Source organism: Manis pentadactyla, chromosome 12 (genome assembly GCF_030020395.1).
Source record: "Manis pentadactyla isolate mManPen7 chromosome 12, mManPen7.hap1, whole genome shotgun sequence".
NCBI classification, from domain to species: domain Eukaryota; kingdom Metazoa; phylum Chordata; class Mammalia; order Pholidota; family Manidae; genus Manis; species Manis pentadactyla.
Genome location: NC_080030.1, coordinates 24,349,079 through 24,493,257, shown reverse-complemented (window position 1 = coordinate 24,493,257; position 144,179 = coordinate 24,349,079). Strand labels below are relative to the sequence as shown.

At 38.0% G+C, this 144,179-nt stretch overlaps 2 protein-coding genes and 2 pseudogenes across 2 annotated transcripts; all 4 read right to left on the bottom strand.

Moving 5' to 3' along the window:
* Positions 1-47,062: 47,062 nt before the first annotated feature.
* LOC118920069 (olfactory receptor 7A10-like) lies at positions 47,063-48,031 on the bottom strand. Its single transcript, XM_057489517.1, has one exon. The coding sequence runs from the start codon at positions 48,029-48,031 to the stop codon at positions 47,063-47,065; it is 969 nt and encodes a 322-aa protein (XP_057345500.1).
* Positions 48,032-73,259: 25,228 nt separating this feature from the next.
* LOC118920068 (olfactory receptor 7A10-like) lies at positions 73,260-102,348 on the bottom strand (annotated as a pseudogene).
* Positions 102,349-112,120: 9,772 nt separating this feature from the next.
* On the bottom strand, positions 112,121-113,083 carry LOC118910123 (olfactory receptor 7A10-like). The gene has a single exon (XM_036880972.2). It carries the CDS (start codon positions 113,057-113,059, stop codon positions 112,121-112,123), a length of 939 nt encoding a protein of 312 aa, XP_036736867.2. The 5' UTR covers positions 113,060-113,083.
* Positions 113,084-119,086: 6,003 nt separating this feature from the next.
* On the bottom strand, positions 119,087-121,035 carry LOC118920080 (olfactory receptor-like protein OLF4; annotated as a pseudogene).
* Between the last annotated feature and the right edge of the window lie 23,144 nt (positions 121,036-144,179).

Here is a 144,179-nt window from a genome sequence, read left to right as displayed (position 1 = left end):
AACCACATGATCATGTCCATAGATGCTGAAAAAGCATTCAACAAAATTCAACAAACATTCATGATAAAATCCCTCAACAAAATGGGCATAGAGGGCAAGTACCTCAAAATAATAAACGCAATATATGATCACCCACAGCTAACATCATACTGAACAGCGAGAGGCTGAAACCTTTTCCTCTGAGATTGGGAACAAGACAGGGATGCCCACTCTCCCCTCTGTTATTCAACATGGTACTGGATGTCCTAGCCATGGGAATCAGACAAAACAAAGAAATACAAGCAATCCAGATTGGTAAAGAAGAAGTAAAACTGTCACTATTTGCAGATGGCATGATATTGTACATAAAAAACCCTAAGGACTCCACTGTAAAACTACTAGAACTAATATCAGAATTCAGCAAAGTGGCAGGATACAAAATTAACACACAGAAATCTGCATCTTTCCTATACACTAACAATGAACTAATAGAGAAATCAGGAAAACAATTCCATTCACAATAGCATCCAAAAGAATAAAATACCTAGGAATAAACCTAACCAAGGAAGTGAAAGACCTATGCCCTGTAAACTAAAAGACACTATTAAGAGAAATTTAAGAGGTCACTAACAAATGGAAACTCATCCCATGATCCTGGCTAGGAAGAATTAATATCTTCAAAATGGCCATCCTGCGCAATGCAATATACAGACTCGATGCAATCCCTATCAAATTGCCAACAGCATTCTTCAATGACCTGGAACAAATAGTTCAAAAATTCATATGGAACCGTCAAAGACCCCAAATAGCCAAAGCAATCCTGAGAAAGAAGAATTAAGTGGGGGGAGGATCTTGCTCCTCAACGTCAAGCTCTACTACAAAGCCACAGTAATCAAGTCAATTTTGTACTGGCACAAGAACAGAGCCACAGACAAGTGGAACAGAATAGAGTATCCAGACATTAACTCAAACATATATGGCCAATTAATATAAGATAAAGGAACCAGGGATATACAATGGGGAAATGACAGTCTCTTCAAAAGATGGTGCTGGTAAAACTGGACAGCTACATGTAAGAGAATGAAACTGGATAACTGTGTAATCCCATACACAAAAGTAAACTACAAATGGATCAAAGAACTGAATGTAAGTCATGAAACCATAAAACTCTTAGAAAAAAACATAGGCAAAAATCTCATGGACATAAACATGAGTGAGTTCTTCATGAACATATCTCCCAGGGCAAGGGAAACAAAGACAAAATTGAACAAGTGGGATTCTATCTAGCTAAAAAGCTTCTGTACAGCAAAGGACACCATGAATAGAACAAAAAGGTATCCTACAGTATGGGAGAACATATTCATAAGTGACAGATCCGATAAAGGCTTGACATCCAAAATATATAAAGAGCTCACGCACCTCAACAAACAAAAAGCAAATAATCCAATTAAAAAATGGGCAGAGGAGCTGAAAAGACACTTCTCCAAAGAAGAAATTCAGATGGCCAACAGACACATGAAAAGATGCTCCACATTGTTAATCATCAGAGAAATGCAAATTAAAACCACAATGAGATATCACCTCACACCAGTAAGGATTGCCATCATCGAAAAGACAAACAACAAATGTTGGAGAGGTTGTGGGGAATGGGGAACCCTCCTACACTGTTGGTGGGAATGTAAACTAGTTCAACCATTGTGGAAAGCAGTATGGAGGTTCCTCAGAATCCTCAAAATAGAAATACCATTTGACCCAGGAATTCCACTTCTAGGAATTTACCCTAAGAATGCAGCACTCCAGGTTGAAAAATACAGATGCACCCCTATGTTTATCGCTGCACTGTTTACAATAGCCAAGATATGGAAGCAACCTAAATGTCCTTCAGCAGATGAATGGATAAAGAAGATGTGGTACATATACACAATGAACTTTTATTCAGCCATAAGAAAAAAACAGATCCTACCATTCACAACAACTGGATGGAGCTAGAGGGTATTATGCTCAGTGAAATAAGCCAGGCAGAGAAGGACAAGTACCAAATGATTTCACTCATATGTGGAGTATAAGAACAAAGGAAAACTGAAGGAACAAAACAGCAGCAGAATCACAGAACCCACGAATGGACTAATAGTTACCAAACGGAAAGGGACTGGGGATGATGGGTCAGCAGGGAGGGATAAGGGCTAGGAAAAAGAAAGAGGGCATTACGATTAGCGTGTATAGTGCATGGGGGGCACGGGGAGGGCTGTGCAATATAGAGAAGACAAGTAGTGATTTTACAGCATCTTACTATGCAGATGGACAGTGACTGTGAAAGGGTATATGGGGGGGATGGTGAAGGGGGATCCTAATAAAATAATGTTCTTTCTGTAATTGTAGATTAATGATACCAAAAAGAAAAGAATAAAATACTTAAGAATAAACCTAACCATATAAGTGAAAGACCTATACCCTGAAAACTATAAGACACTTTTAAGAGAAATTAAAGAGGACACTAACAAATGGAAACTCATCCCATGATCTTGGTTAGGAAGAATTAATATAGTCAAAATGGCCATCCTGTCCAAAGCAATATACAGATTTGATGCAATCCCTATCAAATTACCAACAACATTCTTCAATGAACTGGAACAAATAGTTCAAAAATTCATATGGAAACACCAAAGACCCCAAATAGCCAAAGCAATCCAGAGATAGAAGAATAAAGTGGGGGAATCTCACTCCCCAACTTCAAGCTCTAATACAAAGCCATAGTACTCAAGAAAATTTGGTACTGGCACATGAACAGAGCCAAAGAGAGGTGGAAGAGATTAGAGCCCCCAGACATTAACCCAAACATATTTGGTCAATTAATATTTGATAAAGGAGCCATGTACATACAATGGGGAAATGACAGTCTCTTCAACAGATGGTGCTGGCAAAATTGGACATCTACATGTAAGAGAATGAAACTGGATCACTGTCTAACCCCTTACAAAAAAGTAAATTCAAAATGGACCAAAGACCTGAATGTAAGACATGAAACCATGAAACTCTTAGAAAAAAACATAGGCAAAAATCTCTTGGATATAAACATGAGCCACTTCTTCATGAACATATCTCCCCAGGCAAAGAAAACAAAAGCAAAAATGAACAAGTGGGACTATATCAAGCTGAAAAGCTTCTGTACAGCAAAGGACTCCATCAATAGAACAAAATGTTACCCTACAGTATGGGAGAATATATTCATAAATGACAGTTCTGATAAAGGGTTGACATCCAAAATATATAAAGAGCTCACACACCTCAACAAACAAAAAGCAAATAATACAATGAAAAAATAGAGGAACTGAACATACAGTTCTCCAAAGAAGAAATTCAGATGGCCAACAGACACATGAAAAGATGCTCCATATTGCTTGTCACCAGAGAAATGCAAATTAAAACCACAATGACATATCATTTCATACCAGTAAGGATGGCTACCATCCAAAAGACAAACAACAGCAAATGTTGGCGAGGTTGTGAAGAAAGGGGAACCCTCCTACACTGTTGGTGGGAATGTAAATTAGTTCTACCATTGTGGAAAGCAATATGGAGGTTCCTCAAAATGCTCAAAATAGACTTACCATTTGACCCAGGAATTCCACTTCTAGGAATTTGCCCTAAGAATGCAGCATTCCAGTTTGAAAAAGACAGATGTACCCCTATGTTTTTTGCAGCATTATTTAAAATAGCCAAGAAATGGAAGCAACCTAAGTGTCTATCAGTAGATGAATGGATAAAGAAGATGTGGTACATATACAGAATGGAATATTAGTCAGCCATAAGAAGAAAACAAATCCAACCATTTGCAACAGCATGGATGAAGCTAGAGGATATTATGCTCTGTGAAATAAGCCAAGTGGAGAGAGACAAATACCAAATTATTTCACTCATCTGTGGAGTATAAGAACAAAGAAAAACTGAATGAACAAAACAGCAGCAGAATCACAGAACCCAAGAACGGAATAACAGTTACCTAAGAGAAAGAGAGTGGGGAGAATGGGATGGTAGGGAGGGATGAGGGTGGGGAATAAGAAAGGGGGTGTTGTTATTAGCATGTATAATGTGGGGAGGGCTGTGCAACACAGAGAAGACAAGTAGTGATTCTTGAAAATCTTACTATGCTGCATGGACAGTGACTGTAAAGGGGTTTGTGTGGGGAACTTGGGGTTGAGGAGAGCCTAGTAAACATATGTTCTTCGTGTAATTGTAGATTAATGATAACAAAATTTTAAAAAGTAAAAAAAAGAAAGAAAAAAGTAAAAAATAAATATATCATCTCATTCTCTTCTGGCCTGTAAGGTTTCTATTGAGAAGTCTGATGATAGCCTGATGGGTTTTCCTTTGTAGGTGACCTTTTTTCCTCTCTCTAGCTGCCTTTAAAACTCTGTCATTGTCCTTGATCTTTGCCATTTTAATTATTATGTGTCTTGGTGTTGTCCTTCTTGGGCCCCTTTTGTTGGGAGTCTCTGTACCTCTGTGGTCTGAGGGATTGTATCCTCCCCCATTTTGGCTAAGTTTTCAGCAATTATTTCTTCAAATACTCTTTCTATCCCTTTTTCTCTCTTCTTCTTCTTCTGGTTCTCCTATAATGCAGGTATTGTTCCTTTTGCATTGGTTACACAGTTCTCTTAATATTGTTTCATTCCTGGAGATCCTTTTCTTTCTCTATGCTTCAGCTTCTATGCATTCCTGTTCTCTGGTTTCTATTCCATCAATGGCCTCTTGCATATCACCCTTTCTGCTTTAAATCCTCCCATAGATTGTTTTGTTTCTGTAGTCTTCCTCCCTACTTTGTCCGTTAGCTCTTGCATTTTTCTCTGCACCTCCATCAGGATTGTTATGACCTTCATTTTGAATTCTTTTTCAGGAAGATTGGTTAGATCTATCTCTCCAAGCTCCTTCTCAGAGGTTGTGTCTGTGATATTGGTCTGGATCAAATTCTTCTGCCTTTTCATGGCGACAGAAGTAGTGGTGGGGAGCTGGCACATGTGTTGGCTGGGAGAACATCCCTTCTTGCTGGTTTGTGGCCTTCCTCTCCTGGGATAACAGTGACCCCCAGTGGCTTGTGTGGGCAACTTCACACAGACAGAATCTCTGATTTTTGCCCAGCCGCAGGGAAAGAAGCTCTGCCCTGCTGCTGTGGGTGTGGCCAGCCTCAGGCAGCTGCTCTGCGATGGCGGAGCCATGCCAGAGTTGGAACGGGTGGGAGGCTCTTTAATGCCATGAAGGGCCTCTGAACTGCGCTGCCACCCATGGGGTTAGGGTGCCCGGAGTTCCCTGGCATTCCCAGATGCTGGGTTGAATGTCCTGGGAAGCTTCCGTCCAGCTGTGCGGTCCCTGTCCCTTTAAGACTTTCAAAAAGCACTTGCTTTTCTTTGTCCCACTGGCACTGTCTGCGGGGATACACTCACAGGTTTTACTGTCCCATTTCCCTAGTATCCAGCACCCCACACACTGTGTGCCTGCACTTCTGGTTCAGATGTCTAGGGCTGGTTATTTAGGAGTCCTGGGATCCCTCTCCCTCCCCACTGCGAATCCTCTCCTCCCCCTGGGAGCTGGGGTTGGGTGAGGGCTCAGGTCACACCAGGCCATGGCTTGTATCTTACCCCCTTTGTGAGGCACTAGGTTCTCGCAGGTGTAAATGTAGGCTTGCTGTTGTCCTGTATCTTCTGGTCTCTCTCTTAGGGATAGTTGTATTTGTTATATTTTCAAAAATATATATGGTTTTGGGAGGAGATTTCCACTGCTCTACTCACGCCACAATCCTGGCTCCTCTTTTCTTTCTTTTTTTAGTGTGGCCTAACATGTTGATTGATTTATAGTACATTGAACCACCCTGACATCCCTGAGACGAAACTTGCTTGATCTTGGTGAATGGATCTTCTCATTCACTGATGTACATTTGAAGTCTGTTTGCTAATATTTTTCTAAGGACTTTTTGCATCTATGTCTAAGTGTATTGGTCTGTAGTGTTCTTTGTAGTGTCTTTGGTTTTGGTATCAAGGTGGTGCTGACTTTGTAGTATGAATTGAAGCTCTGCTTCCTATTCAATTATTTGGAATGATTTTAGGGTAGCAATGATCTCTTCTATAAATATGAGTGGATTTTTCCTGATGTCATTCTGGTCCTGGACTTCAATTTTTGAGAGGCTTTGATTATCACCTCAATATAGTTAGTAGCATTTATTCTATTCAGATTTCCTATTTCTTCCTTGTTCAGTCTTCAGAGAATTCATATTTTGAGGAATTTATCCATTTCTTGAAGGTTGTCTATTTTTTGTCATAATTTTTCAGAGTTCTCTTTTATAATTGTTTGTATTTCTATGGTGTCATTTGTAACTTCTCTTCCTTCATTTTATATATTGAGGCTTTTTTTTTCACGTGTTTAAGTAAATGTTTATCAACTGTTTTATCTTTTCAATGAACCAGCTCTTAGTTTCATTGATCTTTTGTTATTTTTTTTAGTCTCTATTCCATTTATTCTGCTGTGGACTTTTTTGTCTTTACTAACTTTGGACTTTGATCTTTTTCTATTTCATCATGTAAAGCGTTTGATTGTTGGAGATTTTCCTCATTTTGTGAGGAAGGAATGTAACGCTATAAACTTCCTCCTAGAGGTGCTTTTTTTTGCAATTCAAAGGATTTTTATTTTTCTACCTATAGTTTCCTTATTCTCCATGTAATTTTCTATTTCCTTTTTAATTTATCTTGTACCATTGGTTGTTTAGTAGCATACTGTTTAGTCTCCACATGTTTGCATCTTTTCCAGGGTGTTTTCCTCATTGATTTTCAATATCATACAGATGTAGATTAAAAAGATCCTTAGTACAACCTCAATATTTCAAATTTATTGACTTGTTTTGTGGCTTTACATGCAATCAGTTCTGTGGAATTGTCCATGCACACTTGGAAAGAAAGACTGGGTATTACATTTTCTTTGGAGATACATATATATAGTAATATATATATTTTTTTATTTGATCCATTAAGAATCAAATGTCATTCAAAGCCACTGTTTCCTTATTGACATTCTGTTTGGATGATCTACCCATTTATATAAGTGGAATGTTAAAGTCCCATGCTACTACTGTATTGTTATAAATTTATCCATGCCTGTTAATATTTGCTATATATATTGATGTTGGTAATAGATACTGATAATTGTTTTATATTCTATGTTGGATTGAGCCCTTAATCATTATGCTTTGTCTTTATTTGTCTTCTGTTACAATCTTTGTTTTAAAATCTATTTTTTCTTATATAAGTGCATGGAATATTTTTTCCATTCATTTACTTTCATTCTGTGTGTATCTTAAAGTTTGAAATGAGTCTCTTAAAGGGAGCATATACATGCATCTTGTTTTTTATCCAGTTACTCACCCTATGTCTATTTATTGGGACATTTTGCTCATTTATTTTTAATTACTGATAAATGTGTATTTATTATTACTTTGTTAAAAGCTTTTTCATTGTTTTTGTCTTTCATCTGTTATGCTTTCTTCTTTTCATATTGTCTTCCATTTTGCATGATGGCTTCTTAATGTTATGCTTAGATTCCTTTCTTCTTTGATTTTCTGTATTTATTATATGTTTTTGGTTCACTTGTAGTTCATATATGGCATGTTAATATATATGTATATAGCAGTCTACATTAAGTTAATGGTAATTTAACTTCAAAGACATTCTAAAGCAGTAAATTTTTACTACCTCTCTTCCACATTTTATCTATTTTATGTCTTCTTTCATATATTATTTTTGAGAGGGCATCTCTCATATTTATTGATCAAACGGTTGTTAACAACAATAAAATTCTGTATAGGTGATGCAATGCACAATCATTAATCAACCCAAGCCTAATTCTCAACAGTCTCCAATCTTCTGAAGCATAATGAACAAGTTCTTACATGGTGAACAAATTCTTACATAGTGAATAAGTTCTTACATGGTGAACAGTGCAAGGGCAGTCATATCACAGAAACTTTTTGTTTTGATCACGCACCATGAACTATAAACAATCAAGTCAGATATGATTATTTGTTTGATTTTTATACTTGATTTATATGTGAATCCCACATTTCTCCCTTATTATTATTATTATTTTTAAAAAATAAAATGCTGAAGTGGTAGGTAGACGCAAGATAAAGGTAGAAAACATAATTTAGTGCTGTAAGAGGGCAAATGTAGATGATCAGGTCTGTGCCTATAGACTAAGTATTAATCCAAGCTAGACAAGGGCAACTAAACATCTACTGAAGCAGAAGATTTCTCTCAAAACAGGGGCAGTGAGGTTCTAAGCCTCACCTCTGTTGATCCCCAGTTTCTCACCTGATGGACCCCTGTGACTGTGCCAGTCTTAGGTTGTTCCTCCCTTGAGGAATCTTACCTGTCTCTGGCTAACCAGTCATCTTCCAGGGCCATACAGGGAAATGTAAAGATGGTAAGTGAGGGAAGAGCAATATTCTTTGAAAAGGTTAGCTTTTTACTTCTTTGCAGATTTATGCCCTGTGGCTTCTATGCCCAGCATTTGTCTTGAGATACGTTTACCACTTGGAAGAATTATGATACTCGGTAATTTTCGATATGAGGCATGAATTCTATTAAAGGCTTGTAATTAGTAAGGAAGAAGAAAATCTATAGAAGTAGCAGACGGAAGAAAACATGGGAAGATTGATTATTTCTTTGACATATCTTCTTGTAGAGTAACATAAACATGTATAGGTTTTAACAAGCTACTAATTAAATTGCGTACAAACATTAACATAATAGGAATACTGCTACATAACAAAAGCAGACCTACAATTACCAGCCATATCCAGTGAAACCAAGAAAACCAATTAGGTACCCTAGGCATTGGTGAAAACTTATCAATGATATGATGGATATTGACTAACTGAATTTTAATAGTTTGAGAAAAATCAGACAAATTAAAACAATACATTCCCGGGCACAGTTCACATCCCATATGTTCTTTTAACAGTAGGTAGTCTATAGTCGCACGATTTTGGAGCACTGCAACTTGCACTTCTCCTAATTCTTGGTTGAGTTCCGACAGTATAGATCCAGTCTTTTATATCTTTTATTTAGTGAAAGCCTTAAGTAATATTTAAAATGTAATTGATTTTCTAGTTTGGTCTTTTAAACTTCATTCTAATTTTTAAGAACTATTATCTTCACTGGATGTTTCCTGTAACTAATGAAATGTTTCCTTTCATAATTTTCTTCTGGCTATGGCCTTTTCCTCTTAAAGAACTTCTTCTAACATTTAATTTGTCCTGTTTAGATGTGCTAACCTCCTTAAACTAATGTTTGTTGTAAAACTCTTTATTGCTCCTTCAGTTATGAATGATAACCATCATTCTTGTTTTTTAGTTTGATGCATATTCTCGTCTCCTCATTTTGCTTGACTTTCTGTGTTTGTTTAAATGAATTCAGCTAAGCAGGTACTCTCCCAATCTTGAATGTGTGGATTATGTAGGAATGACTCTGATTACACTGGTTACAGTGGGTGTGCCTGATGGCATTGGCTGGCTAGGTAGAATATTATTTGTCTTTTTTTCCCCTTTCAGAACTTTGAATATTTCATGCCACTTATTTCTGGCTTATAAAGTTTCAGCTGAAAAATATGCTCATGGTGTTAAGTGATTTCCCTATACATATTTTGCTGATTTTCTTTTATTGCTTTTCAGATTCTTTATCTTTAATCTTTGACATTTTAAACATTATGTGTCTTGTTCTGGATGTCCTAGACGTTAATCTTATTTCCAAATCTCTTCTTTCCTGGAAAAGGATATCTGTTTCCTTTTCCAGAATGGGAAGTATTTCAGCTATTGTTTCTTTAAATACATTTCCCACCCATTGCTCCCTCTCTTTTCATTCTACAATGCAAATGATGGTATGTTTGATGTTGTCCTAGAGGTCCCTTAATGTATCCTAATTTTTGAAAAATTTTCTGTTTGTTGTTTAGGTTTTTCTTTTCATTACATTGTTTTTCAGATCGCTGATCCATTCTTCTTCATATTGTTATCTAATGTTAATTCCGTCTAGTGTATTTTTCATTTTGTTTATTGTATTCTTCAATTGTGGTTATTTCTTTTTTATACTTTATATTTATTCACTGAAGTCATCTCTGAGTTAATACACTCTTCTCAAGTGCAGAGAGTGTTTATAACTATTATACTGAACTTTTAGTAATTTCATTTAGTTCATTTCACAGGTTCATTTAGTTATTTTTCTGAAATTCTGAACTGTGTTTTGTTTGTAGCATATTCTTGTCTTTTCATATTGCTTGACTTTCTGTTTGTTTCTATGAATTTGGCTTAATATCTACCCCTCCCAGTCATAAAGGAATGGACTTATGTAGGAACAACCTCTGGTTACACTGTATGTGCCTAATGTTCTGACTGGCTATGTGGATTCAGGTAAGCAGAGGCTGCCATTTTCCCAGTTTGCAAAATGCTGGGATGCCTCCAAATTATGTTTTTGGAATGAAACAAAAGAGATACTTTCTTTAACTGAAGAATATATGCCAATTTGAATACAATCTTTTGATTTTTGACATTGCATTTTTTTCACTTTTATTTTTTATTTTATTTTATTTTTTTTTGAGAGGGCATCTCATATTTATTGATCAAATGGTTGTTAACAACAATAAAATTCTCTATAGGGGACTCAATGCACAGTCATTAATCAACCCTAAGCCTATATCTCAACAGTCTCCAATCTTCTGAAGCTTAACACACAGGTTCTTACATGGTGAACAAGGTCTTACATAGTGAATAAGTTCTTACATTGTGAACAGTACAAGGGCAGTCATATCACAGAAACATTTGGTTTTGATCATGCATCATGAACTATAAACAATCAAGTCAGATATGATTATTCGTTTGATTTTTATACTTGATTTATATGAGAGTCCCACATTTCTCCCTTATTATTATTATTATTATTTTTAAATAAAATGCTGAAGTGGTAGGTAGATGCAAGATAAAGGTTGAAAACATAATTTAGTGCTGTAAGAGGGCAAATGTAGATGATCAGGTCTGTGCCTATAGACTAAGTATTAATCCAAGCTAGACAAGGGCAACTAAACATCTACTGAAGCAGATTTCTCTCAAAACAGGGGCAGTGAGGTTCTAAGCCTCACCTCTGTTGATCCCCAATTTCTCTCCTGATGGACCCCTGAGACTGTGCCTGTCTTAGGTTGTTCCTCCCTTGAGGAATCTTACCTGTCTCTGGCTAACCAGTCATCTTCTGGGGCCATACAGGGAAATGTTAAGTTGATAAGTGAGAGAGAAGCAATATTCTTTGAAAAGGTTATCTTTTTACTTCTTTGCAATTTTATGCCCTGTGGTTTCTATGCCCAGCATTTGTCTTGAGGTACCTTTACCACTTGGAAGAATTGTGATACTCGGTAATTTTTGATATGAGGCACTAATTCTTCTAAAGGGTTTTGATTAGTAAGGAAGAAGAAAAGCTATAGAAGTAGCAGACAGAAGAAAACATGGGAAGATTGATTATTTCTTTGACATATCTTTTTGTGGAGTAACATAAGCATGTATATGTTTTAAACTACTAATTAAATTGTGCACATACATTAACATAATAGGAATACAGCTACATAACAAAAGCAGACGTACAATTACCAGCCATCTCCAGTGAAACCAAGAAAACCAGTTAGGTACCCTAGGTATTTGTGAAAACATATCAATGATATGATGGACATTGTCTAACCGAATTTGAATAGTTTGAGAAAAATCAGACAAATAAAAACAACACATTCCTGGGAACTGTTCACACACCATGTGTTCTTTTAACAGTAGATAGTCTATAGTCGCACGATTTTGGAGCACTGCAACTTGCACTTCTCCTCATTCTTGGTTGAATTCTGACAGTATAGATCCAGTCAAATTTGTTGTTTTACTGTATGCACAGGCCAGCTTAGATATCTTCTTCTTCATTCCAATGGCAAGTCCAGGAACCGGTGGGATGAATGCAGCTACAACTGCAGCAGCGCCAGGATCTTTGTTGAAGTTTTTTGATGTCCATCTTCTGGAATGACTCTTCCAGAGGGTGGTGATGTTGGAAGTTCTTCTTCATGTTGTATCTTAATTCATTTTCTGTGTTGCCAAATTAGGCTTTGATTCTCTGTATAAACACAAACCTTTGCCCACACTTTGATATGACCTTTATACCATTGTGAAGAACCTATTGGAGATCACCACACAGGAACTGCTTTTTTTTTAAGAGAAAGGAATATTATCAGAAAAATGTACTTCCATAGCTGATCATCTGACACCCTTTAAACAATCAAAATTAAGGATATGTAAAGCATGCATTAATCGTTGATTTGCAGTTAGTTTTATCCTATCAGTGAGTAATCCCCCTTTTCTTTCTCTTTTATTTGTTATCATTAATCTACAATTACATGAAGAATATTATGTTTATTAGGCTCTCACCTATACCAAGTCTCCCCCACAAACCCCATTAAGTCACTGTCCATCAGCATAGCAAAATGTTGTAGAATCACTACTTGTCTTCTCTGTTTTGCACAGCCTTCCCCTTTCTCCCACCCCCCACATTATGCATGCTAATCATAATACCCCCTTTCTTCTTCCCCCCCCATTATCCCTCCCTTCCCACCCGTCCTCCCCAGTCCCTTTCCCTTTGGTACCTATTAGTCCTTTCTAGGGTTCTGTGCTTCTGCTGTGGTTTTGTTCCTTCAGTTTTCTTTTGTTCTTATAATCCACAGATGAGTGAAATCATTTGGTACTTGTCTTTCTTTGCCTGGCTTATTTCACTGAGCATAATACCCTCTAGCTCCATCCATGTTGTTGCAAATTGTAGGATTTGTTTTTTTCTTATGGCTGAGTAATATTCCATTGTACATATGTACCACATCTTCTTTATCCATTCATCTACTGATGGACATTTAGGTTGCTTCCATATCTTGGCCATTGTAAACAGTGCAGAGATAAACATAGGGGTGCATCTTTCTTTTTCAAACTGGAGTGCTGCATTCTTGGGTAAATTCCTAGAAGTGGAAATCCTGGGTCAAATGGTAATTCTATTTTGAGCATTTTGAGGAACCTCCATACTGCTTTCCATAATGGTTGAACTAATTTACATTCCCACCAGCAGTGTAGGAGGGATCCCCTTTATTTACAACCTCGCCAACATTTGTTGTTGTCTTTTGGGTGGTAGCCATCCTTATTGGTGTGAGGTGATATCTCATTGTGATTTGAAGTTGCATTTCTCTGATGACAAGTGATGTGGAGCATCTTTTCATGTGTCTGTTGGCCATCTGAATTTCTTCTTTGGAGAACTGTCTGTTCAGTTCCTCTGCAGATTTTTTAATTGGATTATTTGCTTTTTGTTTGTTGAGGTGCATGAGCTCTTCATATATTTTGGATATCAAGCCTTTATGGGTTCTGTCATTTATGAATATATACTCCCATACTATAGGTTATCTTTTTGTTCTATTGATTGTGTTCTTTGCTGTATAGAAGCTTTTCACCTTGATATAGTCAAACTTGTTCATTTTTGCTGTTGTTTTCCTTGCCCAGGGAGATATGTTCATGAAGAAGTCACTAATGTTTATGTCCAAGAGACTTTTGCCTACGCTTTTTTCTAAGAGTTGTATGGTTTCATGACTTACGTTCAGGTCTTTGATTCATTTTTAATTTACTTTTGTGTATGGAGTTAGACAGTGATCCAGTTTCATTCTCTTACATGTAGCTGTCCAGTTTTGCCAGTACCATCTGTTAATGAGAGTGTAATTTCCCCATTGTATGTCCATGGCTCCTTTATCAAATATTAATCAAACTTATATGTTTGGGTTAATGTCTGGAGTCTCTAATCTGTTCCACTGATCTGTGGCTCCATTCTTGTGCTAGTGCCAAATTGTCTTGATTACTATGGCTTTGTAGTAGAGCTTGAAGTTGGGGAGTGAGATCCCGCCCACTTTATTCCTCTTTCTGAGGATTTCTTTGGCTATTGGGGGTCTTTGGTATTTCCATATGAATTTTTGAACTATTTTTTCCATTTCGTTGAAGAATGTTGTTGGTAATTTGATAGGGATTGCATCAAATCTGTATATTGCTTTGGGCGGGATGGCTGTTTTGGCTATATTAATTCTACCTAGCCAAGAGCATGGGATGAGTTTCCATTTGTTAGTGTCCCGTTTAATTTCTCTTAAGAGTGTCTTATAGTTTTCAGTATATAGGTCTTTCACTTCTTTGGTTAGGTTTATTCCTAGGTATTTTATTCTTTTTGATGCAATTGTGAATGGAATTGCTTTCCTGATTTCTCTTTCTATTGGTTAATTGTTAGTATATAAGAAAGCCAGATATTTCTGTGTGTTAATTTTGTGTCCTGCAACTTTGCTGTATTCTGATATCAGTTCTAGTAGTTTGGGAGTGAAGTCTTCAGGGTTTTTTATGTACAATATCATGTCATCTGCAAGTACTGACAGTTTAACTTCTTCTTTACCAATCTGGATTCCTTGTATTTCTTGATGTTTTGTCTAATTGCTGTGCCTCGGACCTCCAGTACTATGCTAAATAACAGTGGGGAGAGCGGGCATCCTTGTCTTGTTCCAGATCTCAGAGGAAAAACCTTCAGCTTCTTGCTGTTCAGTATGATGCTGGCTGTGGGTTTATCTTCTATGGCCTTTATTTATTTTTATTTATTTATTTATTTATTTTATTTAAGGGTAATTGACAACAGTATTACATTACATTAGTTTCAGGTGTACAACACAGTGATTCAACATTTATATACATGATAATTCTAGGTACCAGCTATCACCATACCAAGTTGTTACAATATTTTGACTATATTCCTTATGCTATACATTACATCCCGGTTACTTATTTATTTTACAATTGGAAGTGTTTATATATATATATATATATATATATATATATATATATATATATATATATTGTGAGGGCATCTCTCATATTTATTGATCAAATAGTTGTTAACCACAATAAATTTCTGTACAGGGGGGTCAATACTCAATGCACAATCATTAATCCACTCCAAGCCTAATTTTCGTCAGTCTCCAATCTTCTGATGCATAACGAACAAGTTCTTACATGGAGTACAAATTCTTACATAGTGAATAAGTTACATGGTGTACAGTGCAAGGGCAGTCATCACAGAAGCTTTCGGTTTTGTTCATGCATTATGAACTATACACAGTTCAAATATGAATATTCATTTGATTTTTAAACTTGATTTATATGTGGATACCACATTTCTCTATTATTATTATTTTAATAAAATGCTGAAGTGGTGGGTAGATACGAGATAAAGGTAGAAAACAGAGTTTAGTGTTGTAAGAGTGCAAATGTAGATGATCAGGTGTGTGCCTGTAGACTACGTGTTAATCCGAGCTAGACGAGGGCAATAAACATCCATGTATGCAGAAGATATCTCTCAGAACATGAGGGGGGAGGTTCTAAGCCTCACCTCTGCTGCTCCCCATTTTCTCACCAGATGGCCCCCTGCGACTGTGCCTGTCTTAGGTTTTTCCTCCCTTGATGAATCTTACCCGTCTCTGGCTAACCAGTCATCTTCCGGGGTTCTATGGCCTTTATTATGTTGAGGTACTTGCCCTCCATACCCATTTTGCTGAGAGTTTTTATCATGAAAGGATGTTGGATTTTGTAGAATGATTTTTCAGCATCTATGGAGATGATCATGTGGTTTTTGTCCTTTTTGTTTATGTGGTGGATGATGTTGATGGATTTTCGAATGTTGTACCATCCTTGCATCCCTGGGATGAATCCCACTTGGTCATGGCGTATAATCCTTTTGATATATTTTTGAATTCGGTTTGCTAATATTTTATTGAGTATTTTTGCATCTACGTTCATCAGGGATATTGGTTTGTAATTTTCTTTTTTGGTGGGGTCTTTGCCTGTTTTTGGTATTAGGGTGATGTTGGCTTCATAGAATGAGTTTGGGAGTATTCTCTCTTCTTCTAGATTTGGAAAACTTTAAGGAGAATGGGTATTAGGTCTTCTCTGTATGTCTGATAAAATTCCAAAGTAAATCCATCTGGCCCAGGGCGTTTTTTCTTGGGTATTTTTTTGATTACTGCTTCAATTTCTTTGCTGGTAATTGCTTTGTTTAGATTTTGTGTTTTTTCCTTGGTCAATCTTGGAAGGTTGTATTTGTCTAGGAAGTAGTCCATTTCTTCTAGGTTTTTCAGCTTGTTAGTATATAGGTTCTCATAACAGTCTCTAACAATTCTTTCTATTTCTGTTGGTTCCATCATCATGTTTCCTTTATGGTTTCTGATTCTCTTCCTGTGTTTTGATTCTCTTTTTCTCTTAATAAGTCTGGCTAGAGGTTTATCTATTGTGTTTATTTTCTCAAAGAACCAGCTCTTGGTTTCACTCATTTTTTTCTATTGTTTATTCTTCTCAATTTTGTTTATTTCTTCTATGATCTTTATTATGTCCCTCCTTCTGCTGACTTTAGGCCTCATTTGTTCTTTTTCCAATTTTGATAATTGTGACATTAGAGTATTTACTTGGGTTTGTTCTTCCTTCTTTAAATATGCCTGGATTGCTATATACTTTCCTCTTAAGACTGCTTTCTCTGTGTCCCACAGAAGCTGGGGCTTTATGTTGTTGTTGTTGTCATTTGTTTCCATATATTGCTGGATCTCCATTTTAATTTGGTCGTCGAATCTTTGACTATTTAGAAGCGTGTTGTTAAGCTCCATGTGTTTGTAAGCCTTTTTGCTATCTTTGTACAATTTATTTCTAGTTTTATACCTTCGTGGTCTGAAAAGTTGGTTGGTATAATTTAAATATTTTGGAATTTACTGAGGCTCTTCTTGTGCCCTAGTATGTGGTCTATTCTGGAGATTCTTTCATGTGCACTTGAGAAGAATATGTATCCTGTTGCTTTTGGGTGTAGATTTCTATTAGGTTCATGTGTTCTCGTGTGTTTTTCAGTGCATCTGTGTCCTTTCTTATTCTCTGTCTGGTGGATCTGTCCTTTGGAGTGAATGGTGTGTTGAAGTCTCCTAAAAATGAATGCATTGCATTCTATTTCCTCCTTTAGTTCTGTTAGTATTTGTTTCACATATGCTGGTGCTCCTGTGTTGGGTGCATATATATTTATAATGTTTATATCCACTTGTTGGACTGAACCCTTTATCATTATGTAATGTCCTTCTTTATCTCTTGTCACTTTCTTTGTTTTGAAGTCTATTTTGTCTGACAGTAGTACTGCAACACCTGCTTTTTTCTCCCTATTGTTTGCATGATATATCTTTTTCCATCCCTTTGCTTTTAGTCTGTGCATGTCTTTGGGTTTGAGGTGAGTCTCTTGTAGACAGCATATTGATGGGTCTTGTTTTTTTATCCATTCAGTGACTCTATGTCTTTTGATTGGTGCATTCAGTCCATTTACATTTAGGGTGGTTATTGATTGGTGTGTACTTCTTGCCATTTCAGGGTTTAGTTTCTTGATTACCAAAGGTTCCAGGTTACTTTCCTTACTATCTAAGAGTCTAACATAACTCAGTATGTTGTTGCAAACACAATCTAAAGGTTCTTTTCTATTTCTCCTCCTTTTTCTTCCTCCTTCATTCTTTGTATATTAGGCATCAAATTCTGTAGTTTTTTTCTATCCCTTGATTGACTTTGGGGATAGTCAATTTAATTTTGCATTTTCCTTGCAATAAGCTGCTCCATGCTCCCTACTGTGGTTTTACTACCTCTGGTGACAGCTATCCAACCCTAGGAACACTTCCATCTATAGCAGTCCCTCCAAAATAGTCTGAAGAGATGGTTTGTGGGAGGTAAACTCTCTCAGATTTTGCTTATGTGGAAATTGTTTAATCCCTCCTTCAAATTTAAGTGAAAATCTTGCCAGATAAAGTAATCTTGGTTCCAGGCCCTTCTGCTTCATGGCATTAAATACATCATGCCCCTCCCTTCTGGCCTGTAAGGTTTCTGCTGAGAAATCTGATGTTAGCCTGATGGGCTTTCCTTTGTATGTGATCTTATTTCTGCCTCTGGCTGCCTTTAATATTCTGTCCTTATCCTTGATCTTTCCCATTTTATTTACTATGTGTGTTGGTATTGTCTTCCTTGGGTCCCTTGTGTTGGGAGATCTGTGGATCTCCATGGCCTGAGAGACTATGTCCTTTCCCAGTTTGGGGAAGTTTTCAGCAACTACCTCCTCAAAGACATTTTCTATCCCTTTCTCTCTCTCTTCTTCTTCTGGTATCCCTATAATGTGAATACTGTTCCACTTGGATTGGTCACACAGTTGTCTCAATATTCTTTCATTTCTAGAGATCCTTTTATCTCTCTGTACCTCAGCTTCTTTGTATTCCTCTTCTCTAGTTTCCATTTCATTTATTATCTCCCCCACTGTATCCAACCTGCTTTTAATATCCTCCATCATGCTCTTCAACGATTAGATCTCTGACCTGAATTCATTCCTGAGTTCTTGGATGTCTTTCCGTACCTCCATTAGAATGTTCATGATTTTTATTTTACACTCCCTTTTAGGAAGTGTCAAGAGGTCCATATCATTTAAATCTTTCTCAGGAGTTGTATTAATAATTTTACTCTGGACAAGGTTCCTTTGGTGTTTCATGTTTGTATATGCTGCCCTCTAGTGTCCAGAAGTTCTATTTTGGAGCTTCTCAGCCCCTGAAGCAATGTTGGGGGTCCCAGGTGAGCGGTACTGTTACCTGGGGGCAGGAAAGAGCTGTTCCCCACGTCCTGATTGCTGTGCCTTTCTCCACTGCCTGAGCTAGTGGACCAGTCACACAGGTATGTTTTTGTCCCAGAGAAGCCAGATATGGATCCCTGCTTTCCACAGGCAGCCAGAATCCCAGTCTCCCCAGGAACTCTGCCAATATTAACTTTCCAACCCGGTAGTCATGGGAGTCCATTGAAAGCCCCATGAAATGTAGGTTTGTACTCCCAGCACAGATCTCCAAAGCTAGGTATTCAGCAGTCCCAAGCCTTCCACTCCCTCCCTGGTCCGTTTCTCTTCCTCCCACTGGTGAACTGGGGAGGAGGAAGGGCTCGGATCCTGCAGAGCCACAGCTCTGGTAATTACCCTGTTTGGTGAGGTCTGCTCTTTTCTCCAGGTGTGTGCAGTCTGACACCATCCTCTTTCCTGTTGCTCTCTCAGGATTAGTTACATGAATTAAATTTTCTAATTGTGTCCAGTTTTGGAGGAAGCCTCTGTCTATCCTCTTACACTGCCATCTTTAATCCCATTCCACTGCCATAATCTTTATACCAGATTCCTTTGTGACCATGGCAGGCGGCTCCCCCAGTCTGGGACGGCCAGCTGCTTTCCTGCGTCATGGCTGTCAGCCCGAGGCAGCCGGGCAAGTGCCAGGCCAGCGAGGCTACAGCTGGGCCCTGGCACAGTGGCAGCAGCTCTGCCTTGGCCACGGGTGTCAGTGCTCAGGCCTTGCCACTGAGCACTTGGTGACTCTGTGTTAGTATTTCTTTTACATATGTTGGTGCTCCTTTATTGAATGCATAAATATTTATAATGCTTATATCCTGTTGTTGGACTAACCCATTTATCATTTTTTAATTTACTTCTTTATCTCTTGTTACTTTATTTGTTTTGAAGTCTATTTTATCTGATACAAGTACTGCAACACCTGCTTTTATCTCCCTATTGTTTGCATGTAATAACTTTTCCATCCCTTGATTTTTGTCTACATGTGTCAGTGGGTTTGAGGTAACTCTGTTGTAAGCAGCATACAGATAGGTCTTGCTTTTTTATCCATTCTATTACTCTGTGTCTTTTGATTCGTGCATTTAGTCCATTTACATTTAGGGTGATTATTGAAGGGTATGTACTTATTGCCATTGTAGGCTTTAGATTTGTTGTTACCAAAGGTTCAAGGGTAGCTTCTTTATTATCTAGTCATCTAACTTACCTCTCTTATTAAGCTATTATAAACAGAGTCTGGTGATTCTTTATTTCTCTACCCTCTTATTCCTCCTCCTCCATTCTTCACATGTTAGGTGTTTTATTCTGTACTCTTTTGTGTTTCCTTTGACTTCTTTTGTGGGTAGTTGATTTTATTTTTATTTTTTGCCTTTAGTTAGTATTTTGTTGGTCTTCTTTCTTTGCTGTGATTTTATTTTCTCCAGTGACATCTATTTAGCCTTAGGAGTGCTTCCATCTGGAGCAGTTCCTTTAAAATATACTGTAGAGGTGATTTGTGGGAGGTAAATTCCCCTCAAATTTTGCTTGTCTGGGAATTGTTTATTCTCTTATTCATATTTATTTAAATGATAATCATGCTAGATACAATATTCTTGGTTTGAGGCCCTTCTGTCTTATTGCATTAAAATATCATGCCATTCTTTTCTGGCCTGTCAGTTTTCTGTTGAGAAGTCCAATGATAGCCTGATGGGATTTCCTTTGCAGTTGAAAATTTTTCTCTCTCTGGTGTCCTTTAATACTCTGTGTTTGTCTTTGATCTTTGCCATTTTAATTAGTATATGTCTTGGTGTTGTCCTCCTTGGGTCCCTTGTGTTGGGTGATTTGTGGGCTTCCGTGGTCTGAGGGACTATTTCCTTCCGCAGTTTGAAGAAGTTTTCAGCAATTATTTCTTCAAAGACACTTTCTATCGCTTTCTCTCTTCTTTTTTCTTGTATCCCTATAATACGAATATTGTTCCATTTGGATTGGTCACACATTTTTCTGTTAATATTATTTTATTCCTGGAGATACTTTTATCTCTCTCTGCCTCAGCTTCTCTGTATTCCTGTCCTCTGATTTCTATTCCATTTATGGCCTCTTGTACCTCATCTAGTCTGCTCTTAAGTCCTACCAGAGATCGTTTTATTTCTGTATTCTCCCTCCCAACTTGATCCTTTAGCTCTTGCGTATTTCTCTGCAGTCCATCAGCATGATTCTGACCTTTATTTTGAATTCTTTTTCAGGAAGTTTGGTTAAATCTCTCTCTGCAGGGCCCCTCTCAGGTGTTGTCTGGGTGATTCTGGACTGGACCAAATTCTTTTGCCTTTGCATGGTGATAAAGGTAGACATAGGCAGGTAGTGTGTGTATCAGCTGGGAGAACAAATTCTCTTCCTGCTTGCTGGTCCCCCTGCCTGCCCTTCTCCACTGCCTGTGCCAGTTCCCTGCACACATGGAGCAGCCCTCAGGGCCGCCCAGAGTCCTGCAGGTTAGGCAGGTATGCCCAGTGTTTCTCCTGTGTGAACAGTGCCTCTTTGCACCCAGTCCTAACTTCCTCTGCCTGCACTGGTAACCCTGGGACCAGCCTGGGTGGCTGTGTGCTGGGAGGAACCCCTGGGTGGCTGCTGTGGTCTTGGCCACTCCTAGGCCACTCGGCCGGGACTGCACACAAAGAGGAAAGAAAGGCAGGCTGTTTATCACCATGAGGGCCTTCAGAGCTGTATTGCCACCCAGGGAGTTAGGTCGCCTGGAGTTCCCCAGGATTCCCAGCTGCTGGGTTTAGTGTGCCAGGATGATTCTGTCCAGCTGTAAGGCCCCTGTCCCTTTAAGACTTTCAAAAAGCATTTGCTTTTCTTTTGTCCCAGGAGAGCCGGCTGTGAGGACCCATGCGTGGATTTTACTTTTCTGTTTCCCTGATATCCAGTGCACCATGCAATGTGTGTCTGCACTCCCAGTGTTGATTATTAGGGCTGGTATTTAGCAGTCTTGCACTTCCACTCCCTCCCCACTATGACTCCTGTCATCCTGCCGGTGAGCTGAGGTGTGGGGAGCACTCGAGTCCAACCAGGTTGTGGCTTGTATCTTTCTTACTCCCTTCATGAGATCCTGAGTTCTCGCAGATGTAGATGTAGCCTGGCTGTTGTACTGTACCCTCTGGTCTCTCTGTTAGTTGTAGTTTTATTTGTTGTATTTTCAAAAAATATATATGTTTCTGGGAGGAGATTTCCAGTGCCCTACTCACTCCATCATCTTCTCAGAATATTGGAATTAGTCATGTTTTTATGTACATTTTTTTCTGCCATGTTTATGGTGAGGGTGGTGTCCCTCCATGGAGAATATAGTGACTTTGGTGATGTGCATCATTATTTGGAGGAGGAAATGTGAAATTATGTAACAGATGATAACAGAGGTGGGTGTGATAATGTCCTGGGGGATGATAGAACACAGACCAGGTGGATGGAGAGGAGTCACTTCTCAGGAATGATTGGTGGGTTGACTAGATTCAGGAGCTGAAGGAAGCTGCATGCATTGTGGGGAGTCTGGGCTGTCATGCCCTTGTTGGGGAAGCCTATTGTGAACCACACTCACCTCAGAGGAAGACATAGTTGAGGAAACTGCAGAACCCATTTATCCTCTTTTTATTTTTGACCTCAAATTGGAAGTATCGAGTGTAATGTGATGTGTGCAATGTGTATGCCTGTGTGGTGCTAGACTGTGAGCCTCACTGAAAAAATAAAAAGAGAAAAATATTCACTCAACAAATTTCCAGTCCTTATTCTGCACTCCATACTGCAGGTCACCTGAACACTAGGCACCAGCTCCTCAAACTGCTTTGCACAATGCATCCCACTGAAATGACCTGTGCTAAGCTGGGCCAGATAGATCTAAACATCAGTGGGTGGGGAGTAGGTAGTGAGGCTTCATAAACTTTACCCCAGAAAATCATTAGAATTCACAGAGCAAAACCCACTCTCTGACTTCACTGTCATTAGTTAAGTCTGTCAACTATTTTAAGGCAGGTACCAGACTTCTGTGGAAGCCTTGAGGGTCCTCATACAGGCAGGAGTTCATAGAGGTGCAAAGCATGGCTGGAGTCCTGGATGGTTCACATGCCAGCATGTGGCCTTGGGTAAGTAAGTCCTTACTGTCCCTGAGACTCAGTCATTTCAGACTATGAAAGAGAATAGCTGAGTATGAAACCAAAATACACACAGGCAGACCCAGCTTGTGCACACATGCAATAAACTGCATCTGTGCTTTGGGGAGGTCATAGAAGACAAACTTTAATTTCTTTTTTGTAAAATTAAAAAAAACCTGCCATATAAGCAAAGTAGTCTGCCAGAGAGGCAACCTAAATATAATCACAGAAAACATCAGGAAACCCCAAATCAAGAAACATAATATGGTTGGCTTAAAATGTTTGTAAGTGCTAAGATTGTGTTATGGAAGCAGAGCAAGAACTGAGGAACTGTTCCAGACCGAAGGAAACCCAACAGGTTTGATGCTTAAATGCAATGGGTGACTCAGGATGAGGTCTGTTTGGTATAAAAGACAGTATTGAGACAATGGGCAAAATCTGAATGGTGCCAGAGCATTGGTTTGTAATACAAAGTTAACTTCCTGATTTGGGTGCTTATTTTTTTGTATATAGGATATAGTTGTTTATTGTAGAAAATACACACTAAAAGGAAGATTTGGGGGATGATTGGATATCAGGTCAGCAACCATCTCTCCAGTAGTTTGGGATAGAACAAAAAAAGTCATTTGTACTATTCTTGTAATTTTTGACATTCTTTTAAAATGCAATAAACAAATAATTTATATATTTTAATGGAAAATGAAAGACTACAGGTTCTACATATAGATTACCAGGCTTGACTCCTGCTCCATTATTTTACTAGGTGTGTACATATATAAGTTACTTAGCTTATCTTTGCCTCAGGCTACTCATCTTTAAATTGAGGATAACAATATTGCTTAATTCACTGAGCCATTATGAAAAAATGGTAAGTTAATATCGATAAAGCACTGATAACAATGGTTTCCAACACTTCTTGCCTGTCTTGTGATGATAATACTTGTTATTATTGCATCTTAGTGATTTGAAAGTACTCTCCTTTCAGGGCCTTTATACCTGCTCCCTCCACTCCCACTGCAGCCTGTATAGATTCTCTTTATCTTTCAGTTCTCACTTTTTTCCAGAAAGCTTTCCCTGATCACCCTTTTCCCCATGCTTCCTACTTCAGGCTGCATTAGAAACTCTTCTCTTGAGTTCTCATAGCAAGGTAGGTCAGAGAATATATCCCCATCATGTAGACTTATTTACAAGTTCCTGAAGACTTATCTCTATTATCCTAGATGATACTGAGCTCAAGGATCGTTCTGGTATTTTTGTAAACTCTCATATTCCCAGGCCCTAGACAGATGATAAATGAATGAGTGAATGAATGACCTGAATTCATAACACCCATGTCCTAGAGTATAGAATGATGTACCCACTTTTTTTTTATCTAAGATTTGTAATTTTTTTTTAATCTAAGATTTCTAATTTTTTTTGAGAGGGAAAATCTTATATTTATTGATCAAATGGTTGTTAACAAAAATAAAATTCTGTATAGGGGACTCAGTGCACAGTCATGAATCAACCAAAAACCTAAATCTCAACAGTCTCCAATCTTCTAAAGTATAACGAACAAGTTCTTACATGGTGGATAAATTCTTACATAGTGAATAAGTTCTTACATGGTGAACAGTTCAAGGGCAGTCATCACAGAAACTTTCAGTTTTGATCACGCATTATGAACTATAAACAATCAGTTCAAATATGAATATTTGTTTGATTTTTATACTTGATTTATATGTGGATCCCACATTTCTCCCATTATTATTATTATTTTTAATAAAATGCTAAAGTGGTAGGTAGATGTAAGATAAAGGTAGAAAACTTATTTTAGTGTTGTAAGAGAGCAAATGTAGATGATTAGGTGTGTGCCTGTAGACTATGTGTTAATCCAAGCTAGACAAGGGCAATAAAACATTCATGTATGCAGAAGATTTCTCTCAAAACATGGGGGGAGAGGTTCTAAGCCTCACCTCTGTTGATCCCCAATTTCTCACCTGATGGCTCCTACGACTGTGTCTGTCTTAGGTTGCTCCTCCCTTGAGAAATCTTAACCATCTCTGGCTAACCAGTCATCTTCTGGGGCCATACAGGGAGATGTAAAGTTGGTAAGTGAGAGAGAAGCCATATTGTTTGAAAAGGTTAGCTTTTTACTTCTTTGCATATTTATGCCCTGTGGCTTCTATGCCCAGCATTTGTCTTGAGGTATCTTTACCACTTGGAGGAATTATGACATTTAGTAAATTCGATATGAGGCACGAATTCTATTTAAGGGTTGTAATTAGGAAGGAATAAGAAAAGCTATAGAGGTAGCAGATGGAAGAAAACATGGGAAGATTGATTATTTCTTTGACATATATTCTTGTAGAGTAATTTAAGCATATATAGGTTTTAAACTACTAATTAAATTACACACACACATTAACATAATAGGAATACAGTTACATAACCAAAGCAGATCTATAATTACCAACCACCTCCAGTGAGGCCAAGAAAACCAGTTAGGCACCCTAGGCATTTGTGAAAATTAGTCTAAGATATGATGGATATTGTCCAACTGTACTTGAACAGTCTGAGAGAAATCAGACAAATTAAAACAGCCCATTCCTGGGAATTGTTCACATCCCATATGTTCTTTTAACAGTAGATAGTCTGTAGTTGTAATATTTTGGAGTGCTACAACTTGCACTTCTCCTAATTCTTGTTTGAGTTCCAACAGTGTAGATCCAGTCAAATTTGTTGTTTTGCTGTATGCACAGGCCAGCTTAGATATCTCCTTCTTCATTCCAATGGCAAATCCACGAACCAGTGGGATGAATGCAGCTACAACTGCAGCATCACCTGGATCTTTGTTGAGGTTTTTTGATGATCATCTTCTGGTATGACTCTTCCAGAGAGTGCTGATGTTGGAAGTTCTTCTTCATATCGTATCTTAGTTCATTTTCTGAGTAGCCAAATTAGGCTTTAATCCTCTGTATAAACACAAACAGACCCTTTGCCCACACTTTGATCTGCCCTTTTTACCATTGTGTAGAACTCATTGGAGGTCACCACACAGGAACTGCTTTTTTTTTAAGAGAAAGGAATACTATCAGAAAAGCCTACCTCCATAGCCGAACATCTGACACCCTTTAAGTGATCAAAGTTAAGGATATTTAAAGCATGCATTAATCATTGATTTACAGTTAGTTTTATCCTATCATGGAGTAATCCCCCTATTCTTTCTTTCTTTCTTTGTTTTGTTATCTTTAATCTACACTTACATGAAGAATATTATGTTTACTAGGCTCTCCCTTATACCAGGTCCCCACCTTAAAAAGCTTTATAGTCACTGTCCATCAGCATAGCTAAATGTTGTAGAATCACTACTTGTCTTCTCTGTGTTGTACAGCCCTCCCCTTTTTCCCACCCCCCCATGCATGCTGATCTTAATGCCCCTCTTCTTCCTCACCCCCCTTATCCCTCCCTACCCACCCATCCTCCCCAGTCCCTTTCCCCTTGGTACCTGTTAGTCCATTCTTGTGTTCTGTGATTCCGCTGCTGTTTCATTCCTTCAGTTTTTCCTTTGTTCTTATACTCCACAGATAAGTGAAATCATTTGGTATTTCTCTTTCTCCACTTGGCTTATTTCACTGAGCATAATACCCTCCAGCTCCATCCATGTTGCTGCAAATGGTAGGATTTGCCCTCTTCTTATGGCTGAGTAGTATTCCATTGTGTATATGTACCACATCTTCTTTATCCATTCATCTACCGATGGACATTTAGATTGTTTCCAATTCTTGGCTATTGTAAATAATGCTGGGATAGACATAGGGGTGCATTGGTCTTTCTCAAACTTGATTTCTGCGTTCTTATGGTAAATTCCTAGGAGTGCAATTCCTGGGTTAAATGGTAAGTCTGTTTTGAGCATTTTGATGAACCTCCATACTGCATTCCGCAATGGTTGAACTAGTTTACATTCTCACCAGCAGTGTAGGAGGGTTCCCCCTTTCTCCAAAACCTCGACAACATTTGTTGTTGTTTGTCTTTTGGATGGCAGCCATCCTTACTGGTGTGAGGTGATACCTCATTGTAGTTTTAATTTGCATTTTTTTGATAATTAGTGATGTGGAGCATCTTTTCATGTGTCTGTTGGCCATCTGTATTTCTTTCTTGGAGAACTGTCTGTTCAGTTCCTCTGCCCATTTTTAATTGGGTTATTTGTGTTTTGTTTGTTGAGGCATGTGAGCTCTTTATATATTTTGGACATCAAGCCTTTAACGGATCTGTCATTTACAAATATATTCTCCCATACTGTACGTTTCCTTTTTGTTCTATTGATGGTGTCTTATGTTGTACAGAAGCTTTTCAGCTTTATATAGTCCCACTTGTTCATTTTTGCTGTTGTTTTCCTTGCCCAGGGAGATATGTTCAAGAAGAGGTCACTCATGTTTATGTCTAAGAGGTTTTTGCCTATGTTTTTTTCCACGAGTTTAATGGTTTCGTAGCTTGCCTCCAGGTCTTTGATCCATTTGGAATTTACTTTTGTATATGGGGTTAGACAATGGTCCAGTTTCATTCTCCTACATGTCGCTGTCCAGTTTTGCCAGCACCATCTGTTGAAGAGACTGTCATTTCTCCATTGTATGTCCATGGCTCCTTTATCAAATATTAATTGACCATATATGTTTGGGTTAATGTCTGGAGTCTCTAGTCTTTTCCACTGGTCTGTGGCTCTGTTCTTGTGCCAGTACCAAATTGTCTTGATTACTATGGGTTTATAGTAGAGCTTGAAATTGAGGAGTGAGATCCCCCTACTTTATTCTTCTTTCTCAGGATTGCTTTGGCTATTCTGGGTCTTTGGTGATTCCATATGAATTTTTGAATGATTTGTTCCTGTTCATTGAAGAATATTGCTGATAATTTGATAGGGATTGCATCAAATCTGTATATTGCTTTGGGCAGGATGGCCATTTTGACAATATTAAATCTTCCTAGCCACAAGCATGGCATGAGTTTCCATTTGTTAGTGTCCCCTTTAATTTCTCTTAAAGTGACTTGTGGTTTTCAGAGTATAGGTCATTCACTTCTTTGGTTAGATTTATTCCTAGGTATTTTATTCTTTTTGATGCAATTGTGAATAGAATTGTTTTCCTGATTTCTCTTTCTATTGGTTCATTGTTTGTGTATAGGAAAGCTACAGATTTGTGTTGTTAATTTTGTATCCTGCAACTTTGCTCTATTCCAATATCAGTTCTAGAAGTTTTGGGGTGGAGTCTCTGGGGTTTTTTATGAACAATATCATGTCATCTGCAAATAGTGAGTTTTACTTCTTCTTTACCAATCTGGATTCCTTGTATTTCTTTCTTTTGTCTGACTGCCGTGGCTAGGACCTCCAGTACTATGTTAAATAGCAGTGGGGAGAGTTGGCATCCATGTCTAGTTCCTGATCACAGAGGAAAAGCTTTCAGCTTCTCGCTGTTCAGTATAATGTTGGCTGTGGGTTTATGATATATGGCCTTTATTATGTTGAGGTACTTGCCCTCCATTCCCATTTTGCTGAGAGTTTTTGTCTTGAATGGACGTTGAATTTTGTCAAATGCTTTTTCAGCATCTATGGAGATGATCATGTGGTTTTTGTCTTTCTTTTTGTTGATGTGGTGGATGATGTTGATCGATTTTCGAATGTTGTGCCATCCTTGCATCCCTGGGATGAATACCACTAGGTCATAGTGTATGATCCTTTTGATATACTTTTGTATTCAGTTTGCTAGTATTTTATTAAGTATTTTTCCATCTACATTCATCAGGGATATTGGTCTGTAATTTTCTTTTTTGGCGGGGTCTTTGCCTGTTTTTTGTATTAGGGTGATGTTGGCTTCATAGAATGAGTTTGGGAGTATTCCCTTCTCTTCTATTTTTTGTAAAACTTTTAGGAGAATGGGTATTATGTCTTCTCTGTGTGTCTGATAAAATTCTGAGGTAAATCCGTCCAGCCCCGGGTGCTTTGTTCTTGGGTAGTTTTTTTATTACCATTTCAATTTCTTTGCTCATAATTGGTTTGTTTAACTTTTGTGTTTCCTCCTTGGTCAGTTTTGGAAGATTGTATTCTTCTAGGAAGTTGTCCATTTCTTCTAGGTTTTCCAGCTTGTTGGCATATAGGTTTTCATAGTAGTCTTTAATAATTCTATGTATTTCTGTGGAGTCTGTCATGATTTTTCCGTTCTCATTTGTGATTCTGTTGATTTGTTTTGATTCTCTTTTTCTCTTATTAAGTTTGGCTAGAGGCTTATCTATTTTGTTTATTTTCTCAAAGAACCAGCTCTTGGTTTCATTGATTTTTGCTATTATTTTATTCTTCTCAATTTTGTTTATTTCTTCTCTGATCTTTATTATGTCCCTCCTTCTGCTCACTTTAGGCCTCATTTGTTCTTCATTTTCCAATTTCGATAATTGTGATGTTAGACTATTCATTTGGGATTGTTCTTGCTTCTTCAAGTGTGCCTGGATCGCTATATACTTTCCTCTTAAGACTGCTTTGCTGCGTCCCACAGAAGTTGGGCTTTGTGTTATTGTTGTTCTTTGTTTGTATATATTCCTTCATCTCTATTTTAATTTGTTCGTTGATCCATTGATTACTTAGGAGCATGTTGTTAAGCCTCCATGTGTTTGTGAGCCTTTTTGTTTTCTTTGTAGAATTTATTTCTAGTTTTATACCTTTGTGTTCTGAAAATTTGGTTGGTAGAATTTCAATATTTTGGATTTTGCTGTGGCTCTTTTTGTGACCTAGTATGTGGTCTATTCTGGAGAATGTTCCATGTGCACTTGAGAAGAATGTGTATCCTGTTTCTTTTGGATGTATAGTTCTATAGATGTCCATTAGTTCCATGTTTTCTACTGTGTTGTTCAGTGCCTCCATTTCCTTACTTATTTTCCCCCAGTGGATCTATCCTTTGGGGTGAGTGGCGTGTTGAAGTCTCCTACAATGAATACATTGCAGTCTATTTACTCGTTTAGTTCTGTTAGTATTTGTTTCACATATGCTGGTGCTCCTGTGTTGGGTGCATATATATTTAGAATGGTTATATCCTCTTGTTGCACTGAGCCTTTTATCATTATGTAATGTCCTTCTTTATCTCTTGTTACTTTCTTTGTTTTGAAGTCTATTTTGTCTGATATTAGTACTGCAACCCCTGCTTTCTTCTCGCTGTTGTTTGCCTGAAATATGTTTTTCCACCTCTTGACTTTTAGTCTGTACATGTCTTTGGGTTTGAGATGAGTTTCTTGTAAGCAGCATATAGATGGGTCTTGCATTTTTATCCATTCTATTACTCTGTGTCTTTGATTCGTGCATTCAGTCCATTTACATTTAAAGTGACTATTGAAAGATATGTACTTATTGCCATTGCAGGCTTTAAATTCGTGGTTACCAAAGGTTCAAGGTTAGCCTCTTTAGTATCCTACTGCCTAACTTGGCTCGCTTATTGAGCTGTTATATACACTGTCTGGAGATTCTTTTCTTTTTTCCCTTCTTATTCCTCCTCCTCCATTCATCATATGTTGGGTGTTTTGCTCTGTGTTCTTTCTTGGAGTGCTCCCATCTAGAGCAGTCCCTGTAAGATGTCATGTAGAGGTGGTTTGTGGGAAGCAAATTCAGTCAGCTTTAGCCTGTCTGGGAATTGTTTAATCCCACCATCATATTTAAATGATATTCGTGCTCTATACAGTATCCTTGGTTCAAGGCCCTTCTGTTTCATTGCATTGAATATATCATGCCATTCTCTTCTGGCCTGTAGGGTTTCTGTAGAGAATTCTGATGTTAGCCTGATGGGTTTTCCTTTATAGGTGACCGTTTTCCTCTCTCTAGCTGCCTTTAAAACTCTTTCCTTGTCCTTGATCTTTGCCATTTTAAATATTATGTGTCTTGGTGTTGTCCTCCTTGGATCCTTTTTGTTGGGGGTTCTGTGTATTTCCTTGGTCTGTTCGATTATTTCCTCCCCCAGTTTGGGGAAATTTTCAGCAATTATTTCTTCCAAGATACTTTCCATCCCTTTTCCTCTCTCTTCTTTTTCTTGTACCCCTACAATACGGATATTGTTCCTTTTGGATCGGTCACACAGTTCTCTTAACATTGTTTCATTCCTGGAGATCCTTTTATCTCTCTCTATGTCAACTTCTATGCGTTCCTGTTCTCTGGTTTCAATTCCATCAATGGCCTCTTGCATCTTATCCATTCTGCTTATAAACCCTTCCAGAGTTTGTTTCATTTCTGTAATCTCCTTTCTGGCATCTGTGATCTCCCTCCGGACTTCATCCCATATCTCTTGCGTATTTCTCTGCATCTCTGTCAGCATGTTTATGATTTTTATTTTGAATTCTTTGTCAGGAAGACTGGTTAGGTCTGTCTTCTTCTCTGGAGTCTCTGTTATCTTGGTTTGCCTTTTATTTTGTCTTTTCATGGTGATAGGAATAGTTTTCAGGCCTGGGCCAAAAAAAAATAGTTTGCATGGCTGGAAGAGCTTCCCTTCTTCTTGGTTTGTGGCCCTCCTCTCCTGGAAGAACAGCAACCTCTGGTGGCTTGTGCTGGGTAGCTGTCACCGACCGGGCTTCTGCTTTCTTCCTGGCTGCTATGGAGTTTGTCTCCACTGTTGCTGCAGGCATGGCCTGGCTCGGGCCGCTGCTCCAAAGTGTTGTAGTTGAGTTTGTGCGGGAGCAGCCAGTAGGATATTTATCTCTGTAAGGGGCCTCCTTGCTCCCTGTAGCCCAGTGTATTAGGGTTCCCAGAGTTCCCCGGATTCCCTACCTCTGGATTAAGTGTCCCGCCCTGCCCCTTTAAGACTTCCAAAAAGCACCCACCAAAACAAAACAATGACCACAAAAAAAAAAAAATTAAAAAACATAAAAAAAAAAAAATGGCCACTTGTTTTTCTTTATTCTCCGGCGCCAGCCTCAGGCATCTGCTCACCAGTCTTGCTGCCCTGTTTCCCTAGTATTGGTGTCCCTATCCCTTTAATAATTCCAAAAATCGCTCGCCAAAACAAAACAGAAAAAAAAAAATTGGCTGCTCACTTTCCTTTGTTCTCCGCTGCTGGCCTCCGATAACCGCTTGCCAGTCTTGCTTCCCTGTTTCCCTAGTATTTGGTTCCCTGTCCCTTTAAGACTTCCAAAAAGCACTCACCTCAACAAAACAACAACAACAACAACAAAAATGGTCACTCGCTTTTCTTATGTCCTCTGGCGCCAAGACTCCGGTAGCCACTCACCATTCTTGCTGCCCTGTTTCCCTAGTATCCGGGGCCCCCTGCACGCACTGTGTCTGCACTCTGGTCCAGATGGCTGGGGATTGGTTTTCAGCAGTACTGGGCTCCCTCTCCCTCCCGCTCTGCCTACTCTTCTCCCACCGGGAGCTGGGGGAGTGGCGCTCGGGTCCTGCTGGGCCGGAGCTTGTATCTTACCCTCTTCGTCAGGCACTGGGTTCTCGCAGGTGTGGATGTGGTCTGGATGTTGTCCTGTGTCCTCTGGTCTTTATTCTAGGAAGAGTTGTCTTTGTTGTATTTTCATAGATATATGTGGTTTTGGGAGGAGATTTCTGCTGCTCTACTCATGCCGCCATCTTGGCTCCACCTTGATGTACCCACTTTTAAGTTGAATATGTAATTCTGTTTCCCAGTTCTAGAAAGCACTTTACACACTATGTGCATAAAATTTATCTATATAAATGGTGCCCTGCAGTTGGGAAGTGCACAGCATGGGCTGCTCTACACAGAAGCCCTGACCACAAATGAACAGCTGCCTTCACAGATGATCAGTTCTGTTACCCATATATCAGTAGGAAGAATGAATTTTTTGTGTGTGTGTTTAGCTGCTCTACAGTAAAAACCATTGCTTTTGGTTGATGCTTCACCTTTGGGAACTGGAGGAATGCATTCCTTCATATGTTCATTCATATATGTGTTAATTCATTCTAACATATTTACTGAGCACCTTCACTGTTCTGAAGGCTGATTTCTATCAGAACATTCTTTTTCTGGTGACTCAAGCGGACATTTAGCAAGTACTTTTCCTGGCAGCTTCCCTTAAAGCCCCAATGTCCTAAACCTGTGATCCAGGACACCACTGTTGGGCTTTAGTTCTGAGGCTCTCATGCTTTCCCCCTTGCAAAGGCTTCCAGGCACCAGTCCCCTCAGTCATGTTCTGTGGAGGGAACTGTGGCTCTGACTGCACATGTTCTGGAGCAAACTTACAGCTGCTCTTCTAGGGAAGATCCTGGCCCTGGGCAGACCTCCCCAGCCACAGGCAGGAGATAGGGTGCTGAGAATACTCTACCACTTCTTTTAATTTTCATAAAGGAGGTGTGTCAACCATCCTCTGGACTTATCTACTTATTTACCCTTTTAAACATACATTCATTTATTTTGATCATGCTCCTTGTGTAAGTACATCTGTTTCAAATTTAACTATCACTATCAAGAGACAGACACACTCATCCCTTCTCCAAGGTATTTGAAAAAAGGAATTGATCATGTTTGTAAGAATTTCCAGAAAAAGATGGCGAAGTAAGGAAACACAAGCCCCCAAAGTGTTGTTTGGTAAATAACAGTAGTTCTTGTAATCTATATTTCTTCTAATCTAATCCATCACCAAAACATAGTGATCACTCTGAAAAATGAGCAATACCCATTTCATAAGATATTAGATGCTCTGGTAGATTTTCTTCCAAAAATCCTGGAAATTATATCTACTAAAAGAGAGAGCAGTGCTCAAGAAAATACAGTGAAGGTCATTGATAAATAAAGTTTCTGAGATTTCTAAGAATTACCCTATTCTACAGGTATGTGAAATAAATTTTAAAAATGTATGGAAAACATATAAAAATGTGCTTTCCACAAAGCAGGTGCTGGTAAACATAAGTCCATTGGAGTTTGAATAGCTTGTATTTCCTCTGTAATTATTACATTAACATGATTCTTATACTATACTTGGAGTTTATAATCCTATTTTCAGTATCCATTAGCATTATTCAGGTTTTATTTTTAAGGATCTGCCTTAATCACCACACAGAGCATGCACAACCCAGATCCTTGCCTGAGGCTTGAGGCCTGTCCTGTCTTCCTAAAAACCCTTTGAAATGACCATGATGGCCTACAGCCCAGGTATCCTTTTGGTAATCTGGGTTTCTCCCTGAACCACACCAAGCTCTCTCTCACAGGGATCTGTGCCTGGACATGATCATTTTGTGTCTTCCCTCCACCTTCAGCTCTGGTGGCAAAACCTCTACTGACCCTCTTTTCCCTATCATGCCTCTAGTTTATTTTAAGAGATGTTATAAAAAACTGCCACTCAAAATTTCCTGTCACAGTGATTATATCAGTGCTATTGGGCATGTCATCTTTCATGCAGTATGATACTCATGGAAGGAATGCATTGTTCTACCCAGAAAAAAAATGTGCTAGGATTCCCATTGCACATTGGGAACTGGAAGGGAGTGCAGGCTAGAGAGATAAAGAAAACCACTTCTTAGATTCAAAAAGACATATGTACCCCTTTGTTTATTGCAACACTATTTATAATAGCCAAGATATGGAAGCAACTTAAGTGCCCATCAGTAGATGAATGGATAAAGATGAGGTTGATATACAGAATGGAATATTATTCAGCCATAAGAAGCTAACAAATCGTACCATTTGAAACAACATGGATGGAGCTAGAGGGTATTATGCTCAGTGAAATAAGTCAGGCAGAGAAAGACAAATACTAAATGATTTCCCTCATTTGTGGAATATAACAACAAAGCAAAACTGAAGGAACAAAATAGCAGCAGACTCACAGACTCCAAGAAGGTACTAGCAGTTACCAAAGGGGAGGGTGGGTGGAGAGGAAGGAAGAAAGAGATTGAGGGGTATTATGATTAGTACACATGGTGTGTGTGGAGTCACAGGGAAGGCAGTGTAGCACAGAGAAGACAAGTAGTTACTCGGTGACATCTTACTACACCGATGGACAGTGACTTCAGTAGGGTATGAGGGGGACTAGACAATATAGGTGAATGTAGTAACCACACTGTTTTTCATGTGAAACATTCATAAGTGTATATCAATGATACCTTAATTAAAAAAGAATCCAATGAGAGCTGTTATACCCATGGATGTGTCTTTTTTTTACAATGAAAGGTGACATATTTCTACCAGATAAGGGCAAAAATACAGGAACAAAGTCCAGAAGAGTTCACCTGGAACTTGTATCTGTCTTCTCCCCAGGGAGGTGTGGAGAGTGCTAACATTCCCTGGAAAACAGTATGCGACAATATGCATGGAATGTCAACAACCAGGTAAGCTCTCTTGAACATTGGTATCTAGAGCTTTTATTGGGTCTCAATCACCTAGAACTGGTGTCCACCCAGTCTTTAAAACCTCTTGAAGTTGTGCTGTTATCACAGGACCCAAACCCCCACCTTATCTGGTGTGGCCTAAGTTGCACATAGAAGCAAAAACACTGATATCAGACATGACATACCAATGGCATAGAGATCACCTGCCAGGAGCCCAGGGCAATGGCTTGGTCTCTCTTTAGGTAAGATTTATTCTCTATTACACAGGACTAAACTGATTATGTTGTAACTTGTTTTCATAACACACTACTTTAACACATTTTCAGTTTATCTCCTTTTCCAAAACTATGGAAAGACATCCACTTTCACCTCACCAATAACAGATGTTCAACCACATAGCAGAACAATTTACTTTTGGAAACCTGTGGGGAAATCTTTTAATTAATTAATTAATTTACTTTTTTTGCTTTCATTAATCTACAATTACATGAAGAACATTATGTTTACTAGGCTCCCCCCTTCACAAAGTCCCCCTGAAAAACCCCATTACAGTCACTGTCTATTAGCATATTAAGATGCTTTAGAATCACTACTTGTCTTCTCTGTGTTGCACAGCCCTCCCAATGTTCCCCCACATTATACATGATAATCGTACTACCACCTTTCCTTTTCCCCTCCCAGGTTGATATACAAAATGGAGTATTATTCAGCCATAAGAAGAAAACAAATACAACCATTTGTAACAACATGGATGGAGCTAGAGTGAAATAAATCAGGCATAGAAAGACAAATACCAAATAATTTCTCTCATTTGTGAAATATAACAACAAAGCAAAACTGAAGGAACAAAATAGCAGGAGACTCACAGACTCCCTTCCCACCCATCCTCCACAGTCTCTTTCCCTTTGGTGACTGTTAGTCCATTCTTGGGATCTGTGATTCTGCAGCTGAAAAATGTTGTTCGTAATTTGATAGGGATTCCATCAAATCTGTATATTGCTTTGGGCAGGATGGCCATTTTGACGACATTAATTCTTCTTAGCCAAGAGCATGGGATGAGTTTCTATTTGTTAGTGTCCTCTTTAATTTCTCGTAAGTGTGTCTTGTAGTTTTCAGAGTAGAGGTCTTTCACTTACTTGGTTAGGTTTATTCCTAGGTATTTTATTCTTTTTGATGCAATTGTGAATGGAATTGTTTTCCTGATTTCTCTTTCTATTAGTTCATTATTAGTGTATAGGAAAGCCACAGATTTCTGTGTGTTAATTTTGTATCCTGCAACTTTGCTGTATTCCGATATCAGTTCTAGTACTTTTGGAGAGGATTATTTAGGGCTTTTTATGTACAATATCATGTCATCTGCAAATAGTGACAGTTTAACTTATTCTTTACCAATTTGGATTCCTTGTATTTCTTTGTTTTGACTAATTGCTGTGGCTAGGACCTCCAGTACTATGTTGTAAAACAGTGGGGAGAGTGGGCATCTCTGTCTTGTTCCCAATCTCAGAGGAAAAGCTTTCAACTTCTCGCTGTTCAGTATGATGTCAGCTGTGGGTTTATCATGTGTGGGCTTTATTATCTTGAGGTACTTGCCCTCTATACCCATTTTGCTGAGAGTTTTTATCATGAAAGAATGTTGAATTTTGTTGAATGCTTTCTCAGCATCTATGGAGTTGATCATGTGGTTTTTGTCCTTCTTTTTGTTTATGTGGTGGATGATGTTGATGGATTTTTTATGTTGTACCATCCTTACATCCCTAAGATGAATCCCTGTTGGTCATGGCATATGATCCACTTGATGTATTTTTGAATTTGGTTTGCTAATATTTTGTTGAGCATTTTTGCATCTATGTTCATCAGAGGTCTTGCTCTGTAATTTTGCTTTTCTGGTGGGGTCTTTGCCTGGCTTTGGTATTACGGTGATGCTGGCTTCACAGAATGAGTTTGGTAGTATTCCCCTCTTCTTCTATTCTTTGGAAAACTTTAAGGAGAATGGGTACTATGTCTTGTCTGTATGTCTGATAGAATTCTGTGGTCAATCCGTCTGGCTCGGGAGTTTTGCTTGTGGGTAGTTTTTAAATTAGTGGTTCAATTTATTTGCTGGTAATTGGTCTGTTTAGATTTTCTGTTTCTTCCTTGGTCAGTCTTGGAAGGTTGTATTTTTCTAGGAAGTGGTCCATTTCTTCTATGTTTTGGAGCTTGTTAGCATATAGGTTTTCATGATATTCTCTAATAATTCTTAGTATTTCTGTGGGGTCTGTTGTGATTTTTCCTTTCCTGTTTCTGATTCTGTTGATGTGTGTTGATTCTCTTTTTCTCTAAAGAAGTATTGCCAGAGGTTTATCTATTTTGTTTATTTTCTCAAAGAACAGCTCTTGGTTTCATTGATTTTTTTCTATTGTTTTATTCTTCTCAATTTTATTTATTTATTCTCTAATCTTTATCATGTCCCTCTTTCTGCTGACTTTAGGCCTCATTTGTTCTTCTTTTTCCAGTTTCGATAATTGTGATGTTAGACTATTCATTTGGCATTGTTCTTGCTTCTTCAAGTGTGCCTGGATTGCTGTATACTTTCCTCTTAAGAGTGCTTTTGCTGCATCCCACAGAAGTTGGGGCTTTGTGTTGTTGTTGCCGTTTGTTTCCAAATATTCCTTGATCTCTATTTTAATTTGCTCATTGATCCATTGATTATTTAGGAGCAGGTTATGAAGTCTCCTTGTGTTTGTGAGCCTTTTTGTTTTCTTTGTAGGATTTATTTCTAGTTTTATACCTTTATGGTGTGAAAATTTGGTTGGTAGAATTTCAATATTTTGGATTTTGCTGAGGCTCTTTTTGTGACCTAGTATGTGGTCTATTCTGGAGAATGTTCCATGTGCACTTGAGAAGAATGTGTATCCTGTTTCTTTTGGATGTATAGTTCTATAAATGTCTATTAGGACCATCTCTTCTACTGTGTTGTTCAGTGCGTCCATTTCCTTACTTATTTTCTGCCCAGTGGATCTAGCCCTTGGATTGAGTGGCATGTTGAAGTCTCCTAAATTGAATGCATTGCATTCTATTTACCCCTTTATTTCTGTTAGTATTTGTTTCATGTATGCTGGTGCTCCTGTGTTGGGTGCATATATATTTATAATGGTTATATCCTCTTGTTGGACTGAGCTGTTTATCATTATGTAATGTCCTTCTTTATCTCTTGTTACTTTCTTTGTTTTGAAGTCTATTTTGTCTGATTTGTACAGCAACCCCTGCTTTCTTCTCTCTTGTTTGCCTGAAATATGTTTTTCCATCCCTTGACTTTTAGTCTGTGCATGTCTTTGGGTTTGAGGTGAGTTTCTTGTAAGCAGCATTTGGATGGGTCTTGCTTTTTTATACATTCTATTAGTCTGTATGTTTTGATTGGTGGATTCAGTCCATTTACATTTAGGTTGACTATTGAAAGATATGTACTTATTGCCATTGCAGGCTTTAGATTCGTGGTTACCAAACGTTCAAGGTTAGCTTCTTTAGTATCTTACTGCCTAACTTAGCTCGCTTACTGAGCTGTTATATACACTGTCTGGAGATTCTTTTCTTCTCTCCCTTCTTATTCCTCCTCCTCCATTCTTTATATGTTGGTTGTTTTATTCTGTGCTCTTTCGCGATTTCTTTAACTGCTTTTAGTGGGTAGTTGATTTTATTTTTTGCCTTCAGTTAGTATTTGGTTGGTCTGCTTTCTTTGCTGTGATTTTGTTTTCTCTGGTGACTTCTGTTTAATCTTAGGAGTGCTCCCGTTTAGAACAGTCCCTCCAGAATACCCTGTAGAGGTGGTTTGTGGGAGGCAAATTCCCTCAACTTTTGCTTGTCTGGGAATTGTATAATCCCTCCTTCATATTTAAATGATAATCATGCAGTGTACAGTATCCTTGGTTCAAGGCCCTTATTTTTCATTGCATTAAATATATCATGCCATTCTCTCTGGCCTGTAAGGTTTATGTTGAGAAGTCTGAAGATAGTCTGATGGGTTTTCCTTTATAGGTGACATTTTTCCTCTCTCTAGCTGCCTTTAAAAATCTTTCCTTGTCCTTGATCTTTGCCATTTTAATTATTATGTGTCTTGGTGTTGTCCTCCTTGGTTCCTTTCTTTTGGTATTTCTGTGTATTTCTGTGGTCTGTTAGATTATTTCCTCCCCCATTTTGGGGAAGTTTTCAGCAATTATTTCTTCAAAGACACTTTCTATCCTTTTTCTGTCTCTTCTTCTTCTGGGACCACTATAATACAGATATTGTTCTTTTTGGATTGGTCACACAGTTCTCTTACTATTGTTTCACTTCCTGATATCCTTTTGTCTCTCTCTGTGTCAGCTTCTATGCATTCCTGTTCTCTGGTTTCTATTCCATCAATGGTCTCTTGCATCTTATTCATTCTGCTTATAAATCCTTCCAGAGTTTGTTTCATTTCTGTATTCTCCTTCCGGACGTCTGTAACCTCTCTCCGGGCATCTGTAATCTCCCTCCAGACCTCATCCCTTAGCTCTTGTATAGTTCTCTGCATCTCCGTCAGCATGTTTATGATTTTTATTTTGAATTCTTTTTCAGGAATACTGGTTAGGTCTGTCTTCTTCTCAGGTGTTGAATCTGTTATCTTGGTCTGCCTGAAATTTTCCCTTTTCTTGGCAATAGAGATAGTTTGCAGAGCTGGCACAAGTGACAGCTGGAACAATTTTCCTTCTTGTTGGTTTGTGGCCTTCCTCTCCTGGAAGAAGAGCGACCTCTAGTGGCTTGTGCTGGGCAGCTGTGCACATACAGGGCTTCTGATTCCTGCCACTTGCTATGGAGTTTATCTCTGCTGTTGCTGTGGGCATGGCCTGCCTCATGCCGCTTCTCCAATATGGTGGAGCCACGTTGGTGGGGTAGCGGCCGGGAAGCTATTTATCTCCATGAGGGGCCTCTGTGCTCCCTGCTGCCCAGGGGATTAGAGTGCCCAGACTTCCCCAGATTCCCTGTGGATGGACTAAGTGTCCCAGGATGCTTTCGTCCAGCTTTGAGGTCCCTGTCCCTTTAAGACTTCCAAAAAGCACTCACTTTTCTTTGTCCCCAGGGCGGCATCCTCAGGGAACCCCTCACAGGTCTTACTGTCCTGTTTCCCTAGTGTCCAGGACCCCACGCATGCACTGTGTCTGTGCTCTGGTCCGGATGGCTTGGGCTGGGTGTTTAGCAGTCCTGGGCTCCCTCTCCCTCCCCACTCTGACTCCTCTCCTCCTGCCTGGGGCTGGGGTGTTGGGCTCTCAGGTCCAGCCAGGCTGGGTCTTGTATCTTACCCCCTTCACGAGGTGATGGGTTCTCGCAGGTGTGGATGTGGTCTGGATGTTGTGCTGTATCTTCTGGTCTCTCTTCTAGGAAGAGTTGTCTTTGTTATATTTTCATAAATATATGTGGTTTTAGGAGGAGATTTCCGCTGCTCTACTCATCCTGCCATCTTGGCTCCACCCCAGGTTGGCCCTTTTGACACTATTATTTCTTCCTGTCCATGAGCATGGGATGTATTTCCATTTATTGGTGTCTTTTGTAATTTCTCTCATGAGTGTCTTGTAGTTTCCTGAGCATAGGTTTTTCACCTTATTGGTTACGTTTATTTCTAGTTATTTTGTTCTTTTGATGCATGTAAATGGAGTTGATTTCCGGATTTCTCTTTCAGCTAGTTCATCCTTAGTATATAGGTATACAACAGATTTCTGTGTGTTAATTTTGTAACCCACAAGTTTGCTGAATTCAGTTATGGGTTCTAGTCATTTTTTGGTGGATTCTTTAGTTTTTTTGTGTGTACATTATAATGTCATCTGTAAACTGTGACAACATAACTTCTTCCTTACCAGTCTGGATGTCCTTTATTTCTTTGTGTTGTCTTATTACCATGGCTATATGACCTCCAGTACTATGCTGAATAAAAGTGGAGAGAGTGGGCATCCTTATCTTGTTCCCCATCTTAAAGGAAAAGCTTCCAGCTTTTCACTTTTAAGTATGACATTGGCTGTGGGTTTCTCATATATGGCCTTTATTTTATTGAGGTACTTGTCCTCTGTACAAATTTTGTTAAGTTTTTATCATGAATGGCTGTTGAATATTGTCAAATAACTTTTATGGCATCTATTGAGGTGATCATTATTTTTATCCTTCTTCTTGATGATGTGGTGTATAATATTGATTTTTGAATATTATACTATCCTAGAATCCTTGAAATAAATACTGCTTGGACATGGTGTGTGATCCTTTTGATATATTTTTAATTCAATTTGCTAATGTTCTGCTGCAGATTTTTGCATTTATGTTCATCAGAGATGCTGGTCTGTCATTTTCTTTTTTTTGGTGTCTTTGCCTGGTTTTGGTATTAGTTATGGTGGCCTCATAGAATGAGTTCAGAAGTATTCCCTCCTCTTCTACATTTTGGAAAACTTTAAGGAGGATGAGTAATAGCTCTTATTTAAATTCTTGATATAATTAAGCCTTGAAGCCATCTGGCCCAGATCTTTTGTTCTTCTGTGGTTTTTTGATTACTGATTCAATTTCATTGTTCATATTTTTTGTTTCTTCCTGGTTCAGTCTTGGAAGGTTGTATTTTTCTAGAAAATTGTCCATTTCTTCCTGATAATCTAATTTATTGACATATAATTTCTCATAGTATTCTCTAATAATTCTTTGTATTTCTGTGGTGTCTGTTGTAATTTTTCCTTTTCCCTTTAATTTTTCTTTTTCGATTCTGTTTATGTTTGTACATTCCCTTTATTTTTTTTTGATAAAGTCTGTCTATGGTATTATATATGTTGTTTATTTTCTCAAGGAACTAGCTCCTGGTTTCAGTGATTTTTTCAGTCTTCTTATTCTTCTGAATTTTATTTTTCTGCTTTGATCCTTGTTATGTCCCTCCATCTACTCACTTTGGGCTACACTTGTTCTTTTTTGAGTTTCATTAACTGTGATTTAATACTGTTCATTTTCGATTGTTCTTGTTTCTTCATGTAAGCCTGTATTGATAAATTTTCTCTTAGAAATGCATTCACTGCATCCCACAGGTATTAGGATATTGAGCTGTTTTCATTTGTCTCCATATATTGCTTAATCTCTGTTTTTATTTGGTCACTGGTCCACTGATTATTTAGGAGCATGTTGTCAAACCTTCCATGTGTTTGTGGGCATTTCTGTTTTCTTTGCATAATTTATTTCTAGTTTCATACCTTTGTGGTCTGAGAAGCTTGTTGGTACAGTTTCAGTCTTTTTAAATTTATTGAGACTCTTTTGTGGTCTACTATGTTATCTCTTCTGGAAAACATTCCATGTACACTTGAGAAGAATATGTATCCTGCTGCTTTTGGGTGGAATATTCTATAGATGTGTGTTCCATCCATATCTTCTAGTGTATTGTTCAGTATATCATTCTTTTTACTTATATTCTGTCTGGTTGCTCAGTTCTTTGGAGTGAGTGGTGTGCTGAAGTCTCCTAAAATGAATGCATTGCATTCTATGTCCCCCTTTAATTCTGTTAGTGTTTGTTTCACATGCTTAGATTCTCCTATATTGGGTGCATATTTATAATTGTTATATCATCTTGTTGGATCGACCCTTTTATCATTATGTAATGTCCTTCTTTGTCTTCTGTGACTTTCTTTGTTTTGAAACCTTTTTTCTCTCATACAAATACTGCAACTCCTGCTTTTTTTCTCCCTATTAGGTGTGTGAAATATATTTTTCCATCTGTTCACTTTTAGCCTGTGTATGTCTTTGGGTTTGAAGTGAGTCTTGTGTAGGCAGCATATAGACGGGTCTTTTTATTTGCCCATTCTGTGACTTTATATCTTTTCATTGGTGCATTCAGTCCATTTACATTTAGGGTGATTATTGATAGATAAATCCGTTTTGTCACTGTAAGCTTTAGATTTGTGGTTACCAAAGGTTCAAGGGCAGCTTCCTTACTGGCTAGCAGTCTAATGTAACTTTATTATGCTATTTCAATCATAAGCTAAAGGTTGTTTTTTTCTCCCTTCTTCTTCTTCTTTCCCCACTCTTTCTATATTAGGTATCATATTCTACACTGTTTGTGTATCCCTTGAATGACTGTGAATAGTTGATTTAATGTTGTATTTGCTTATAATTATTCTGTCTTCTTGCTTTACTGTGGTTGAATTTTCTCTGGTGACAGCTATTAGCTTTAGGAGCACTTCCACCCAGAGCAGTCCTTTCAAGATAAACTATAGTGATGATTTGTGGGAGGTAAATTTCCTCAGTTTTTGCTCATCTGGAAATTGTTTAATCTCTGATTCAAATTTAAATGATAATGTTTCTGGGTAGAGTTTTATTAGTTGGAGGCCCTGTTCTTCATTGCATTAAATATATCATGTCACACCCATCTATCATTTAATGTTTCTGATGAAAAGTCTGCTGATAGCCTGATGGGTTCTTCTTTATATGTGTTCTGTTTTCTCTCTCTGGCTTCTTGCAATACTCTCTCTTTGTCCTTGATTTTGCCCTTTTAAGTGTTATATGTCTTGGTGTTGGCTTCCTAGGGTCCCTTGTGTTGGGATATATCTGCAATTCCATGACCTGTGAGACTATGTCCTTCCCCAGATTGGGGAAATTTTCAGCAATTATTTTTCTCAGAGAGACTTTCTTTTCACTTTTCTCTGTTCTTCTTCTCCCTCTGTTACCCCTATAATGAAACTATTGTTCTGTTTGGACTTGTCACACTGTTCTATTATTATTCATGTTATATGTGGTTTTGGGAAGAGGTTTCTGCCACACTTCTTATGTCACCTTTTTCCCTTCTCATGCTGCAGTGAGGATTTAATAATGTATGAACCATTATGTTGTATACTTGAAACGAATATAATAATGTATACCAACTATACTTTAATAAAAATTATAATATTGGGGTTGTTTATGTACAGGAACTGTAAGCATGCATGTACTTTTAGTATATACGTCCCTTTTTCCAGTGTGCATTTGCCTATTTAAATTCTCAATAGCCTTGCATGTTGATCTTATTCTTTCATACCATTGACAGCACATGATTTTGTTTTCATTCTAGCTAAACTGATGTCTGTGTTATAGTATCTCATTGTGACTTATATTATCATTTCTCTGAAACTAAAAGTCTTATTTTATTTGAATTTAATTATATATGTGTGTATCCTGTCTTATGGTATGCCTATTTTGTGTTTGACCCATTTTTACTTGTGGGTTTGCAGTATTTTATTTCATTTCCCAGGATTATTTACATAATTTGACTTGATGTACTTTATCAGAGGAATGTAATGCAAATTTCTTCTCTGACTTTGTTTTCCACCATCTCTCTCTTACTGGTGACTACTGATGAATACTAGCCATTAATATATTTTAAAATAACCCAAGAAATGGTTTTTCCTTATTTATTTTATTCCATGGAGAGAAAATATTTCCTTCTCAATTGTAAATTCATCTATCATTTTTAAAACATTAAAAACATGCATTTTTATATTAGGACTGAAACTAAGAATTTAAAACTACTGAGACAGCATCAATTCCAGCAAAAGGCTGGGTTATATAACTGCAAGATAGCTCAATAGCAAATACTGCAACAAAATCACAGGACAATCAATATTGGAAAATTCAGTACAGAATTAAAATAGAAGTGAAATATCATTAAAAAGGAGTAGAGAGAACTTGGGGAAGAATTGATAACACAGGTGAAATACACAAAAATGTGACAAATTGATGAAATAAATGATCAATTGCTATAAATCAGCATCCCCTAAGCAAAGTATATATATAGGAAGCAACAAGTAAAACTGAGAGCTAAAAACCAAAGTTAGAGACTACAGAGGCCAAATAAGCAAGAGGGATTATAGCTTATGGCTAAACAGAAATAAGATGTTTATCATCAGAGCACTACTTTTTTAAATGCTCAAAGAAATCTGATGTCAAGCCAGAATTCTTAACTAAGCAGCAAAATTGCTCTACTTAAAGATGCCTTAAGAAAATCACAAATTTAAACAACTCTTTGATAGCAGCCTTAAATAGAAACAAAAAAAATAAAAGAGAGACTACTTCAGTGAGCTATTAAGTCCAAAGTAAACTAATCCCAAATTGAAAATAAGAAATGCTGGAAGGAGTGAAGAAAAAAGTTAAGGATAATTTATATATAAATGTAAATGAATTATTTTTATCAGGCAATTTCAGGATTCGTTCAAGTAGTTTGAAATGTATTTAGAATTAAAAAGCATGACAGCTGTAAAACAAATCAGGAAGGTTATATATAGAATTTAAAGTGTTCTACAGTATTAGAACATATGGGTAGAGGGAAAAAGTATTTTAACAGACTATAATAAGTAAAGGACTCAGAATCTTATCATTAATGCAAGTTCACAAATATTAGTATGTGATTACAACTAACAAGTTTATAGAGGGAACAATGGTGTATAAATGACTCAAATAAAAATCAGTGAACTAATGATTAAATGAACATTCTCTCGGCCAATGGGTAGGGAAAAACCAAGAGGGTTGAAATAATCTCAAATTTATCAAGAATTAGGTAAACACAAATGCAAAAAACAATTTATTTTTAATTGCTGTGTAATGTATTCCACATAATTTTTAATGAGTATTTTGTACATTATTAGTAAACATTAAATTGCCATAGGAGAGGAATGTGGGGAAATGGGTGGAGTAGGAAAAGAGTACAAAGAGGTACAAAATTCCAGGGACAAATAAATTAATCACTGAAATGAAGGTACATCATGGGGAATATGGTCATTAATATAATATCTTTACATGTTAACAGATGATAACTACACTTTATTATGATGAGCATGTTGTAATGTACATGATTATTCAAGCAATGTTACTTGAAACACAAATAATACTGTATATCAAGTGTCTCAATTAAAATATAAGAAACAAATTTTTTTCCTAACTAAAATGTTTATATTAATTTGCATGGAAAATTTTGTACAAGTAATCTTGTATACCTACTTTCATTACCATGGTAGTGCTTTCACAAAGTCTAGGGAAGGGAAGATATTTTGTAGAGATATACAAAGTTATATATGTAAGTAGCAATATAAATTTTGAAGACAAAGATTATTCAGTAATAAAACATTAAACACATCAATCCTTCACCTCAGTGAATAAACTCCCTCACTCATGGAGAATTCCATTCTTCAGTGAGTAAATGTACACCACATAAAAACCTTTTCCATAGTAATAAAATGTAAAATAATTTTTCTTCTCATTTTAAATTAAAGATCATTTCATATTAGGAGAATCTATTTATTCATATTTGCTTATGTGGAATCCATCTGAAGATATACATTTCATAATCAATTTTAGCCAGTTACTATAGTAAGCTTCATGAACAGTGAGCTGAATAAGACAATAAATATGGAGACCAGTTAAAAACACATAATAGTATGTTAAAGTCTACATAATCAGAATAAATGTTAAGATACAGAAATAGAAAAGAATGAGAGGACAAAAATGAAAACTGTGCTTTCAGATCTCCTCTGTACTGAAATCATATAAATAAACTTAGTTATCAAAAGTAGTTATTTCTGTATAAAATTTATGACTTTCCATAAAATTAGAGAAAAATACTTGAAATGATATATGTCATTTGAGAAGAAATTACTCTTAGTTAATCCATTTGGGATTTCTAAACAAACAAACAGGAATTTCCAAATTTTTTAGATCCAAGTTTGGGAAAAATCTTGTGAAAGTAGGAAAATGAACAAAGGGGAAACTTGTCTATCTGCCAGACAGAGCAGAGAGACTAATAAAGTGAGTCACTTAGCTTGTACATATATATTGAAGTGAAAGAAATGGAAATTTCAGGAAATATATAAAAGGAGCAACTTCTGCCACAAATACATCAAAGAATATCAATTTTGGCTCCATGGTTTTTAGTCCTCTGATCATGGACACTTCTTCAGCCCCAGGACAATTTTCCCTTTTACAGCTGTCATCCCAAAGAATGCATTCAGTGCCCTCTTTATGTCTTTGTTCCTCAGGCTGTAGATGAAGGGGTTAAGCATGGGCATGACCACAGTGTACATCACTGAAGCCATCGCACTTGAATGTGAGCTTCCAAATGGAGCAGAGCTAAGGTACACTCCTAGGCTTGTACAGTAAGATAAGGAGACCACTGAGAGGTGAGATGCACAAGTAGAAAACGCTTTATACTTCCCCTGAACTGAAGACATTCCACATATGGAGGAAACTATCTTACAGTATGAATAAAGGATACTAGTAAGGGATCCACCACCCAGCAGCCCAGCTCCAAGATACATCACCATGTCATTAAGAAACTTATCAGAACAGGCAATATGGATCACCTGATTGATTTCACAGAAAAAGTGGGGAATTTCCAAGTCTGTACAGAATGACAGTCCCAACACCATTAAGCTGTGCAACAAGGAATACAGGATACTCATTATCCAGGATACCATAAGCAGCATTCCACAGAACCAGGGACTCATGATGACTGTGTACTTTAGAGGGTGGCAGATGGCCACATACCGATCATATGCCATCACAGTCAGGATAAAATTCTCCATCCCTAAAAAGACTATAAAAAAATAAATCTGTGTGATGCAGCATTCATATGTTATAATTTTGTTCTGTGTCTCTATATTAACTAGTATCTTTGGAATGGTGGTTGAAGTGAAGCAGATATCTACAAAGGACAGGTTGCAGAGGAAATAGTACATCGGTGTGTGGAGGTGAGAATCTGAGATGGTGGCCACTATGATGAGGAAGTTTCCAATCACAGTGGTCAGGTACATGGAGAGGAGAAGCCCAAATATGACAGGATGAAGATCTGGGTCCTTTGATAATCCCAGAAGAAAAAATCCTGTAATTCGTGTATCATTGTCTTGAACCATATGGTGGTGTTTATGACTAGAAATGAAAAATTACATGATTAATTTTCACACATTCAGCATTACTAACATAGTTGAAATGCTGTAACTTATATTTTGCAGTCAAGAAATATATCATGCCCTCTTTAAATGATCTCCTGTGGCACACAAACTTGAGGAATATATTTTGAATCCTAACCTACTAAGGAATACAAGGTGCTGAGAAACAAAATACTTACAATTGAATAATAGAGAAACAACATAAGCAACTAAAAATTATGCATCAAGTCAAATGTTGCTAGGTGTTATGTAGAAAAAATGGTAAATAAGAGAGTAGATGAGGGTATTAATTTTTACTGGAAGTTCAAAAACCTTTGAAGAGAAGGTGTCATTTGAACACAGGGCTCAAGGAATCACCTGATTGATTTCACAGAAAAAGTGGGGGATTTCCAAGTCTGTACCGAATGACAGTCATAGAGAAGAGTTAATCTGGGGGAAGAGTGTGCTCTGCAGGGAAAGAGCCAGTGCAAGGTCCCTGAGGAATGCTTTTCTTCAGATATTCAACATTCAAAAGAAATCCAACATGGCAAGTTACCTGTGCAAGAGAATGAGTGATGAGAGTAGGAGTCAGAGAATGTTGAGAATGAGGTGGTCTCCCTGCTGATGTGGAACCTTTAAGACATCTGGAGTCATTCACTCCTATGTTTGTTCCATGCATTTATTAATTTTGTTTTCATGGAATTCTCTAAATGGAAATGGATAGTACCCAGATTGCATGTGGTATATCTTCTATAGTCATGTAAACATAGGGATCCATATTTATATGATCACGTTCTGTACAATATTTATTTAAAAGAATAAAATTTCAGTTTAAAACAAGAAAAAAATGGACACAAGGAGAATAATGACCTAATAAACACAGGTGGGCCATGAGAGACTCTACAGAGAGGGAGTCTCAAAGTTCCTTGCTTCTGGCATCCTTCCAAACTTTTTATCCCCTTTATGCTCAGAATAACTAATGAGGAAGCAAATAATAATGTATCCAAAAGTGAAAGGAGTGATATCTTTTCAACTTCAAGACACCTTACAGGATGAATTCCCAGTAGAAAAATGTGCAAAGTGAATAAACACAAACAATTTACAGAAAGGAAATACACAATATCAGAGAATTTGAAAAGATGAAATAGTAAAATAATTTTCTAAATGATACAAATGCAAAACTTTTGCAATCAGAAAATCCAGTTTTGAACTTTATATCTACCATATATTGGCTGTTTGGACTTGGTGAGCCAAGGAAACATTTTAAATATGTTTTTTCCTTTCTTTAAAATTATATATTATATACAATAGTATATTGGTTTCAAGCATATAACATACTGATTCAACAGTTATCTACTTTATTAAGTGCTCACCCAAACTAGTGTAGTTGATGTCATCAGAGAAAGATGATACAAAATTATTAATTATATTCTCTATGCTGTTCTTTTATCCCCATGTGTAATTCATGTAATGATTAAGATTTTAAATCTATTTATCCCCTTCATGTATATCACCCACCTACCCCAGCTGCTCCACCTTGGAAACCACCAGTCGCTTCTCCATGTCAATGGGTCTATTTGTGTTTTCTTTATTTTCTTTTGTTTTAGTTTCCACTTATAAAAGAAGTCTTACCAATACCCTCACCTAAATAAGGGTTAAAGCCATATCCTTCCTACTAAGGAAGTCTAAAGTTTTAGTCAGTATATGTCAAGCACTAGCATAGTTCCTCCCCATAAGTAAATAAATGTTTATCACTGGTGATGAGATGTAGCTGAGTTTCTTCTCCCTCTCCAATATTTCCATTGTTTCCCCACCTCTCAATTTCCAGACTTATCTCAGTTACTTTTTGTCTCTCCCATTTATCTGAGTCTGTCACCCCTCTAATATTCAGAGACTCAGACAGATCATTCTTTATTACAAAGATGACTCTTCACCTCCCTGACTGAAGTGCTCCCAGTAATTCCCCCTTGGAGAATGAAGCCAAAATTCTGTACCTTCAAATATTAGCCCTGACTTGAACAACCATCCAAGTTCACCCTCATACTGCCCTGCATTCACCCACACTGATCAACCAAACATTGAACATGAGTTGCAGCTTCACCTGATGCCACAGATTCCATCTTAGAGCCTTTATACATTCCCTCTTCTCCCTTACTGGAACCTCACACTGTGTTTTATTTTGAAATTTTCACTGCTCTCAATATTCACACCTCCATCTCCTCTTTACAACTGTCTGCATCATCTCCTCCATGAACCTTAAAAAGTTCCCAAAGAGAAATTACACCTTCTCTTGAACATAATTTAGAAGTATGGCTACAGTTGTATAAGTTTTTATTTAATCCCATGGTTTCTTTCCAATATAGACTATGAGTGTCTTGGAAGAAGTAATAATGTTATGCATACTCTCCCCTCCCCAGAATTAGATTAGTTTTGAACAGTGGTTGAATAAAGGACTGTTCCATAATGAATTAGATAATATGTGCTCACAGAAATTGATGAGAGAAGAAAATGAAGAGCAAAAGGCTAAAATAAATGTGGACAGCATCCTAAAGAAATGTTTCCCATATTCTAAGGTTGTGAACCATTAGGGGAAAACACTATGGATTCTAATTAAATAGATTAAATTAAGTGAAATACAGAATAAAGTGAAAAAGTACATCCTAGGTAGAAAGGATACTTACTAAATCCATTTTTCTCTGTGCTCAGTCATGTATGCATGGGTCTGTGTACATATCTATGTAGATGTGAATTTGCATGGACATACATACTGGATCATAGTGTAAAAGGCATATCTTAGGTGTAATATATGCAAAAGATTGTGATCAAGTTCAGTAAAGGAAATAATAGTTGTAAACTAAGTCCAGTTTCTGCTGATGAGGGAAAATCAAAAAGAATGAAGAGTTCCACAGAAGAGCCGGTTTGCAGAGAGGTCAGGCTGACCAATTTTCACAGGCAATTTGAATTAATTTGAAGTGTGAGAGTAAAGCTTCACAAACCCCAAAATTCGTTCAGCCACAGCAGTAATTAAATAAATTGCACGGGCACTGAAATGACCTCGGAAACAAGGAAGCGCAGACAGGTTGAACTTTATTGCTCCACTAGCCCCACCATGGTTTCCACCTGAGAAACCTGATCTCATATTATGCCTGTGCCTGTTCCATCTCTAGTGGGATGAGTGTTTTTACATACTTTAATAGTAGATGAAGCAGGCCCTTTCCTCACTTTGTTTTTCACATTCATTGCTTAGTTATTCTTGAGCTTTCAGATTTTATATCTTTTCTGCAAAATTCGATGTGTACACTTTTTTTGTATCTATTCTTACTGCAACATGCAAAAGCCTCCACAAGCCATATTTCACAAAATCTTGTACCTGTCATGACAGTCTATCCCCTTTCTTCATAAGGTTTATCCCTGATCACATGACATCATACATGTGTTTATGACATTCTGCTCAGAGCCCATATATGAGAGTAAACAATTTCTCACCGGCAATTTGAATTAATTTGTAGTGTGAGAGTAAAGCTTCACAAAACCCAAAATTCTTTCAGCCACAGCAGTAATTAAATAAATTGCAAAGTAAATCTTTTTGCTATTTGGCTTTTGACTTACTAAATAAAATTAATTTTTATGCGAATAGCCAACTTGAGAGTAGAAACTGGTAAATATGTATCGTATTAACTTCTCTTGGGTGGTAATATATTCCTCATTTTTCTGCATCAATCTGAGAAATACATTTCATCATTAAATATCTGTTTATTAATTTTTAAATATTTTCTCACTTGACACTCCAAACATTTTTACTCTGTTATCTGACTATCCTTAATTGCCACATTCCTAAGATGATTTAATGGCTGTCAATACTTTATATCCCCCATTTCTTTTTCATTCTCATCCAATAAAACTTCCATTCCCATCACTTAACTGCAACAATGGTCCTTCTATTGCTGCATCTAATAAATTATCATCACTTTAATGTATTACATAAATTATTATAAATTAATCAACCAACCAAATAAATATGGTGATCTTTTCTCTCCAGCTTAACTTGTTTCTCAGGTGACCTCTGGTAAAGTATAGTGGCTCCCATACTCTCTGAACCTTTCCTGAAATACCTTCTAAGCTCTCAACTCACCAGGGTAGGGTTTCATACAGGAAGGCCTTGGTGTGGAACTCTGAATTCCTCCCCGGATAGTTGATGTTGGAGTCTGAAATTCTATCCCCAGCAAGAGAGCAGGAGGGAAGCATTAGTCCCAAGCCAGCCCTAGCAATCCAATCAATAACCATATACCAGAGTTTAACATGCTGAAGGACTGCAGCAGAGGAGATATTTACAGCTCTGAACAGTATTTGTGTCTTCTTCCTGTACCTGCTTGTTAGGCACATTTTCCTTATTACTCCAGATACTGAGAACATCATTTCCCCATGGAGCACCATTCTGGAAAGAAAGGAAATTATTCCTGTTGATTCTTTATTCCTTAGAGACAAGAGTGACATCAGGTGAATAAAGTTTCCTACTGAATCTCCATGAACTTTCCTTTCATCAAAATATCTGGCCACCATGCACCTTATCCTAACCTTGAGTGAATATGTTATCCAAATCTAGAATTCAGGAATTTGGCTTGACAATACATAGACCTACAGTGTATTGTCTTGTGTTGGGGGACAGCTCCTGATATGTCCAGAAAATCGTCATTCTCTTCCTCAAGAATAAAGAATTATGTTCCTTTGTTATAAAACCATGGATACTATAATCCTTGGTTTCATGGCACTTTTGATGAATTCTTATAAGACAAATTAAGTACTGTAATTTAGTCCTTCATTTTAAAAAGTGTGTTACCTATAATATGCATTTAGAACTTTACATGCACCATGGCTGAACATAAAATCTGATGTTGCCGTTTCACTTAATTTTTACAGAAGTTAATTCCATGAGGTCCATACTATTGCCATACTATTGTACTCTATATTTGTATAAATGGTTCTCAGAAGGATGAATTCATCTGCCCTATGAACTGAGTAAGAATGAGCTTTGATTGGCACTTCCTCACGGTGTTACCAGTTCATATGCCTAGGCTGCTGGTTGTCTACAAAAGGTGATTTTGCCTCCATGGGGCACTAGGAAATGTCTGGAAGTTTTGCTGTTTGTCACACTTAGTGAGGTGCTAAAGACATCTACAGGGTTGTGGCCAGGACATCCACACAAACTACAATGCATAGGATGTCCTATGCCACATAGAATTATCCAACAATAACATCAAATGTGTGGAGGTTGAGAAATACTATTGTATAAAAAAAGTTCTCCAAAATCAATATGTAAGTGAGTTACTTATGAATCTTGTTCAAATGCAGATTCTGATTTGGCAGGACTAGCCAGCATTTGTAAATGACTCATTGGTATTGCAGATCTTTGTACTGCTCTTTGAGGATAAATTCCATGATCTACTGTTTAGAGTAAGATGTACACATTTTGGGGCCTCCTCCATCTTCTGCCATTGACCTCAGGTATGACCCAAGGTGTTTAAATTGGACTCCAATGTTCAGCATTTTCATAAAACATTTTACAAGTGTCTCTTGAGTATTTCCTGCATGACTTGAAAAGAAATTTCAAGGCCTTTTTTTGTATTTATATATGGAGATATTCCACCTATGGAGTTATTGTTAGAAGTTAAAAATATGTTAGGGCTCATAGGAAATTGCTTAGCATCAAAGAGGTGCTTAATTAATAACATAATTTGTGACTCTATTCCACTTTCACATTTACTTAATTTATTGTGATAATAAAGAGTTATGTAAGAGTGGAAGGGGGTCCAGCAAGTGTAATTAAAAGATTATATAATGTTCCTTTCAACACCAATATAACATACATTATACTCAAATGCACATGAAACATTATCAAGGATAAACAAAATATTAGGTTGCAAAAAACTCACAAAAATACCATATAAATATCATTTCTGACCACAATGAGATGAAACTAAAATTTGCAGTAAAAGGAAAACTGGAAAATTCACAAATATACTTAAATTAAACTATATATGGCTGAACCAATGAGTTAAAAAAGAAGTCAAGAGGAAAATCATAGAAAGTATAAGATGAATAAGATGGAAAATAGAAACAAAACATCCAAAACTTATAGAATGCAATAAAAACAGTATAAACTGAGAGGTTTATGGCTTACTTTATACCTCAAGGAACTAAAAAATGAGTATGCTAAGGCCAAAGTATCAGTATGAAGGAATTAATCAAGATGGTAACATAAATAAATGAAATAGAGAATCAAAATATAACATAAAACCAATGAATCTAAGAGCTACTTTTTGAAAAGATCAAAATATTGGCAAGTCTTTAGGTAGAATAAAATGAAGGAGAGAATTCAATGAAAATCGGAAATTAAAGAGGAGACATTAGAACTGGGGCTGCAGAACTATAAAGGATCATAAGAGATTACTAAGAATTTTATTTCAAAAACTTGATAGACTAAAAGACCTAGAAACGTACAACCTGCTAAATGTGAATCAGGAGAAATGAAATATCTGAACACATGAATATGTAATGGGCAGATCAAATCAATAATTTAAGATATCCTAACAAACAAAAACCAGAAGCAGTTTGTTTTACTGGTGAATACTACTAAACATTTAAAGTTTGAAAGATCGAATACTTCTGAAATTGATCCAAAAATTTCAGGAGGAGGGAAACATTCCAAGTCATTTTACCATTAGAAATAATACCATATTTCATTACTGACATTACAAATCAATATCCATAATAATTACAGATGCAATAATAATAAACAAAATATTAACAAATGAAATCTGAGAGCATATTACTAGGATCCCACTCCATGATCAGGAAGATTTATCCCTGGAATTCATAGATGACTTACTAAACAAAATCACATTTAAAAGTCTGAACATTAAAAATCATATGATTATTACAATAGATGAAGAAAGGCATTTGATGAAATTCAGCATGCTTTCTTGATAAAAAACTGTCAGCAAATTAGTAATTGAGATTGACTATCTGAACATAATAAATGTCATAATAAATAAAAACCATAACTAGGAAACTGGGAGAGCCATAAAAATTCACCTATTAAATCAGGAACAAAGCAATTTTGCTACTTCCAAACAATATAGTACTCGAAATATGACTTAGTGCAATTAGACAAAAATAGGGAATAAAAGACATCACAATCAGAGAAGTAGTGAAATTTTCTTGATAGTAAAAAAAGGAAACACTAAACACTGCATTTAAATGCAGCTAGCCATTAGAAATAACATCATATTTCAGTTTAGTTGCAAGATACAAATATAATATATAAAATTCAATTGTGTTTCTATACACTAACAATTAATTATCTGAAAATAAAATTAGGAACATAATCTCATTTTCAATAGCATTAAAATGCAGTATGTAGGAAAGAATATTAAAGGAACAAAAGACATACTTTGAAAACTACAAATAGGAAAGAAATTAAACAGGAAAACTAAATGAAAAGACATTCCTTATTCATGGTTGAAAGAGGATATTGTTAAAATGTCCATGTTATTAAAAGTGGTCTAAGTACTCAATGTAAATCATCACAATCATACTGGCATTATTTACAGAACTATTTAAAAATCTAAAATTAATATAGGACCACAAAAGACCCTGAATACCCCAGTGGTTTTCATAAAGAACAGGACTCAAGGGCATCACAGTTTCTGGTTTTAAAACATTATCAGAAACGTAAAGGAAGCAAAACTATATGGCACTAGCATGAAGACCAACATATTGGTAAATGGAACAGAACTGAACACTGAGAGGGCCATGTGGGATTTTGACTGGCTGGTATTGAATTTGGTTGACAATTTTTGGGCAGAAGTGACATCTTACTAACACTGTCCTTCTAATACATGTATATCATATGTCTGTTTTTATATTTTGGCCTTAGATTCCTCTTAAAAATGCTTTAAATGTTTTACTGTAAAATTCTTGCATGTTTTTCATGTTTGTTCATAAATATTTTTGATGCTCCTGTAATGTTTAATTTTCCAGTTATTTATTTGAATATAGAAATACACTTTATTCTTGAGTATTGACTTCTATCCTATCTTGCCAAGTTTTTGTACTATATCTAGAAGATATTTTTCTAGATTGTTTTGCACTCTCTGTGTAAAATAACATTTGAAAATGTCAAACATTTTGATTCTCCATTCCTGACCTTTATGCCTTTTATTTCATTAAGCCTCAAAAAACATGGAAAAGTAATGGTGATATCTGGTATTCCCTTGTTCATGAATATGGGGGGAAGCATTCAGTATTTTACAATTACATATGAAATAGATGCTTCTGCATAGGCTGAGTAATTTTGCTTCCTATTCTCTAATATTTGATTTTGGATGTTGGATTTTGTCACATATTGATATGGTCATATGGATTTCTTAGTCCACTAATTTTGAATATTGAATCAGTTAGTTCATATATTTCTGATTTAATTGTCAAAATTTTATTGAGTATGGTTGTTCCTCTGTCCAGTAGGTGTAGCAGTAATAGAATCTGTTCTCTAAGAATATTATCTTTCATTTTTGGTATCAGGATTATTTTGAAATTGCATAATAAGAAGGATATAGTACCCTCCTATTATTGTTCTTAAGTCACAGATTAGCACAGTTTTTGTATTACAGTTTCCATAGAATTAACCAATAAGAATATTTAGCTTGAGATTTTCTTCATTGGATACTTTCTGATTATAAATGCAATAATACAGGTGGAAGGCTATTCCTAGTTACTATTTATCCTTGGATTAGGTTTACTAAGTCGTGTTTTTCAGGAAATGTGTCCTTTATTTAAGGTATCAAACTTCTTAGTATAATACTGATACAGTAATTCCTTACTGTCTTTTTAATATCTGAGTATTTATGGTGATATCATTCACAGGTAATTATTTTTTTCCTTTTAACACATACTTCTTGCTAACTCTATTAATGTTCAAGGAAGTAAATATAACCTTTTTTTGCTGCTTCCTATACATCTGTGCACATATCATTATCATTTCCTTCCTTCAACACACTTTAGATTATCTAGCTATATTTCCTAGACTTTTTATTAAGGTACTATTGATATACACTCTTATAAAGGTTTCACATGAAGAACACATGATTACTACAGTCACCCATATTATCATGTCCACCCAACAACTGCACTGCAGTCACTGTCCATCAGCATAGTAAGATGCCACAGAGTCACTACTTCTCTTCTCCATGCTACACTGTCTTCCCCGTGACCTCCCAACACCATGTGTACCAATGATAATGCCCTTCAATACCCTTTTCCCTTTCTCCCCTCCCACCTACCCCAATCCCTAGTAACCACTAGTCCCTTCTTGAAGTCTGTGACTCTACTGCTGTTTTGTTCCTTCAGTTTTGCTCTGTTGTTATACTACACAAATAAGGGAAATATTTTGGTATTTGTCTTTCTCCAAATGGCTTATTTCACTGAGCATAATATCCTCTAGCTCTATCCATGTTGTTGCAAATGGTAGGATATTTTTTCTTCTTATGGCTAAAAAATATTCCATTGTGTATATGTGCCACACTTTCTTTATCCATTCATCTACTGATGGACACTTAGGTTGATTCCATATCTTCACTATTGCAAATATTGCTGCAATAAACAGGAGTGCATATGTCTTTTTGAATCTGAAAACTTGTTTTCTTTGGGTAAGTACTACAGATGGAATTCCTGGGTCAAATGGTGTTTCTATTTTTAGTTTTTGTGGAATCCCCATATTGCCTTTCAAGATGGCTTATGTAATTTACAATCCCACCACCAGTGTAGAGAGGTTCCTCTTTCTGTGTTACCACACCAGCATTTGCTGTTCCTAGTCTTTTGGATGGTGGCCATCCTAACTGCTGTGAAGTGATTTCCCATTATGGTTCTAATTTTCATTTCCCTGATAATCAGTGATGTGAAGCATCTTTTCATGTGCCTCCTAGCCGTCTGAATTTCTTCTTTGGAGAAGTGTCTGTTCATATTCTCCACCCATCTTTTAATCAGGTTATTTGCTCTTTGGGTGTTGAAGTGTGTGAATTCTTTATATATTATGGATGTTAACCCCTTGTTGAATGTATCATTTGTGAATGTATTTTCCCATACTGTACGATGCCTTTTTGTCCTACTGATGGTGTCCCTTGTTGCACAGAAAATTTTTAGCTTGATATAGTCCCATTTGTTCATTATGGCTTTTGTTTCCTTGTTCCATAAGGTCTGCTCTGGAAAAAAGATCCTCATGTTTATATTCAAGATATTTTTGCTTATGTTTTCTGCTAAGTGTTTTATGGTTTCATGACTAATATTCAGGTCATTGTTAATTTTTTTTAAATTTTGGTATCATTAATCTACAACTACATGAAGGACATTATGTTTACTAGGCTCCCCCCTTCATCAAGTCCCCCCCACATACCCCTTCACAGTCACTGTCCATCAGCATAGTAAGATGCTGTAAAATCAATACCTGTCTTCTCTGTGTTGCACAGCCCTCCCCGTGTACTCCCACACTATACATGCTAATTGTAATGCCCCCTTACTTTTTCCTCGCCCTTATCCCTCCCTTCCCACCCATCCTTCCCAGTCCCTTTCCCTTTGGTAACTGTTAATCCATTCTTAGGTTCTGTGATTCTGCTGCTGTTTTGTTCCTCCAGTTTTCCTTTGTTCTTAGACTCTACATATGAGTGAAATCATTTGGTACTTGTCTTTCTCCGCCTGGCTTATTTCACTGAACATAATACCCTCTAGCTCCATCCACGTTGTTGCAAATGGTAGGATCTGTTTTTTTTCTTATGACTAAGTAATATTCCATTGTGTATATGTACCACATCTTCCTTCTCCATTCATCTACTGATTGACATTTAGGTTGCTTCCATATCTTGGCTATTGTAAATAGTGCAGCGATAAACATAGGGGCGAATCTGTTTTTTTCAACCTGGAGTGCTGCATTCTTAGGGTAAATTCCTAGAAGTGGAATTCCTGGATCAAATGGTATTTCTATTCTGAGCATTTTGAGGAACCTCCATACTGCTTTCCACAATGGTTGAACCAATTTAAATTCCCACCAGCAGTGGAGGAGGGTTCCCCTTTCTCCACAACCTCGCCAACATTGGTTGTTTGTCTTTTCGATGATGGCGATCCTTACTGGTATAAGGTGATACCTCATTGTGGTTTTAATTTGCATTACTCTGATGACAAGTGATGTGGAGCATCTTTTCATATGTCTGTTGGCCATCTGAATTTCTTCTTTAGAGAACTGTCTATTCAGCTCCTCTGCCGATTTTTTAATTGGATAATTTGCTTTTTGTTTGTTGAGGTGTGTGAGCTCTTTATATATTTTGGATGTCAAGCCTTTATTGGATCTGTCATTTACGAATATATTCTCCCATACTGTAGGGTACCTTTTTGTTCTATTAATGGTGTCCTTTGCTGTAAATAAGCTTTTCAGCTTGATATAGTCTCACTTGTTCATTTTTGCTTTTGTTTCCCTTGCCTGGGGAGATATGTTCATGAAGCAATCACTAATGTTTATGTCCAAGACATTTTTGCCTATGTTTTTTCTAAGAGTTTTATGGTTTCATGACTTACTTTCAGGTCTTTGATCCGTTTGAATTTGCTTTTCTGTATGGGGTTAGACAGTGATCCAGTTTCATTCTCTTACATGTGGCTGTAGAGTTTTACCAGCACTGTCTGTTGAAGAGACTGTCATTTCCCCATTATATGTCCATGGCTCTTTATCATATATTAATTGACCATATATGTTTGGGTTAATGTTTGGAGTCTCCATTCTGTTCCAGTGGTCTGTGGCTCTGTTCTTGTGCCAGTACCAAATTGTGTTAATTACTGTGGCTTTGTAGTAGAGCTTGAAGTTGGGGAGCGAGATTCCCGCCCCCTCCCCCCGCACTTTATTGTTCTTTCTCAGGATTGCTTTGGCTCTATGGGTCTTTGGTGTTTCCATATGAATTTTTGAACTATTTTTCCAGTTCATTGAAGAATGCTGTTGGTAATTTGATAAGGATTGCATCGAATCTGTATATTACTTTGGGCAGGATGGCCATTTTGATGATATTAGGTTTTCCTAGACAGGATCATGGGTTGAGTTTCCATTTGTTAGTGTTCTCTTTTATTTCTAAAAGCTTTTCTTGTAGTTTTGAGGGTATAAGACTTTCACTTCCTTGGTTAGGTTTATTCCTAGGTATTTTATTCTTTTTGATGCTATTGTGAGTGGAATTGTTTTCCAGATTTCTCTTTCTATTGGTTCATTGTTAGTGTCTATGAAAGCAACAGATTTCTGTGTATTAATTTTGTATCCTGCAACTTTGCTGAATTCCGATATTAGTTATAGTAGTTTTGGAGTGGAGTCTTTAGGGTTTTTTATGTACAATATCATGTCATCTGCAAATAGTGACAGTTTGACTTCTTCTTTACCAATCTGGATTCCTTGTATTTCTTTGTTTTGTCTAATTGCCATGGCTAGGACCTCCAGTACTATGTTGAATAACAGTGGGGAGAGTGGGCATCCTTGTCTTGTTCCCTATCTCAGAGGAAAAGCTATCAGCCTTTTGCTGTTCAGTAAGATGTTAGCTGTGGGTTTATCATATATGATCTTTATTGTGTTGAGGTACGTGCCCTCTGTGCCCATTTTGTTGAGAGTTTTTATCATGAGTGGATGTTGAATTTTGCCAAATGCTTTTTCAGCATCTATGGAGATGATCATGTGGCTTTTGTCCTTCTTTTCATTGATGTGGTGGATGATGTTGTTGGATTTTTTAATGATGTACAATCCTTGCATCGCTGGGATGAATACCACTTGGTCATGTTGCATGATCCTTTTGATATATTTTTGAATTCGGTTTGCTAGTATTTTGTTGAGTATTCTTGCATTTACATTCATCAGGGATATTGTTCTGTGGTTTTCTTTTTTGGTGTGGTGTTTGCTTGGTTTTGGTATTAGGGTGATGTTGGCTTCATTGAATTAGTTTGGGAGTATTCCCTCCTCTTCTATTTTTGGGGAAACTTTAAGGAGAATGGGTATTATGTCTTCTCTGTATGTCTGATAAAATTCCTTCGTTAATCCATCTGGCCCGGGGGTTTTGTTCTTGTGTAATATTTTGATTACCACTTCAGTTTCGTTGATGGTTATTGGTCTGTTAAGATTTTCTGTTTCTTTCTGAGTCAGTTTTGGAAGGTTCTATTTTTCTAGGAAGTTGTCAGTTTCTTCTAGGTGTTCCCGCTTGTTAGCTTATAGGTTTTCATAGTATTCTCTAATAATTCTTTGTATTTCTGTGGGGTCCATCTTGATGTTTCCTTTCTCGTTTCTGATACTGTTGATTTGTGTTGACTCTCTTTTCCTCTTAATAAGTCTGGCTAGAGGCTTATCTATTTTGTTTATTTTCTCGGAGAACCAGATCTTGGTTTCATTGATTTTTCTATTGATTTATTCTTCTCAATTTTGTTTATTATGTCCCTTCATCTGCTGACCTTAGGCCTCATTTGTTTTACTTTTATCAATTTCGATAATTCTGACATTAGACTATTCATTTGGGATTGTTCTTCCTTCTTAAAATATGCCTTGATTGCTATATACTTTCCTCTTAAGACTGCTTTTGCTGCGTCCCACAGAAGTTGTGGCTTTGTGTTGTTTTTGTCATTTGTTTCCATATATTGCTGGATCTCCATTTTAATTTGGTCATTGATCCATTGATTATTAGGAGCATGTTGTTAAGCCTTCATGTGTTTTGGGGCCTTTTTGCTTTTTTTGTACAATTTATTTCTAGTTTTATACCTTTGTGGTCTGAAAAGTTGGTTGGTAGGATTTCAATCATTTGGAATTTACTGAGGCTCTTTCTGTGGCCTAGTAAGTGGTCTATTCTGGAGAATGTTCCATGTGCACTTGAGAAGAATGTGTATCCTGTTGATTTTGGATGTAGAGTTCTATAGATGTCTATTAGGTCCATCTGTTCTAGTGTGTTTTTCAGTGCCTCTGTGTCCTTACTTATTTTCTGTCTGGTGGATCTGTCCTTTGAAGTGAGTGGTGTGTTAAAGTCTCCCAAAATGAATGCATTGCATTCTATTTCCTTCTTTATTTCTGTCAGTATTTGTTTCACATATGTTGTTGTTCCTGTATTGGGTGCATATATACTGATAATGGTTATATCCTCTTGTTGGATTGAGCCCTTTATCATTATGTAATGTTCTTCTTTATCTCTTGTTACTTTCTCTGTTTTGAAGTCTATTTTTTCTGATACTAGTACTGCAACACCTGCTTTTTTCTCCCTGTTGTTTGCATGAAACATTTTTTTCCATCCTTTGACTTTTAATCTGTGCATGTCTTTGGGTTTGAGGTGAGTATCTTGTAAGCAGCATATAGATCAGTCTTGCTTTTTTATCCATTCTGTTACTCTGTGTCTTTTGACTGGTGCATTCAGTCCATTTACTTTTAGGGACATTATTGAAAGATATGTACTTATTGCCATTGCAGGCTTTAGATTCGTGGTTACCAACGTTCAAGGTTAGCTTCTTTACTGTCTAACTTAACTCCCTTACTGAGCTATTATAAACACAGTCTGATGATTATTTATCTCCCTTCTTATTCCTCCTCCTCCTCCATTCTTCATATGTTGAGTGTTTTCTTCTGTGCTCTTTTTAGGAGTGCTCCCATCTAGAGCAGTCCCTCTAAAATACCCTGTAGTGGTTGTTTGTGGCAGGCAAAGTCCCTCAAGTTTTGCTTGTCTGGGAATTGTTTAATCCCTCCTTCACATTTAAATGATAATCGTGCTAGATAAAGTATCCTTGGTTCAAGGCCCTTCTGTTTCATTGCATTACATATATCATGCCATTCTCTTCTGGCCTGTAAGGTTTCTGTTTAGAAGTCTGGTGATATCCTCATGGGGTTTCCTTTGTAGGTGACCCTTTTCCTCTCTCTGGCTGCCTTTAATACTCTGTTCTTGTCCTTGATCTTTGCCATTTTAATTATTATGTGTCTTGGTGTTGTCCTCTTTGGGTCCCATCTGTTGGGAGTTCTTTGTGCTTCTGTAGTCTGAGTAACTATTTCCTCCCCCAGTTTGTGGAAATTCTCAGCAATTATTTCTTCAAATACTCTTTCTATCCCTTTCTCTCTCTCTTCTTCTTCTGGTACCCCTATAATGCGGATATTGTTTCTTTTGGATTGGTCACACAGTTCTCTTAATATTGTTTCATTCCTTGAGATCATTTTGTCTCTCTCTGCATCAGTTTCTATGCGTTCCTGTTCTCTGGTTTCTATTCCATCAATGGCCTCTTGCATCTTATTCATTCTGCTTATAAATCCTTCCAGAAATTGTTTCATTTCTGTAATCTCCATCTGTATATCATCCCTTAGCTCTTGTATATTTCTCTGCAGATCTGTCAGCATGTTTATGACTTTTATTTTGAATTCTTTTTCAGGGAAACTTGTTAGATCTGTCTCTGCAGATCCTCTCTCAGGGGTTGTCTGAACTATTTTGGACTGGACTAAATTTTTTTGCCTTTTCATGGTGATAGCAGTGGCTATAGGCAGGTTTCAGTTGTGTCAGCTCAGAGAAGAAAGTCCTTTCCTGCTTGCTGGATGCCTTCTCCTTCTCTGCTGCCTGTGTCGGTTTACCCGCACTCCTGGAGCAGACACTGGGTTAATCCCCTAAGCTGTTGTGGGTGAGGTTTCCGTCAGAGCATTGTGGAGCCCTGTGGTGAGTGGTAGGCACACCAAGTGCACTCCTCTGCAATAGCAGCACCCCTGCCAGGCACCTGTGTGCCAGCCACAACCTTTGGGTCTGGCACAGGTGGCTGTGCATCAGGCCAGGATTCCCGTCAGCTGCTTGGAGAGTGACTGCTCCCTCTGGCACCACTGCAGGTGTGCATGGGCCTCTCCCATGCAGACCTCTCCTGGGCTCTTCTGCACCACAGCCGCCGGTGTTCGTGGGCCTCTCCAGGGTTTTTAGGTCGCCTCCACGGTGGGCTCACACAAACCACTCCCCATCCCCTATGGCACCACCGGTGCATGTGGGCTACTCCCAGTCTCCTGGCATGCGCTGCCACTCTCCCAGTACTGGTATGGTGTGTTGGGGTCTGCCCCAGTTGGGGGAACAACTGGCAGGCTTCTTAGTGCCATGAGGGGCTTCAGAACTGTGCTAACGCCCAGGGGTTTAGGGTGCCTAAAGTTCCCCGGGATTCCCTGCTGCTGGCAAGTGTGCCAGAATGACTTCCTCCAGCTGTTGGGTCCCTGTCTCTTTAAGACTTGCAAAAAGCACTCACTTTTCTTTGTCTCAGGGACGCCGGTTGCAGGGACCTGCCTACAGGTTTTGATTTTCTGTTTCTCTAATATCCAGCACACTGTGCACCTTGTGTCTGCACTCTGGGTGTGGATTTCTAGAGCTGGTTGTTTAGCAGTCCTGTGCTTTCACTCCCTCCCCATTCTGACTCCTTTCTTCCCGCCGGGTTCTGGGGTGGGGAAGCATTCAGGTCCTACCTGGCCGCAGCTTGTATCTTACCCCCTTCATGTGATGTTGAGTTCTCACAGATGTAGATATATCCTGGCTGTCATACTGCATCCACTGCTGTCTCTTTTAGGAATAGTTGTATTTATTGTATTTTTGTAAATATATGTGTTTTTGGGAGGAGATTTCCACTGAACTACTCATGCTGCCCTCTTCCCATGATCTTTAACTGGTTAAATTTTGATTATCTTTTATTCCTGGCCTTATTCTTGTTCCACCCTACTCCTATCTATTTTCCTGCCTAACAGTAGAATAAGTCATCAATGCTATGCTACAGACTCTTTAAAAATGAAATGTATTTCATGGTCCTGTTCGCCCATCAATAAAGCAACCACATCAAGAAAGAGTTTATTCAGAATCTTACTGAGGGCCATAACCCAGGATGACAGTTGATGAGAGAGCTCTGATCTAATTGCTCTGCCCTTTGTGTGAAGGCAGTATATATGTAGTTTGCAGCAGGGAAAAAGTTATATTATTTAGTACATCAAGTAGTGTGCCAAGGATATATTTGGTCTGTGTCCTAAAAATACAGACTCTGCACATTCTGCTTCTATCTGTGCAGGAGATACAGGTTAGGATTGACAAAGGTTGGGATTGATCATTTTTCCTAAAGAATTCTATCAAAGTCATTAGAACCTGCCTCCTGTTCAATTTGGTTTTCTTTGGTCATTCAAGACCTTTGTATTCATGGTCAAGGGGCAGAGGTTGCAGCAATCTTGCTGATACAAGTGGGAATGGCTGCATGGCCTTGTCACAGCACAGTAAGAGCTTTCTGGGCTGACTCAGGGCTTACAAAGCTCTCCTTTCTGTGGGAACACTGTAGGGGACCATAGAATTTCATTTTTATTTCTCAGACCTTTCTCATGCACAGACACATAGACGGATCTATTTTAAGGACTTGACAAGATATGCCACATGTATTCATTGAACTTCTAGAAGACTTCTGATTATCTTAAATTTTTCACTGTTATAAACACAGCAATAAACTCCCTGCATGTATTGCTCTATATGGTTATATTATCTGACAGTAACACATACCATATTAAAATATGGGTAATTATAAACTATTAAAAGTATTGTTGAACTTGTTAAGGAAAAAACTAAAAAGGGAATGTAGATATGAATATTCTTATTCATTCTATGTGTTTTCTGAGTCATGGGAATGTCTCATTGGCCTGGATCATTCCTTCTTAATAACCAGAGGTGATGGGCTTTAACCTGTGCTCCTTACAGATGTGGACACGGGCTACACTGAGCCAGTGTCTATGAGAGAGTCTGTGTTTCCCAGGCCAGGCCTTGGAAGTGACATCCCACTTGAATTGAGAGAGGATGAAAGGCTGAAAACTGACTTTCCACAACATACCAGGAGCATTTATTTTATTTACTATTGAGTGCGGATCATATTCTACAGTTTTCATAGTCATAAGTACAGCAAGATCTCATAATTTTTATTGTACTGCTTTCCCATTGATTAAATGCTATACTATGGTGAATATATCCTTTCATTGAAATAATACTACCTGGATCCATGGGGTTTCTATCATTAATGGAAATATATTTATACTTGCTACATCACAAAATTAATGATAGAATCCCATTCACTCAGTACGAGTCTGCATGCAGCAAGCCAGTCTCTGCTTCTGGGTCCCTCTCTCTGCACAGCCATCCTCTGGGCCTTTCTGCATGGCTGTCCCACAGCCATCCTCTGGGCCTCTGTCCTCCATGCTGTCACCACTCCAGCCTCTGCACTGCTCTCCTGCAGCCTTGCAGCCCTGCCACCGTGTCATGCCCAGAGCACTGGGTGGAGCTCTTTATATAGAGTCAAAAGCCATGTAGTGCCCACAGGTGTGCAGTGAGCAAGTCCACCACAGCCAGGTGAGAATCCTGGCCACAAGTACTCTTATTTTATCCACAGCAACCTGCCTGAATTGTTTTCCCTTTAATCTTCAAAATATTAATATGTGGAGACACAGCCGCTAATATCTACAGAAAACTTCTATTTTCCATTTCAACAAAGGAGAGAACGAAATTACTTTGATATAAATTTTGAGCCCTACACTGCTTGGATTCATGACACCTTTGCAAAAACAATGAGGAATATTTACCACCTACTAATACCTGTCATTTGGGCCATCATTATGAAGTATTTAGAATAACAGCCATGTGAAATATATTTAAAAAATTTTTGGACCGTAATCTAAGGTTGAAATAAGGAAGCAAACAGATTCTCCCCTGGGGCCTCCAGAAGGAACCCAGCCTGTTAACATCCTGCTTTTCACTCAGAGAGACCTATGTTGGTCTTCTGAGCTCCAGAATTATAAAAGCATAAATGTTCTTTTTTAAAAACACCACTAGTGTGGTGATTTTACATTAGATTAGAAATTGGATACAAACATTTTCCAATGTAATTTTGTTCAGGAGACTGAGATAATGCTTGCCAGTTCATTCATTTAGCATCTCCTGGGTAAGGGCATTTTGTGTCATCATACCACCTTATCACAGGAAGAAATTAAAATCAATTAGGAGATATTCTTTATCTGGTGGAGAACTTCTCTTTACATAAATATAAATGACTTCAGACTTTGAGGCCTTTCAGGTGTTAAGGAAGGAAAAATAATTCATCTTTTAAGTTATGTCTACTATTTAATTCAAATATTTATATCTACATTTCTATATTCTTTTAATTCATGTTCCTTCAAGCTTTCTTTCCATATCTGTCTTCTTCAACTTTCTCTTGTTACTTTTGGAGTAAAACATGAAACTGTAAATGTGTCCCATGTTTGTGTACTTATATATGTATATGTTTATTTGAAATAAAAATGTATGGAAATAAACATACACATGTGCATACATACATGTACTTCTGAATTATATAATTGGCCTCAACAAAATATTTCCATTTCATTTATTTCTTGCAACATTTGTCCGAAGTTATGTTTACTCTCCCATATTGTCTTCAATATAAGTAAGTTGAGGCTCAGGGAGCTTAAATTTTTTTTTTTGAGAGGGCATCTCTCATATTTATTGATCAAATGGTTGTTAACAACAATAAAATTCTGTATAGGGGACTCAATGCACAATCATTAATCAACCCCAAGCCTAAATCTCAACAGTCTCCAATCTTCTGAAAAATTTTAACAAGTTCTTACATTGTGAACAGTGCAAGGGCAGTCATATCACAGAAACAAACCCTTTGCCCACACTTTGATATGACCTTTATACCATTGTGAAGAACCTATTGGAGATCACCACACAGGAACTGCTTTTTTTTTAAGAGAAAGGAATATTATCAGAAAAATGTACTTCCATAGCTGATCATCTGACACCCTTTAAAAGATCAAAATTAAGGATATGTAAAGCATGCATTAATCATTGATTTGCAGTTAATTTTATCCTATCAGGGAGTAATCTCCCTTTTCTTTCTCCTTTTTTTGTTATCATTAATCTACAATTACATGAAGAATATTATGTTTACTAGGCTCTGCCCTACACCAAGTACCCCCCCACAAACCCCATTACAGTCACTGTCCATCAGCATAGCAAAATGTTGTATAATCACTACTTGTCTTCTCTGTGTTGCACAGCCCTACCCTTTCTCCCTCCCCGCACATTATGCATGCTAATCATAATACCCCCTTCCTTCTCCCCCCCCTTATCTCTCCCTACCCACCAGTCTTCTCCAGTCACTTTCCTTTGGTACCTGTTAGACAATTCGTGGGTTCTGTGATTCCGCTGATGTTTTGTTCCTACAGATTTTCCTTTGCTCTAATACTGCACAGATGAGTGAAATCATTTGGTATTTGTCTTTCTCTGCTTGGCTTATTTCACTTAGCATAATACCCTCTAGCTCCATCCACGTTGTTGCAAATGGTAGGATTTGTTTTCTTCTTATGGCTGAATAATATTCCATTGTATATATGTACCACTTCATCTTTATCCAGTCATTTACTGATGGATACTTAGGTTGCTTCCAATTCTTGGCTATTGTAAATAGTGCTGTGATAAACATAGGGGTACATCTGTCTTTTTCAAACTGGAGTGCTGCATTCTTAGGGTAAATTCCTAGGACTGGAATTACTGGGTCAAATCTTAAGTCTATTTTGATCATTTTGAAGAACCTCCATACTGCTTTCCAGAATGGTTGAACTAATTTACATTTCCACCAGCAGTGTAGGAGGGTTCCCCTTTCTCCACAACCTCGCCAAAATTTGTTGTTGTTTGTCTTTTGGATGGTAGCCATCCTTACTGGTGTGAGGTGATATCTCATTGTGGTTTTAATTTCATTTCTCTGATGACAAGCAATGTAGAGCATCTTTTCATGTGTCTGTTGGGGCGTCTGAATTTCTTTTTTGGAGAACTGTCTGTTCAGTTCCTCTGCCCATTTTTAAATTGGATTACTTGGTTTTTGTTTGTTGATGAGGGTGAGCTCTTTATATATATTGGATGTCAAGCCTTTATCGGATCTGTCATTTACAAATATATTCTCCCATACTGTAGGGTACCTTTTTGTTCTATTGATGGTGTCTTTTGCTGTACAGAAATTTTTCAGCATAATATAGTCCCACTTGTTCATTTTTGCTTTTTTTTTCTTTGACCGGGGTGATATGTTCAAGAAGAGGTCACTCATGTTTATGTCTAAGAGATTTGTGCCTATGTTTTTTTCTAATAATTTTATGGTTTCATGATTTACATTCAGGTCCTTGATCCATTTGGAATTTACTTTTGTGTATAGGGTAAGACAATGTTCCAGTTTCATTCTCTTACATGTAGCTGTCCAGTTTTGCCAGCACCATCTGTTGAAGAGACTGTCATTTCCCCATTGTATGTCCATGGATCCTTTATTAAGTATTAATTGACCATATATGTTTGGGTTAATGTCTGGAGTCTCTAATCTGTTCCACTGGTCTGTGGCTCTGTTCTTGTGCCAGTACCAAATTGTCTTGATTACTATGGCTTTGTAGTAGAGCTTAAAGTTGGGGAGTGAGATCCCCCCACCACTTTATTCTTCTTTCTCAGGATTGCTTTGGCTATTCAGGGTCTTTGGTGTTTCCATATGAATTTTTGAACTATTTGTTCCGGTTCGTTGAAGAATGTTGCTGGTAATTTGATAGTGATTGCATCAAATCTGTATGTTGCTTTGGGCAGGATGACCATTTTGACGAGATAAATTCTTCCTAGCCAAGAGCATGGGATGAGTTTACATTTGTTAGTGTCCCCTTTAATTTCTCTTAAGAGTGTCTTGTAGTTTTCAGGGTATAGGTCCTTCACTTCTTTGGTTAGGTTTATTCCTAGGTATTTTATTCTTTTTGATGTAACTGTGAATGGAGTTGTTTTCCTGATTTCTGTTTCTGTTGGTTCATTGTTAGTGTATTGGAAAGCCACAGATTTCTGTGTGTTGATTTTGAATCCTGCAACTTTGCTGTATTCTGATATCAGTTCTAGTAGTTTTGGGGTGGAGTCTTTAGGGTTTTGTATGTAAAATATCATGTCATCTGCAAATAGTGACAGTTTAACTTCTTCTTTACCAATCTGGATACCTTTTATTTATTTGTTTTGTCTAATTGCCGTGTCTAGACCTCCAGTACTATGTTGAATAACAGTGGGGAGAGTGGGCATCCCTGTCTTGTTCCCGATCTCAGAGGAAAATCTTTCAGCTTCTTGCTGTTCAGCATGATGTTGGCTGTGGGTTTATCATATATGGCCTTTTTTATGTTGAGGTACTTGCCCTCTATATGCATTTTGCTGAGAGTTTTTAACATGAATGGATGTTGAATTTTGTCAAATGCTTTTTCAGCATCTATGGAGATGATCATATGGTTTTTGTCCTTTTTGTTGATGTGGTGGATGATGTTGATGGATTTTCGAATGTTGTACCATCCTTGCCTCCCTGGGATGAATCCCACATGGTCATGGTGTATGATCCTTTTGATATATTTTTGAATTCAGTTTGCTAATATTTTATTGAGTATTTTTGCATCTACATTCATCAGGAAAATTGGTCTATAGTTTTCTTTTTTGGTGGGATCTTTTCCTGGTTTTGTTATTAGGGTGATGTTGGCTTTATATAATAGTTTGAGAATATTCCCTCCTCTTCTATTTTTTGGAAAATCTTTAAGGAGAATGGGTATTATGTCTTCTCTGTATGTCTGATAAAATTCCGAGGTAAATCCGTCTAGCCTGAGGGTTTTCTTCTTGGGTAGTATTTGATCATCATTTCAATTGATTTGCTCAATTGGTTTGTTTAACTTTTGTGTTTCTTCCTTGGTCAGTCTTGGAAGATTGTATTTTTCTAGGCAGATGTCCATTTATTCTAGCTTTTGCAGCTTGTTAGCATAGGTTTTCATAGTAGTCTTTAATAATTCTTTGTATTTCTGTGGAGTCTGTCGTGATTTTTTCATTCTCATTTCTGATTCTGTTGATGCGTGTTGATTCTCTTTTTCTCTTAATAAGTTTGGCTGGAGGCTTATCTATTTTGTTTATTTTCTCAAAGAACCAGCTCTTGGTTTCATTGATTTTTTCTATTGTTTTATTCTTCTCAATTTTGTTTATTTCTTCTCTGATTTTTTTATGTCCCTCCTTCTGCTGACTTTAGGCCTCATTTGTTCTTCTTTTCCCAGTTTTGATAATTGTGATGTTAGACTGTTCATTTGGGATTGTTCTTCCTTCTTTAAGTGTGCCCAGATCGCTATATACTTTCCTCTTAAGACTGCTTTTTCTGCGTCCCACAGAAGTTGTGGCTTTGTGTTGTCATTATCATTTGTTTCCATGTATTCCTTGATCTCTATTTTAATTTCTTCATTGATCCATTGATTATTTAGGAGCATGTTGTTAAGCCTCCATGTGTTTGTGAGCCTTTCTGTTTTCTTTGTAGAATTTATTTCTAGTTTTATACCTTTGTGGTCTGAAAAGTTGGTTGGTAGAATTTCAATCTTTTGGTATTTACTGAGGCTCTTTTTGTGACCTAGTATGTGGTCTATGCTGGAAAATGTTTCATGTGCACTTGAGAAGAATGTATATCCTGTTGCTTTTTGGATGTAGAATTCTATAGATACCTATTAGGTCCATCTGTTCTAGTGTGTTGTTCAGTGCCTCGTTGTCCTTACTTATTTTCTGTCCAGTGGATCTATCCTTTGGGGTGAGTGGCGTGTGAAAGTCTCCTAAAATGAGTGCATTGCATTCTACTTCAAACTTTTGTTCTGTTAGTATTTGTTCCACATATGCTGGTGCTCGTGTTGGGTGCATATATATTTAGAATGGTTATGTCCTCTTGTTGGACTGAGCCCTTTATCATTATGTAGTGTCCTTCTTTATCTCTTGTTACTTTCTTTGTTTTGAAGTCTATTTTGTCTGATACTAGTAGTGCAACTCCTGCTTCTTCTGTCTGTTGTTTGTCTGAAATATGTTTTTCCTTCCCTTGACTTTTAGTCTTTGCATGTCTTTGGGTTTGAGGTGAGTTTCTTGTAAGCAGCATATAGATGGGACTTGCTTTTTTATCTATTATGTTACTCTGTGTCTTTTGATTGGTGCATTCAGTCCATTTACATTTAGGGTGACTATTGAAAGATATGTACTTTTTGCCATTGCAGGCTTTAGATTTGTGGTTACCAGTGGTTCAAGGTTAGCTTCTTTATTATCTTACTGCCTAACTTAGCTCGCTTATTGAGCTGTTACATACACTGCCTGGAGATTCTTTTCTTCTCTTCTTCTTATTCCTCCTCCTCCATTCTTTATATGTTGGTTGTTTTACTCTGTGCTCCTTCATGTTTCCTTTAACTGCTTTTAGTGGGTACCCCCTTCACGAGGTGCTGGGTTCTCGTAGGTGTGGATGTGGTCTGGATGTTGTCCTGTGTCTTCTGGTCTCCCTTTTAGGAAGAGTTGTCTTTGTTGTATTTTCAAAAATATATGTGTTTTTGTGGTTTTGGGAGAAGGTTTCTGCTGTTCTACTCATGCTGCCATCTTGGAGTTTCCAGGGAGCTTAAAATTTTAATAATTCTAAAAAACCCTTATAAATTCTAGACTTTCTTGCCTGACACACAAATAGGAATATGCCATATGTTCTATCATTTTTATATGGGTTCCTTAATTTAACATATTTTACATTTGAAATATGTGCAGTTTATAATATGCAATTATACTCCAGTACATTAATTAGAATGTTAAGTATCTAGTGGTGCATTAATTGATGTAAGCTCTAGAGCACAGGTAGCAGATTTATGCTGAGCAGTGGTAGGAGTTGCCCCTTTAACCTGGGGAATGCAAAAATGTCATCTAGGAAGCCTTGGTCATCAGGTGTAGTTTATTCATTAGGAGTAGTTCCACTCATGAGGATTCTTTTAGTAAAACAAATGAAAAATTACTTCATATGATGTGTCACTTCAGAAAAATTATTTGAAAATCTCTATGTATTATTAGATAAATGAGAGCTATAAAATATTTCTGATATACCATTGGAAGGAAATGTGATAAAGTAAAACAACACAGGAAAAGCTCTGGGATATCAGAGAGAGCAGAAAGCTAATAAATTGAGTTACATAAACAGTAAATGAGTGGAAGTCAAAGAAATGGAAATTCATGAAATAAATAGAAAGGACAATACTATATTCACAGATTAAATAATCACACTTTTTGACTCCAAGGCTTTGACATCAGCAATCATGGGCACTTCTTCAGTCCTAGGGCAGCTGGCCCTTTGTTTCCTTTACAAAGAGTCTTCTCAGAGCCCTCTTTATGTATTTTTTGCTGACTCTGTAGCTAATGGGGTGCAGCATGGGTGTGACCACAGTGCACATCACTGATACCGCTGCACTTGAGCGTGAGCTATGGGTACCAGGAGAACTAATGTACACTTCTCGGCTTGTACTCTAAAATCAGGAGATAATAGAGATGTGAGATTCACATGTGGAATATGCTTTATGATTTCCCAAGATGATGAAATTCCACATATGGAGGATACTATCTTAGAGTAAGTGTAAAGAATCCCAGTGAGGGAACAAACAGCCAGAAGCCCAGGTATCAGATACATCACCATGCAATTAAGACAGGTGTCAGAACAGGCAAGTAGAACCTCTTGACTGAGTTCACACATAAAAAATGGTAGATTTTGAAGACTCTGCAGAAGGGAAGTCATGACACCAATAAACTCAGTAACAAGGAACTCAGGACACTTATGATCCAGGACACCAAAACAGCAGTCCACAGAGCTGGGGGTTCATGATGACCATGTAGTATAGGGGATGGCAGATGGCCACATACTGGTCATAGACAGTTACAGCCAGAAGGAAGTTGTCCAAAATCCCAAAGATTATGGAAAAACACATCTTACTGACGCATCCTTCATAGATTATGAGTTTTCTCTTGGTCTTTATTTTCACAGACATCTTGAGGATGGTGGTGGAGGTAAAGCAGATGTCCACAAAGGACAGGTTGGAGAGAAAGAAATACATGGGTGTGTGCAGGTGGGAGTCTGAGCTGACAGCTGGGCTGATGAGCAGATTCCCAAACACAGTGATCAGGTACCTCGAGAGGAGAAGCCCAAATAAGAGGAGCTGAAGTGATGGTTCCTCTGAAAGTCCCAGAAGAAGAAACTGAAGTCTGTGTATCATTGCCTGGTCCCATGTGGTTCTGGTGATGACTAGGATTAAGAAAAATAACATGATTAATTTTGACACACATGGGCATTACTAACATGGAGAAAATGTTACCATTACAATGGTATGGGGGGAATCAGGTACAAAAGGAATGGATGGAGGGGTTATTCTTACATATATTTGAAATCAGTGGGAATCTATAAAGATGAAATGGAACAAGACATTTCTAAATTGCATTAAATGCAAATTTTGGAATCACTAACCATGTTCTGAATTTTGGATCTGCTGCATTAGGACTTTGAATTGGGAGAGACAACCAATTCATCAGACATGTTAATATCCTCACCCAAATAGTGGGGCGGTAGTAGTCATCCTTCTAAGGTGGTCAGTAGATTTAGTCAATCCATTTATGTCAAACATTTATCATAGCTCCTTCCTGTTTATACAGGAATGGTTATTACTGGTGGTTATTCTCTTTGTTCATGTTGTGTGTGTGTGTATTTGCATGTTTGCATGTGCACACATGCACCAAAATATTAGGGACAGATTTACTGTGGGACACAGTGAAAAAGCTTGAAATCCAGGGCAATAAGAAAATATGACTTTAAAAGATGACAACTCCTGTTAATAGGGGAAGAGCAATGTGAATGGAGAGCCAGAATGGGTAGGTACAGGGAAGACAGGCAGCCTGCATGGGTGCTGACATGACCTCAGACTCAAGAGACCACATGCTGCCTGCCACTTGGCCCATCGTGATGTCCACCTCAGACTCTGACCTAGGTGCTACAACTGTACCTATTCCTTGTTGATTTGACCACATGTGGGTTTATGTGGTCCAACAGTGGATGAGCCACCTCTTCCCTCAATTTTTTTGGTCGCTTCTCTCCTTTGTTATTCTTGGGCTTTGGGATTTAATCTCTAATGATGCTTCCAATAGACACACTCTAGTTCTGGTTCTGTTCCTTGTCAACATTCAATAAGCTTCCCAGATCACACCCTATAAAATCCTGCATGCATAGTCTATGACAATCTAGCCCATTTATTTGTATAATTTATCCTTAATGATATTACATCATATAAATACTTATCTAATTGTTTCTTCTCCAACATAATGTATGAACCCAGTGAGCAGGCACCTAACCTGCTTAGTTCACTGGTGTGTTTTCACAAAGGTGTGCATTCATATAGACACAAATATTAAGAAATGAAAATTTATTAGATAAAAGCAGTGGTAAGGAAAACAAAATTATGTTAAGTATAATAGATTCATGTAAATAAATTCTGTATGGTCAACTTTATTAGTAGGTCACATTGTGTTATCCTCATTGCTTTTCAGTACTGGAATTTCTTCTGCATCTCTGGTAGTAATATTTGCTTTTTATGCACATTACCATATTATTTAATATCTAATTTTACTTATTTCACCATTTAATGCCCTGTGATTAGCTATATTTTATAAAGAAGAGCCTAAGTAATGAAATAATTGCAAAATAATTCTCCTTATCACACCCTTCATACATACTAAACACAATTGTTTTCATGTGAATACTGATGATGCTGAGAACTGCTATTGCATCATAGGATATACGTCTATTGGTTTGGAACCTTCTAATAGAAACAAAATTGAATAATAATCTAATATAGTCAGACTAATATCTGAAAGAAATTATAACAAAATAAGTCATTCACTTCTGCATGGGTCTCTAATACAAGAGTAAATGAGCAAAAGCATAAGAAGAAAAGAATAGGGATGTTTACTTTACCATTCACAGTGATGGAAACAGTATGTAAATATAATTTAATCCTATATAAACATAAATGTACTCAATAATGCTTATGAAAAATATATGCCAAACATATGGAAAACACATGCCCTTTAGTTGAATACAAAAAAAGAGAGTCCCACAAAAGGCATGAGGTGATTGTTCTCTGTAAAAATATAGCTAATCACCTGTCCAGTCCAAGGTGGACAGGCTGAGAGTCTGCAGCTGAGGAAATAGTACAGTTCCTTATCCACTCCTTAGGTACAGTTTCCATTGTTACTCCCACCTCTGAACACATGATTTCCCTGTGGGACACTGCTCTGGACAGAATGGAAAGTTTCTCCTACTGATTCTCTGTTCCCAGAAAACAAAATAAAGTTAAGTGAATCCAGTTTTTAAAACTCCTTCTCTTGAACTCTCCTTCCTTAATGTGGTCTATCTTGTACCTTATCCCAGTCTTGAGTTAACCTTCTCTCCAAATCAAAAACTGAGGAACCTTTCTTGACTAGGTCCCATGGATCTTGAAAGTATTGTTCTGTGACAAGGAACATCTCACAGTAGAACATTTCTATTCCCATCTTCAACAAGGGAGAGAGGTATGTTGCTTTGCTCCAAAAACCTTGGGTTATATCATTCTTGGTTTCATGATGTTCTTTAAAAAATCAAGTAGGAGATTCATGCTTGTAGCAGTTTGAGTTGTCATTTAGTCCATCTTTTATAAATGTTAACTAATTATAAGATGTATTATATCTTTTTATGTACTTTGCACTATATTTAGAATCACATAGATTGTCATTTCATTTTTATAAAAATTCTTCCTCTGAACTCTGTGTTATTATGAACCTCATTCTACATTTACATAAATGGAGTTCAAAATGGTGACATGAGCTGCTTCAAGTTATGAACTAGAACACCATGAACTTTGATTGGAGCTCCCCCAAAATATTTCCAGTTCTCATACTTTGGCCAGTGGTTCTCAGCCAAGGGTGATTAGCCCCAGGTGACACTGACAAAGTGTGAAGATCTGTGGTCACCATAGGGGGGACCTGCAACTGTTCCCTAGTAGGTTGAGACCAAGAATGCTGCAGAGAAAGAAGTACATGAGTATGTAGTATGTTCAGGTGGAGTCTGAGCTGGCAGTCAGGATGATGAGCAGGTTCCCAAACACAGTGATCAGGTACATGTAGAAGCAAAGCCTCCAAAATGGGCTGATGTTGTTGTTCCTCAGAAAACCCCAGAAGAAGAAATTCTCAAATCTGTGTATGATTTATTTGGTACATGTTGTGGAGGGGACTACCAGAAAATAGAAAATAAATAAATGATTAATATTCACACATGTAAGTATTGGTAACCTAGCATAAATATTATACATATATTTAATAGTAAAGAAATTCATTTCCATATTTGATATTTGGATGATACACTTTGGGCCTCCCTAGTACCACTTCTATAGGAATTCCTTTCCCATTGTCCAACTGTTCTTCAAGTATAATGTGTGCTACTATTTTATTAAGAGTATCTTTCATTTATCTGAGGAATAGACATAGAATACACACCACATTTTAAGCACTGTCTGGATATGAGTTGTTGAAAAAATAAAACCGCTTGCATTATAGTAATGGAGAAGGAGTAAACAAATAAAAATAATAATGCCACCTATCAGATGTTGCAGGTGCTATGAAGAAAAGGAAAGCATGTATAAATTAAAGTGGAAAGGGGTGTTATATTTTATTGGGGGTTCATCAAGGACCTGCAACACGGAGACAGGTTAACAGACACCTCAAAGAAAAGTGAGAAGGAGACACACATTATCTGGGAGTGTACCTGGCAGAGGGAGCAGACAGTGCAAAGGTCCTGAGGAAGTCATTTGTTTTAGATAATCAAGGCTCAATATGGTCCTGTGTTGAGGGAGTTGGGGCAAGGCAGAGAGCGATGAGTGATACTGTCATGGGATGATGAAGATGAGGTGGCTCCCAGCTGCTGAGTCTTCACAACACAAGGAGTCGTTTGTCGACACAAGGTAAATTTTGACCTTATTAATCTTGTTGTAAAGTCATCCTGGATTTGGAAAAGATCCCTTCCCAAGTACTTTCTCTTCATTGAGTTCTGAACCCTGAATTATAGAAGTCACCTTGGAATATATGGGATCAGGTACAATGTTCTGAGGGCTGTTCTCAGGTACAAAGCACAACCACACACACACACACACACACACACACACACACACACACACACACATACACACACACACACACACACACACACCCTACGACTAGGCACCTAGGCCTCAGGGTGTTTTTTTATATATCCTCGCTCTCCCACACCATTTAGGCTCTAAGTGGATAAAACTTTTCTGCTGAATTCTGGTATCTGTCTCCTAAAGAATTTACAAATCATACACAGAAATTGCTATCCCATGGAAGTTAAATTGGGTTTCCATGTTGATATGTCCATTTTCTGACCTGTATTTAAAGAAACATAAACCATCTGTTCAATACACATAGAGGGATAGAGGAGGTAATGGACATGAACAATGAAGACCTAATAAGTTCAGGTGGCCCCTGGTAGACTGTGAGGAAGGGAACACATCCTTGGTTCACGTGCTCTGGTTGCCAAGTGAATAAAGTAAGGAGAAAAAACATTTTTTCCATAAGACAAATGTTGTGATTAATTTATGGTATGAAACAACTTACAAATTGAACAACCCAAGAGAAAGATGAGCAGAGAAAATAATCCAATAATTGATGAAAGAACATATACAAAGGACAACAAAAATTGGGTATTTTTCTATCGAGCAAACAGACGTTTTTGTATTCTGTGTGCTTTCACAATATAAGAGTAACCAGTACTTCTTAGGTGAACATCTATAAAATGAAATATTAAACTCTATGGCTGCATCATAGAATCTTAGTAAGGCAAGAAACTCAGAATTATAAAGATAGACCTATTTAAGTGAAGTTTAATACATTTTTATGTCCAAAATATCCCTCCAAAATAGTTGAAAAATAATAATTAAAAAAATAATTTGGTACCACATGATTTCACTTACATGTGGAATATAAAAAATAAATAAATGAACAAGCAAAACAGAAATAGACTCATAGACACTGACAACAGGCTGGTGGTTGTCTTGGAAGAGGGGAGTGGGAGGGTGCATGAAATAGGTGAAGGGGAAAATCAGTGAGAATGTTTGATATCTTAATCTGGGTAGTGGTTACATGAGTGTATACATATGTCAAATACATTGAGTTCTACACTAAGATGGGCATTTTATTGTACATTCCTCAATAAAAATTAATAAATAAATTCCATTGATTTAGAGGAGAAAAAAAGAAATTTGATCCACTTCTGTAAAGCAGGAATAAAAATGTTAAAGGAAAAGTATAAAACAAAACATTTGAAAGGCTGGTAATGGTAGAATAATATGCATCTAATACACGGGCATAATAGCAGTCAATGCAAAGTGGAGATCATAAATACGAATCATTGACCAAACTCAGTAATAGTTGAGAAAATAACAAATAATATCTTAGACCCCAATTAACTTGGGATGTAACTTAAAGAACTGCCACACTGATTGGGGTTGCAGAAGGGTGGGCAGCAGAAGGGTCCTCTCTCCTTTTGCTGGCAGAATGGTCAAGTGCTACAGGCTGGGGAGACAATCTGAAGAATGGTATAAATATGAGACTCATAGGTATTATTTAACACAGGGCTTGCCCATCACAGTGCTGTTGAGTGTTTAGGGCAGAACCTTCTCTGTTGGGGGTCTGTCCTGTGCATTGTAGGATATTTTCAGCATCCCTGGTCCCGCTCACCTCCAGTATGACAGCCAAATATTTCTCCAAACACACTTCAGTGATCCCTGGGAGACAAAACTGCTCCTGGATAAAATCAGAGTTTAAACTCAACAATTATAAAATATATTTGTATCTTTGATGTAATAGCAATGTAGTGATAAAGACAATGGAAAACCTTACAAACCATGAGTGGCACAGCCACACCATGGCAGCCATTAGAGTAGTGAGTTCTTGATACACTAGCTGATTGGAAGCAAACCTGTAAGGGATTATTGAAGGAGTCAGAAGGACCAGAGGGGAAAATGTTAAATAAAACACTAAGAACAGGAATATAGCCAATAATATTGTAATATTTTTGTTTGGTAGCAGATGGTAACGACACCGTGGTGAGCATTTATAACATATGCAAATTGTCCAGTCACTATGTTGTACATAGGAAACCAATATAAGATTTTATATCAACTAGAGGCAGAGCCAAGATGGCGGCATGAGTAGGACAGTGGGAATCTCCTTCCAAAAACATACATATTTTTGAAAATACAACAAATACAACTAATCCTAAAAGAGATACCAGAAGACACAGGAAAAAAGCCAGACTACATCCACACCTGCGAGAACTCAGCGCCTGGTGAAAGGGGTAAGATACAAACCCCGGCCCAGTGGGAACTGAGCGCCACTCACCCCACCTCCCGGCGGGAGGAGAGGAGTCAGAGCAGGGAGGGAGAGGGAGCCCAAGACTGCTAAACACCCAGCCCCAGCCATCCAGACCAGAGTGCAGACACAGTGCATGCGTGGAGTGCTGGAAACTAGGGAAACAGGACAGCAAGACCTTTAAGCAGGTCCCGAAGCCGGCACCCCTGTGACAAAGAAAAGTGAGTGCTTTTTGAAAGTCTTAAAGGGACAGGGATGCCACAGTTGGACAGAAGCATCCTGGGTCACAGTCCAGCAGGTGGAAATTACAGGGAACTCTGGGCACACTAACCCCCTGGGCAACAGCTCTGAGACCCCTCACGGAGGTAAACAGCCAAACAGCCCCCCATCCATTACCCGTACAGGGCTGCGCCATAGCAGAGAAGCAGCCTGAGGTTGGCCATGCCCACAGCAAGGGAACTTAATACATATGGGTTGGGCAAGATACAGAGACCCAGTCTACACGCAATTGCCTAACACAAGCCACTAGGGGTCGCAGTTGTCCCAGTAAATAAAGGCCAGGAGCAAGTGGAAAGCCTTGGCTCTCCCAGCTGACAGAAAGTCAATAGTTCACCACTGCACCTATCAACATGAAAAGGCAAAAAAATTTGATCCAGGCAAGACTAAACCAGACAGCTTCGACATCTTCTACATCTTCCCCTGAGAAGGAACCTGGGGAGATAGATTTAACCAGTCATCCTGAAAAAGAATTCAAAACAAAAGTCATAACCATGCTGATGGACTTGCAGAGAAATATGCAAGAACTAAGGAGGGAGAATACAGAAATAAAACAAGCTCTGGAAGGACTTCAAAGCAGAATGGACGAGATGCAACAGACCATTAATGGACTAGAAAACAGAGAACAGGAATGCAGAGAAGCTGATGCAGAGAGAGATAAAAGGATCTCCAGGTATTAAAAAATCTTAAGAGAGCTGAGTGACCAATCAAAACAGAACAATATCCACATTATAGGGGTACCAGAAGAAGAAGAGAGAGGAAAAGGGATAGAAAGTGCTTTGAAGAAATAATTGCTGAAAACTTCCCCAAACCAGTGGAGGAAATTGCCTCTCAGACCACAGAGGAACACAGAACTCCCATGACAAGGGATCCAAGGAGGGCAACACCAAGACACATAATAATTAAAATGGCAAAGATCAAAGACAAGGACAAAGTATTAAAGAAAGCCAGAGAGAGAAGAAAAGGTCACCTACAAAGAAAAATCCATCAGGCTACATCAGACTTCTCAACAGAAACACTATAGGCCAGAAAAGAATGGCACGATATACTTAATGCAATGAAACAGAAGGGCCTCGAACCAAGATTACTATATCCAGCACGATTATCATTTAAATATGAAGGAGGGATTAAGCAATTCCCAGACAAGCAAAAGTTGAGGGAATTTGACTCCCACAAACCTCCTCTACAGGGCATCTTAAAGGGACTGCTCTAGATGGGAGCACTCCTAAAAAGAGCACAGAACAAAACACCCAACATACGAAGAATGGAGGAGGAGGAATAAGAAGGGAGAGAAATAAAGAATCATCAGAATGTGTTTATAATGGGTCAATAAGCAAGTTAAGTCAGACAGTAAGATACTAAAGAAGCTAACCTTGAACCTTTGATAGTCACAAACTTAAAGCCTGCAATAGCAATAAGTACATACCTTTCAATAATCACCCTAAATGTAAATGGACTGTATGCACCAATCAAAAGACACAGAGTAATAGAATGGATCAAAAAGCAAGACCCATCCATATGCTGCTTACAAGAGACTCACCTCAAACCCAAAGACACACACAGACTTAAAGTCAAGGGATGGAAAAAGTTATTTCATGAAAACAGCAGAGAGAAAAAAGCAGGTGTTGCAATACTAGTATCAGACAAAATAGACTTCAACATAAAGAAAGTAACAAAATATAAAGAAGGACATTATGTAATGATAAAGGGCTCAGTCCAACAAGAGGATATAACCATTATAAATATATATGCACCCAATAGAGGAGCAATGACATATGTGAAACAAATACTAACAGAATTAAAGGAGGAAATAGAATGCAATGCATTCATTCTGAGAGACTACAACACACCACTCACTCCAAAGGACAGATCCACCAGACAGAAAATAAGTAAGGACACAGAGGCATGAACAACACACTAGAACATGGACCTAATAGACATCTACAGAACTCTACATCCAAAAGCAACAGGATACACATTCTTCTCAAGTGCACATGGAACATTCTCCAGAATAGACCACATACTAGGCCACAAAAAGAGCCTCAGTAAATTCCAAAAGATTGAAATCCTACCAACCAACTTTTCAGACCACAAAGGCATAAAAATAGAAATAAACTGTACAAAGAAAGCATAAAGGCTCACAAACACATGTAGGCTTAACAACACGCTTCTAAATAATCAATGGATCAATGACCAAATCAAAATGGAGATCCAGAAATATATGGAAACAAACGACAATAAAAACACAAAGCCCCAACTACTGTGGGATACAGCAAAAGCAGTCTTAAGAGGAAAGTATATAGCAATCCAGGCATATTTAAAGAAAGAAGAACAATCCCAAATGAATGGACTAACGTCACAATTATTGAAATTGGAAAAAGAAAAACAAATGAGGCCTAAGGTCAGCAGAAGGAGGGACATAATAAAGATCAGAGAATAAATAAATAAAACTGAGAAGAATAAAACAATAGCAAAAATCAATGAAACCAAGAGCTGGTTCTTCGAAAAAAATAAACAAAATAGATAAGCCTCTAGCCAGACTTATTAAGTGGAAAAGAAACTCAACACAAATCAACAGAATCAGAAATGAGAAAGGAAAAATCATGAAGGACCCCAGAGATATACAAAGAATTATTACAGAGTACTACAAAAACCTATATGCTAACAAGCTGGGAAACCTAGGAGAAATGGACAACTTCCTAGAAAAATACAACATTCCAAGACTGACCCAGAAAGAAACAGAAAATATAAACAGACCAATTACCAGCAACAAAATGAAGCGGTAATCAAAATACTACCAAAGAACAAAAACCCCGGGCCAGATGGATTTGCCTCAGAATTTTATCAGACATATAGAGAAGACATAATACCCATTCCCCTTAAAGTTTTCCAAAAATTAGAAGAGGAGAGAATACTCCCAAACTCATTCTATGATGCCAACATCACCCTAATACCGAAACCAGTGAAAGACCCCACCAAAAAAGAAAACTACAGACCAATATCCCTGAAGAATATAGATGCAAAAATACTCAACAAAGTATTAGCAAAAAGAATTCAAAAATACATCAAAAGGATCATACACCATGACCAAATGGGATTCATCCCAGGGATGCAAGGATGGTACATTTGAAAATCCATCAACATCATCCACCACATCAACAAAAAGAAAGACAAAAACCACATAATCATCTCCATAGATGCTGAAACAGCATTTGACAAAATTCGACATCCATTCATGATAAAAACTCTCAACAAAATGGGTATAGAAGGCAAGTACCTCAACATAATAAAGGTCACATATGATAAACCCACAGCCAACATCATACTGAACAGCGAGAAGCTGAATGCTTTTCCTCTGTGATCGGGAACAAGACAGGGATGCCCACTGTTCCCACTGTTATTCAACATAGTACTGGAGGTCCTAGCCACAGCAATTAGACAAAACAAAGAAATATAAGGAATCCAGATTGGTAAAGAAGAAGTTAAACTCTCACTGTTTGCAGATGACATGATATTGTACATAAAAAAAACCCTAAAGACTCCACTCTGAAACTACTAGAGCTAATATCGTAATTCAGCAAAGTTGCAGGATACAAAATGAACACACAGAAATCTGTGGCTTACCTATAGCCTAGCAATAAACTAATAGAAAGAGAAATTAGGAAGACAATACCATTCACAATGGCATGAAAAAGAATAAAATACCTGGGAATAAACCTAACGAAGGAAGTGAAAGGCCTATACCCTGTAAAGTAGAAGACACTCTTAAGAGAAATTAAAGAGGTCACTAACAAATGGAAACTCTTCCCATGCTCTTGGCTAGGAAGAATTAATATAGTTAAAATGGCCATCCTGCCCAAAGCAATATACAGATTCTATGCAATCCCTATCAAATTACCAACAGCTTTCTTCAATGAACTGGAACAAATAGTTCAAAAATTCATATGGAAACACTAAAGATCCCGAATAGCTAAAGCAATCCTGAGAAGGAATAATAAAGTGGGGGGATCTCACTCCCCAACTTCAAGCTCTACTACAAAGCCTCAGTAATCAAGACAATTTGGTGCTGGCACAAGAACAGAGCCACAGACCAATGTGACAGAATAGAGACTCCAAACATTAACCCAAACATATATGGTCTACTAATATTTGATAAAGTGGCCATGGACATCTAATGGGGGAAATGACAGTCTCTTCAAAAGATGGTGCTGGCAAAACTGGACAGCTACATGTAAGAGAATGAAACTGGATCACTGTCTAACCCCACACACAAAAGTAAATTCAAAATGGATCAAAGACCTGAATGTAAGTCATGAAACCATAAAACTCTTAGAAAAAACATAGGCACAAATCTCTTAGACAGAAACATGAGTGACCTCTTCTTGAACGTATCTCCCTGGGCAAGGGAAATAAATGCAAAAATGAACAAATGGGACTATATCAAGCTGAAAAGCTTCTTTATAGCAAAGGACACCATCATTAGAACAAAAAGGTATACTGCAGTATGGGAGAATATATTCGAAAATGACAGATCTGATAAAGGGTTGACATCCAAAATATATAAAGAACTCACACACCTCAACAAACAAAAAGCAAATTTTCCAATTAAAAAATGGGCAGAGGAGCTAGACAGTTCTGTAAATAAAAAATTCAGATGGCCAACAGACACATGAAAAGATGCTCCACATCGCTTGTCATCATAGAAATGCAAATTAAAACCACAATGTGATATCATCTCACAACAGTAATGATGGCTACCATCCAAAAGACAAACAACAACAAATGTTGACGAGGTTGTGGAGAAAGGGGAACCCTCCTACACTGCTGGTGGGAATGTAAATTAGTTCAAACATTGTGGAAATCAGTATGGAGGTTCCTCAAAATGCTCAAAATAGAAATACCATTTGACCCAGGAATTCCACTTCTAGGAATTTACCGTAAGAACACAGCACTCCAGTTTGAAAAAGACAGATGCACCCCTATGTTTATCACTGCACTATTTACAATAGCCAAGATCTGAAAGCAACCTAAGTGTCCATCAGTAGATGAATGGATAAAGAAGATGTGGTACATATACACAATGGAATATTACTCAGACATAAGAAAAAAACAAATCTTCCCATTCACAACAACATGGATGGAGCTAGAAGGTATTATGCTCAGTGAAATAAGCCAGGCAGAGAAAGACAATTACCAAATGATTTCACTCATATGTGGTGTATAAGAACAAAAGAAAACTGAAGGAACTGCAGCAGAAGCACAGAACCCAAGAATGGACTAATAGTTAACAAAGGGAAAGGGACTGGGGAGGACGGGTGGGAACGGAGGGATAAGGGCAGGAAGAAAAGAAAGGGGGCATTACTATTAACATGTATAGTGGGGGGGGCACGAGGAGGGATGTGCAACACAGAGAAGACAAGTAGTGATATTATGGCATCTTACTAAGTTGATGGACTGTGACTGTGAATGGGGATGTGGGAGGGGACTTGGTGAAGGGGGGAGCCTAGTAAACATAATGTTCTTCATGTAATTGTAGATTAATGATACCATAATAAAAATAAATTAATAAATATAAAGAACACTGCCCAGTTCTAGTGAAACATGGTGGCATGGATGTAAGGCTGCAAGAGAGCAGTGCAGAGGCTGGAGTGCTGGCAGTGCTCAGGAAGATACTGAGACGGATTTGTGGGCAGAGAAGCCCAGAGGCAGAGACTGGCTTGCTGCATGCAGACTCTCTCTGAATGAACGGGATTCTAGTGGTTAACCTGCCACTGTGGAAATAATTGGGTATAACTCTTTCACCCCAAGAACATTCTACTGTCATTTCTTTGGTCACATTGAATCCACAATGAACTTTCCCATGGCTGAGACCCATTGGCAAGACAGAAAACATCAAATGGAAACAAAACAAAAGGCAACCTACATTATGAGAGAATATATTCATAAAAGATTTAGGCAATAAGAGGTTTACAACTAAAATATATAAAGACCTCATATGTTTTCTCTCTTCTTTCCTACTTTCTTTGACACTTCCTATCTTCTTTTCTGCTTGTCTTCCCTCTCCTTCCCTTCTTCCTTCCTTCTACTCTTTTTTTGACAGAGCTAGTTAAACATATTCCAGAATCTTAGTGCTCCAGGGGAAGTGTGCTGCAAATGTGAACCACATGAAAGTAAATACATTAAACCCAGAATAACAATGAAATTTACTAATTAAAGTGCTGATTTCTCATCAGGTGATGAATGAAGCATTAACCTTATGAAGCCACACAAAAAATACAATAACTACACATACACATCCTGTTCACTTTCCTAATTTGGAAATGAATAATTGGAAAAGCCATAGCTGGCAATTGCTGAGATACTCATAATTGTTTTAATGATTTGTGAGTGGGGGTTTTTAGGGAAGAAAGAGTGAGGGTGTGGAGAAGTTGGGGTTCCTATGGCCAGGATCCTCATTGAACTTAAACCACTTGATGATGTAACTGACCTGTTGCTAGGCTACCACTTCCACACCTGTAGACAATAAGCTATTATTGTGGTATAAAGAGAGCTCGGTCCAGTGCTCTGGGTGGAGGCAGGGACCCTAGTACTTGACCTACTACTGGGAGAACAAACCAGGCAATAAACCCTTCCACCCCAAAGAGACATTCTACTGTCATTTCTTTGACATTCACATTGAATCAATAGTGAACTTGCCAGGGACTGAAATCCATTGGAAAGACAGAGGGAAAGCTTCTGAAAGTATTTCCAACTATCAAAATATTAAAAGAAAATACTTGTTATCTAAACAACTATCTGAATTGGTGATCACATAAATATTATTTCAAGGAACAGGTATTGTAATGTCTGTTGAATCACCACTTATGTATCTGATTGTTCAGAAGTTAGTTAGATTTTGACCCATGACTGTGAATTATTGTAAACAAAATCAGATTATAACTCTAGTTTCAGATGTGATTTTTTTTGGTAGATAAACATAAACCTTGGCAATGGACATCGACTTTGATACAAGACAAATAATTTCTCTCCAAAAGTGTATAATGGAAGAGCAGTTGCTTTTATCTGGCAGTGAGCCAGTATCCTTCATTACTCAATGTCCTCTGTGGGGAAAGTTGAATTTCCTATGGCCACTATCCTGCCTGAACCTAAACTACTTGATGATGTATTTGGCCTACCACTAGGTTCCTGCTTCCCAACAGGCAATATACCTGATTGAGTTACTGAGTGAGTCACTATATAAAGAGCTCTGCCCAGTGTTTTGCACAGAGGCAGAGACAAAGGAGGATAACAGACCTGAAAACTGTTGGATGCAGATATAATTCTAGTGTTTGACCTATCACCAGGAGGACAAGCCAGGTAATAAACCCTTTTACCCCAGGAACGTTCCATTGTCATTCATCAGTCTCACTGAATCCATAGTGACCTTGCCTACTGCTAAAACCCATTGGCAAGACATCTTTCTATGATTTTATGACCCAAAATCCAGTATTAAATATTTCACTAAGTAAAATTGATTTAGTGGATTCTGTTTACTACCATGAACTCAAAGAACTCAGAGAGGTTAAAAATCATTGAAGAAATACAGGAAAACATTACTTATGATTGAAAAACAGATTGAACTTGTATGTAAAGTAAATTTCAGATTATCTACCTACTATTTAATAAAAGTATTATGTTTTAGGCCTGCTAGAACTTTCAGGCCTACTAGCAAATAGCTGCTTCTAGAACTAAGGACTGTCATGCAGAGACTGTTTCTCTTCTGATAAGTTTCCAAGAGCCAGATTTATGCCCTTATTTCTAAGACTGTAGAAGAAGGGGTTCAACATGGGTGTGACCAGAGTGTACATCACTGAGGCTATTGCACTTCCTCTAGAGTTCTAAATAACAGCTGAACAAAGATGCATTCCAATACATGTCCCATAGAAAATGGAAACAACTGAGAGGTGAGACCCACATGTGGAAAATGCTTTATAACCACCAGTAGCTGATGAAATTCTCAAATGGAGGTTACAATCTTAGAGTAAAACTAAAGGGTTCCAGTGAGTGGAAAAGTACCTCAAACTCCACTTGTCAAATTTATCACAAGGCCACTGAGGAAGGTTTCAAGAGAGCAAGTTGGATCACCTGATTGAGTTGGCAGAAAAAAATGAATGTTTTCCAGCTCTGCAAAAAGAGAGTCATGAAAATCCATGTAACAGAGACAGTAGAACACTCATGTCTTGCCAATGGGTTTCAGCCCCAGACAAGTTCACTATGATTCAATGGGACTTTACAACAATGACAGCGCAATGTTCTTGGGGTGCAAAGGCATATACCCAACATTATTCCCATGGTGGGAGGTCAATCACTAGAATCCCATTCACTCAGAATGAGTCTGCATGCAGCAAGCTGGTCTCTGCCTCTGGGCATCTTTGCCCCTGCAGCTATTTCAGTCCCTGTATTTGATGCTGCCACCACTCCAGTCTCTGCTCTCCTAAAACCTTGCAGCCCTGCAGCCCTTCAGCAGCCCAGGGCACTGGGCAGAGCTCTTTATATGCAGTCAATAACAATGTATTGCCAACACATGTGTATTGAGCAAGCCAACCAGGGGCCAGTGAGAATCCTAGCCATAGGAACCCTCACTTTCTCCACAACTCAATAACCAAATCCAGAAGCATGAGGCCACAGGACTTGGGGTTCATGATGGCCGTGTAGTGCAATGAGTTACAGATGGCCACAAACTGGTCATAAGCCATCGCTGTTAACAGGATGTTGTCTAATATTCCAAAGAGCATAAAGAAAGATCTTGATGAGGCAGACTTCATATGTGATGACTTTGTTCTGAGTCAGGGTATTCAGCAGCATCTTGGGGATGGTGATGGTGAAACAAGTATCTGAAAAGCATAGTTTTAGAGGAAGAAGTCCATGGGGATGTAGAGGTGGAAGTCAGTGATAATGGCCAGGATGATGATAACATTCCCAATGAAGGTGAGCAGGTGCATAATCGGGAGGAACCCAAAGATGACAGGAAGTAATTCTACATCTTTTGAGAGCCCCAGGAGGATAAATTCTGAAACATATGTTTGGTTACCTTGTTCCGTGAAGTTGATGAAATGGCAGAAATAGAAAAAATAGCAATTCAAATTTAGCCACAAGAAGAGATCAAGAAATTAACAGAGAATAAATCAAGATATCCATCAGTAGGTGAATGGATAAATCAACTGTGGTGCATCCAGACAATGGAATATTACTCTGTGCTTTTAAAAATGAGCTTTCAAGCCACAAAACGACATTGGAGAATCTTAAATGCATATTATTAATAGAAAGAAGTCGATCTGAAAAGGCTTCATGCTATATGATTCCAACTGCATGTCATTCTGCATGAAGAAAAGGCAAAACTATGAAAACAGAAAAAATTATTAGTTGTTGCCAGGGATTGTGGTGCGAGTTAGAGGGATGGATATCAAGTGGAACACAAAGGAGTTTTAGATCAGTGCAAATCTCTGTATGATGCTATAATTTTAGATACATGCCTGTTTTGTGCTTGTGTCAGCCTGTTGATAACCAGTGTTGTGACAGGCCCTTGTGTTCTTATGATTGCAAGACATCCTCAGCAATACCCTCCAGGAGACTTTGAAAGAAAAATTCATTATTCGCAAGTCCTGGAAAACATATGACACACCTAGGTCCACATGGCAAGGTCACAGGCAGAAAAGGGAGAGAGAGCACATGTGGATTGGGATTCTGCCTTTACTGGGGTCAAGAGTGAGGAAGTAGCATTTGTGTGTTCACTCACTAACAGTGAATTTAAAACATAAGTGCAGGAATCAAAAGCATGGGAATAGAGAAAGGAGGGAATGGTCAGTTATCTAAATTAACCATATTCCTAAAACAAAAGAAATATGAGGGGCTTTCCTGGCTCTTTGTCTAGTTGTGTGGCTGGAAATGAGTTTTTCCTTCAAAGATAACCATCTTTTAAATGGATTACTCTTTGAGGTGGAGGTGTCAGTAAGATAATGATGTGTCCATATAGTTTAATCATTTGTAACAAATGTACTGCTCTGGTGGAGGAGGTTGGTAATGGGGATGGATATGCCTGTGTGAGGGAAGGGAGTATAGAGAAACTGCTAAATTACCCTAAATTTGCTCTAAAATAAATGCCTTAATTTTTAAAAGCTTTAAAAACCCATAAATGTTATAATTTTATTTAAGACACATTTCGTTAGTTAATTCCTCTATATTATCCATAAGTCTAGTGTCCATTATTTGAAAATATCAGGGAATTTCAAATGCTCCATCTTCTCCTTGATGCCAAAGATCATTAGCCATCCTTGACCTTAATCCAAACATTTTCTGAAAAATGGTATATTGGGAGGGAGACCTCAAAATTGAAAGTCAATGCCAGGGAAGACAAATTGAAGAAGAGCGTTTTAGTGTATACAGAATCTTTATCTAGAATCAGAAATGGTAACTTGGCAGGATAATGTATCATTAATTTTTCCTTTATGTGTTATTCTTCTTGGTTTCCTCAAAGTTACTACCAATAAAGGAGTCCCCTGTGCTATTCCAGATCCCCCATCATCTGTGAAGATGATGTGGCTCACCTAGATGTGATCAAGTAGTAGTGTGAGTTCATCCTTGGGTGATCGATAAAGTTGGAGGCTCTGTCCCCTGCACGGCCATTAAAATGGAACCATTCAAGAGCCTATGGAGGACATTATTTTGGTTTTGTCATCACTGATGTTAGTACAGTAGTCTTAAGGGGTATAGCAGAAACACCTGTTGTCTCTGTGGCTTTAGGGGTGAATTCCCATAACCCTCATTAATGAGGTATCCTTTTTCTCTCCCTGCTTCCTGAGAGATTTAGTACTCCAGAGGTAAGAGAGAATAACATAATACCAAGTTGTGCCAATTTTAACCCTTGGGAGATATCTTTGGAGCTCCAAGTTCACCTGTTATTCTACTATTTTCCAGGAGGAAATCATCTCCCTCTAGATGTGATATCTGTAATGCAGGGTACTCCCTAATGATTTTACCATCCATCTCTGGGATACATTTCCTTCTCCAAAGACCTAAAGAACAGAATCGAATATCCCAGTGTTGTAAAAATATTTCTGACCACATCCAACCATACACAGTCTCATCACTGTATTTTTGGTCATGATATCTATGTGGATTCATTGGGAATACAACCAAGATAAAGGGAAATCCCTTCTTATCAAGAGCATATAGGGAGAGAAGCTTATAAAATATTCTCACAGACAAGGGTTTTTGGAGAGTCTACATGTGTTGGGGTACCAATATGCAGAAAATGGTTTTTAAAAATCATCTTTTTATAAGGGAACAGGGCCTATTGCAAGACTGGCTTTCATGTGGCACTTAAAGTTTATTTCACAATAGTGTGTGCCATATAACAATATGTCAATATATTCAAGGAATTATATCATTAGATATAAGAGGACTTTACAGTTCAGACCAGTGAGAGTAGTTACATACATGTCAATCATTTACAGCAAGTGCAATACATCTGTTGGTATATTTCCACACTGTGAATGAGGAGTTGCATAAGCACATTGCAGAGGGATCCAGTCTGTTTGGGGATATTAGGAGAGAAGAAGGAAAATTCTTTGTGAGTAGCAACCTTTGAACCCTGATTAAAAGGAGGACGTGATGTTAATCAGATGAAAGAGTGGACAGATGTGCAAATTGGGCAGAATCTTCATTTATAAATCTGCTTCTAGTCCTTTCACCAAAAATTATAACGTTGAAACTTGTTAACTAGGATGCCAAGTTACAAAATTACATAAAACAAATAAGAAATTCAAGTTTTTTGGGTCAGAGGCAGAGATAACCAGCTGTGATTGGCCTCAAGAATTCAAAACCATTCCCTAATGCTGACAACCTAGACAAGGCACCCAGTCCTTTCATTTAAATGATGATGAGGATGATGATATATTGTTAATACAGAGTGAACTGATGCCCAAGAAGTTTAATGGAGGCAAAAGACTCTTACTGAGAGATCAATTGGAAAATCAATAAAAAGTGAGTAAGAATATTCACATGCTCTCTATGAGGCTTCACACTGTCAACAAATAAATGCACCCAATATTTTTATTCATTAGTATGTAACACAGTGTCCAACAGTTTTGGTTATCCGTATTTGTTAAATGAAACATTAAAAGTCCCTGGATAGAGTATTCAATTGTTAAGTTATTATTAGGCTGTTTGTTTTCCAAGGAGCACATACAAAGTCAAATCTCTGTCCTTTGTTAGAAAGAACACCTAAGGTATGAGGATGGGGTTTCTCATAGACAGCTCTACCCTGACTATTCTCTGGCTCTAGTGGGATTTCTGGAATCTTTAAGGTACGTTTTATAATTTACTTTCTTATATGACAAAGCACCACTCTTATATGCCATACCTATATGAACAGGACATAGACTGGGAAACATGTGGATGAAGGCTGCAACAGAGCCTGAGTTAAGGATGGCTTAAGGAATTAATGCTGGTATGTAATACCTGCAAATAATTAATGCTGATACCTAATACCAGTAAAGTCACATGCTTTGCATACTGAACTCCTTTAAATTTTTGGATTTTGTTTGCTTGTTTGGCATCTTTTTAAATTTAATAAATGCAACTGTCATATATTCCTGGTGGGAAGGTAAAATGGCATGACAACTATGGAAAATAGTTTGGCAGTTCTACAAAATTTAAACACAGAAATTACCATGTGTTGATCCATCAATTCCACTCTTGGGAATATATCCCATAGAACTGAAATCAGGTATTCTAACAAATATATGTGAAAAAATATTCATAGCACCACTATTCACAATAACCAAATGGTGGAAATAACCATTGATTGACTCATGAATGCCCATCCAATTTTCCAATCAAATATTTATCAAGTATTTGACAAATGGGTAAAGACAATCTTGTGTGTCCATGTGGTGGAATATTATTTAACAGTAAAAAGGATCATAAATTGGTAATACAGGCTATAATGTAGGCAAAACTTGAAATATTATGCTAGGTGAAAGAAGCAAAACATCACATAATGTGTGATTCCATTTATGGATTTCCAGAATAGGTAAATCCAGAGACAAAAAGATTACTGATTTTTCAAAGAGTGGGGAGTAGATATTGGAAAGTGACTGTTTAACATGCACTGAGCTTCCTTTGGGTGTGATGAAAATATTTGGGAACTAAATAGACATGATGGTTTCACTGCATTGTGAATGAGCTGCTAATTAATCTACACTTTGAAATCATTAATTACATATTAAGTGAACTTCACCTCTAAATAAATCAATGACATCACTCTGTATATGTCATTTAGCTAATTACTTTTTTCAATCATAATTATGGTGCAAAATGTATTCATGTTCTTACACCTAATGTGGATCAGAGTTTGGAATACTACAGCCTGTGTGCCACTGCCTCTATTTTTTGTTAACTTTTCCTAAATCAACGTTGATCAATTGTTTGCATAAGACTCACTATGCAGACATTTAGTTACTTGAAAATCAGAACATATAACAGAAGTCATGCAGTTTACATTTTGCATGAAGAATACTACCTAATTGCCACTAAAAGTTAGACTAGTTTTATTTTTAGCAGAATATTAATTATTTATAATTATTTACTGTGTACTGAAGCTTTAATTTTCTTCCTCATCTGAAGAACATTAGACCCCTTGAGGCAGAGGGGTGATGGATCATGGCTGTTTTAACTTTATTTTTCAGGAAGTAAGAAAGGAATGGTTGATGAGATCAAGTCCAGGATTAGAGTTTCAGCCAAACCTGTCGGTAAGTGATGAAATGTCTTCTTTGTTTTTTAAAATTTATTTGTATTGAAATATAGTTGATATGAAATGTTATATTGGTTTCAAGAATACAACATGGGGATTCAACAGTTAGATACATTATTAAATCCTGAGCTCCAACATGTGTCATTATCATCTGTTAACAATGAAAGACGTTACAGAACCATTGACTATATTATCCATGCTTTCACCCTCTGACTAATTTATATTACATTTAGATTTTGTACCTTTTTATTGCCTACACCTATTTTACCCACCCACCCCAACTCCTCCCTCATGGTAACCACCGGTCATTTCTAAGTGTATATGACTCCACTGATGTTTTCTTCATTTTGTTTTGTTTTCTTTTTAGATGCTACATATATGTGAAATCATATAACATTTGTCTTTCTCCATCAGGCTTATTTCACTTAGCATGATGTCCTCTAAGTACATCCATGTTGTCACAAATGTGTACTGCCTTCTATAAACAGGCAAAATTAGGAGAGGACATGGATAAAGTAGAAAAGGTGTGTGTTGTCTCAGAAACAGGATATTTTTTACTATCAAAATAATATTTTTACTCTTTCTGTTGATTCTTTCTTCCTCCCTGATGTTCCAAGATTACTCCTTTTCAAAATTAAAATAGTATGTATTTTATTTGTATTTTATAAAAATAATACACACTGCTACATTTCTCTATTTTTTCATTAAACACAAGAATATTGTTTACTACCTAAAAAACTTTTTATCACTAGAAACCACAGATGCAAATTTGAGTTATAGACTATCCCACATAAACACATTTATCTTTTGATATATGTGCATAATAGTAAGTCATTAAACAAAAAGTTCAATATGATATTCTTCTAACATAAGGGAAGTCTAATGTTGGACTATACTTGTGCTGAAAAGTAACAACATCTCAGCCTGAGTTTCTTTATTGGAAAATATTTAGGTGGATATTAGGCATTTTTATATAATTATTCAGGTTATTTTTCTCTCTGAGAAATTTATAATTCATTTTTTTGCAATGTGTCAGCCAATTTCATGTATCATGTTGAATTTATGGTCCATAAATATATTGGTCCATAAAATTGTTACCTCTTTAATGTCTAAATATCAAATGATGGTGTATCATCTTTCATTTATGACCTTGGTAATTTGTCTTCCCATATATTAATTCCCCTAATACCACATATCATATGACACATATTTATGATATCATGTAATAATATCTGAGGACCTTGTTTGAACCAGTCTCATAGCAGCTTGCAAGTATTCATGGGCACTGAAAACATGATGACCAGTTTCTGCATCTGTATGACCCTCAGTTCTCTAAACACTTCCAGAGACCATACTTAAAAGGTATGTGAAAACACCCTCTAAGGTTTTCTAACATCCCTTATTACTGAATAGCATTCCCTTTTGGTAGGTCCACTGTCAATAAACTGTAATGGCAGTCATCACACATACACACACACACACACACACATACACATTAGCATGCCTGTGTTGGTGTTTTGTGCCTGGGAGTATGTGTGCAATATCCTGACACTTCAGCTGATGATAGACAATTATTTTCCTTAGTCCTCTGATGAAGGAGAGGCACCCCAGAGATGGATAGAACAGTCCATCAGAGCCACCATGGATTTTAGAGATCATATTTAAAAATAAACGGACTATTTCTGGGGAAAAAAGGAGTCTAGTGAGACACAGGAAATGTAGGAGCAAAATTGGCAGAAAGTTTATATGTTTTTTCTTTCCTGGCCTCCACAGAGCCAAATTTATCAGGATTTCAAAGGTAATAAATTATTTTATGTAATAAGGTTCTTGAAGCTGAATACTGAAAACATGATCTCCTTCCTACATCTATGTCAGAATACACAACCATGCTCAGGTGATAAGGAGATGCAAATGCATCTTCCAGAGGCCTGAGGACTGATTATATTTCCCTTCCCTTACTGAGGACAGAGATTCTGACTTCATCCACCACCCCAGGAAGAAATTGGTCACCAAACTAACGACTCCTCCCTGATAATTTCTGGTGAGACACACCTTTGCAGATACAGTCTTTTAAATAGTAGTAACTTTATGACCATCAACAGGAGTAACAGGAAAATAAAAGTCTAATAATGTACAGTCCTGAAAAGTTACTTTCCTGATTCTAGGGTGAAATAATGAAGAGCCAATTTTTTTTTCAATGTCTCTTCTCTACAGTTCTCTCCCAATCATGGAGTCTCCCTCCACCAAAAGCATTTGCTTGTTTCTCTTCTTCTCCTTTATCCCCCATTGATGGAAGTATCTATCTAACCTTGTTTCACTATTTGTCCTTATAGTCAATCAGCAAATATTTATACAGTAATTAGCACACATTAGGCAATAAACCATATTCTAGGTTTGAAGGAAAGCATAAGATATTGTTCTTTTTCTGAAAGAACTCAGATTAAACAGGGTAAGATATATAGAACTAAATACACAAAGCACCCTAACATGAAACAGAGATCCTGGTGAAGTGTGTCAAAAAGTAGTCAACTCACCCTGGTAAATCAAATGAGGCTCAATGACAAGCTTACAACTCTACTAAGACTCAAAGGAGGAGTAGAATTATTCCAACTGGAGAAGGGGGAACAGTATATAACAGCAAAATAAAAACAAACAAAAAAAAAGGTTTCAGAGCAGTAAATGTAGGGACTGATTTAAGTGAAAGGTGTGCTTAATAAATAAAAAACAGTTCTATTTTAAATGAATTAGAATCTAGAGTTAACAAGATCCCTGGGAGATCTGTGCACGTATAATTAAAGATTGAGATGTGCTATGTCATCCTCAGTTACCTAACACACAGTAGGTAATTCTGTCTCTTTTAAACACTAGGAACACATCCCTTGTTGAGGAGAGAATGACAGGGCACAGATTCCTTCACACAGTTGACTAAGGGTTCTGTAGGGTCTGCAGCAGCATATATTGGTTGTATCCTTCTCTTTGAGTGGAGAGGTCTAAATATCCGAATCAGGTTACCTGGTGTTCTGTGGATGCTCAGCAGCAGTATGCAGCTGATGGTCAATGCAGTCATCCTAGCCCATATGGCATGCATATTTTTCATTCTATCTCTTTTTTCCCACTAAACATCCATGTGATTATTTTACAGAACCAGACACTAAGCTTCAGAGAGACCAAGGGACCACAGCCAGTTATCTGGATATGCTCCTGAAACCCTAAACACAAGGGTCTTTTCAGTGGGTTAAGTACTGGCCCCTAAAAGATATGTCCATGATCTCAGCCTTGTACCTGTGACTATGACCTTATCTGGAAAAAGGGGCTTTGCAGATGCAAACTTAATGATATAGACATGATGTCATTCTGTATTTAGAGTGGGACATAAATCCAATATTTCCTTATGAGAGAAAGGCAGAATTGGATTTGAGACACATGGGGATAAGGAAAACCAAAGGTTACTTATGTGAAGATAGAGATAGTCATGCATCAGCATATCGAGGAATGTCAAATGCTGCTGATGGATACCAAAAGCTAGTTATTAGGCAAGGAACAGATCTATTCCCAGAGCCTCCAGAGGAAACCAACCATTAGGACACCTTGATTTTCAGACTTCTGCTTTCCATAACTGAGAAGATAAATTATGTTGTTTTAAACCACCCACTTTGTGGTAATTTGTTGTGAAAACCCAGGAAACCAGTGTCCTGCTACTGATTTCCAGGAATACCTAGAGAAGGAGATAACACCATCTTCCAACAGAAGAAACCCTTGGAAGTATATGTAGAGGGGATGACTGGTTATACTTATACCTCGATAGACATCAACAGAGCAATCCCAAGGATCAGGTGCTAAAAAAAATTTCAACACTCCATCTTGTAGGGCTTAAACATGTCTAGGAGATATCAATTGTGGCTGACAAAGTCAGCTGAGTTGGTGTGCAAGGGAGGTGGATTCCATGGGATCCCAAGGGGCAGAACTGGAGCCAACATTGGGAAGCCTTGGGGTACAGACATGTTTTCAACAGAAATGGAGTAGAAGGAGGGTAGGCCTCATATGTGACCATCCTGAGTTTGGGCACACCTCTGCCACGTACTGTGTGATTCTAGAACCTTGTCACCAATTCAAAATAATAAAACCCACCAATTACCAGTCACTCCCCATGGTTGTCTCCTTCTTACTGTTGAAATCACAAGTCTGCTGTCTGTCCCCATATATTAGCCTATTACTGACATTTTATCTCAGTGGAATGACACAAAGGGTAATCTTATGTGACTGGCTCCCTTCACTTAGTATACCGTTCACAAGGTTCATACATTTTGAAACAAATCTGTTCTTTATTGCTTTTCATGGCTGGATAATATTTAATTGAATAGGTATACCACCTTTTGTTTATTTATTCATAAGTTAGTGGGTATATGGTTTGCTTCCACATTTGGGCTATGATGAATAATGTTCTTCTATAGATACTTGTGTGCAAGTTTTTGTGAATGTATGTTTCAATTATCTTGGATGTACATCTAAGGAGTAGAACTTATGGGATATACGGTGATTCTATATGTATCCTTTTGAGGAACCACCAAACTATTTTCCACAGTGGCTGCATGCTTTCATTTTCCCCACCAACAGTATATTAGAGTCCCAGCTTATCAATACCCTCACCAAATTTATAATTGTATACATTTTATAGAAATATTGTTGCTATGAAATATATTGATTTCAGGTGTACAACATAGTGATTCAACAGTTATATACATAATAAAATGGTCACCGTGAGAAGCATAGTTACCATCTGTCAATGTACAAAAATAACATTGACTATAATCCCTGTGCTGTTCTTTCAACATTAGCTGATCTAATGGGCATATACTTATATCTCTTTGTGGGTTTTGCTTATATTTTCCCAGTGACTAAAGATGCTGCACATCTTTTCATGTGCTTTACTGGTCATATGTATATTTTCTTTAGAAAATTAAATATTAAAAGCCTTTGCACATTTTAAATTGAGTTTCAAATGATTTTTGATTTGTAAATTTTCCTTTTATATTATGTATAAAAATTCCTTATAGGATTTTAATTTTTTACTCTCATTCCATAAGGCATCTTTTCACTTTCTTGATAATGTCCTTTGAAACAGAATTTTTAAAATATCATGATGTTTCTATTTCTTGGCAGTTACACCAGCTACATGGAACTGGAACACAAGATTCCAAATTTATCCTTCTTGGATTATCAGAGGAAGTGGACCTGCAGCCTCTTCTCTTTGCACTGTCCTGTTTATGTACATGATCACCATGTTTGGGAACCTGCTCATCATCCTGGCCATTGTCGCAGACTCTCACTTCCACATGATCATGTACTTATTCCTTGTCCACATGGACATATGTTTCACCTATACTCCTGCCCCCAAAATACTACTGAACACTCAGACACAAAGCAAAAGTATTGCTTATGTAGGCTGCATCACCCAGGTACATTTTTCCGTGTTTTTGGAGAGGTGGAAAACTTGCTCCTGACGGTGATGGCTGTTCTGTGTCTATCTGTCACCTCTGGACTACACAGTCATCAGTAACCCCTAGCTCTGCTGCCTCCTGCTTCAGACATCCCGGATCACAACTACCTGCATTCCTTGTTACAAAGCCTAATGATGTTGTGGCTGTCCTTCTGAACAGACTTAGAAATATCCCACATTTTCTGTGAAATTAATCAGGTGATCCACCTTTACCTGTCCTGACACCTTCCTCAATGATGTGGTCATAGGTGTTATTCCAACCTCTGGGGTCTTTTTCTTTAGCTTAAGATTGCACCCTTCATTGTGAAAATTTAATCATCTGGAGCCAAGTGTAATACATTTTACACCTCTCAGTTGTTCTCCTTTTCTCTGAGATATATAAAGACAGGGAGAAAAAAGATTCCCAGTGGGATAAAGGGGGCATTTGATGTCTGTCTCCTAGATAGCTCTGTGACCTCGGACTGGTCACTTCCCCTCTCTGCACTTCACTTCCTTATCTCTCTATTGATAATCACTTGTCCAGATAGGCAGTGAGGGTCTCCAGCTCTAATCTATTTTGGAACAAGCCTTGGAGGTGTGGGGGATGGACCCTGTTTCTGAATCACAAGCGTCTAAAAACACTCAATGGGCTTACTTGGCTCTCAGACTGTATTTTGCCAAGCTCTACTCTAGATCAGTGTTGTGGATAGATCTGCAATGATGGAAGTGTTCTGTATCCATACTGTCAACTATAGTAGTTACATGTGACTATTGAGTAATTGAAGTCTAGGTATTGTTTCCAGTTTTTATGGTTACAATATTTAATATTACTGAGATACCAGATATTTCATTTTATCTAATTAAATTGATTCAAATTTAAGTAGGGACTATGGGTGTACCATATTGGACAGCACATTTATAGAGTTAGACTGGGTGGGGCATGTGCACATATGGCAACCTGTGACTCTCCTCAGTGTGCCCAGTGTGTGCTATGTGTCCCTTCTCCCATGCAGTTTATGTTGGAGTTGGCAATAACATAAATAGGCAACTAAAAATTATAAATGACTGAGTGTGAACTGATGCAAATTTTGGAGTGGTAACCAGAGAAAACTTCCTGGAGGACTTTACACTGTAGGCAAATTCTGAAAAAATGAGCATCAAACAACTGGGTAGGGAAGGGAGTGAATGTGTTTTCAGACATAGTAAAAAGCATTTGAGGGGGGCGGAGCCAAGATGGCGGCATGAGTAGTTCAGTGGAAATCTCCTCCCAAAAACATATATACTTACGAAAATACGTTAAATACTACTCTTCCAAAAAGAGACACCAGTGGATATAGTACAACAGCCAGGATACATCTACACCTGTGAGAACTCAACATTACACAAAGGGGGTAAGATAAAAATTGCGTCCCAGCAGGAACCAAAGGCCCTCCCACCCCTGAACCCAGCGGGAAGAAAGGAATTGGAATGGGGAGGGAGTGAAAGCCCAGGACTGCTAAACAACCAGCTCTAGAAATCTGCACCCAGAGTGCAGACACAAGGTGCACAAGGTGCTGGATATTAGAGAAACGAAAAAGCAAAACCTGTGGGCAGGTCCCTGCAACCAGCGCCCCTGAGACAAAAGAAAAGCGAGTGCTTTTTGCAGGCCTAAAAGAGACAGGAACCCAACAGCTGGACAAAGCCATCCCGGCACACTTAGCCAGCAACTGGGAATCCCAGGAAACTTTAGGTGCCCTAACCTCCTGGGCAGCAGAGCAGCTCTGAAGCCCCACACAGCACTAAACAACCTGCAAGTCGTTCCCCAACTGGTGCTGACCCCGACACACCAGACGAGTAGTGGGAGAGCAGCAGCGTATGCAGAGGGCGGTGGCGCCAGACGGGACTGGGAGCAGACTGTGAGTGCTGGCAGCACGAGAGGGGACCGGGAGTGGCCTGTGCAAGCCTGATATGGTGGCAACGAGCATCCCAGGAGCGGCCCATGTGTGCCTGTGACCATGGTGACAGAGGGGCCCAGGAGAGGACCATGTGAGCCAGTGGTGACCAAGCAGCCTGGGAGAGGCCCCCATGCGCTGATGTCCACAGCACCAGAGGGGCCCAGGAGAGGTCCACGCGAGACCTTGGCGGCATAGACCAAGCAGCTCAGGAGCGGCCTGTGTGCACTGGAGACTGCGGCACCAGAGGGGCCCAGAGAAGCAAGTGCGAGCCTGCAGCGGTGGCAACTGACAAGCATGGGAGTGGTCTGTGTGTACCAGCTGCAGCAGCACCAGAGGGGCCTGGGAGAGGCCTGTGCACACCTGCAGCCGTGCCAGAGTGGCCTGAGTGCAGTCTGCTCGCGCTGGCAGATGTGGCACCAGTGGGGCCCGGGAGAGGCTCGTGGAAGCAGGCAGTAGCAGAGGAGAAGCAGCCCATGATCAGCCATGCTCCCAGCAGCCGACCGGAATCCCAGCCTCACACACAGCCGCCTGGGCTAGAACCAAAGACTGCTGCTGGCACACAGCTTCCCGGCAGGGGCACCGCTATTGTGGAGGAGTGCACCCGATGTGCCTGCCACTCCCTGCAGGGCTCTGCACAGCTCTGATGGAGACCCCGCCCCCAGCAGCTTAGGGGATTAACCCTGTGGCTACTCCAGGAGTGAGGGTAACTGACACAGGCAGCGGAGAAAAGCAAGGCATCCAGCAAGCAGGAAAGGACTTTTTTCTCCCAGCTGACTCACCCACAACCTGTCTACAGCTACAGTTATCACCACGAAAAGGCAGAAAGATTTAGTCCAGTCTAAAATAGTACAGACAACCCCTGAGAAAATATCTGCAGATACAGACCTAACCAGTCTCTCTGAAAAAGAATTCAAGAAAAATCATAAGCATTCTGTTGGATCTGCAGAAAAATATGCAAGAGCTAAAGGAGCAAGTACAGAGCAAGACTACAGAAATAAAACAATCTCTGGAAGGACTTAAAAGCAGAATGGATGGGATGCAAGAGGCCATTGATGGATTAGAAACCAGAGAACAGGAACGCATAGAAGCTGACACAGAGATATTAAGGATCTGCAGAAATGAAACAATATTAAGAGAACTGTGTGACCAATCCAAAAGGAACAATATCCACATTATAGGGATACCAGAAGAAGAAGAGAAAAAGGGATAGAAAGTGTCTTTGAAGAAAAATTTGCTGAAAACTTCCCCAAACTGGGGGAGGAAATAGTTGCTCAGACCATGGAAGCACACAGAACTACCGAAAGAAGGGACCCAAAGAGGACAACACCAAGATATATAAAAATTAAAATGACAAAGATCAAGGACAAGGACAGAGTATTAAAGGCAGACAGAGAGAGAAAAGGTCACCTACAAAGGAAAACCCATCAGAATATCATCAGACTTCTCAACAGAAACTCTACAGGCCAGAAGAGAATGATATGATATATTTAATGCAATGAAACAGAAGGTCCTTTAATCAAGGATACTCTATCCAGCACGACTATCATTTAAATATGAAGGAGGGATTAAACATTTCCCAGACAAGCAAAAGTTGAGGGAATTTGACTCCAAAAATCACCTCAACAGGGTATTTTAGAGGAACCTCTCTAGATAGGAGCAATCCTAAAAAGAGCACAGAAAAAAACACCCAACATATGAAGAATGGAAGAGGAGGAAAAGAAGGGAGATAAAAAAAGAATCATCACACTGTGTTTATAATAGCACAATAAGCAAGTTAAGTTAGACAGTAAGGTAGTAAAGGAGCTAACCTTGAACCTTTGGTAACCACAAACTTAAACTCTGCAATGGCAATAACTACATACCTTTCAATAATCACCCTAAGTGTAAATGGACTGAATGCACCAGTCAAAAGACACAGAGTAATAGAATAGATAAAAAAGCAAGACCCATCTACATGCTGCTTACAAGAGACTCACCTCAAACCCAAAGACATGCACAGAATAAAAGTCAAGTGATGGAAAAAAATGTTTCTTGCAAACAACAGGTAGTAAAAAGCAGGTGTTTCAGTACTAGTATCAGACAAAATAGACTTCAAAATGAAGAAAGTAACAAGAGATAAAGAAGGACATTACATAATGATAAAGGGCTCAGTCCAACAAGAGGATATATCCCTTATGAACATATATGCACCCAATACAGGAGCACCAACATATGTGAAACAAATACTAACAGAATTAAAGGAGGAAATAGAATGCAATGCATTCATTTTGGGAGACTACAACACACCACTCACTCCAAAGGACAGATCCAACAGACAGAAAATAAGTAATGACACAGAGGCACTGAACAACACACTAGAACAGATGGACCTAACAGACATCTACAGAACTCTTCATTCAAAAGAAACAGGATACACATCCTTCTTAGGTGTGCATGGAACATTCTCCAGAATAGACCACGTACTAGGCCACAAAAAGAGCCTCAGTAAGTTCCAAAAGATTGAAATCCTACCAACCAACTTTTCAGGCCACAAAGGTATAAAACTAGAAATAAATTGTACAAAGAAAACAAAAAGGCCCACAAAGATATGGAGACTTAAAAACATGCTCCTAAATAATCAATGGATCAATGACCAAATTAAAATGGAGATCCAGCAATATATGGAAACAAATGACAACAACAATACAAAGCCCCAACTTCTGTGGGACACAGCTAAAGCAGTCTTAAGAAGAAAGTATATAGCAATCCAGGCATATTTATAGAAGGAAGAACAATCTGAAATGGAAGTCTAATGTCACAATTATCAAAACTGGAAAAAGAAGAAAAAATGAGGCCTAAGGTCAGCATAAGGAGGGACAAATAAAGACCTCAGAAGCAATAAATAAAATTGAGAAGAGTAAAACACTAGAAAAAATCAATGAAACCAAGAGCTGGTTCTTTGAGAAAATAAACAAAATAGATAAGCCTCTAGCCAGACTTATTAAGAGAAAAAGAGAATCAAGACACATCAACAGAACCAGAAAAGAGAAAGGAAAAATCATGACGGACCCCACAGAAATACAAAGAATTATTAGAGAGTACTATGAAAACCTATATGCTAACAAGCTGGAAAACCTAGGAAAAATGGACAACTTCCTAGAAAAATACAACCTTCCAAGACTGACCCACAAAGAAACAGAAAATCTAAACAGACCAATAACCAGCAACAAAATTGAAGTGGTAACCAAAAAACTACCCAAGAACAAAACTCCTGGTCCATATGGATATACCTCGGAATTTTATCAGACATACAGAGAAGACATAATACCCATTCTCCTTAAAGTTTTCCAAAGAATCAAATAGGAGGGAACACTTCCAAACTCATTCTATTAAGCCAAAATCATCCTAATTCCAAAACCAGGCAAGACCCTACCAGAAAAGAAAACTACAGACCAATATCCCTGATGAACATAGATGCAAAAATAAGAAAAAAGGAAAACTGAAGGAACAAAACAGCAGCAGAAAGACAGAACCAAAGAATGGACTAATAGTTACCAAAGGGAAAGGGACTGGGGAGGATGGGTGGGAAGAAAGGGACAAGGGTGAGGTCAAAGAAAGGGGGTATCAGAATTAACATGTAGAGTGTGGAGGGGGCATGGGGAGGGCTGTGCAACACAGAGAAGATAAGTAGGGGTTTTACAGCATCTTACTATGCTGATGAACAGTGACTGTGAAGAGGTATGTTGGGGGGAATTGGTGAAGGGGGGGCTAGTAAACATAATGTTGTTCATGTACTTGTAGATTAATGTTACCAAAATAAAATAATAAAATTATTTTTTTAAATGAATTCAAAAATACATCAAAAGGATCATACACCATGACCAAGTGGGATTCATCCCAGGGATGCAAGGATGGTACAACATTAAAAAATCCATCAACATCATCCACCACATCAACAAAGAGAAGGACAAAAACCACATGATCATCTCCATAGATGCTGAAAAAGCATTTGACAAAATTCAACATCCATTCATGATAAAAACTCTCAACAAAATGGGTATAGAAGGCAAGTACCTCAACATAATAAAGGCCATATATGATAAACCCACAGCTAACATCATATTGAACAGCGTGAGGCTGAAAAGTTTTCCTCTGAGACCAGGAACAAGACAGGGATGCCCACTCTCCCCACTGTTATTCAACATAGTACTGGAGGTCGTAGCCATGGCAATCAGACAAAACAAAGAAATACGAGGAATCCAGATTAGTAAAGAAGAAGTTAAACTGTCACTATTTGCAGATGACATGTTATTTTACATAAAAAACCCTAAAGACTCCACTCAAAAACAACTAGAACTAATATTGGAATACAGCAAAGTTGCAGGATACAAAATTAACACACAGAAATCTGTGGCTTTCCTATACACTAACAATGAACTAATAGAAAGAGAAATCAGGAAAACAATTCCATTCATAATAGCATTAAAAAGAATAAAATACCTAGGAATAAACCTAACCTAGGAAGTGAAAGACCTATACCCTGAAAACTACAAGACATTCTTAAGAGAAATTAAAGAGGACACTAACAAATGGAAACTCATCCCAAGCTCCTGGCTAGAAAGAATTAATATCATCAAAATGACCATCCTGCCCAAAGCAATATACAGATTCGATGCAATCCCTATCAAATTACCAACAGCATTCTTCAATGAACTGGAACAAATAGTGCAAAGATTCATATGGAACCACGAAAGACCCCGAATATCCAAAGCAATCCTGAGAAGGAAGAATAAAGTGGGGGTATTTCACTCCCCAACTTCAAGCTCTACTACAAAGCCACAGTAATCAAGACAATTTGGTACTGGCACAAGAACAGAGCCACAGACCAGTAGAACAGAATAGAGACTCCAAACATGTAAGAGAATGAAACCGGATCACTGTCTAACCCCATACCAAAAGTAAATTCAAAATGGATCAAAGATCTGAATGCAAGTCATGAAACCATAAAACTCTTAGAAAAAAACATAGGAAAAAATCTCATGGACATAAACATGAGTGACTTCTTCATGAACATATCTCCCCGGGCAAGGGAAACAAAAGCAAAAATGAACAGGTGGGACTATATCAAGCTGAAAAGATTCTGTACAGCAAAGGACACCATCAATAGAACAAAAAGTTATCCTACAGTATGGGAGAATATATTCATAAATGACAGATCCAGTAAAGGGTTGACATCCAAAATATGTAAAGAGCACACACACCTCAACAAACAAAAAGCAAATAATCCAATTCAAAAATGAGCAGAGGAGCTGAATAGACAGTTTTCTAAAGAAATTCATATGGCCAACAGACACATGAAAAGATGCTCCACATCACTAGTCATTAGAGAAATGCCAATTAAAACCACAATGAGATATCACCTCACACCAGTCAGGATGGCTACCATCCAAAAGACAAACAACAACAAATGTTTGCGAGGTTATGGAGAAAGGGGAGCCCTCCTACCCTGTTTTTGGGAATGTAAATTAGTTCAACCATTGTGGAAAGCATTATGGAGGTTCCTCAAAATGCTTAAAATAGAAATACCATTTGACCCAGGAATTCCACTTAGCTTTCTCTCTCAGTCTTTCTCTTCCTTTCACTTTTCCCTGTCAACAATAATAGAAATGACTTTTTAATCTATGCAACAACAGACACACATCTCAAAAAAATGATGCTGAGTGACAGAAGCCAGATAATGATGACTAAATAGACAGTTCTAGAAAATGAAAGTTCATCTATAGTAATCTAAAAGAGACCCAGGGTCACCTGAGAATGAGGATGTGTTTGCTGACAGCAGGGAAGGAGGAACTGCAAAGAGGCATGAGGACAATGTTGGGGCAATGGACACTACTTATCTTGACATTGGTGGTGTTTCAAGATGTTATCATCAACATATAATAGATTCTTCCTTTGAAATTTATGTGGTTGTTTGTATGTCAGTTAGAACTCAATTAAGCTAGAGGTTATGTGGGACAAGGAGAGAAGACATGAAGGGGATGTCAGATAAAATGCTATAAAACCATCGTTAAGGGGAGAGAGGACAAGAGAAAGAGATGACAAGGAAAAGGAAAAGGAAGAGAAAGACTGAGAGAGAAAGCTAAGTAGAAGAAAGTATATGAGAGACTTGGGAAGTGTTATGTCCTCTGGCTTTGGCCAACCCAGTATCCTCCATGCTTGGGTGTTCCATTCTGATGCTCTTATCTGGTCCTCAGAGGTCACCATCTTCCTGTGGAAGAAGGAGGCAGGTTATAATTTTCAGCCATGATGTGTGGGCTATTACTTGCCAAATCCAGATCCAAAAAAGCTGCAGTGACCTGCTCTACCTAAAGCACACTTGGCCCAGCCATAGTCCCAGTGAGCTTGGCTGGAACAGAAAAAAACTGCACTGGTCAGGACCAGACTCTGGTTCCTCTTGCCTTGGCCCTGCATGGTTCACTGGAGGCCAAGGGTAAAATTTCCCTCCCTCATTTAGCCTTGGAGGTAAGGGGGACATCTTGGTTGTGGATGCACACTGTTCATCCCTCAGGGACACGGGAGTTTGTGAAACAGGCAGCAACATTGCCATTGCCTACAATAAACCCCCCATCTCCTGTGCATTGAAGTCTAGGTGTTGTTTCCAGTTTTTATGGTTACTTGCAGTTCAACCTACCTCTATGGCTCCTCTCCCCAGTCCCACATTCTTCAAGATAGAAAGAGGCCAAAAAGGAATGATTGTGTCAGAAATAACTGAAACCAACCTCTGGACTTCAAGGACAAATGACTATCTATATGGGAAGCCTGAGTCCCAGAGTAATACCAAGGCTCTACAAAGATAATATGTGCCTTGGATGGAATGATTGGTGAAACTCAGTGAACAAAATCTGCCAAAGAAGGTGGGCAATATTTTTTTGAGGTTTATCTTCACTGAATCCACCTGGAAATTTTGAACAAATTCTCCCCAAGAAGCATCCCAAAGTACCCCCTGGTAGGAGGCAACCTGGGCTGGCCTACTCTGGGTTTACTGCAGATTGACACAGCTGAAGATAACCAAATGCTGAGAACCAATATCACAACAGTGCATTACAGTCAGATCTTGGTGTGAGCTTCACATCCTTGCCTTAAACAGCCATTCTCTTAGAATGCCTTCTATGAAGATCACAATCATGATAACAAGAGCTAAACAGTTTCTTACTGATTATCTGCTAAACCACATGGTTGGCAAGCTCTGCATGAACTTTCTCAGTTGCAGTCACCATTCTTTTATTCCCATTTCAGAGCTGATTCTCTGGAGGCTCAGAAATATTAGTTTTACAACGAAGGAAGATGTGACTAAGAACCTGAATTAGATATCTGGCCAGACTATCTGTCAAGGAAACCTGGAGACCTACTCTCTGAAATACAGACACAACATTGACCTCCCTGAGGGCTCCAGTGAAAGAACCAGTGAAGATTAACATCTACAAGGGAAATGTGAACACAGGAATATATGAGTGGAGTCATGAAGCAGAGAAAAATATCTGTATCTAAATTAGTGTTAGGTTTCAAACAAGACAGCAAAACACATTCTAACTTCAATTCCAGATGATAGCTATGTAGAACAAAAGAAGTAAATTCAACTGAACAATAACTTTTGTCAAGATACTAATGCTACAGATATAAATACTACATATATTTTAATAGCAAAAAAATTACTTGAATGAAGTCCTCAATAGAAGTGTTTAGACAAGTGAGAGTAAAGAATGCCTAGAGCTCAGCCTAGGTTCTTCAGAACCTTATTTATTGAAATTTAAGTGCAGGAGGACAAGCTTGCACAGTCAGAGGGGACATGTCTTCATCTGGCAAGTTACTTAGTGTCTCTTTTCTTCCAAATCACATGACATCAGCACAGAAGGAACACACAGGGACTCTGCTTACATAATTGCAATGGAGAAATTGAAAGGGGAGACAAAGCAGAAACCACCGTCGAGAGTGACCTAACGTAAAGGACAACTACTTTCAGCAGATTTCCTGAAAATCACTGCACTGTCATGGGAAATATATTTTGCTTCCTCATAGTCTACCCAAGAGAAGACCCCTTTTCTTCTCCCCTACTACTGAGAGTAGATATTCTAACCAAAACTCCAGCATTGTGGTTTGCCAGAGAACTGCAATATTTTTTAATCATCCACCTGTTCTGGACACAATCATTGGTCTACAAGCAGGTCCTTCATTTCAGCTGGCTATGATGGAGGCCTTTCTTTTTTTATAACTGGTGGCATATGAGATCAAGTCTCTGTCATTCACTGGCTATGGACATTTTTGGGGACTTTAACCCCCATGGCGCTTGTGCAGGGGCAGCTTGAATTCAGCCATGTGGAAGATGTGTGTTTTAGGAACAGAAGCCAGTCTACAAGGAACATAAATGAAGGGTGAATGCAGTCCTGATGACCAGCAATGTCCAGGATCATGTTACTAATGAGGGACAGCTTCATGAGCCCTTATTATAGATTGCATCCTTGATACAATAAAGGACATGTTTTGCAAAGGTACTATCTCCTTGTGAGCTCAGGCACTTGACATGCATCTGTGCACTGTATGAACCCTTAGGCTCTGTGCTTGAGAGAACAGCTGTGCCCACTGGAGATTAAGAAGAGTCTGAGAAGGGAGGCTCACTGCACTTCTGGTCTGGGAGGTGCTCCCTGAAGGGGGTTTGTTTGGAACTGAGGACAGGTGGCAGGGAATGAGATCAGGACAGGAGGTGGATGTGTGTGGTTTGCTCAAGAATGATGGTTTACTTTGGAAATTGCTGTCTTGGATCTGGGGTTGCCATTAACTCTAACAAGGCAATGAACCTGTGGGATGACATGACTTATCTTAAACTGCTGAATTCTACTGATTCCATTTTAGTCATTGAAGTGTTGAGGAAGTCGGAGAATGAACTCTCCTGCCATTGCAGGAGAAACAGCCCTATGACCAAGGGCCTCTCCTTGACCAGATGGTCTCCTTTAGCCATGCCCACTGCATGTTGGGATGCAGAGTATGAGCCAATGATGGGGCTCAGGGTATGAGTAAATGCAGCCTAATCCAGAATGGTGTTTCTTAATGAAAAAATGTTTTCACATCCAGTTCTGCAAGGATTTTTCAGAGAACATAAGTACAAAAGCTCCAAAATGTGAATGCGTTAGAGTGTCTGAGGAGTCATAAGGAGCCTAGAGAGGCTGGAGTCCGCTGAAGGAGGAGAAAGACCAGATATAATGGGGCCAACTGGATGCGCTATCCAGACCTCATCAGACCCAGAGTGTTGCATGGTTAAGAAAAAATTTGGACGGGAGTGGATTTCATTTAGAAGAAGGTGTCATATATGTAGGCATCACCACATATTTTAAAGTAGAAATAGGAAGGTAAGTCAATGAAAAAGCATACACATGCAAGTGATCCTTCACCCACTGAATATACCCTCTTATGCATAGACACCACGATCCTTATGTGAATGAGTAGATACACAGCTTGGAAAAGAAATAACCTGTAAACGATTAAAGTATAACTTTAAATTTTGCTTCATCATATTTTAAATCTTATCTGATCTTAAGCCATAAAATCAAACTTCTCAATGAAGTTGTGTGTCCATGTAGACTCCAAGATCAGAAAAATATGATAATTTTAGACAGTGACTGTGACAGGCATTGTTGAAAAGCTGAAAGAGAACAGGTCTTAATGAAGAAAAAAACACAGTGGCCAGGGATAAAGTACACTAGTGTGTTAAATTCTAGATTATTAGGAAGAAGAGTTAAGATAGAGACAAACAAAGGAATTCCAGGCATATAAGTGAATGCAGAGGTTTCAGATTAACCTTCATGATAAAATGATATAAACTACCTTGGTCATCACATGTTTTTCCATTGTAATAAAATGTATGGTGATTCTTTTGGAAAAATAAAATAAAAATTATTTGGTATATTTCATTTTAGAAAAATTACTTTAAAAATATTTGTTTCTGCATGAGAAAAATGTAAATTACCAAAAAATTCAGATGCATAGTTGGAAATAAATTTGGGAAAGTAAGAAAATAACAAAGGGAAAATGTGTTGTATATTAGAGAGGACAGAAAGCTGATAAACTGAGTTACATAAATTGAGTAGAGGCATTGAGGTCAAAGAAATGGAAATTCCAGGAAATAAATAGAACAATACTGATTCCATTTGTCTGGTCAGATAATCACACTTTCAGACACAGAGGCTTTGACCTCAGCAATCACAGACACTACTTCAGTCCTAGGGTCTATTGGCCCTCAGTTGACATCACAAAGAATCGTTTCAAAGCCTGCTTTATGTCCTTGTTCCTCAGACTGTAGATAAAGGGGTTCAGCATGGGTGTGACCACAGTGTACATCACTGAGGCTGCTGCACCTGAGTGTGAGCTCTGGGTAGCAGCTGAGCTAAGGTACACTCCTAGGCCTGTGCAATAAAATAAGGAGACAATGGAGAGGTGAGATGCACAGGTGGAAAAAGCTTTATACTTGCCCTGAGCTGATGAGATTCCATGTATGGAAGAAACTATCTTAGAGTAAGAATAAAGGATCCCAACAAGGGGACCACCACCCAGCAACCCAGATAAAAAGTATATCACTATGTCATTGATAAATGAGTCTGAACAGGCCAGTTGGAGTATCTGACTGAGTTCACAGAAAAAGTGGGGAATTTCCAAGTTATCACAGAAGGGCAGACTCAACACCATTAAGCTTTGTAACAATGAATACAGGACACTCAGAATCCAGGACACCAGGACCAGCAGTCCACAGAGCCGGGTGTTCATGATGACTGTGTAGTGCAGGGGGTGGCAGATGGCCACATATCGGTCATAGGCCATCACGGTCAGGAGGAAGTCATCCATTCCTACAAAAAGTAGGAAAAAGTATATCTGGCTGATGCAGCCTGCATAGGTTATGGCTTTGCTCTGGGTCTGTATGTTCAGCAGCATCTTGGGGATGGTGGTGGAGGTGAAGCAGATGTCCACAAAGGACAGGTTGCAGAGGAAGAAGTACATGGGTGTGTGCAGGTGGTAGTCTGAGCTGACAGCCAGGATGGTGAACAGATTCCCAAACACAGTGATCAGGTACATGAAGAGGAAAAGCCCAAACAGCAGGGCCTGTAGCGCTGGTTCATCTGAAAGTCCCAGAAGAAGAAATCCTGAAATTCTTGTATCATTGCCTGGGTCCATATGCTGGAGTTGAGTACCAGAAAATAGAAAAAAGAAATGACAATTTTCACATCATCAAGGGTTAGTAACCTAGAATAAGTGGTAACATTTATTTTATAACCAATAAGTTCATTTCCATATTTGATGTATGGATGGCTCCCCTTTGGCCTCCCTAGTTCCTTCTCTATAGGAATTGCTTTTCCACTATCATCCTGTTTCTCAACATAATGTGCACTATTGATTTATTGAGGGTATCTTTCTTTAATCTGAGGAATAGATATTGAATACAAACCACATTCCAGGAACTGTCCAGAGTACAATATGCTGGAAAATAAAACTCCCTACAATCTAGTGCTGGAAAAGGAGTAATAAAATAAAAATAATCATGTCACCCATCGGATGGTACAGGTGCTATGAAAAGGAAAGTATGCAAAAAGGAGAGTTTAAATGGGTGTTATTTTTTACTGGGCATTCATAAATGACCTGCAACAAGGTGACAGGTTAACAGATGAATCAGAGAAGAATGATCAGGAGACACAAACTACCTGTGTGAGTGTGTGCCTGGCAGAGGGAATGGCCGGGGCAAAGATCCTGAGGAAGGTGGTTGTTTAAGAGAGTCAAAGGCTCAACAGAAGCCAGTGTGTTGAGGGGTTGGGCAAGGCAGAGAGAGATGAGAGATGCGGTCAGAGGATGATGAGGATGAGGGGGCCTCCTGGCTCCTGAGACTTCAAGGCCCAGGGAAGCCCTGTCTACACAAGCCTCCTATCCAGCTGTACAAAATTCTGCACATGTCACGCAATTCCATTCTTTTAACTGAATAACTTCTTCATATGATTTATACCTGAGTAAATTATGTCTTGCAAACATTTTCATTTTTTAAAATTATTTTTAAATTTATAATGAAGTATATTTGACATAAATATTATATTAGTATGAGGTGTACAACATAGTGATTTGACAGTTATACACATAACTAAATTGTCACCATGATAAGTGTAGTTACTATCTGTCACTATATAAAGTTATTACTGTATTCCCTATATTGTGCTTTTCATGTAAAGTGATGCAGCCACTATGGAAAGAAGTATGACGACTTCTCAAAATAAAATTAGAAATACCATATGACCCAGAAAGCCCACTTCTGGAAATGTACATAAAGAAAAAAATAATCACTAATTCAAAAAGGTATATGCAACTTCATGATCACTGCAGCATCATTTTCAAAGACCATGATGTGGAAGCAACCTAAGTGTCCATCAATAGATGAGTGGATAAAGATGTGGTGCATATACACAATGGAATATTATTTAGCCATTAAAAGAGAAGCCCTGCTATTTTCAGCAACACAGATGTACCTAGAGAGTATTATGCCCAGTGAAATATCAGACAAAAAGGCAAATACCATATGATTTCCTTTATATATGCAATATAAAAAACAAAACAAATGAACACAACAGAAATAGACACAAACTTAGAGAACAGACTTGTGGTTATCATAGGGTATGGAGGTGGGAGTATGAGTGAAGTGGTTAAAGGGGATGAAAAAGTAATAACTTCCAATTAGAAAATAAATTAGTCACATGGATAGAAGTATGGCACATGGAAAATAGTAATATTGCAATTTACTTGTATGTTGATGGATGGTAACTATATTTATTGTGGTTAGCATTTTGGATGTACATAAGTCTCTATTCACTACATCTGAAACCAGTAGACAGTTGTATATAAATTATACCACAATAAAACTTATTAATAAAGAAAGTAAATGGCTAACTAACCCACAAAATAGATGGCCTTATACAAAATGATATAATCATAATGTAATGCCAATTGACATATGCATTTTAACTTATTAAGTAGATATTTTTCAAGTGAACACCCATAATGGAGAAGATACTGTGAAGTCTATGCCTCACTCACTGCTGGTGCAGGGATGTATTTGCAAGCATTTTTTCCTTTCTGTATTTCTCATCAATATGGAAATAGTAAAAAATTCCTCATCATAAAAATAAAAACAAATGTCCTTGCCTCACTGTATACATCATGGCTAACAAACTATTTGACACACTGAATTAAAGGGACACTTGGGCTTGTGTTTTGCTATTAATTTAAAATGACACCTGACTTTGCTGAGTTCAATGTCCCCATCTCTTTCTTGCTTCCTGAATAATTACATCATTTTGTTAAACAAGCGAGCAGACAAGCACCAACCTCTCCATGCTGGGAACGAGGCTGCATTGACTCAGGTGACAGCCAATAGCTTTCCTGGCTTTCCTTCTCCCTGCCCCTTCCCTGCCGGCTCGGCTGGGCTCTCAGACTCACCTGGAAGAGCTCTCTGAGGAGGGTCTCCTGTGGAAGTCAGAATTCCTCCGTGGACGGCTGATGATGAAGACTGAAGCTTTGTCCTCAGATAAGACAGCAGGAAGGACCCAAGCTTTGGTGCTCCAACCAGACTCATAATTCCAAAAGCACAACCATGTCCCGTCCAGCCCAAGGTGGCACATGCCGAGGGACTGCTGCAGTGATGTATATACTTCTCTCTATGTCTGCTCATTAGTCACAGCTTCCATTGTTAGTCCTGCCTCTGAGTACATCATGCCCTGTGGGACACAGGTCTAGACCTAGTGGAAAATTTTCTGTCAATTTACTATTTCCATGACCATAGTAGAAGTCGAGTGAATCCTATTTTTTATTTCTCTTTGAATACTCCTGCTTTCCAGAGATCTAGACTTCCAGTACCTGATCACATCCATGAGTTAAAGTTTCTACAAAATTTAGACTGAGGTGCTATCTGGATTAGGTCCCTTGGGGATGAAGGTATTGACACATTGTAGGCCCACAACCCTTGATAGTTACAAGAAAGTTTATATTTCCCTCTTCAGGGATGGGGAAAAGTATTTTACACTGATGTAAAACCTTGGTCTCTAGAGTTCTTGACTCCAAGACACACTCACCAAATCAATAAGGATTTTCCTACATATGTGAGAAGTTGGTAATTGCCATTTAGTCCCACATTATGAAACTTTGTTGATTATAAGAGGTCTGTTTATGTATGTATACCATATAATGGGGCTTTTCAAAGGAGTGTGTTTCTTTTTGCAGCTAAACACCCGGAAGTGGAAATGATGAGTCAAATAAGGTAATTGTATTTTTAATTTTTTGAGGAAACTCCATGATGTTTTTCACAGTGTCTGAAACCAATTCACATTCTTATCAACAGTGCATGAGAGTTTCCTTTTCTCCTCATTCTTGCCAACTCTTGTTATTTTTTGTCCTTCTGAAACTAGCTGTTAAAATTGGTATGAGGTGATATCTCATTTTAGTTTTGCATTTCCCTGATGATATGTGATGTTGTGCATTTTTCCATGTGCCTGTATACCTTTGGAAAAAATCTCTATTCAGATCATCTGCACATTTTTTAATTGGATTGTTTATTCTTTTGGTGTTGAGTTGTATCAATTATTTACATATTTTGGATATTAGTAACTTATAAGATATATCTATCATTTGCACATATTTTCTCCCATTCATGATCCCCTGAATGTGAAAGAGAAAGGCGGAATAGTTACAAGGAGGTGGATATTTTAAGCTGCTATATCGGTGGCTGTGAAGATGCAGAAAAGGCCAGGAGCCGAGGAAAGCTTGTGGGTGCCAGAAACTCAAATAGGAAAAGAAATGGATTCTCTTCTGGAGTCTCCAGAATGAAACCATTTTTTAGACATCTGGATTTTAGTCCACTGAGACTCATTCCATGTTCTGTCCTCCAAAACATAAGAATATAAATTTGTTTCTTTAACACCCAGTCCAGTATGCTAATTTGTTATAGCAGCAACAGTCATACAATATACACATTTATCCAAAAAAATTTGGGGGAGAAAATTAAATCTTAGCCATTCACTTCATTCATTTTGCTTCCTTTGGGTAAAGGAATTTTGTATTGAAATCTAACCTTAGGTAGAAGAAAAAACATAAGGCCAATTAGGAGTTTTCCTACATTGGGTAGTACATTGAATTCCCATTGTTTCTTTGTGTCTAAATTTCTAGTCCCTTAATTTCATTGTAATTTAATGATTCATTATTTCAATTTCTATCCAACTGTGTCACAAATTTCTTTTCAACATAAAGTATTGGATTATTAAAGAGTCTGCATGTATCCATATATTTGTCTGTTTATTTGAAAGAAAATCATGTACAAATGCAAACACATGTACTCCTTCCCCATGAAAGAATACTTGGACTTAACAACATTTCCCAATATTTCATTTATGACTAACTACAAATGCATAAATTAAGTTTATATCTCACATCACCATCAGAAATAAGGAAATAAAGGCAGAGTAATTACATTCTTTAAAATTACATAACAAAGCAATTATAGATTTGGTGTACTGCCTTGTATCACATGTGAATGAACCCATACAGTATGTACTATTAATTTTGTTAGTTTCTTAATTCAGCAAATTTTACAATTTAAATGTGTAGCTATTTATATATCACTACAGTCTGAGAAATTATATATTTTTAAATTCTAGTGATGCCTGTCTCAAGGTAAGATTACAGGTAGCTGAGTCACACATTATCAGGTGTTGGAGATGTATCTTCTAACTAGGTAGAAAACAAAGTGTTATGTAGGGATATAAAACATAATTGGAATAAATCAAGGCCTTTCATACCTGATAAACTCATTTTTTAAACAAAATATTACCCTACATATGTTAAGTAAAAATAACTGAAATAAATTGGCTCAAAACAGAGTGTGTTACAACCTCCCACAGTATCATGGGACAAGCCTTGAAACAAAGCCTTTAACCCCTATCTATGGTAGACCTTCTGGGCAGTGAGTTGAATAAGAGAATAAAACAAGAAGACCAAATATAAAACAGTGTGTTTGTAGAGTAAATTCTTACCTTGTGTTTTGATTTTAAGATGTCAGACAATAAGCATTTGATTTCAGAGATATATGTTTCATAGATACCCAACTCATCAGACATATTTCCAGCAGTGGGCCACAGCTAGTGAGTAAGGACTCAGGCCACCCTCACCTTAAAACTCCCCTTTTAGGAAAACCTGAATTACTTGATAGCAGACCTCCTCAGTGACCCTGCTCTTCTCTTTTTCCAGCCCTAATTCCATTCTGATGTTTTAAATGTGCCAATAAAAAATAAATCCCTGAAACATTAGCCTCCTGCTCTTGGATCACAATATAGGCAGAGCCCCAAACATTGGTCCATGCTCTCTTTCTGTCCCTGTACTCAAGCCCTTCCTGTGTGGGCATTGGTGGTGCTGTATACCCTCCAGGATCTGTGAGTAATAAATCTGTTTCTTCCATCATGCCATGATTGTCATTGCAATTGTAGTAAGGGTCATGAGGGCTTGTCCAAAAATTTTGTCTTCAGACCAAGCAACAAGCAGTAGTCTGGACAAGAGCCCCAGGGATTCCCAGCCTATATAGCATCACCATCAATAGGCCGAGACTTTAGTGACACAATAATAACATCCACATTCGCAGTAACAGAACTGAAGGTATCAATGTAGAGAGAATGCTGGATACAGAGTTGTAAACTCTGCTTTCAGAATTTCCTCTGGAAGGGATGATATAATGGGAATTAGTAGCTAAGTATATATTTTTTGCTGTATGAGTATTTTGATTCAAATATTCTATTGATAAAACAAGAACAAATTCATTACAATTATGTATAGAAGATATTATACTTAAGTAATCCGTGCTGTCCACAAAATGTAGCACAATTTCCAGATATTTCTTATCAAAGTTTCTAAAAATCTTTATGAATGTAGGAAAAGGCACAGAGTGAACACTGTCTTTGTAACAGATGGAATAAAAGAGTAATACAGTGGTTACTTAAGCTGCATAGAGTATTTGAATTCCAACAAAAGGAAATTCCAGGGAATAAACAGAAGGAGCAAGTTCTATTTTTACAATCTGATTAAAGCATCACAATTTGATGCTGGGAGGCTGGAAGCCCTGAAATCACAGGCACGGGTTCGGCCCAGCACAGCTGGCCCTTTACTTCTTGCCATCCTAACAAATCATATAAAAGCTCCCTTTAAGTCTTTGTTCCTCAGACTGTAGATGAAGGGGTCCAGCACGTTTGTGACCATGGTGTATATCACTGAGACTGCTGCACTTGAGTGCGAACTGTGGGTAGCAGCAGAGCTAAGGTGCATGCCTAGGCTCGTACAAAAAAATAAGGAGACAATGAGGTGAGATGCACAAGTGGAAAATGGTTTACACTTGACCTGAGCTGATGAGATTCCATGCATGAAGGAAACTATCTTAGAGTAGGAGTAAAGGACCCCAGTGAAGAGAGCAGCAGCCAGCAGCACAGCTGCAAGATACATCATCTGGTTATTAAAGAAAGTGTCAGAACAAGCAAGTTGGAACATCTGATTGAATTCACAGAAAAAGTGGGGTATTTCTACATCTCTACAGAAGGAAAGCTACAAAACCATTAAGGTTTATAACACATAATGCAAGGAACTAGTGATCCAGGACATCAGAAACAAGAGTCCACAGAGACAGTGGTCAATGATGACTATGCAGTTCAGGGGGTGGCAGATGGCCACATAACATTCATATGTCATCACAAATAGGAGATAAGTGCCCAACCCTGAAAATATAATGAAATGGTACAACTGCGTGATGCACATTACATAGGCTATGACCTTTCTCTGGGTCTGGATGTTCAGCATCTTGGGGATGATGGTGGAGGTGAAGCAGATGTCCACAAAGGACAGGTTAGAGAGGAAGAAGTACATTGGTGTGTGCAGGTGGGAGTTTGAGTTGACAGCCAGGAGGATGAGCAAGTTCCCAATCACAGTAATGAGGTACATGGAGAAGAAAAGCCCAAATATGACGGACTACAATCCTGGCTTCCCTGAAAGTCTGAGAAGAATTTCTGAAATCCATTTGTCATTTCCTCATTCCTCATGTTGTCTGATTGACTGCCAGAAAAGAGAGAACAACATCATTCATTTTTACACACAAACTACTACTCACAAAGACTGCTACAATCTACATTTTTCTAGTAAGAAATTAATATCATACTTTGCATATGGGTCAGTGCCCTTGCAGAGACCCATCCCCCATTTCATCTCTGATTAAGCACTTTTATCCCACTACCAACATTCCCCCTAGATGTTATGCATATGAAGAAGATGTGTTGAGCGTCTTACATGCTCCAGCAACCATCTAAACCATGATTACAGGGTTCTGACAAACAAAAGCCCCTACAAGCCAATGATGGGGAAAAAACATAAGCAAATAAAATATTATGTAATATTTCAGATGGTGACATAAAATATTATGTAATATGTCACATGGTGACAAGTGGTATGAAGAAACAAAAGCAGGTTTAAAGGAGAGAGTGGATAGAAGTTTTATTTATTTTTGTTGGTGTTTAGAAAAGACTTGAAAACAAGGTGACATCTGAAAGAGACCTTAGGATGAGAGGTCAGGAATGCAAATTTTGGGGGAAGTGTGTGTCTGGCAGAGGTAATGTTTAATTCAAAGGCCCTGAGAACTATACTATTTCAGCTATTCAAGTCTAAAAAAGGAAGTAAGTATGGGAATGAGTAATTAGAGTGAGAGTGATTAAAGATGCAGTCAGACAGTTTCAAAGAAAGGGGTTATTTGCTCTTGGTTAAAATTGGAGACATAGGGATCCACTCTCCCAAACTACATACCTCTTCTACTTTATAAATCTGGTTTCAAAGGCTTCCTGTACATTGAAATAGATCCCCTCAATACCATCTGTTCTTTTTGTTCTAGCCACTGTAGTGTAAAGGTCACTTTGAATATATGAGCCCATATAACCTGCTCTGAGGACTGCTTTCACTACACAAGGTGTACATATGCATGCATGCACACACACAGACACACATTGCAGCCTGGGCTATGCTCTTACCATACTTTTCTCACCTCCAGCCCCTGTGATTAAGCTAAGATTGGATATAGTCAAGCTGGCCAGGTGAGTCATCATTCCCATAAAGGATGCAGAAATGGGACCAGAAATTTCAATTAATAGGCTTCCCATGGCCAAATAAAATTGAGGAACCAGATTGGTATGCTCATTTTTTGCCATGGATTTAAAGAAACATAAGAAAACTCTTCAATAAGCATAATGAGGGAAGTAGGGAAGGAAGGAGGGAGAAAGAAACAGAGAAACATGAAATGGGAAGAGTTGGAAAAAAAATGTCTGCTGGTGCAGGGGTCCCTGAGAAACTGCAAGAAGGAAAAATAATCCTTGGTTCTGGCAACACTCCAACTCTTATTATATCTAACTGTTCAGCAAAATATTAATGGAGCAAAAATAAATTTGGCCAGAAGACAAAGAATTGTTACCTTTAGGGTGTCAATCATGTTAAGATTGAACTTGCCAAAACAAAACAAATGCTGACAAAATAAACCAACATTTTGCCGAAGGAAATATACACAGTTCAACAAATGTTGGAAACATTATTTATGAGGCAATGGAAGATGTGTTTTCTGTGCCTATTCCATATTTATTTGACCAATTGCATTTTATTTTTTATTGAAGAATAGTTGATAAGCAATATATTGGTCTTACATTATCTCATAGGGGGTAAGGTTTTCTTACAAGGTATTTTATCTCAGTTTTTCCTGGGAGTTGTGTTTTTATCTCTTTTTGCACACGTGCAAAAAGAACACTCTAAATCCCAGTTTTGGTTTTTGTGCAAAATGAAAAATCATCTCAAGGACATGCTCTATAACATTCTACCTACACCAGGGCACCCCATTAGCTTACCAAGAAAAATATTCTTTAGATTTATGACTGAGGCTGTAGTGTTGTACACACATTTATAATATTGAGATGTGACTTCTCCATTATGATGCAAAATCAATGCAGCAAGGTTTTCACTTGCAATGTTCATGGCACTTTTTCAAAATGGCATATGATTTTGATCAATTAAAAGGAAACAAATTTAAGAAAATGAGTATTTATAACATCAGAGAATTATAGAGACATGAAACCATTAGAGGGATTTCATATGACTGTATTAAACAAAAATTATTAAACTTAAATAGTAATAATTTGATGATAATCAACATGGATTAATAATGCCAGGTTAAATTTCACAAGGCTTGGAAATAAAAGAACATGACAGAAGGACCTTTAAAATTCAGAGGAAGCAGTATCTACATTATAATTTCACCTTATACAAAGATATATGGATTCAAATATGTTCATAGATGGGAAAGGTGATTTTCCTTCAAATGTAAGTAAAAATGCCTTTTAGATGATTGGTGAAAATGATACAATTTTAGAAATACATCTTTACAAAATTCCAAAAGGTACAATCAGGAAGACCAAAGATGTGAAAATAAGTTACAAACATGTACAAAATTTAATTTATTATCACTAAGTACACCAAAGAACATTTCTTTTCCCTTTTGTTTATAGGAAGGATTTGAGTGAAAAATATTAAAATGACAACTGACATTTTCAGTAAGAAAAAATAAAAAGCAATGGAGAAAACACATATGGATGAGTGATTGATGTGGCCCAACATAACTAACACATATTCACAATTCCTCAAGTATGCAACTTATTCATGCCTAATAGAAGTCAATGGTAAATTCAAAGTTGATGACAAAACTCCACTTCCTTCTTTCAAAGAATGCATCCAAGACAGTAATAAAAGCACTCTGAGAGCCCTATACATGTGTAGAGAGCTTCCACAATTTACAATACAGAAACAAATGAACATGCCCACATATATATTCTTCTTCACAGCTCATGATATATTTGCAAAGTAAATCTATTTAGCATATGATATTTTTAAAAAATTAAGATATCATTGATATACAATCTCATGAAGGTTCCACATGAGCAACATTGTGGATTAAACATTCACCCGTATTATCAAGTCCCTCCAAACAAATTGCAGTCATTGTCCATCAGCGTAGTGAGATGCTATAGAGTCACTACATTTCTTCTCCATGCTGTACTGCTTTGCCTGTGACCTACTTATATTATGAGTGCTAATTATAATTCCCCTTAATCCCCTTTTCCCACCCTCCCTGCCAGCCTTCCCCAGACCCTTCCCTTTTGGAACTGCTAGTCCCTTCTTGGAGTATGTGAGACAGCTGCTGTTTTGTTCCTTCAGTTTCTGCATACAACATTTTTGTACAGATAAAATTTCCTTCAGGGAACACTCAAGAGTGAAAGAAAATAATGTCAAATGAATGTCTTGTGAACTGATGTTGCAAGGTGGTATTTGCAAGCAATACACTGATCTGTACCTAACATCAATATAGAAACATTTGCAAAGATGCACCACCTCAAAAATAAAAAGGAAATGCCATCAGAGGACTGGACATCCCTTCACACCTAATCCTTTATTTTCCTACTCACTTTAACTGCAAAACTCCTTGGATTTGTTCAACTTTTCCTGAAAGCATTTTCTGCCTCCCCTTTCTTCCTCTAACTGGGCTTCTGTCACATAAAAGTCAACAATGATCCATGTGTTCAGTTCAACATTCACTTCTCTTTTTAGCATTGTAAATAATTTGTTCAGTTAACCAAGCAAGCAAACACATGTAACAATCTCTCTTGGTTTGGTCTAGGCTGGTAGCTCTCATTGTCTTCAGGTATATTTTGCTTGGTTTTGATTACCTCTGACCCTTTCTCGAATTACCTGCTGGACTCTTGTTGGACTCACCTGGTTGGGAATCCTGAGAGGAAGGTCTGTGAGTAGAAATCCAAACTGCTTCTGAATGGCCAATGATGGAAACTGAAGCTCTCTCTCAGCAAGACAGTGGGAGGGCATGAAAAATCAGACCCAGAGCCAAATTTAAAACTCAAAAGCAATAAACAGATCCTGTCTCATCCAATGTGGCACATGATGAGGATCTGGAGCAGAGATATTTACAGCTTCCTGTCTGCTCATTAGGCACATTTCTCTGTTGTAACTCCAACCCCTTAAGCATGATTCCGCTATGGGACAATGGTCTGGACAGAAAGGAAAGTTTTCTTTGAGATTCTTGTTTTCCAATATACCAGGTGAAAATTGAGAGAATCTTGTTTTTATTAGTCTTTCCTTATAAACTCTTTTGGCTTCCAGAGTTCTAAGCTGTAGCAACATAAAAGAACCCTGTTTAAATTTTTTTCCCAAAATGTAAGCGTGAGCAACCTGGCTGTATTTCATCCAGTTAATCTTCAAGATACTGACTTGTGGTGGAGACACAGTCCATAATACCTACAATAAATTGCTCCTTTTCCATTTCAAAAAATGTGGGGAGCTGTGTTTCTTGACTTTAAACCTTGGCTTAATTACACAGTTGACAAAACAATAATGAACTTCATATTTATGTCAAAAGTTATGAGCTGTCATTTCATTTCTCATTGTGAGCTATTAACCATAAGGAGTACATTTAGATTTTTGGCACTACAATCTGAACTTGAAATAGGAAAGTAAATAGTTTCTTCCCTGTAGTCTCCATAAGGAACCCAGACCTGCAAACATCTTGAATTTTGCCCAAGGAAACTCATTTCAGTCTTCCAGTCTTCACAACTTCAAAAGCATAAATATGTTCATTTAAATTATTCGTGTGGTGATTTTACATTAACATAGAAATTGAATACATATATTTATCCAATAAAATTTTGTTCAGGAAGTTGAGACCATGCTTCTCAATTATGATTCTCATTTAGAATATCCTGGGTGAAGGCATTTTGCATTGTAATCCTACCTAAAGCAGAAGAAGAAATATAAAATCAGGCTGGATATATACAGCCTCTTTGGCTGGTAGATAATTTCTCATTGCACAAATGTGAATAACTTCAGATTATCATGCCTCTGAGGAATTAAAATAGAAAAATAATATTTCAACTTAAAATTTTTATGTCTATTGTTTAATTCAAATCTTTTTCCTCAGTTTCTACATTCTTTTAATTTCATGTTAATTCATGAAATTCTTTGCATATCTATCCTTTTCAACTTTACTGTTTCTTACAACATAAAATATGAGATTTTAAATGAGTCATATTTGTGGACCCATTTACATATAAGTATTTGAAATAAAGTTGTGTACAAATAAACACACAAGTATATACCCACAGCTATACCTGAGAATGTTTGCTCAGATATCAACAAAATATATCCACACATTTCACTTATTTCTTACATTTGTCTGAGTTTATGTTTACTGTCCCCATTTACCTTTAGAAATATGGAAGTTGAGGCTCAGGTTTATTACAGTTTTAACAATTAACAAAACAAGCCATCAAAGTTTCTTGTTAAAAAGCATTCTCTTCGATGATACACAAGTAGAAACATGCAGCATATTTTGTAATTTTGTGTGGCTTCGTTTATTGTTCTAATTGTATGTGTTAATTATGTGCAGTTTTATAGCATGTAATTATACTATAATACATTAGTCAGAAGGAAAAAATGTATGATATGTTGATCAGTGTAATATGTAGAGAACAGGTAGCTGATTCACACTGAGCAGCAAAGGAGATATTTCCTATAACTGGGAAGAAAGTAGAGTATTTTATGGATGTAGGAACAGAATAAGTAAATTAAAGCAATTCACAGTTGATACTTGGTGGGTAAATGGCAGAATTTCCAGTATATCCTGCCTGGCCTTAGTCCAGGTGGGATATCAACAGGTGGGAGTTTAACACTGCAGACCCTCCCATTGATACAGGGAAATGGGTTGAGAAAAAATGTCCATTCTCTCCTCCCCTCCATTCCTGGTATGGAATTGATCTTGCACTTGCCAGTCTCCAAGGATCCACCCATGGAGTTCCCACCAGAAAGTGTGTGCAAAGCAGAGCATGAGCTGTGGCCAGAGTAGCTGGATGGAGCCAGGTGTGGGTAGCTACTCTAAGGAATAGAAGTCTTTCTCCCAACCCAACTTTTCCCTTGACTTATTTCAGTTTCACTGGTTTCATAGAGGACTCACCCTGGGCCAGGAGCCCCCAGAGCTACAATACTCCTCTTTTCTGTAAAAAAGAAGATAAAATTGCATATAAAAATGGAGTTAAATAATCTGAACTGATAGCTAGGATAATGAGAAGGCTTTGAAACACAGTGATCATGTACATGGAGAGGAAAAGCCCAAATGGAAGGGGCTGTAGTTCTCATTAATGTGAAAGTCCCAGAAGAAGAAAGTCTTGAAATATCTGTATAATTACCTGATTCTATATTGAGGAGATGAGTACCAGAAAAGAGGAAAATAACAGGACTAATTTCATACAAATTTTCATTACTCACTTATTTGAAATGCTATGAATTTGTTTTCCAGTCATAAAATTAATTTAAAAATTTGACATATACACCTGATCCCCTTTATGGGACTTCCATACTTGCCACTACTGCTGTTGATCTTTTTCTCATTCAGCTTTTTCTCTAAGTGGTCCTGTATATTGCAGTTATAATGAGAAATTATTCATTGTTTCAAAAATATAAACTGAGTGCTGTCATGTTAAGCACTGTCTAGGCACATAGCATGAAGAACAAAAGTACTTATAATCCAATGATAATAAATTAATATATAAGCAAATAATAATATCATATAATACTTTACAATGTTATAGGTGTTATTGAGAAAGAGCAGGTAAATGGGATGTGGTTCATGCCATTGGAAAATCGACTTAGCTTGTAAAAAAAGCCCAGCTCATCCTTTCTTTATTTTTTATTATTTTGGTATATTTACTCTACAATTACATGAGGAACATTAAGTTTACTAGACTCCCCCCATCACCAAGTACCTCCCACATACTCCATTACATTTACTGTCCATCAGCATACTAAGATGATGTAGAATCACTACTTGTCTTCTCTGTGTTGAACAGCTCTCCCCGTGCCCCACCCCACATTATACATGCTAATCGTAAGGCCCCTTTTCTTACCCCCCTTTATCCAAACCTTCCACTCATCTTCCCCAGTCCATTTCCCTTTGGTAACTGTTAGTCCATACTTGGGTTCTGTGATTTTGCTGCTGTTTTGATCCTTCAGTTTTTTTCTTTGTTCTTAAACTCCACAGATGAGTGAAATCATTTGATACTTGTCGTTCTCTGCCTGGATTATTTCATTGAGCATAATACCCTGTAGCTCCATCCATGTTGTTGCAAATGGTAGGATTTGTTTTCTTCTTATGGCTGACTAATATTCCATTCTGTATATGTACCACATCATCTTTATCCATTCATCTACTGATGGACACTTAGGTTGCTTGCAATTCTTGGCTATTGTAAATAATGCTGCGATAAACAAAGGGGTGCATATGTCTTTTTCAAACTGTGCTGGTACATTCTTAGGGTAAATTCCTAGGAGTGGAATTCCTGGGTCAAATGGTATTTCTATTTTGAGCTTTTTGAGGAACCTCCATACTGCTTTCCATAATGGTTGAACTAATTTACATTCCAACCAGCAGTGTAGAGGGTTCCCCTTTCTCCACAACCTCACCAACATTTGTTGTGGTTTGTCTTTTGGATGGTGGTGATCATTACTGGTGTGAGGTGATATCTCATTGTGGTTTTGATTTACTTTTATCTGATGACTAGCGATGTGCAGCATCTTTTCGTGTGTCTGTTGGCCATCTTAATTTCTTCTTTGGAGAACTGTCTGTTCAGATACTGTGCCCGTTTTTTAATTGGATTATTTGCTTTTTGTTTGTTGAGGTGTATGAGCTCTTTATATATTTTGGATGTCAATCCTTTATTGGATCTGTCATTTATGAATATATTCTCCCATACTGTAGGAAGCCTTTTTGTTCTGTTGGTGATGTCCTTTGCTGTACAGAAGCTTTTCAGCTTGATATAGTCCCACTTGTTCACTTTTGCCTTTGTTTTCCTTGCCTGGAGAGATAGGTTCATGAAGAAGTTGCTCATGTTTATGTCCAAGAGATTTTTGCTTATGCTTTATTTTTTTCTAAGAGTTTTATGGTTTCATGACATGCCTTCAGGTCTTTGATCCATTCCAAATTTACTATTGTGTATGGGGTTAGACAATGATCCAGTGTCATTCTCTTAAATGTAGCTGTCCAGTTTTGCCAACACCAGCTATTGAAGTGGCTGTCTTTTCCCCATTGTATGTCCATGGTTCCTTTATCATATATTAATTGACCATATGTAATTGGGTTAATATCTGGACTCTCTTTCTTTTCCACTGGTCTGTGGCTCTGTTCTTGTGCCAGAACCAAATTGTCTTAATTACTGTAGTTTTATAGTAGAGCTTGAAGTTGGGAAGTGAGATACCCCCTGCTTTATTCTTCCTTCTCAGGATGGCTTTGACTATTCGGGGTCTTTTGTGGTTGCATATGAATTTAAAAACTATTTATTCCAATTCGTTGAAGAATGCTCTTGGTATTTTGATTGGGATTGCATTGAATCTGTAGATTGCTTTAGGCAGGATGGACATTTTGACACTATTAATTATTCCTAGCCAAGAGCATGGGATGAGTTTCCATTTGTTAGTGTCCTCTAATTTCTTTTAAGACTGTCTTGCAGTTTTCAGGGTATAAGTCTTTCACATCCTTGGTTAGGTTTACTCCTACATAGTTTATTCTTTTTGATGTAATTGTGAATGGAATTGTTTTCCTGCTTTCTCTTTCTGCTAGTTCATCATTAGTGTATAGGAATATCACAGATTTCTGTGTGTTAATTGTGTATCCTGTACTTTGCTGAGTTCAGATATTTGTTCTAGTAGTTTTGGAGTGGAGTCTTTAGCGTATTTTATGTACGATATGTCATCTGCAAATAATGACAGTTTGACTTCTTCTTTACTCATCTGGGTGCCTTGCATTTCTTTGTTTTGCCTGATTGCTGTGGCTTGGACCTCCAGTACTATGTTGAATAACAGTGGAGAGAGTGGGCATCCCTGTCTTGTTCCTGATCTTAGAGGAAAAGCTTTCAGCTTCTCGTTGTTAAGTATAATGTTGGCTGTGGGTTTGTTATATATGGTCTCTATTATGTTGAGGTACTTTCCCTCTATACCCATGTTGTTTAGAGTTTTTGTCATGAGTGGATGTTGAATTCTGTTAAATGTTTTTCAGCATCTATGGAGATGATCATGTGGTTTTTGTCCTTCTTTTTGTCGATGTGATGGATGATGTTGATGTATTTTCGAATGTTGTACCATCCTTGCAGCCCTGAGATGAATCCCACTTGATCATGGTGTATGATCCTTTTGATATATATTTGAATTCGGTTTACTAATATTTTGTTATGTATTTTTGCATCTATGTTCATCAGGGATATAGGTGTGTAATTTTTTTTTTGATGCTGTCTTTGCCTGGTTTTGGTATTAGAGTGATGCTGGCTTCATAGAATGAGTTTGGAAGTATTCCCTCCTCTACTACTTTTGGAAACTTTAAGGAGATTGGGTATTATGTCTTCTCTATATGTCTTGTAAAATTCAGAGGTGAGTCTATCTGGAATGGGGATTTTGTTCTTGGGTAGTTTTTTTATTACCTATTGAATTTCTTTGCTGGTAATTTGTCTGTTTAGATTTTCTGTTTTTTCCTTGTTCAATCTTGGAAGGTTGTATTTTTCTAGGAAGTTTCCCATTTCTTCTAGGTTTTCCAGCTTGTTAGCATATTTATTTTCATAGTATTCTCTAATAATTCTTTGTATTTCTGTGGGGTCCTTCATGATATTTCCTTTCTCTTTTCTGACTCTGTTGATCTGTGTAGATCCTCTTTTTCTCTTAATAAGTCTGTCTAGGAGTTTATCTATTTTGTTTATTTTCTCAAAGAACCAGCTCTTGGTTTCATTGATTTTTTTCTATTGTTTTATTTTTCTCAATTTTAATTATTTCTTCAGTGATCTTTATTATTTCCCTCCTTGTGCTGACTTTGGGACTCATTTGTTCTTCTTTTTCCAGTTTTAATAATTGAGACTTTAAACTATTCATTTGGGATTGTTCTTCCTTCTTTAAATAGGCCTGTATTGCTCTATACTTTCCACTTAGAACTGCCTTCGCTGCTTTCCACAGAATTTGGGGCTTTGTAAAGTTTTCATTTGTCTCCATATATTGCTTGATATCTTTCTTAATTTGGTCATTCATCCTTTGATTATTTAGAAGCATGTTGTTATGCCTCCAGGTGTTTGTGAGCCTTTTTATTTTCTTTGTACAATTTACTTTTAGTTTTATACCTCTGTGGTCTGAGAAGTTGGTTGGTAGAATTTCAATCTTTTTGAATTTACTGAAGCTCTTTTTGTGGGCTGGAATATGGTCTATTCTGGAAAATGTTGCATGTGCACTTGAGAAGAATGTATCCTGCTGCATTTGGGTGTAGAGTTCTGTAGATGCCTGTTAGTTCCCTCTGTTCTAGTGTGGTGTTCAGTGCCTCCATGTCCTTACTTATTTTCTGTATGCTGTATCTGTCCTTTGGAGTGAGTGGTGTGTTAAAGTCTCCTAGAACGAATGCATTGCATCTATTTCCTCCTTTAATTCTATTGGTATTTATTTCTTTCACATATGTCAGTGCTCCTGTATTGGGTGCATATATATTTATAACGGTTATATCCTCTTGTTGGACTGAGCCCTTTATCATTATGTAATGTCCTTCTTTATCTCTTGTTACTTTCTTTGTTTTGAAGTCTATTTTTTCTGATATTAGTACTGCAACCCCTGCTTTCTTCTCACTGTTGTTTGCCTGAAATATGTTTTTCCATCCCTTGACTTTTAGTCTGTGCATGTCTTTGGGTTTCAGGTGATTTTCTTGTAAGCAGCATATAGATGGGTCTTGCTTTTTTATCCATTCTATTACTCTGTGTCTTTTAATTGATGCATTCAGTCCATTTACATTTAGGGTGATTATTGAAAGATATGTACTTATTGCCATTTCAGGGTTCAGATTCGTGGTTACCAAAGGTTCAAGTGTAGCTTCTTTATTATCTAATTATCTAACTTAACTCACTTCTTAAGCTATTATAAACATAGTCTGATAGTTCTTTATTTTTTCTTCCTTTTTAATCCTCCTCCACTATTTATATGTTAGGTGCTATATTCTGTGACCTTTTTTGTTTCCTTTGACTGCTTTTGTAAATAGTTGATTTTATTTTTTTTTACCTTTATTTAGTTTTTGGTTGGTCTGCTTTCTTTTGTGTGATTTTATTTTCTCTGGTGACATCTATTAGCCTTAGGAGTTCTTCCCTCTAGAGAAGTCCCTTTAGAATATCCTGTATAGGTGGTTTGTGAGAGGCAAATTCCCTCAACTTTTGCTTGTCTGGGAATTGTTTAATCCCTCCTTCATATTTAAATGATAATCGTGCTGGATACAGTATCCTTGGTTCAAGGCAATTCTTTTTCATTACATTAAATATATCATGCCATTCTCTTCTGGTCTGTAAGGTTTCTGTTGAGAAGTCTGATGATACCTGATGGATTTTCCTTTGTTGGTGATCTTTTTTCTCTCTCTATCTGCCTTTAATACTCTGTCCTTGTCTTTGACCTTTGCTATTTTAATTATTATGTGTCTTGGTGTTGTCCTTCTTGGGTCCCTTGTGTTGGAAGATCTGTGGGCTTCCATGGTTTGAGAGACTATTTTCTCCCCAGTTTGGGAAATTTTTAGCAATTATTTCTTCAAAGACACTTTCTATCCCTTTTTCTCTCTTCTTCTGGTTCCCCTATAAGTGAATATTCTTCCATTTGGATTGGTCACACAGTTCTCTTAATATTCTTTCATTTCTGGAGATCCTGTTATATCTCTCTGCTTCAGCTTCTCTGTGTTCCTGTTCTCTGATTTCTATTCCATTAACGGTCTCTTGCACCTCATCCAGTCTGCTCTTAAGTCCTTTCCAAGATTGTTTTATTTCTGTATTCTCCCTCCTAATTTGATCCTTTAGCTCTTGCACATTTCTCTCCAGGTCCATCAGAATGGTTATGACATTTATTTTGAATTCTTTTTCAGGAAGATTGGTTATATCTGTCTCCCAAGGCCCTCCCCTCTTGGGGGTTGTCTGGGTGATTCTGGACTGGATGCAATTCTGCCTTGTCATGGCAATAGAGGTAGTTGCAGGCAGGTAGCATGTGTGTTACCTGAGAGAACCAAATTCCTTCCTGCTTGCTGGTCACCCTGCCCTTCTCCGCTGCCTGTGTTGGTTCCCTGCACACCTGAAGCAGCCCTCAGGGCAGCCCAGAGCCCTGCAGGGAGTGGAAGGCATGCCGGGTGTGCTCTTCTGGAAGAACGGCACCCTTTTGTGCCCTGTCCCACCTTTGTCTGTGCCGGGAAGCTGCTCACAGGTGGTGGCCCCAGGAATGGCCCATGTGGCTGTGTGCCATGATGAAACTCTGGGCAGCTGCTGTGAGTGCGCCCACTCCCAGGCTGCTCGGCCGCTGTTGCAGGGCCATGCCAGAAGGGGAATGAACTGCAGGCTGCTTATGTCCATGATGGGCGTCTGAGCTGCACTGTCTCCCAGGGGTTTAGGGTGCCTGAAATTCCTCAGTATTCCCAGCCTTCTAGGCCAAGTGTGCTGGGAAGATTTCAACCAGCTGCGAGGCTCCTGTCTTTTTAAGTCTTTCAAAAAGCACTGGCTTTTCTTTTGTCTCAGGGGAACAGGGTGCGGGGACCTGCTCACAGATTTTACTGTTCCGTTTACCTAATATCCAGCACACCGTGCACTGTGTGTCTGTGCTCCCTGTGTGGATTGCCAGGGCTGGGTATTTAGCAGTCCTTGGCTCCCACTCCTTCCCAGCTCTGACTCCTTTCCTCCCACCTGTGGGCTGAGGTGGGGGTTGCACTTGGGTCCCACGGAGCCACGGCTTGTATCTTACCCCCTTCGTGAGATGCTGACTTCTTGCAGATGTAAATGTAGCCTGGCTCTTGTACTATATCCTCTGGTCTCTCTTTTAAAATAGTTGTATTTGTTGTATTTTCAAAAATATATATGGTTTGGGGAGATTTCTGCTGCGCTAGTCACACCACCATCTTGGCTTCTCCTCCCCAGTTTATTCTTTAACTTAATCTATATGCCGTTCTTTACCTTCCAGCCCCTTAACCAATTAATTAACTTTGTAACCTGGATGAGATAAACCTCCAAAATATAAATGAACCTCTGTGGATCAATAATGCTGTGATCAGGATTAATATAGTCACCTATTCTTAAGGTAACCCTATTCTTAAGACAAAATTGCAAAGGAATGAAGAATCACCTGTATGCATTATGCCTTTTGCAAAACCCTATCCAAAAGGCCATATAAAACTCCAAACCCTTAATCCTTAGTGTGCCTCCTCTCTGTGGTTGCCTGAACTCACATCTGACTGTGTATTGTCTTTTAAAATAAACTACTTTGCTGCATAAGCTTGTTGCACTTGGTCTCTGAAATCTTTTCCATGATAAAGACAGGTACTCACCAACCTCTCCCCCCAGTCATAAATGTGTTTTTTACTTTGCTGTTTCATTCAGCTTTCTAATCTTAATACATTACTTCCCTCTCTCCCTGTTTTATTTCAGACCAGTAAGGAAGTGGAAGTTCTCAGAACATAATCTCACTCTACCCAGTGCTTTGTGTCTGTCCACAAATTCTGAGGTGGTAGGGATATAGTTCCCTCACTATACAAATCAAGCAGACACTGGATGTCAAGTGATCCTGGCTTTAGGAGTGGAAAAGGGAATTTCCCTATGTGAAGCCGGAGTTCAATGAACTTTCCTTTTCTCCTTCTGATCTTACTTGCTCTGTACTGCCTGTATGGATGCTGACATTTGTTTCTACTCTTGCTTTAATGAGTTCCTTTCCTTCTGGCACTTTTAAGACTTCATCAATCAAGAATTCTTTCCCAATCATAGTCAGGATACCTTCCCAAACTGAGTTGAGGTTTCACCGAGTCTCCAGGGAGATGTATTCTCTGATGCAGCTACCAGCAACATTATGAAGGAGAGAAATTAAAGGATGAAGGAGTGAATGTGGTATTCTAATTTTAGATGGTGCTAAGGTAGAATCTAAAACAAGATCACACAGAACAGAAACTTCAAGAGACAGAGGGAGATGAAAGGTATTATAATATCTAATTAGACATAGGACAGTTTTTAATGCAAAATAGATAAGTGGTAGAATATCAAGTCAAACAAAACTAAGGGGCAATTATAATAAACTGCTGTTTTTATTTTTGGCATATCATCTTATATTCAAGAAGAACAATAACTATTCTGATATTCAAATTTCAGGTAACTTTATTTATTTATTTATTTATTTATTGTAGATAATTATTTTTAATTGAAGGGTAGTTGACACACAGTATTACATTAGTTTCAGGTGTACAACACAGTGATTCAGCATTTATATACATGATAATTCTAGGTACCAGCTATCACCATACCAAGTTGTTACCATATTTTGACTATATTCCTTATGCTATACATTACATCCTGGTTACTTATTTATTTTACAATTGGAAGTGTGTACTTTTTTTTTTTGAGAGGGCATCTCTCATATTTATTGATCAAATGGTTGTTAACAACAATAAAATTATGTATAGGGGACTCAATGCTCAATGCACAATCATTAATCCACCCCAAGCCTAATTCTCGTCAGTCTCCAATCTTCTGAAGCATAACGAACAATTTCTTACATGGAGAACAAATTCTTACATAGTGAATAATTTCTTACATGGTGAACAGTACAAGGGCAGTCATCACAGAAACTTTCGGTTTTGCTCATGCATTATAAACTATAAACAATCAGTTCAAATATAAGTATTCATTTGATTTTTATACTTGATTTATATGTGGATACCACATTTCTCACTTTATTATTATTATTTTTAATAAAATGCTGAAGTGGTAGGTAAATACAAGAAAAAGGTAGAAAACTTAGTTTAGTGTTGTAAGAGAGCAAATGTAGATGATCAGGTGTGTGCCTGCAGACTATGTGTTAATCCAAGCTAGACAAGGGCAAGAAAACATCCACGGATACAGAAGATTTCTCTCAGAACAGGGGGGGTGAGGTTCTAAGCCTCACCTCTGTTGATCCCAATTTTCTCACCTGATGGCCCCCCTGCGACTGTGCTAGTCTTAGGTTGTTCCTCCCTTGAGGAATCTTACCCGTCTCTGGCTAACCAGTCATCTTCCGGGGCCATACAGGGAAATGATAAGTTGGTAAGTGAGAGAGAAGCCTTATTGTTTGAAAAAGTTAGCTTTTTACTTCTTTGCATATTTATGCCCTGTGGCTTCTATGCCCAGCATTTGTCTTGAGGTATCTTTACCACTTGGAAGAATTATGATACTCGGTAAATTTGATATGAGGCACGAATTCTATTTAAGGGTTGTAATTAGGAAGGAAGAAGAAAAGCTATAGAAGTAGCAGGCGGAAGAAAACATGGGAAGATTGATTATTTCTTTGACATATCTTCTTGTAGAGTAACTTCAGCATGTATAGGTTTTAAACTACTAATTAAATTATGCACACACATTAACATAATAGGAGTACAGTTACATAACCAAAGCAGACCTATAATTACCAGCCATCTCCAGTGAAACCAAGAAAACCAGGTAGGCACCTTAGGCATTTGTGAAAACTTATCTATGATATGGTGGATATTGTCCAACTGAACTTGAACAGTCTGAGAGAAATCAGACAAATTAAAACAACCCATTCCTGGGGACTGTTCACATCCCATACGTTGTTTTAACAGTAGATAGTCTGTAGTTGTAATACTTGGGAGCGCTACAATTTGCATTTCTCCTAATTCTTGGTGGAGTTCCAACAGTATAGATCCAGTCAAATTTGTTGTTTTACTGTATGCACAGGCCAGCTTAGATATCTCCTTCTTCATTCCCATGGCAGGTCCAGGAACTGGTGGGATGTGTGCATCTACAGCTGTAGCAGTGTGTGGATCTTTGTTGGGGTTTTTTGATGATCATCTTGTGGCATGAGTCTTCCAGAGAGTGCTGATGTTGGAAGTTCTTTTTCATTACGTATCTTAGTTCATTTTTGGGATAGCCAAATTAGGCTTTGATCCTCTGTATAAACACAAACAGACCCTTTGCCTACACTTTTATATGCCCTTTGTACCATTGTGTAGAACTCATTGGAGGTCACCACACAGGAACTGCTTTTCTTTTTGTTTTTATCATTAATCTACACTTACATGATGAATATTATGTTTACTAGGCTCTCCTCTATACCAGGTCACCCCTATAAACATCTTTACAGTCACTGTCCATCAGCATAGAAAAATGTTGTAGAATCACTACTTGTCTTCTCTGTGTTGTACAGCCCTCCCCTTTCTCACAACCCCCTATGCTTGCTAATCTTAATACCCACCTTCTTCTTCCCCCCCTTATCCCTCCCTACCCACCCATCCTCCCCAGTCCCTTTCCCTTTGGTACCTAGTAGTCCATTCTTGAGTGCTGTGATTCTGCTGCTGTTTTGTTCCTTCAGTTTTTCCTTTCTTCTTATACTCCACAGATGAGTGAAATCATTTGGTATTTCTCTTTCTCCATTGGCTTATTTCACTGAGCATAATACCCTCCAGCTCCATCCATGTTGCTGCAAATGGTAGGATTTGCCCTTTTCTTATGGCTGAGTAGTATTCCATTGTGTATATGTACCACACCTTCTTTATCCATTCATCTATCGATGGACATTTAGTTTGCTTCCAATTATTGGCTATTGTAAATAGTGCTGGATTAACAAAGGGGTGCATCTGTCTTTCTCAAACTTGATTGCTGCGTCCTTAGGGTAAATTCCTAGGAGTGGAATTCCTGGGTCAAATGGTAAGTCTGTTCTAAGAATTTTGGTGTACCTCCATACTGTTTTCCACTATGGTTGAACTGATTTACATTCCCACCAGCAGTGCAGGAGGGTTCCCCGTTCTCCACAGCCCAGCCAACATTTGTTGTTCTTTATCTTTTGGATGACAGCCATCCTTACTGGTGTGAGGTGATACCTCATTGTAGTTTTAATTTGCATTTCTCTGATAATTAGAGATGTGGAGCATCTTTTCATGTGTCTGTTGGCCAATTGTATTTCTTTTTTGCAGAATTGTCTGTTCAGTTCCTCTGCCCATTTTTAATTGGGTTATTTGTTTTTTGTTTGTTGAGTCATGTGAGCTCTTTATATATTCTGGACGTCAAGCCTTTAACGGATCTGTCATTTTCAAATATATTCTTCCATACTGTAGGGTTCCTTTTTGTTCTATTGATGGTGTCTTTTGCTGTACAGAAGCTTTTCAGCTTAATATAGTCCCACTTGTTCATTTTTGCTGTTGTTTTCCTTGCCTGGGGAGATATGTTCAAGAAGAGTCACTCATGTTTATGTCTAAGAGGTTTTTGCCTATGTTTTCTTCCAAAAGTTTAATGGTTTCATGTCTTACATTCAGGTCTTTGATCCATTTTGAGTTTACTTTTGTATATGGGGTTAGACAATGGTCCAGTTTCATTCTCCTACATGTAGGTGTCCAGTTTTGCCAGCACCATCTGTTGAAGAGACTGTCATTTCACCATTGTATGTCCATGGCTCCTTTATCAAATATTAATTGACCGTATATGTCTGGGTTAATGTCTGGATTCTCCAGTCTGTTCTATTGGTCTGTGGCTCTGTTCTTGCACCAGTACCAAATTGTCTTGATTACTATGGCTTTATAGTAGAGCTTGAAGTTGGGGAGTGAGAGCCCCCCTACTTTATTCTTCTTTCTCAGGATTGCTTTGGCTATTCGGGGTCTTTGGTGTTTCCATATGAATGTTTGAATTATTTGTTCCAGTTCATTGAAGAATGTTGCTGATAGTTTCATAGGGATTGCATCAAATCTGGATATTGCTTTGGGCAGGATGGCCATTTTGACGATATTAATTCTTCCTAGCCACGAGCATGGGATGAGTTTCCATCTGTTAGTGTCCCCTTTAATTACTCTTAAGAGTGACTTGTAGTTTTCAGAGTATCAGTATTTCACTTCTTTGGTTAAGTTTATTCCTAGGTATTTTATTTTTTTTGATGTAATTGTGAATGGAGCTGTTTTCCTGATTTCTCTTTCTGTTGGTTCATTGTTAGTGTATAGGAAAGCCACAGATTTCTGTGTGTTGATTTTGAATCCTGCAACTTTGCTGTATTCTGATATCAGTTCTATTAGTTTTGGGGTGGAGTCTTTAGGGTTTTTTATGTACAGTATTATGTCATCTGCAAATAGTGACAGTTTAACTTCTTTACCAATCTGGATTCCTTATATTTTTTTGTTTTGTCTGATCGCCGTGGCTAGGACCTCCAGTACTATGTTAAATAACAGTGGGGAGAGTGGGCATCCCTGTCTAGTTCCCGATCTTAGAGGAAAAGCTTTCAGCTTCTCGCTGTTCAATATAATGTTGGCTGTGGGTTTATCATAAATGGCCTTTATTATGTTGAGGTACTTGCCCTCTATTCCTGTTTTTCTGAGAGTTTCTATCAAGAATGGGTGTTGAACTTTGTTAAATGCTTTCTCAGCATCTATGGAGATGATCATGTGGTTTTTGTCTTTCTTTTTGTTGATGTGGTGGATGATGTTAATGGACTTTCGAATGTTGTACCATCCTGGCATCCCTGGGATGAATCCCACTTCGTCATGGTGCATGATCCTTTTGATGTATTTTTGAATTCGGTTTGCTAATATTTTGTTGAGTATTTTTGCATCTACGTTCATCAGGGATATTGGTCTGTAGTTTTCTTTTTTGGTGGGATCTTTGCCTGGTTTTGGTAATAGGGTGATGTTAGCTACATAGAGTGAGTTTGGGAGTATTCTCTCCTCTTCTATTTTTTGGAAAACTTTAAGGAGAATGGGTATTATATCTACCCTCTATGTCTGGTAAAATTCCGAGGTGAATCCATCTGGCAAAGGGGTTTTGTTCTTTCGTAGTTTTCGTTATTACCTCTTCAATTTCGTTGCTGGTAATTGGTCTGTTTAGATTTTATGTTTCTTTTTGGGTCAGTCTTGGAAGGTTGTATTTTTCTAGGAGGTTGTCCATTTCTCCTAGGTTTCCCAGCTTGTTAGCATGTAGGTTTTCATAGTATTCTCTAATAATTCTTTGTATTTCTGTGGGGTCCGTTGTGATTTTTCCTTTCTCCTTTCTGATACTGCTGATTTGTGTTGACTCTCTTTTCCTCTTAATAAGTCTGGCTAGAGGCTTATCTATTTTGTTAATTTCCTCGAAGAACCAGCTCTTGGTTTCATTGAATTTTGCTATTGTTTTATTCTTCTCAATTTTATTTATTTCTTCTCTGATCTTTATTATGTCCCTCCTTCCGCTGACTTTAGGCCTCATTTGTTGTTCTTTTTCCAATTTCGATAATTGTGACATCAGACCATTCATTTGGTATTGTTCTTCCTTTTTTTAATATGCCTGGATTGCTATATACTTTCCTCTTAAGACTGCTTTTGCTGCGTCCCACAGTAGTTGGGGCTTTATGTTGTTGTTGTCATTTGTTTCCATATATTGCTGGATCTCCATTTTGATTTGGTCATTGATCCATTGATTATTTAGGAGCGTGTTGTTAAGCCTCCATGTGTTTCTGAGCCTTTTTGCTTTCTTTGTACAGTTCATTTCTAGTTTTATGCCTTTGTGGTCTGAAAAGTTGGTTGGTAGGATTTCAATCTTTTGGAATTTACTGAGGCTCTTTTTGTGGCCTAGTATGTGGTCTATTATGGAGAATGTTCCATGTGCACTTGAGAAGAATGTGTATCCTGTTGCTTTTGTATGTAGAGTTCTGTAGATGTCTATTAAGTCCATCTGTTCTTGTGTGTTGTTCAGTTCCTCTGTGACCTTTCTTATTTTATGTCTGGTGGATCTGTCATTTGGAGTCAGTGGTGTGTTGAAGTCTCCTGGAATATACACATTGTATTCTATTTCCTCCTTTAGTTCTGTTAGTATTTGTTTCAGGTATGTTGGTGCTCCTGTATTGGGTGCATATATGTTTATAATGGTTATATCCTCTTGTTGGTCTGAGTCCTTTATCATTATGTAATGTCCTTCTTTGTCTTTTGTTACTTTCTTTATTTTGAAGTCTGTTTGCTCTGATACCAGAAATGCAACACCTGCTTTCTTCTCTCTGTTGTTTGCATGAAATATCTTTTTCCATCCCTTGAGTTTAAGTCTGTGCATGTCTTTGGGATTGAGGTAAGTTTCTTATAAGCAGCATATGGATGGATCTTGCTTTTTTTCCATTCTATTACTCTGTGTCTTTTGATTCGTGCATTCAGTCCATTTACATTTAGGGTGATTATTGAAAGGTATGTACTTATTGCCATTGCAGGCTTTAAGTTTGTGGTTACCAAAGGTTCAGGGTCAGCTACTTTACTATCTTACTGTCTAACTTAACTCGCTTGTTGAGCCATTATAAACGCGTTCTGGTGATTCTTTATTTCTCCCCCTTCTTATTCCTCCTCCTCCCTTCTTCATATGTTGGGTGTTTTGTTCTGTGCTCTTTTTAGGAGTGCTCCCATCTAGAGCAGTCCCTGTAGGATGCTCTGTAGAGGTGGTTTGTTGGAGGCAAATTCCCTTAACTTTTGCTTGTCTGGGAATTGTTCAATCCCTTCTTCATATTTAAATGATATTCTTGCTGGATACAGTAGTCTTGCTTCGAGGCCCTTCTGTTTCATTGCATTAAGTATATCGTGCCATTTTCTTCTGGCCTGTAGGGTTTCTGTTGAGAAGTCTGATGATAGCCTGATGGGTTTTCCTTTGTAGGTAACCTTTTTTTTGTCTCTCTGGCTGCCTTTAATACTTTGTCCTTGTCTTTGATTTTTGCCATTTTAATTATTATGTGTCTTGGTGTTGTCCTCCTTGGATCCCTTGTCATGGGAGTTCTGTGTACCTCTGTGGTCTGAGAGGCCATTTCTTCCCCTATTTTGGGCTATTTTTCAGCAATTATTGCTTCAAAGACACTTTCTATCCCTTTTTCTCTCTTCTTCTTCTTCTGGTACCCCTATCATGTGGATATTGTTCCATTTCGATTGGTCACTCAGCTCTCTTAGAATTCTTTCATTTCTGGAGATCCTTTTATCTCTCTCTGCATCAGCTTCTCTGCATTCCTGTTCTCTGTTTTCTAGTCCATTAATGGTCTCTTGCATCTCATCCATTCTGTTTTGAAGTCCTTCCAGGGCTTGTTTTATTTCTGTATTGTCCTTCCTTAGTTCTTGCATATTTCTCTGCAAGTCCATCAGCATGGTTATAATTTTTGTTTTGAATTCTTTTTCAGGAAGACTGGTTAGATCTATCTCAACAGGTTCCTTCTCAGGGGAAAATGTAGCAGATGCCAAAGCTGTCTGGGTTAGTCTTGTCTGGATCATATTTTTTTGCCTTTTCATGTTGACAGGTGCTATTGACTGTCAGCTGGCAGGGCCAAACTTTTCACTTTCTACTGGCCTTTCTTTACTGGGACAACTGTGACCCCCTAGTGGCTTGTGTTGGGTAATTGCGTGTAGACTGGTTCTTTGTGTCTTGCCTGGCCGGAGTGGAGGAAGCTCCCTTTCTGAGGTCGTGACCAGCCTTAGGCTGCTTCTCTGCTTTTGCAGCACCCGGAGGTGTAATGGACAGGGGGGCTGTTTGAGTGTTTACCTCCGTGATTGGTCTCAGAGCTGTTGCCCAGGGGGTTAGTCCGCCCGGTTTTCCCTGTAATTTCCAGCCACTGGGCTGTAACCAGTGTTGTTTTTGTCCAGCTGTTCTGTCCCTGTCCCTTTAAGACTTTCAAAAAGCACTCGCTTTTCTTTGTCACAGGGGCATCAGCTTCGGAACCCACTCAGTGGTCTTGCTGCCCTGTTTCCCTAGTTTCCAGCCCTCCAGGCATGCACTGTGTCTGCGCTCTGGTGCGGGTGGCTGGGGCTGGGTGTTTAGCAGTCCTGGGCTCACTCTTCCTCCCACTGGAAGCTGAGGGGAAGCGTACTCGGGTCCCGCTGGGCCAGGGGTTGTATCTTACCCCTTTCGCCATGTGCTGGGCTCTCGCACGTGTGGATGTAGTCTGGCTGTTGTCCTGTGTCTTCTGGTCTCTCTTTTAGGATTAGTTGTATTTGTTTTACTTTAAAAAATATATATGTTTTTGGGAGGAGATTCGCTCTGTCCTACTCACGCAGCCATGTTGGCACCGCCTCTCAGGTAACTTTATTAACAAGCAACTATATTGAGATTCTCTTCTAGGTAACTAAGTGGGTGTGAAAGGACGAACATGTTTGTGCAGAAAAACTGGTTGCTCTGAACCACATGACTGGGCACATATCAATCTCCCTTGAGAACTATGCTCTGATCATGAACTTGGAAGAGAGTTTTATAAGCATGAAAGAGAGTTGAAATGGGTGAAATTGACCCTGCACCAAAACCCTATGTCTCAATTATTGGATCAAGTATGTCAGCTAAAACTAAATTTATTGGGGTAAGCAACAAGTCCCATTTTTATTTTTAGTTATAGTTACAATGGTACATTGCACCACAGGTTAAACACTTTTATGTTAATTTGCAATTTACTGCAACATTATTGACTAAAAAAACCTGTAATTTTGGTCTATAGCCCATTAGGTTTAAAATATAGATACATAATTTGTAGCTACTAGTATGAAATTGGGAAACACTGGTCATGGAATTATAAAACTGTAGTGAAATATCTGTTCATACTTAGCCCATTCTGATCACAGAGTATATATGAGAAGCTGCTCAGAGAGTGAGTCATCAGAATGTTGTAGGAGAGGAGGCCCTTTCTCTTACCTCTCCATAGTAACAATAATTGGCCCATCCATCGGTTCTTAAATAGTCATCATGGTTTGGTATCTAGTCAAGTCCCCACTGTTTAATTCTCAGTCCTTTCTTTAATAGAGTTTTCAGTAATATGGTTTCAGTTTATATATTTTTATTGAAGTACAGTTGACATACAATCTTATATTTTTCAAATAGAAGGCACAGTGGTTTAACAGTTACCCACATGACTTACTGTCTGCCAACATAGGAAGATGTTACAGAGTCTTTGGTTATATTGTCTATGCTGTGCTACCGTCCATGTGACCCACTTATATTATGACTCAGAATTTCCATGCCTCTTTACCCCCTTCACTCTTTCCACTCATCCCTCCCTGAATGTTAACCACAAGTCACTTCTGTCTGTATCTACTGCTGTTTTTTTATTTTTGTTATTTTTGTTTTTAGGTTCCACAAATAAGTGATTTCATATGATATTTGCCTTTCTCCACCTGGCTTATTTCACTGAGCATAATACCATCCAGATCCATCCATGTTGTTGCAAATGGCAGGATTCCTTTCTTTTAATGGCTGAATAATAATCAGTTTTGTGTATGTACCACAGCTTCTTTATCTATTTTTGTATAAATGGACACATTGGTTGTTTCCAAATATTTGCTATTGTGAACAATGTGTCAATAAACATAGAAGTGCACATGTTTTTTAATCAAGGATTTTGTTTTCTTCAGGCAAATTTATAGAAGAGGAAATATGAAACATATGGTACTTCTATTTTTAGGTTTTGGAGGAACAGCCATATGACTTTTCATAGTGGGCTGTACCAATTTACAGCCGTCCCACCCACCTGCAAAACGCCTTCCCCTTAGTAACTGAGTCACTTCCCAGTGTCTATGAATCTACCGCTGTTTTGCTAGTAGTGTTTTGCTCCGTTTTATATTCCACAAATAAGTGAAATCATATCATATTTGCCTTTTTATGCCTGGCATATGTCACCGAGCATGATACCCCCAGATCCATCCATGTTGCAAATGGCAGGACTTCTTTCTTTTTTATTGTTGAATAATATTCTATTGTGTATATGTACCAAGTCTTCCTTATAATCTCTATGGACACTTTGGTTACATCCATATCTTGGTATTGTAAATAATGTGGCTATTAATATAGGGGGACATGCATGTTTTTGAATCAACGATTTTCTTTTCTTTGTGTAAATTCCTAGAAATGGAATTACTGGGTCATATGGTATCTCTATTTTTATCTTTTTGTGGAACCTATGTACTGCTTTCCACAGTGGCTGTACCTATTTACACTCTTACCAATAGTACAGGAGGTTTCCCATTGTTTGACATCCTCACTAACACTTATTATTTATCTTTTGGATAGTGGCAATTTTTACTGGTATGAGGTGATATCTCACTGTGGTTTTTATTTGAATTTCACTCATGATCAGTGATGTGGAGCATCTATTCATATGCTGTGCACCATCTGTATTTCTTCTT

What these genes read in the sequence shown, in the direction of transcription:
- LOC118920069 (XM_057489517.1), bottom strand. Translation starts at nt 48,031, where the DNA reads ATGGTTCAAGACAATGATACACGAATTACAGGATTTTTTCTTCTGGGA.
- LOC118910123 (XM_036880972.2), bottom strand. Translation starts at nt 113,059, where the DNA reads ATGGACCCAGGCAATGATACAAGAATTTCAGGATTTCTTCTTCTGGGA.